The sequence below is a fragment of the Pezoporus occidentalis genome, unplaced genomic scaffold (assembly GCF_034315485.1).
Source record: "Pezoporus occidentalis ecotype Australia unplaced genomic scaffold, CSIRO_AGI_Poc_V1 ctg243, whole genome shotgun sequence".
Classification (NCBI taxonomy): Eukaryota; Metazoa; Chordata; class Aves; order Psittaciformes; family Psittacidae; genus Pezoporus; species Pezoporus occidentalis.
In genome coordinates this window covers 547,152-667,356 of record NW_026914319.1, presented here as the reverse complement: position 1 = coordinate 667,356, position 120,205 = coordinate 547,152, and the positions used below count along the sequence as shown (strand labels likewise).

Sequence of the window (120,205 nt, the reverse complement as noted above, 5' to 3'; positions counted from 1 at the left end):
GGGAGGGGAAGGAATGCCAACTGGCATTTTCAAAGGGGGAAGAGTACATTTCAGCAGTTATTTCCATCTGTAGGTGTGCACAGAACCTAAACCACAGCAGTCAGCCCAAACAATCCATTTTTTTGCAGGCAGCAATGCAACTGTGCACCTCTGCACCCCCGCCCACCCCAGCACTGCATGAAGCATTTTGCTCTATGCTCAGTATCATATAAGAGGTCAAATAATGGAGAAGTAATTTGGGTTTCTGGAAGTAATTTTACTGTATTCCAAGTAAATGTTGGCTACTTATGGAGTAAAAATTGGATAAGTATGAGGTCAAAGCTGGACAAGCTCATGATACTACAAGGACAAGGCTAAATGGGAGGATGTGTTGCCAAGACACCGTTAGCCTGGCATGTCTGTCAGTAACCATAGCCAACCACTGCCCTAGGAGCAGTGGGATCTCCATACCAAGTAGCATGATAAAAGGGTTCAGAGACCAAAATTCACCTATGCTTTAAGTGTAATTTATTCTGTAAAATAAGAACATTGCTGCAAACGTGCTGGGAAAAAAAAAAAACACATGTGGATGTGAAACTGCTGAACAGCCTTCACTGAGCTGGAGTTTGTTTCTAAGCCCCTACAGGTAAATTCCAGCTGTGGCACCAACTGCAAATGAGTTGAGAGGTCAGCAGCTTAGAATGTGATAGTCTGAGGAGAAGCACCCCACCATGGAGGATTAAGGTTAATTTGCAGATGCTCCCTGAAGTACTGGTGGTACTTACCCCTACATTTTATGTACGTATGTTTTTGTGCACGTGCATATAAACACAGCTGCAACGTTAGGAAACCAAAGCTGCCTCTGAAAATTGGTTTAGCTGTGCTTTCACTCTACTTAAGAATTAACAGTAAGTTAAGTAATAACTTACTTAATAGAGTAAGTTACTTAGCAATAAGTTATACCAGTCTTACATATCAGTGTTCGTTTTGACTATTTCCTCTACAAGACACACATTGAGAATCCCAGACTGTTCCCAGCAGTGAGCTGTTAAATACACAGAAAAGCAAGAAGACTAGGCCTGTAAGAGAAACCTAGGAAGAAAATCGGTGACTGTCAGCTGGAGGGGTATTTAAGGCAAGAGGCTGAGCAAGCTACCAGCCCCTCGCTCTAACAACCACTACCTCAGCATCAACGACTGCCTCAGCACAGGCGGTATCGTAAGTTTGGCAATAACAGTAACTGCACTACCTCTTGGGAATCTGGGTGAGGCAAGAAACCCTGCATGAAACAAAGGGCCTGTACATCTCTACATGGTAGGTGCAGACAACCTCCGCCTGTAGTTGGGCTGAGAGCTGCACCTAAAGGCGCAGCGAGCGGCAGGGAGTCTGCTGTGGTAGGCATGATGGATGTACCAAGAAACAGCAGCTGCCTCAAAGCTTGTCTGAGTGAAGCCGCAAGCTCCTGCATAAGAACAGACAATAACCCACATCTCCCCCTCTCTGGAGTGGTGCCTTCTATGTGATCACTCTCCACTGGTCCTTAAGCACAGTGGAGAGGCAAGCTTGGCTCTAAGGGGAACCTAGGCAGGAGTGGTCTGCATTTCAAAGAGAAAAAAAAACCTATTCTGAATCACCTGCCTCAAAATAAAACCAAACCAAACCCAGATGACTTCCTGAATACTGAGGCAATCTATACAGCAAGTATTTAGGTAAGATTTCAAAAGATGCAATGAATTAGAATTGTAACAGAAGCTCAAGAACAAAGGGTCATATTTTGAGCCTATCCAAGATGTGACAGTTTAATATAAATACAGGTTCAGAAGTGATGAGCTGATCTGCCATCCTGCCTCACAAAGCTTTTGTACGTCCAGGTACACAGAGCTGCCCCGATGGGAGAACATGGCACAAATTAAGGATACTGCATGGGTTACAAATCTGATTTCCCTTGCCTCTGTTGGGGTCTGTGGTTCTGCTCCGATTTTACCTTCGTTTGCTGTTTGCAGAACTTCTCCAAAGACAAGACCCTTAGAAATCTGTGCAAGATGCCACATGCCATTATAGCTATCCCACTAAACTTTGACTGCATCTTGCCACATGATGTAGAACCTAAAGCAGACCTGTAAGTGTAACTTTTAGAGACGGCAAGGAAATCACTTGGGTACACATGCACCGAAGTATTTACATCGAAGCTGGGACTGGTGCACACTTGAGGGAATTTCTGATGCATTTAAGGAAATAACTTACGGGTCTTGGCATACCAACTGTACTTTTATGTGAAACTCTTCGTTTACAGGGCAACTACAGCATTTCTTCTATCAGTCTATATGTACAGAATTTTACAGCACCTCATGCACTGTCCAAAACAGATAGAAATTACAGGTAAATATAGAATTTTTAGATTGAAATATCTGTATATTTAGAAAAATATACATTAGTAAACACAATAAACCAGGTAGAGAAGTGTACCTGTTCTAAAGTCTCACATGCAGGTAACATTTCTGGGTTAAGTCATGGTAGCTTTGTAATGTGGTAACAGACATGAGCATTTTTTGTTTTACCATCCACATACATACATATACACAGACAACTATTTGATAATTTACTTCTCTAAACTACTGAAATATTTATCTTGTGATACATACCACATATCTTAAATGTTTCGCAGCATCTTCACCTCGCTCAGACACACCTATTGTTATCATTAACAGTCAACCTAAAAAGGTCTCCTGCTTCGCATCTGGAAAATGAATGTTTAGTGCGGAATGATATACATGAAATTATTTTAACTCCTCCAAAACACTTCAGACAGCTCTTACATGAAATAATTGTCCTTTGCTCAAAGTCAGCCTTTCAGTATCTTTCTCTCCTAATTGCACAATGCACAGATCTCTTAACACCTGCTCTAGCGTACCCTGACTGTTGTGTAGATGCCTGAAACGGCACCAGCATTCTAAGAACCTCCAAGAATGCTCTGTTTTAAATTAATTCTCATTCTAGTCATCCCACCAGGTAGTGACAAAGGAAGCAGAATACCTGATGAAAATCTGATCTTGCTGAAAACCAAACCAAACCACAACCCACCACCACAAAAAAACCAACCCTTTCCCCCCCCAACATTACAAACTGCCAATGTGAACTCCCACTTTTCAAGGTTTAATGGATACATGCAAGGAATGTGATGTTTAGGTGAGGATTTTCCCCTTACAACCTGCATGTGGACATCCAGTTAAAACCTGCAGACACTTTGATATGATCTTTGCCTGCAACCTAAGCAAGCCATCTTCTCCTATTGCTTCAGAATGGTACTTCCCAATAGCATCTACACTACCACCACCAAATGGTCAGCCACTAGGCTCCACTCTGCTAAGTGCTGGATTTTGAAACACTGGGAACCTGCATCAAAAGCTAAAGCTTTAGTTTTTAACAAATACATGGCTGGTTGGAGATGGCTGACTAGGGAGGCTCTTGTAACAATATTCTCCCTGGGATGGAAACAGAAGGAGCAGAGGGGTTTTCCTAACTAAACCTTGGTGCCCATGTTTCATGTGTTTCATCTGGTTAAGTAAATTTATGGAAAAAAGGGATGAAAATAAGTGATAGTTGCAATACAAAGTACTACGGTGTGGAAACAGAGGAATCTTCTCATTCTGTTCATTAGGGAAGAGTGAGCTCAGCCCACTTTTGGCATCACATATAGAGTATTTTCTAACTCGTAATGTAAAAGGCATCGTATCTGTCCAGACAGCACATCCTATTTACAGCATACGTAGCTCTCCTATTCCACAGTAAATAAACACAGTTTAGTCACGTCTAGCATATAGTGCCAAGAGCAAATCATTAGTCATGCAATGGCTTTGCTATCGTTGCTGCTACATACAACACTCAATCCATTTCTCAAAGCAGCCTCTGAGTGATAGGATCACAGAACATGTCTCCTGGGAAAGGAAAAGTCTCATGCTGGTGCCACATTTAAAAGCTTTGCCAAACTTAAACAAAACCAGAGGAAAACACATCCTGAAAAATGTAACAATAAAACAAAGTTTTCCTCAGAGAATTTCAGATCCCCTCTGAGAGACCAAGATCTCAGTACCAGGAGCCACAAGGATTACCTGTGCTATAAACAGCTTCAACTAATGTTTTCCACACACACAGATCTCAAGCCCTCCTTGCCCTTTTTACCCCGCAGCAACCAACTTCATAGGCTTTGCAAAAATCACCTGTAGTATACGGGTGTTTGTCTGGAGGGGTGTTTGAGATTGACACTTTTCCAATACTGCATCAACTCCATTTTTCTTTTCCTTGTGCACATAAGTCTTTAAAAGCCCCAGGAAGCAACACTGGTTTACAATGTCTAAGCCTCTTTTCCTTCAGAAATAGTTCTGATGAAGTTGCCTTTCAATAGCATTCCATGTCACACTTTGGTGTTGAGAAAGAAGTCAGAAGCCAGGTGCCTGTCACCAGATGGAAGAGAAATTAAAACAGATAGATGACTTCAGTTCAGACACCTAATCTGGTAAGTGATGGTGAATGTTACTATATACAACAGCTGACATTACAATATAAAATAGGGTCACAAAAAGAGCTAGTCTTAGCAATGAGCTACATTTTCATTTTGTTCTTATTAAGCAGAAATTTACATCAGCATAAGTTTTGATCAATGAACTTGAGCCTAATGTGAATTGTATCAATGAGCCTACTAAGGGAAGACCTGTCATTAACAAAAGGAAGTATGTTGTAAAACAAAAAGGTACAAACAACATCATTGCTTTTTAGCAGTAAGCTTCCAATTCACAAACTAGCTCGTTAAAAATGCAATTAAAACCAATGCAACAAAAAGCACAGAAACTCTACTACATCACGCTCCTAAAAATACAGCAGTTGACCACATACAAATATTCCAAAAATATAGAACCCAGCTGGCTAGCACAGAAAATTAAGCCAAAGATCACCATACAAATATCAAACAATGTCCTAAGAAAAGAAAATGCCCCCCTTTTTCTTAAGCAATGTGTTTTCACAATGTGAATAAATACTCCTAAATGTTAAGCTTCACTCTACAAGGCTCCACGTTACCAGGTTCTCTCCCAGGCTACTTCCCCATTATTCCAATTGCATGGAGTTACCCTGTGTACCAGCTTTCTAATATCAGTCCTTCAGCCACAACAGGCTAACAGGCTGGCTCTCCAAAACGGCCTCATAAGCAGCATGCAAGGTATTGCTTTACGTTATTTGAAGAGACGCATGTAAGGGAACCTACACAACAGTTGTCAAAATCAAGAGACAGAAAGAATTTGTGAAACATCAAGAATGCACCAACATTAAGCGGAAAGAAGCTGGAGCAATGGAGCTGTGTGTTTGTTGCTGCTTTTTAATACTTAAAATTCTGCTCCCATGAAGTTATTATTTTATAAGGAAAAAAAAAACCCAAAGAAATTATAGAGTTCTTTCCTAATAAGAGCTATAGACTTTTGACTGGTTGAACACTGACGTTAACAAGGTTTACAAAATATTATTTCAAGTATCCTTTTTTTAATCACAGTGAAAATGTAAGACCAAGATGTAAGTGTTGAAGTGAATGACTGAAAGTTTCTTAGATGAAAAAGGCAAAGGTACTAAATCAAAACATAGAAAAAATGCTTAAACGCATTTCCTTCATGTGATATGAATAGAAAGGTTACCTGTAAAAAGTTAGAAAAATTAAAATAAATTACATATTTAAGTACACTTTCCCTTCAGCATTTCTATAAAAATTCAGAACAGTGTACTTTGGAATATACACAGAGTAAAAATGCACAGGTGCCGTAGTCATCGCCGGTATCTACACATCGCATCAGCGTCTTGCTGCAGCTGAATTTGTTACTTGAGCTCCTCCTGGGAAACCTCAATATACCCAACTAATTGGGACCCACTGCGGTTCCAGCCTCAGCCTCTCGATAGCAGTCTGCAGCTTCTCGAAGGCTTTGTCTAGGTTGTCATTTACAATGGTCAGATCAAAATAGTGGTTGTATGCTCTCTGGATCCGTGCACTTTCATCCACTGTTTTCTTCAAATCAGTGTCCTGGTGAAGAGATCAGAGAATTCAACCAGGTTGGAAAAGACCTCCATGATCATCAAGCAGGTTTTACAGGTTACTGAGAACATAAACCTTGGTGAATCGTTATAAACATGCAAGAAGTATCCTTTCATTACCTACAACTGACTACTTAAAGAATATATTTAAAAAATAGTTAAGGAAGTCTTCATTTACAGTAAATCCACACAGAAATTAGCTAAAACATATTGAAAGGGTTGAAAAAGTTACGAGCTGTGCCAATAATGTTAAATATGACAACCAAATGTTTGCAAATCTGGCAATTCTTAAGCACGTCAATAGACACACATGAATGATGCACATCAGTTTGTATCTGCAACTGACATTCAATCAGAATGAAAGTGATGCTTTAGGAATGACTGAGTCCATCAGTTATGTAGATATATTTGTGCATTTTATTTCCAAGGAAAGCACAAAAAAAGTCAAAAATTTAAACTAGTGGGAAGTTAAAAGACATTGAAAGATACATTTCTAGTAGAAAAAAACTCTAGAATACCTACAGCTTTTAGAGGCTACATTTCAGCCTTGCTCACCTGATGTCAGATCCTGATGTGTGAACTACTGCTGCATTGTTTAAGTTCTGACATGAGCTACACACGGACTTTATATCCCTACATTACAAAGCCTTCATGAAGTACTGTCACTGAGCACTTTTTTATGTTCCATTAGTCCTACATTCTTAGAAAATTCCTCTGCACTTCTGCACAAAAGCCATTTTTTTCCTAAGCTGTTCTGAGATTTGTCCCCTTGACAGTATTTCTTTTAAAATGTTCATGTCCTGATACAGTTGTAAACAGAAAAGGCAAAATGAAAAAGTAAGCTTCTGAACAGCCTCTCCTTCCCAGTAAATGAAGGAGATGAGCAAACGTATCACTGCAACAGCCACAATTTTTGCAATAGAATGGTTTAGGATGCTAGAAATAATGTAGACAGACCCACTAGCAAGCAGAACATAATACTTAATATAATAACATAAACTTAATAATACAAATGACATTTGTTTTTCACTTGTTCAGGAAGTACACAAAGATGAAATGGGAAATCCTACTCTTTATCTACATGAGTACAGATACAATCTAGAATGCATAAAGATACATAAATGTACATTTAAAATGTAACTATACTCTTTATTCATAAGGACAAGAGAGGCAAGTATGTGCCTTAGGGAATCAAATATTAGAAAGTGTAGGGAATTATTTTTGTACTTGTCTGGACAGTTTTAACCTTGCCTTCTTAACACAGAATCACAGGATGGTTTGGATTGGAAGGGACCTTAAAGCTCATCCAGTTCTAACCCCCTGCCACAGGCAGGGACACCTTCCACTACAGCAGGTTGCTCCAAGCCCCATCCAACCTGGCCTCGAACACTGTCAGGGACGGGGCAGCCACAGCTTCTCTGGGCACCCTGTGCCAGTGTCTCATCACCTTCACAGTAAAGAGCTTCTTCCTAATGTCTAATTTAAACCTATCCTCTGTCAGTTTAAAACCATTCCCCTTTGTCCTGTCGCTACACGCCCTCTCCAGATCTCTTGTAGGCCCCTTTTAGGTACTAGAAGCTGCTCTAAGGTCTCCCCAGAGCCTTCTCTTCTCCAGACTGAACCATGCCAACTCTCTCAGCCTGTCTCCATAGCAGAGGTGCTCCAGCCCTCTACCATCATCCTTGTAGATGCATTGCAAAATTCAGGGTTCACATGGAGCAGGGAGGAAAGGCAGAGCATCCACACAGATACTAGAATCTGTAATAGCCAGAATCCACAACTAGGAGTGACAATCTCTGATGTGGTTACGAGAATGGGATCTCACAGGTTTGAAAAGAAGGAAAGAAGAAATTAAGGGGAAAAAAAAAAAAAAAAGAAGGAAGTAAGACTAAAAATCCCATATTCATTTAGTGGAAATTAAACCACCAGCCTGTTTTTATTGCTCTGAATGCCTTGTCAGCATTATACAAGATATTGTTACTAAGCTGCAGCAGTATTGTGAGCTGCCAGCTAACCATGGCTTTTCTCAGTTCAGGAAGCGGTACTACTCCTTAACTGCTCAGTCTGGCTTTTTTGCTTTGGTCCTGCAGCTGGTAAATTCATGTCCATATAGAGTATTTATAATTTGCTGCACCAAGGAAGCATGTCTCATTTCTCTCCACTACACACAGTGTCTCAGAAAAGGAGAGAAGATCTAAGGAATAAAATGTGCCAGTTCACTTTACATAACAAATCCAAGGAACCCAAAGGGAAGAGAAGCTGTTCAACAGTTCCTGTTCCAGCAGCTCCCAGGCATTCTCAGTGCAGCATGTGCTGCTGCAGCAGTGGAAACAAGGCCTAGTTGCATTCTGTTGTTTGTTGGGTTTTGTTTGTGGGTGTTTGTTTTCTTTACGTAGGCTGCAGTATCTTTCCTAAGGATTACAGACTGCATTTTTAAAGCACACCTACATTACAAGACAAACCCAAAGAAAACTTTTTTTGGGAGAAAGATGTGGAAAGTAAAGGAAAGACATTTACATAAAAGAACAACTCCCACCATCAAATATCTCCCATTTGCTGCAAATAATCAAAGGTGACACTTCACAAAGAACACATGATGAGTAATTTTTGTAATCAACGCTTTTCTGTAAGGGGTCTATTTTTAAGAAAGAAGCAATCTGCCTTACACATAGTACTTGATTAACTTCTACTAAGTAATCAGCAAAAGCCTTGCCTTACTTTTCTTAAAGACATTCATTGCAGAACAAATTCTACCTAAAATGAAAGGTAAAATCCAAAAATAATAATATCAGAACATCTTGTTCAGAGCAAACTAAATGTGAAGTGATCTGCTTACAGTGAGAAGTTTGGTTGTAATTCCAGCATCTACCACAGCCTTGTGCATAGCACGCAGAGTCTCCAACTCCGGAGCAGCAATAAACACCACATAGGGCATGAATTCAGAAGTCCTCAGTATTTTCAGGGCCTAGAAGCAAAGAAGAATTAAAAAAAAACCCCGAAGTTTGAGAATGACTCACCACACATCACCGTTACTTAAGGGGCACTGCAGAACCAGTCTGTTACAATAGGCAGAAACACATAAGTGACGATTCCTATTTCTATTTCAGAAACTCCTACACTGCTTTTTGAAACGCTCAACATCATTCTTTCCTTGGCTAAAAAGATTATTTATGACTCTGTAAGCCTCCCATTCTAAGCAGAATCCTTGTTGGCTTTTTTCCACCTAACTCATTCCAACTAAGTGCCATAAACGCAAGAATCCAGTTGATATTGTAATCTTCAAACCACATAAGAAGACTTCAAATTTAAAGGCACACCACTTCAACACTACAATCCTACACTTGCAGTATAGCGTTATGAATGATATACCTGTGGATTCACGTCCAAGATGCAGGTCCTTCCTGTCTGAACAACTTCAAGGATGGAATCAATTTTGGTGCCATAAAGATTTCCTTCATATTCTCCATGCTCTAAATATCTGCCAGCTTTAATATCCATCTCCATTTCAGCTCGTGACACGAATCTGTACGCTTGCCCATCTTTTTCATCATCCCTGGGCTTTCGTGAGGTAACTAAACAACAAATTTAAAATACAAATTGAATGTTTTCTTTTTGCATTTGGAATACAAATATGAGGCTGGATTGCCTGTTAGGGAAAGTAAAATACATATTAACATACAATTATAATTGTTTCATATACAATTAATTATTCTGATGTAAGTTTCAAAACTGAGCACAGCCCCTCTTGCTCCCTTTATTTCTATTCTTTTCCTATATGTTGCTTACCATTTGCCTATTTCCTTTGTATTACTCCTTCACACCATATACAATACTCATTAATGTCATCTTCTGAATTATTCACTTAATGTAATATTAAAGTGACTCAGAATCAGATGAAAGCTTAACTCTCAAATGCCAAATATACTTCTGAAAATAACTGAGCACACATCAAACTCTGCACTGTCCTGCCCCCCCAAGCCTCAGCACATAACTTCGCTCACTGTATTTGCCCTGTTACTCAGGGCAGAATTACCTGAGCTAGCTATAAAGAAATTAACTTAAATATCAGAAGAAACACAGCCACTGCAGCAGAAAATGAATGGAGGCGAGCTAATGTTGCTTTCTGGGACAACTTACCCTTTGAAGGAAGGTGAATTCACTGCAGAGATTAAAGCCAATTTTTAAGTAAAACATTAGCAGCTCTCTTGGGTATTGGCCATACTGTGCAGTGCACGTGTTATTTAAGCAAGAAAGTGAAAAGAAAGTAAATAAAATAGAAGTATCAGGTTATTACCAACTTCACTGTCCTAACACCATGTTATTTATCCGTTCTTTGCATTTAATCAGACTTGAACTCTTAAAATATATTAAGTGCTCCAGTGAGTGGTTCCCTTTGTAATACTTGTATCACCACTGGGTGACAACCATCACTTGGTGCAACTTGGTGATACAAGTGGAAAGCATTCGCCCCCTTCCAGTAATTCCTATCAGCTTTGTTATTATTGAAAACTTGGTTGAAATGATCTTCTGAAGCTGCTAGTAGTAAAGCAGTAAACAAATTACTAGAACATCTAGGCTTTAGCCAATATTCTACACAAAGATTAATACTGGAATGGTTAATACAATTAACAAATCATAGCAGTATGAGACAAATTTTGAAGAATGAGCTTTACCAGTTTATAGCATACAACAGTATATGTATGTTTAGATGTAACACATATATATGGGGGGAGGAAGACAGAGAGAGGAGATATATATAGTGAAAGACTCCATATACAATAAACTGTGTACTGCATGTGCATGATTAAATTGTCAGATTACTAAATTGGAATTTAATGCCCTTAAAGGGTGCTCAAGAGCTCCAAGTAAAAGCATTTTAACACTGTGTTGCATTACTTACATATATTTAAATATCTATATAGTATTTTAGGGAAAACAATAATTCTGAAGGCTTTTAAAAAGGGAATAAGGAATTTTATAGGTAGTAAAAAGTTTCTTCCTATTTTGCCAGTATGAAGTAGTAAGATTCCCAGAGGAGGATTTCTTTTACAAAATTAACAGAAGTCAAACTTGTTGTCAGTTACACATAGCAATTCTAAGTGCCAGTTTTGGCACTAGAGAGATTCAGTAAACGAGACAGACCAGTTCTCTCATGTTGCACAATATATCTTTCAGACCTCTCCCTCCTCCCCGTTATCAGATCTACTTGTTGCCCACTGAGAACTGAAGGGAAAAGAGTGGGTTTGAAATGCTGAAAAGCAGCTGGAAGGAGGAGAATAATAATGAGGCTTGGGTGGATGTCTCTGGACAGCAAACAGGAGGGGGCATTAAAGAAATAAAGATCTTGCGAATCAGCAAAGTAACCTTCTGGAAAGAAGGCAAGAAAACAATGCTTCAGGAAGAGAGGAGGGGTTTTTCTGAAGTTGATAAGGAGAGAAAGAAAATAAGAAAGACCATGTGCTTGAGGCTAGATGTATTAAGACATAACAGTACCATACAAATCTTGGAGACCACACACACTTCAGTTTTATTGGAAGTGTTGCTTTTTCCTACATTTCTGATACTAAAGAAACAATTTATAATGCCAAGGATGCTTCTACAGATGGAAAACTCCATGGCACACCTGAGAAACTCCACTGGCTGTTCATTACAGAAGAGTGTTAGGAACTTCTAGAATCCTCTCAGTAACTGATGGTGACCAGCACTGAAGAAACCTAGCAGACTGAAACACTGCACATACAAAGTTGTTTTATTGCACCATCAGTAACATTTAACTGGTAGTGACAAATATTTTCACTGTCATCATATGTTAGCTCTGTTGCCTGAGAAGATGAAGAACCTTTTGTTTTCCCATGCTACATAACTTTCATATTCTGACAAAATTCCTCCTACCCTGAATCACTGGGATAAACATCAGGTATTTTCCAGATAATCAGACTCATAGTACAATACTACAATAGGAGTGCTGGCAACTTACATGGCACTGTGGTTCCAAACCTAGTAGGATTCAGTACTATAAACCTGTTCTTCAAACTTCTTCGTCCCACTCCTTGGGCCCCAATTAAGACCAACGTTTTCCTCTGAAAAGGAGGCATTTTGGCTACTTCTTCATAGATCTGGATTTCATGACGATCAAATTCTACATTGAGAAATGTACAAAACCAATTAACACCCAGACAGTACTGTAAGAAAAAAAATTAAGCAGTCATGCTATATATAAACAAACCATATGTGAATATAAATAGTACTCCAAGGGCATTAATTCTGACGCAAGCTTTCTTACTTTAAATTGGCATGGGAATAAAACAGTTACCCCTTCATGGACAGCATAAGTCACATTATTACCTTTACTTCCAGTGAGAAAGTCTGAGATTGACCACAGTGGGAAAACTGATCAAGAATTGGTGAGCCTTCACAGCATCACAGAATTCTTAAGGTTGGAAGGTATCTCTGGATGGCATCTGGTCCAACCCTCTCCTCAAGCAGGGCTACCTGGAAATCATGCTCAGGACCATGTCCAGGCAAGCTGTCAGTTATCATCAAAGAGGGAGACACAACAACCTCTCTGGGCAAACGCAGTCATAATCCCAGTGGAAAAAGTGTTTCTTGATGTTCACAGGGAACATCCTGTGTTGCTGGTTGTTGCCTCTGGTCTTGTCACTGGACTTCTCTGAAAAGAGCCTAGCTATGTCCTCTTTGCACCCTCACTTCAGGTATTTATACCCACTGATGAGATCCCTCTGAGCCTTCTCCAGGCTGAACAGACTCAGCTCTTCCAGCGTCTCATAGGAAAGATGCTCCAGTCCCTTCATCATCTTCGTACATCCATATTTCTCTTGCACTGAGGAGGAGCCCAGTTCACGTGAGGTGTGGCCTCATCAATGTTGAGTAGAGGGGAAGGATCACATCCCTCAACCTACTGGCAGCAAAGCTTTCACTTCTTTTCCTCTTTGTAAAAAACATTTCTTCTCTGACCCTCACCTACCAAAAGGTATACTCAGCACCATCATATCCTCACTGATCATTACTGCTTTTAAAACATAAAAACTATCTATCAAACAAATTTATAATCAAATCCTTTACTGCAATTCTTTCAGCTTTGGATCTTCTAGACTCCGCAAGTTCAGAAGGCTAAAGTACTCTGATGTATATGTAATATTAAGAGATACCTGCATTTCTTGTAGTGAGATACATCATCTTTTTCTTTTTTTTGCTGCTTATTGTTCCACAGAAAGGCCCTAGAAATAAAAAAAATGAGACAAACTCAGAATTCTAGCTGAATGTCTTCTTCCAACACTTATTTACATGAACATATGCAGGATTAGATTAATTAAATGTACAAGGACTAGTTTATAGATTTTTATATATTCTAGGGCAGAAGATCACATATATTTTCATTCACATCAAATGGTATCGTAAGAACTGAAGACAGAAGACATTTTCTTAGAAAGCTTTGTAAAAAATAGCAGAAAAAATAAATTAAACATGTTTAATTTATTAACTTTCAGTTTATGCTACAAAAACAGAATAAAGAGCTTTTTAAAAAAATAATAATAATAAAATGGCCTTTCCCACCTAACTTAGCTTTTCATCAGCAGGTGGCAAAATCGGTTCGTGTACCTATGAAGACTAAGCATAGGCTTCAGCCTTTGTCTTTCAGTCAAAGCCAAAATACAATAATTTTGCAACATTCTGTGTATTCTCACACAGCAGTTTTCTAGTCTGTATGAAAGCAGGAGAAGCATAACAGATGGAGCAAAATCTACCCCTGAAATTCATTAAATCTTACCTGAATTATCCCAGTCCCTCCTCACAAAGGCCTTTCTCTTCTCTTCCAGGAACTGGCTGGGAATAAGCCCTGCACTTCCTCCTTCTTTGACATGACTAGCCTGGGGGAAAACAAGAAAAAACACAGGTAAGCTGGGAGAAGCATTTTTCTCATTGACATAATGATGTCTGACTTTCACACTGCCAATGTTTCCCAAAGATGGTATCGATACATTTACTACTGACACTTCGAAATTCAAACTCAGATTTGGGTATTCCGTCTTACAGTAACAGTGTCCTCCCATTGAGTATTAAAATTCAGTAAACAAATAAAACAGATACATTTCATTACTGGTTCCCATTAAGTTAGTAAGCTCCTATAGCCGTAAACCTTTGGCATCAAAATGGAATTCTCCAGACATTGAACTCTCAAGTGACAAACCCCAAGACTTTCTAGTACATTGCAGACTTATTTTGTACTCGAGCTGCTCCAAACAGGATCAGTGAAGCTTATTAACAGTCATTTCACAAACAGTCAATGTCATTAATACATGCCTAATCATGCCTTAAGCTTTTTGCACTTAACTAGAGATTTAAAATCTTAGTAACTGAAGTATTCCTAGTAATGAATGTTTGGCTAAGATTCTGTACAAAGTAATTTCATGGCTAGCTCAATTCTCAGCAAGCTTAACACATACAAACACACAATTATGAAATGTACACTTTTCTTCTCCATAACTGGTTAGCCTGTCTCTTGCTATCAGGAACCATTTCCTTTTACCTATGACTGACTGGTATTTTACAGTTAGCAATTTTTCAGTAACAGTCTGGCATTTCTAGAAAACACAAGGAAAAACTATTTTTTTCTCTCCAATGGCACGATCTGCATAGCAGGACTTGCAACACACTATACTGGTTTAACGCATTTCATGTTTGCTACCCATAGAGTATTTATTTCTCATCGGCACCCACCAGTTACAACTGGAGGACTTGAAAAGCAATACAGAACACAGCATGTAAGCTAAATGTCAAACTACTACAGAGTTAATTGAAACTAATGAACTTGGCAGTAAGAAATTTTGTGCCTTCCCTCACACTTCTCACTGACAAGCAACAGAATTCAGCAACAGTTGTTGATGTATATTCAGATATTTTTGTAGCTCTTAAAGAAGTCATGCATCTCTTGCTCTCAAGTAATGTTTGGCTTGTTATCTAGCAAAGGGTGAGCAATTAAGGGGTAGAAAGGGAAATGAGTAACGCTAAACTTTTTGCCTAGATTGCCACTGCCACTTGCAATTTTGAGTATCTTGGTTGAGAAGAGTGTCCTAAAGGTTCACTAATCCCACTTTCAATGGCACTGATGATGTTCAATTGTATGTATAGTGTTTTGGAAAAATGAAAACCAGCATAAATACTGGATTACATGTCTACTGAAGGACTGAATGAGGAAATACAACCTTAAAGCAGGATGAACTGTTAATATTTGAAATAGTGCCAAACATTTTGATTATGAACATGCATGTTACAGCTCACATACAATGACCACCACCGCAGAAATAAAAGACAGAGCTTCTTCAAACAGCTATTCTCACTCCTCTTCAAATCTGCAGGGTTAATTTCCCTCTCTCTCCTCAACTCTGAGCACTCAGGAAGGGGTTCACTTCTTCCATAGTCGCTGTCAGGGAAGGCTTACTACAATTAACATAGTCAACCTAAGACTTTCAGCTAGAAATTATCCACTTAAAACCGACTGTGGAATGTCTAGGCTTATGATACAAGAACAAAGACAAATAAAAAGCAGTAATAGCAAAATGAGTGTTACAATTTATACCATTCAATTTTCTCTAGTGTTTCAACTGTTAATATCTTGATATTAGCTTGAAATTAGATTGCAATGTAAATATTTTTTCTTATATCTAGTTTTAAAGGGAAGAAAATCACCATTTAAAGAGTTTACTATTACAGCAACTACTGAAGCTTTTAGGGGGTTCTTATTTTACTTTTTAATCTTTTTACCAACCTGCCACCAATTTGGATCTTCCCGGTTTACAATCTGAAGAATTTCTCCTTTAGAAAATTTCAAACCTGCTTCTTTGCATGGGATGAGGTTGTCATTATATGGATTATAATCAAAATGACACTTCACAAAAACCTGAAATGGGGAAAAATTTACAAAGCTTAAACATTATAAAATGCATTCTTATTTGTTAAACTGAAATAATGTCTTTACCTACAGTTAGACATGATCAAAGTTGCATTTGGCAAGTAAAATACAATCTGTGGAAAAAAATGGCATATACCAGCTGAGAGAGTAGAATAATCAGCAGTGCAAGCCTTGGATGAAAGAGCTTCATGATAAAAATAAACCCCCCAACTGCTCTATTTGGACAGTGTATTACGAAACACTCATTTCTGCGTCTCAGTATATGCAATTCAATTAGTATTCTGACTTTAAATTACTTAAAAATATTTAAAAAACTCTCAGAATGTGAGCACTGCATTCAAGGCTTGTGGAATCTTAAGAATTAATTTGGCCATTAAATCAGTGTTTTAAATCAAGCAAGATATGTGACTGCTTAAGACTCAAATTTAATGCAGATGAAGAAATAATCAAGATGCACCAACAGACTGGAAACATCTTTTGACTTTTTTCTACCAGGTTGGGGAACAAAGGAAGCAGCGCACCTGCCTCAAATACAGCACATTCCCTCAGCATCTACTCAGTGCTGGCATAGTCTGTTACAGTCACAAGCATTAGACCCACTACTTGAAGGAGTGTCTTATATGGTATTTCAGAGGCTTAGAGGACTTGTTTTAGAGGTACAAGTTACCTCTGCAGTGGAGAAATCAACACCCTACAGCAACAACAGAAGGATAAGGAATTGCCACCATCCAAACTCCTACTTAAGTTGGGGAGTTCAAACTCAGCTGTTGAATTCCATATGTTCCTGAATACTACGAAAGAGATTACTTGGACACTGATCATGTTATAAACACATGCAGTTCACTGCATGTTTAGTGTGAGTGTGGCTAGATCAGCAGAGGTCACTGGATGTCAAAGAAACACGACTTATATGTCGTATATAAATGCTCATCAGTTTTAGATACTAATAAAGTTTTTTTATGCAGGGATATTAGGTGTGGTATCAGTCTACAGAGTAAACCCGCTTCCACAATGTAATTAAAGGTGAATACAGGTATATATAGTTTAGACTTCTTGCCAGCATTAAATACATAAAATAATTAAAAGATCTTAAAATAATCTTTTGACAGGAACTTAGAAATGTGCTACTGACCTGTTGAGGAATAACAGTGTCTCTGTAGCTGGGGAGAATCTTCAGAGTGACACTGCCACTAATATTTTTCAGCAGTTCCTGCAACTCTTTTGGATTGTTTCCAACCTCATGGCCATTCACCTCTTTAATAATGTCACCTACATGCAGAAGACCTTGTCGATCTATCATTCCACCATGTAGAATTCGTGCTATTACCAGATCATTGTTCTCAACTCTAAATGTAACACCCTGAAAGAGGTATGTGACAGCTAGTTTACCACCATTTGAATTTCATTTCATTTTACCATTATCTCAAGCAAAACCATGTGATTTTTCTATCTACCTCAATACAACCAGACAGTAATAGTTACTACAGTGTAAGAGTTCCTAATACACAGATAAGCATCAGGTGACACAAAAGGGCTTTCAGACAAGCTTTTCATATGACTGAACTTTTATTTATTACGTGCAATCCTGTCATTTTGTACCACGACCAAAAGGGACATTGTGTTAGTCAGTCATCCTAGCAAGTCATTCAGCCTTGTGACTGCTTGCTCGCCATCCCATAATTTCTTTAAAAGAACGAATATAGTCTTGTATCAACTTCTCAATAATGATCTTATCACCCATTAAATTACATAACATAATAATGGAAACAATTAAAACATAATGCAAGAAATCAGGCACATGAAAACATTTTCACTTAGACTTTCAAGACACACATATCTTCAGTGACTTACCAATGGTTCTCCTGCTCTTTTGTGAATTCCAAGGATACGAATAGCATCTACTGGAACAATCTGGTTGTTCACTGAAGAATTATTGACTTCTGGGCTAGAAGGAGGGGAATCGTAACATTTTGAAGCCACAATATCATGTGCTTCTAAGAGTGACTGCAAAGGAACAGAAAAAAAAAACTTTTTTTCAAACCATGATATAACCATTTCCAAAAGGGTTTAGTGCTGAATAACCACTGAATCTGCGCTTTTGGGATCAGACCATAAAACTCTCAGTTCACATGGAATGGAGCAAAAATTGACGTACAAGTACTCACACAGACTGATAAGCCTATTATCTTGGTAAATATGCTCTCTTTTGGAAATACAAATGCTTCTTAAGGAAGCATAGAAGAAATGCCGTGAATCTGTGAGGAATATGTGATCTTGCAGAGAAGATTGAAAAAGGAGTACCTAAAATAGCTTTCCACCTAATGAGACAGTATCTGAGCAAATGGTTAAAGTAAACAAACAACCCTCTGCAAAAAAAATGAAGATAACTCATCATTAGATACTTGTACTTAATGTAATAAAATTTTCCTCCACAGTAATTTGGATAATTACAGGTATGCAAGGATTTCTAGCAATCTGCAGAATGAGTGATTTCTGCTTGCATAAAGCCAAGGCAGAATTCTAGCACCAAATGAATCCACGTTGACAGAATTCACTTTCTGGAAGACAAGAACTCAGACCTTGTAGTTAATGGTGTTTTCCCCAGTCCCTGTACATAAATACAAAGCAAAAGGAGGAGATACAAATAAAAATAATCATCTTTGGAAGACAACGCAATTTAGACTTAATTTTTTCATAAGAGATACTTTAAAATTTAAAGAAAAGATTTATAAGACAATACATACAAGTAAAGCAATATCAGACAGTTCCTGTCTAGAAGAGGAAAAGAGATTCCTATAGCCACCATCTATGATAGTTGTAGATAGATTCCTATAGCGCAGAACTCTCACTGACAGATGCAGGAAGAGGAGAAGAAGCAAGTGGAAGAGATGTCTACTAGGCTTCAAACAACATAGTTTTGTCTCAGACAGTGACCTGATAAGATACAGTCTTAAGTCGTATCACTGACTGGTATGAAATAAGTAGCTAAAATGAGAAGACATGATTAGGGACTATCACAGATAGTGACATGCACATGCCAGGGGAAGACAGCAAACTACTAGAAAGCAGAGCACGTGAGCAGGCAAAATTTAGGAAAATTAATAATTTTGCTATGCAGTCTGCTCTATCCTTCTGTAAGCCACTTCCAACTTAAAAGTTGTGCAACCATATTAGTTTAGTGCTAACCTCAACATGCAAGTCCTCAAAACATCACAAACCTGAACAGTCATTGTCATCTGCCCATCACACAATGACCCTGCTGATACTTGAACTTGAGGTTAGAAGGAGAATTCACTGATTCTGCCCCTGCCATTAAGACTGTAAAGACAGCTGCTTATTGTGGCAGCTCTGATACTGTGGACAAACCAAATCAAATTAAACATGAAAAACAATCATTTATTTAAATCAAGCAGCTGTCAGATGGTAGCAATTTCTAATTCTTCATTATCCAAGACACATCCAATCCAGAAACCGTTAAGAACAGATCTCTATTTGCCAATGTTTGCAATAAGCATTTTTTATCTTTCTACATTCCCAACATGAAACCAACTAACATCAAGCACACATTTTAACACAGTGCCACTGACAAAAACAGGTAGATACACCAGTATGATACTACCAGTATTCTCTTTTAATCACATGCTAGAACAAGTTGTTCCCAAACTTTCTGGCCACAAACCAATAGATTTCTTGTGGAACCTTACACCTAACCATGCCTGTACAGCTCCCTGACGTAGTGGTCATATAATTTATGGATTATCATCTGATCCGCAGTCAAAACAGGCTACTAAACTAACAGTCTCTGTCATCCTGTTAAAATTAACATGCTCTGTAAGATTCTTCAGTTCTTAAATCTAATCCTATTCCATATGCTGATCCGACTGATTCACTCGGTTTTATGGACAAGCATGAATTCCTTCAATTACTACTTAACAATCTCTCAACCACAAAATCTTTACCCTGCTCTTTACACGATGGCTGAGTCACAGAAAGACTATCAAGGACCCTACACTGCTGCCCACGATTATAAAATGGTTTCTTTAAGTAAAATAGTTCATTGCTTTCCTTAAAGCAAGACATAGGTAAATTTTTACCATCCCATACCTAACTCTCAGTTCTGAAACTCAAGGATACCATACCAGTTTTACGAGACTATTTCTAGCCTACCAGGTCACAGCATAGAGTCCTGAAGGACACTGAAACAAAGCCACCTGGCAACAAGGGCTATGTGTTTCTAGCTGCTGCTGGACTGCCCTCCAATGTTTTACGTCACTCAGTACTTATTTCAGGAATACGGCTGAGTGATCTGAGAAATGCAGTTGCATAAGCTTCACTTGTTTCTTTCTTATGGTATTGGTAAAAGTGATATCCTGTGCTCCTGCAGCTCCAGAGCTCCTCTGGAATCTGACCTTTCTCATACTGGTGCTGGAACGCTTATAAAACCACTGCTGAAGTCTGCAAAACAACATGGACTGAATAATGAACAACCATAAAACAGTTCAAAGTTTCTTCCATGCTGCACATGTAAACAGGATCAGCTGACTATCCAAAACTGAGTAACTGCAGAAAGATTGTCATGGAAAAAATAGCAATATTGCCAGGACAGGACATTTAGAAGAACTCTCTGCATATCACAAGGCATACTGCACAACAGACATACAGTCCTGTGGCAGACAGCATGGCTCCTTTGTGCAAGATACTGTCAGAAAGTCATTTATAAACTTAAAACCTGTCAACTTCTTTACAATAGTTTTCTGTTGCTGTACTTATTTGACAGGTAAAAAAATAATTAAGAAGTAACCATTCTATGATTCTGTGAATTCAAATTCAGTAAAGAAAGAACCATTAAACATCCAAAGCTCTCTACAGCGCTGAAGCCAAGCTCAAATTCAGAATCTGTTTTTCCTAAAAAGATTCTCAGCTCCATCTCTACATGATCTGAAGCACTGTCTGCCCTATATCATAATTATTTCCCCAACAGAAATTGTTCTGTGATCCATCAGAACAAATAAATTACAAACTGGGGGCTGGGGTGGGGGGAATACACAAGAGCAGAACAACTCTATGGTCTTGAACTCAGGACTCCTTTCCTAACACTTCCGGCCTCAGAGGTACTTTTTTTATTTCTATTCCTCCTTTATGCACTAAACATGGGCTTGTCTTATTTGATAACACTGTTTAAATATCAGAATTTAATAAATAAACTGCAGGCCCCTAATGTACATGTAAAAAGATGACATTTTTAAAGGTTTTTCTGAAAAAGTGAGGAAATCATTTAAGATCATAAGAGAAATCTGGGGGACTGGTAAGGAGGCATGAATATGTGCAGAAAATAACCCTGTAAATTAAGATCTGTCCAGGAGGCAACTTAAAATCACTTTGCTAAATGGAACTTTTTAAAAGGTATGATTAGCCATTATAAAGCTTACTATTAGCAGAAAATATTGGCTTCTTTTTCAGATGAAGTAGATTCAGCAGCCTCTACTGTTCAGGATGAATGGCATGTATAATTCTTGGGAAGGTGAAAGTAACTGAACAAGTTCTTTCATAAGCAGCAGAAATTACTCCTCTGCAGGTTTAACCGCTCAAACAGTGCTCCTCCCTCTTCTCTCAAGGCAATGGCTTTTGCCACTCCTCTCTCCTGCTCTCCAGCTACTGGCTGGTAAGACCTGCTATACCCCTTCTATGCACTGCATGTGTCAGTGCGCTCTTAATACATACTGGCATGAAGACCAGACATAAATACTGTGAAACTCATAAGAACTTATCATCTTCCAACATTTTGACCTCTGAGAAGTTCAGTTAAAACTAAAAAGGATAAGAAGTGGAAGGGAAGAAAAAGGAATGAAACAAGAAATGAGTCATGGGAGGAGCAGTCAGTCAAACACAACAGTATAACCATACATGCCCTGCACTCCAGAAGCCAGTCCCTCTCCAATGTTCCATGATTCAGTATTTTCAGCACTAAATTATATCTTCAGATAAGCTGTTGCACTCATTACTTGTATACCACATTTCATACATTTATGCTGAGGTGCGTTACAACTGTTAAGGTGACACTGTGATAAAGTGGTACCATTCATTTGGAAAATACAGAATTAGCCTCTAAACCAGTTACACAATAGTGTCTGTGAAATTTTAAAAGACGTCAAGGTGGCTTCTTTATACAGTTACTGAACTGGAGAAAGGATGCAAGCTACACTTTCTATAATTACAAGTGACACTGTATTTTTTCTTTCTTCCTTACAGCTCCCTCTTGCAGAATTTGGAACATGCCTCCTTGCACCAAATGAGGCAGAAAGGATTAATTCTTGACTATTTAGTTCATTTTCTATTTCCTTTTCCGAGACAGACATATAGCCTCCTCAAGCCTTAGAAAGAATATTGTATCCACACTTTGGTCTGCAAATTGTCCTAGAAGCTCTTCCAGAGTGGTCATAACTATGGTATCAGTTAAATAAAAACACTTCATCACAACACTGCTACTTCGACCTGAGTTATCTTTGCTGCCTGCCTCCAGGTGGAGAACAAAAGCACAAAAGTACATCCTAACTTTAGGCTTCAGAACCGAATCACCTAAGATCTAGTTTCAAAAAGCAAGCAGATAGCTGCTTTTTGCCTGTACACAGTGGCCAAAACTGCTCACTGTTTCTGCAAGTGAGACTAAAGGCCTCACAACAGGCACTTAGAAAATAATAATTAAAAAGAACCCCAAAACCAAAGTTAAAGCTGCTTCAGACCTTTTTTTTAATGAATTCTAATTCTGACAGAGTGAAGGTTACATCAGTTCTCCAGGGCAGCATATAACCATCAAATAGGCTTTTTCTTTTGTAACCAATTCTTTATGGTCCATCCAGATTTTGCAGCAAATTAAGTAGGAAGCTCTAGAAATAGCTTATTTTTCTTACATATCCATGACTTACCCAACAGGATACTGAAAGAAGCAGCATGCAATCTTGTTAATAGCATGCAATAATCATGACATGAATTTTTAAACTGGTTTCCAAGGAAGAGTCAACAAACTGTGAACCAGGAAGTCTGATGTTGATACTAAACAAATGAGAAGTTGTTTCATAAAAACAGAATGATTGTACAAAAGGTATCATGGGGAAGCACCAACATGCTTTAAAAAGGAAAGTCATGCTTCTCACATCTAGTTAAGTTCCTTGAAAGAGTCACCAAGCATAGCAACAAGGCAGTTATGGTTGATAATACAGATCAATTTCCAAAAGGCCTTTGATAGACTCCTTTATCAAAGTCTTAAGGAAGCACAGCTACTACTGGATATGCAGTAAGGCTCTCAAGTGGGTAAAAGACAGAAAAATTAGGGCCAGGAACAGAGTATTATCAGTTTTCAAAATTCATGTCACCAGGGGATTTCCCACAGGCATTTGGGCTCAGTTCTACACCTGCCAATTCACTGACATGTCAGGTAAGTGATCTGGGAAATGAGGATGAGAAGTGAAATGACAGGGTTTGCTAAGGCTGCTAAACTATTCAAGGAGTGAAACAACTGACTGTAACCTGCAGGAGCACCTCATGAACAACAGAGTGAGAACAAGGCAAATGAAATTCAACACAGGCTGCAAGGGAAAACACCATCCTAATTTAACCTATTAAATGACAGACTCAGAAGTGGTATCTCAGAGGCGTAAACAGTACAAAACAAAATCAAAAAAGCAATACATCTCTATGCTTACTGAGCCTAAAGGTACCTCTGCTTTCCTTCCCAGAGAGGGTGGCCCCATCCTGTCAAACATGCATCTAGACAGTGCCCTTAATAATATCCTTTAATTTCTGGTCAGAAATGGTCAGGTGGTTGATGCCTGGGTTCAGCATACCTTTTTCCCCTTCTTGGTAGCTGGTGTAGTGCAGTGTTTACTTTCACATGATAACAAGCGATGTTTTGGTTTGGCCAAGGACTTTGTGAGCCCCATGCTCTGCCAGTGCCCTTAATAATATCCTTTAATTTTTGGTCAGCCCTGAAATGGTCAGGCAGTCGGATAATCATTGTAGGTCACTTCCAACTTGAACTACGCTATTCTATTTACTAGCTGTTAAAGGGCAAACAAACTACTAGGAATTTTTAGGCAATGAGTAGGATATGCAATGGAAATTACTATACCACTTCATAAATCCATGCTGCTGTAAATTACTTTGGAAAACTTTATACAGCTTTGCTTCCCTTCTTTTTATTTACTTGAGAAAGACATACGTATACAACAAGGCCTCTGAAATCACAAGTTAACACAAAAAAGCTGATTAGGAAAAACTGATCATTTACTTTCTACACAGGAACAAGGGGCTATGAAGTAAAACTGAGAGTAAACAGTCTCAAAAACAAAACAGCCGCTCGGATGGGTGATGTTGTGAATACCACAGAGGTTAAAAAAACAACTGAACAAGCTGATGGAATAGACTGCCACAGGTAGATAATGCTATTCCTCACTCAGAAGTCTGAGCAACAAATCACTAAACTCTCACAAAACATTTTGGAAGGTATCATTGCTGGCTTATCCTAGCCTTACAGTGCTAGATGTCTACTGCTGGGGACAAAGATGGAAAACAGAAGAGAGATTTGTTAAATGGGCCTTTAAGATGCAATTAGGAAGCACTATCAAAAGATCAGAACAGAATTGTAAAGCTAATGCAGCATGTATGCAATTCCAAGCATGCTCTTTATAAATCAAGCAACAAAAAACGTGCAAGAAACAGCAGAAATACTGGGACTTCTGCTCACCAGCTACTTTGTAACTTTCAAATTAAATGTATAAGTAGCTTAAGCCTGAACTAATGGAGCAACCGACACCAGCAGCATGTTGTGCATTTCATATTGTGCCTCCTTGTTAATACAACCACTGAACAGGAATGAATGCTGGGTTTGCCTCAGTATTGACCACTCAGCCTAATTAAAATTCTTATTTGATCTCAGTCTCCAGTCTCCACCACAAAGATTCTTTGCACAGTTGGTTTCTGGTCTTTGCCATCTCTCTCCAGAGATCATTGTTACAGTGTCCTTCAAAGTCAGTCTACTCCAGCAAGCTCTTTTTCAATTTACCCTCTGACTTGTCAGCTTTAGTTCATTTAGTGCTATGATTCTATCTAACACAATGAATCTTTGTCAGATCTGTCAGTGCACCAGTTGGCCCTCAATTGCAATCTTTTTGCATTGTAACTATGAATTTCTTCAAACTCATCCTCCCCCTTTCCAGTGCCAATTTCTGCTAAGGATCAAAGACTTGATTAGCAGGTTTATTCACCAGTTAGTCTCCAAAGGGTCTTTGAACCACTAGCTATGATGCCCTTCTGGGCAAATATGAGCACAAGGGAGACCAAGGCACTGCTCTTCAAAAGAGGTAAAGGAACTATCAGCACTCAGAAGAGCTATCACCTCAGAAGCTGAGCTCTTAAAAATGTTCTCTCTTCCAACAGGCCACAACACAGCTTGACAGTATTTTCAGTGTCTATGTTAAACAGTAGTGCATCTCACTGTTATGTTTGTATAATGCATAACTAAAAATTTAGGAAAAAATTGTGTATTTAAACCCATATACAAATAAATGAATAAATCTATGATTCTATACCTGTTTACCAGAAGCACATTTATACCCTGGCAAAAGGTCTGCTTACGTTCTTCTGTAGTATACCTACAGCTAAATACTAAAGTCAGCTGAAGCCTGCCTAGAAAGTCCAGAATCTACCAAGGATTTACAAACCCTGATCTTCAAGGGACAGTATGGAAGCTGGTAGCTATGGCAGCTATGGAGAAACATCTGCTTCTGACAAGCATAAGTCAAAACTTCACTGAATCAGAGCAACATTGAGAGGGATGAAGAGTCTCAAGCTGCAGTGCAGATCACATCATAGAAGAATCACGCTCATTCACTCTGCAAACTGTACATCTCACACATTGAGTATAAATGCCAGCAGCTGAACTGAAATGCAGAATGGTCATTACCAGGAACTGAGCACACCTGGAAATGCTAAGGATGAAGCCTTGAGGGAATTGTTATGGGAACAACAGTCATACAGGAAGTAAATGTTTCTCCAAGATTTGTAACAGAAACTCCAGTGGAATTTAATACAATGGGTGAAGATATTCTAGAAGTAACATCAAAGAATAAAATCATGCTCATTCTTAACCCCACATGGCTTCTGCTTTGCCTTTCATTTGGAGTAAAATCACATATATTAAAGCTTGCTACAGTTCAGGTTTTGTCTCATTATTATTCTTAGATTTATATGTGGACACAGAGACAGTATGTTGGAAATAAACAGTAAAAAGGTGTCACCTGAAAATGAGGTTCCTTGAGTATTCCAACCAATTCCGCAATATTTTCATCTTTATTTACTAAGGGACTGATGTCTTCAAGAATTTCATTCACCAGCTCCAGGTTGTTGTCACTGACAGCCTCAAGTTTAGAATCTTCCAGTCGCTCATGAGCCTGTAAGATTAAATATACGAGACTACGTTGTAAATAAGTTCAAAGTAGTTCAAATTTTTACACCTTTACAATAACTTCTCAGTGCAACTTTTAGCAGAGAAGCCAGAAAATTCACATATATATCTGTGTATTTTATTTTTATAACTGCCAAAGGATTTTGCATGTTTAATTATGTGACCCAACAAACTTTTAAGCAGCAACTGTTAGGGATGCTTGTATGTCCTGATTTCCTATCACTTCTATGCTATATACACCAAACTGAACAGTACAGCACCTCAGATCTCTTCTGCTTCAGAACCCAGTACAAGTACACCTTCTAGAATGAGGACAAAAAAGGAACTATGGGATCTGCTCAGGAAAAAAACAGAGTCCATGAGAGCAGCATTTTCCCCAGTGTCTTCTCATTCAAACATCTGCAAAACAGCCAATTCTAAAGGGAAGTGTGCATAGACAGAGGAAATGCTGAAGTCTATAGCAAAAGTGGCTAACAATATCCTGGGCTGTGATAAGAATGCTGTTATCAGAAGGTTGAGCTCTGCTTGCCACTCTTGAGGCCACACTAAAGTACTGTGTACAGTTCTAGACATACTGCAAAGAGTCCAGTGAAGGGGCACAAAATGGTAAAAGGACTGGAGCACCTCACATTTGAGAAAGGCTGAGAGAGCTCGGCCTGTGTAGCCTGGAGAAGAGAAGGCTCAGGTGGGATCTAATCAATGTGTAAATACCTGTGGGGAGGGTGCAGTGAGGACAGAGCCAGCCTCTTTTCAGTGGTACCCAGTGACAGGACAAGATTCTATTGAGCCACTGCAACTATACCCTACGTCACTGTAGGCAAACCTCCAGTGCTGCCAGTGAATCAACAGCAGCTTCCATGCTGATATTCACTGTCACGGCACTGGAAAATAGAACCAGCTGACAACCTTTTCCATGAAGATGCAGCGGGCGCAAACTGAAACACAGGAAACTCTGGATGAACATCAGGAAATGCTTTCTCCACAGTGAGGGTCACTGAGCATTGACACAGGTTGTCCAGAGAGGTTAGAGTCTCCCTCCTTGGAGATACCCAAAAGCTATCTGGCCATGGTCCCAAACAACCATCTCCAGGGGACCCTGCTTGAGCAAGAGAGTGGGAGCAGATGCTATCCAGAGGGCCCTTCCAACCTCAACCATTCTGGGATTCTGTGATAGCTTTTAATCTCTTTCTAGAGCTACTGCTGCAGACATAATCCTTTCCTAAAACACTGCAGATACTTCAATTCATTGAAAGGTAGGAGCTTTGAGAAACAAGAGAAATATCTCATAAAGCTTATTTATTGTGTTGTATCGTAAAATTTACAGTGCTGTGATCATAAAATTCGGGAACAAGAGGAGGCCAAAAATAACTAAGATTCTCAATGCACTCAATTAAGAGTGCAACACCGTAACAAGAAGTTCAAAAAAGAACAATTCCTTTGGCATGTGAAAACACAAAAAATAACAATATATGTGGGATTCATGTACCTATACTTCCCATATCTATAATCTGAAGGTATGTGCACACATGTATTTCTTCTTAGTGCATTAAAACACGTTAAAATAAAATTTTGCTAAAACCAGAAACCTTTTTTTCCTGAAATCATCTGAGTATTAAATTCTACTTCATGTCTACAAAATGGTATTTCTGCAGGACTGATGATCAAAACACTTGGAGGCTAACTTAACATAGAGACATTTCCAACATTCCCCAACACCGACACGCACAAACCAAATGACCATGATTACAAAGTCATGGGAAGCTTGGCACCTACACACATTCTCCTTAATAAGGGAATGCTATTTTGCACATAATACATACAGTAAACAATACCCTTCTATTAAAGTTAACTCCTTTTATAGCAAGCCAAAACACAAACCTATTGAATTTTAAACATACTCCAACTGCAAAACCTTTGTAAGATTAGAGAATATGGGTCATCTTTTTTCTCACTCGCTTTCTTTAAAATACTACCACTAACAGAGTATAATCTAAATTCAAATATCCTCACCCTCCATTCCAAAATCAAGGCCATGTATATGCTGGGGAACTGAAAGCTTTAAAAATGAACAAACTCTGATTCTGGGATATGCTGGAGTAGCAGGTTATGGAATGGCATGAATAATTAAGAAAAAAGGAAAAAAAAAAAAAGAATACTTAACAGTGCCATTATTTTTCATTTCAGAAATAGTGATACGGAATTGAGTCTTTTGATGCATTCAATATTTATTATACTTGCCAAATGTTCAAATAGTAAGGCTTTTGCCTCCAACAATCCGACATCCTAAAAACTGGACTAAATGTTTATAGATTACTCCTAAGATGTTTCCTTGGTCCGGGATAGGCACCCACCTGGCATGCTGCAGGCTATGCTACACTACTAAAAGCAAGTGTGACTGCGGAAAAGAAGATAAAAGTTTTGAGGTCAAAAGAATAATTAACATTCCAGAAGAGAATTTTGAGAAGACAGTTCAGTACCAAAACTGAGTAAAAGTCATGCATGTTCCAAATTCAACAACTGTTTTCAAAAGAGCATAACAATTCTAAAGGCTAGTTTAAGATCAGACATAAACCTCAGCATAGAAAAGACATGGACCTGTTGGAGCAGGTTCAGAGAAGGGCCACGAAGATGACCAGGGGGCTGGAGCACCTTCTCCCATGGAGACAGGCTGAGAGAGTTGGGCTTGTTCAGCCTGGAGAAGAAAAGGCTCCAGGGAGACCTTAGAGCAGCTTGCAGGCTGAAGGGGGCTTAGAAGAAAGATGGGGACAAACTTTTCAGTACGGCCTGTAGTGAATAGGGCATGGGGTAACTGTTTTATACTGAAAGAGGGTACATTTAGACTAGATACAAGGAAGATATTTCTTTACAATGAGGGTGGTGAAACATGGGAACAGGTTGCCCAGAGAGGTGGTAGATCCATGGAAACATTCAAGGCCAGGTTGGATGGGGCTCTGAGCAACCTACCTAGTAGTGGAAGGTGCTTCTGCTTACTGCAGGGGACTTGGACTAGATGATTTCTAGAGGTCCATTTCCAACCCAAACTATTCTATGAGTCTATAAATGCCAGTAAGTGACAGGCAAATCATACATTTTACAGTGATCACGATTTCCCCTACCACCTCACGAAAAGTAGAATGGTACAGTGAAAGAATCCTATCCAAAAAAAATCTGTAATTTCTACCATGATGCCTTTACTCCAGACAGAAAAAGGTGTGAAATGAACTCAAGACAGTTTTAAAAGATTAGCCAAACTTTGCATTGCAAAGTATTATAAACTTACTACTATGCTTATTGCTTGGCTCTATATCTTTAAGGACTAAAAAGAAAAAAATAAGCTTGTATGGCTCATGGCACATTTCCCCAAGTTTCTTTTTGTCCTTTTTGGAATACTTTACATAATGATTAGTCTTAATAACTCACTAGTAAAGGAAAATAAAAAACATTTGCATTTCTGGCCTGGTCCAAAATGAATCTGTTTAAATGAGCTGACCATCTCAGTGTCCTGAGAATTGTCTATTCTGTTAAAACTAGCTCTTCTAATAGGAAAACAACATTTACAAATTTTTAGTGACAAATGGATGTATATGAAAGATAAACATTTCATGAAATGTGCTGTCACTTTGATCTTGTCCTTATTTATCTCCACTGGTTGAGACTGAGATTTTGGGTATGATTCCAAAATAATTACAAAAGAAAATATGAGTGTGGTCATGCCACATGAACACAATTAAAACCTTTCAGCATTCTAGATCAAGCAAGTTTATAGTTAAGAACCTATTTCCATTACAAGCCCTTTTTTACATCTGCTAGTCATTAAATTCCATATAATTGTATTTGGCCATTGCAGCAAAAATTATTGATATAAAAAAACAAATGCTTTGCAATTAACTTTTTCTTCATGATAAATATTAAATTAAAGATGCCCTATGCAGCAGATACCGAAGATGGAAACAACTCTAAGAAAGAAAATACTTTAACTTACTCTGGCCAATTTAGTATACAAATCTTTCCCTCTGCAGTCATCACACTAGCAGATGAGACACTTCCATTATTTCTAAGTTTATTACTATGCAATGTCTTCCACTTACAACCAATTTTTTTTAAGCTAAATAGAACTAAATTGTTATATGAATTCTTGTGAGATTTTTCCTTTCCAGAGCTTTATACTGAGTAAAATCGCTGCACAACAATCCTTTAGCTTTACAGAGTATTTCATGCCTGCCTAGAGGGCATTGCTTTCAGATGTCTACTCATATTAACGAGACAGCTATATTTAAATGAACTGGTTTTTCCTCATGAAAGGATCTTATTTAATGAAGATTAAGAATGTAAGTTCTGAGCAATAGTGACTGCATCTCCTACTGGTAAGATCAGCTTCTGTAATTTGAATTATAGAATCCAAAGATTTTCTGTAAATGTCTGTCATGGTGACAATATCACCTTACATACTCATAATTATGACTGCCATCTATAAATACAAGATTTTCATAATGCAATACAAAATCTAAGGATAGCTGATGTCTCAGGGAGCTGACAAGGTACCAGTGTTACTTTCTCAGATCCAGGATAGGGCATGGAAAGATTATTTCACTGGGCTGATCAGAAAAGTCATTTTGAGCCAAAAACAAAAAGGAAACTTGCTTATGCCATGGAAGAAAGTTATTGGTCTCAATTTTCATCTTTGGAAAAAATGCTAAGTCAGTAAGTGTATGGGTTTTGCACACATCAGTGGTCACAAGACTATATTAAAACCAACTGCTTCTAATTTCAAGTATTTTGACATTTTCTTCATAAATAACATTACCACGTTATTTCTGGAGTCTGAATTTTTCTTTTCTCGAGAATCTTCCATCTAAAAATACATTAGCATGCACAGAAATTGCATTATACCGTATCTTCACCTTCAAGTTTTTTAATAAGATGCACCATACATAAAGGCCATTGTTAATATGTATGAGTATGGCAATCCATACTCAGTGTTCAACACAGTAATTTAAGAGTTAAAATATTTCCAGATTCTACTCAAAGCAGCAAGTTTAAATACCTTAGCAAGTGATCTTACAATAGGGTTTTCCATAATGCCTTTAAGAAAAATCAGGTCTATTTCTTCAGCACCTGTGGATGTTGGCAGATCAGTAAGGTTATCCAGGACCTGCTGCATGGCTGTTGACAAAACAAAAACAAAAAGTAAGTACCGACCAAAGTAGACTTGCATACATAACAAAAACTCTGGGAACCACCACAACATTAACTTTAGATATGTTAAGCAACCAACTATGTCTACTGAGAACAAGTGGACAGACTGGAAAAAGAACCTTTTTTTGGTTTGAAAGATGGAAATAAAGGATCTATCCAAATTTTTATCACCACAATCAACTTTAATCCAGGCCCAGCACATTCCTTTCAAGTCTTGCTACTACTTCAAGATTTAAAAAACCCAAACAAGCATAAAAGGTAAGGTATGCATAATCTTTCCAATATAATACAAACAACTCATTCATGATTCTTTATTTCATCTCTCTTCCAGAGGAAGTTTTCAGCCCTCATACATACACCAACCAACTGCAAATTTTACAATGCTTGTATAAGAAGATGTCACTTTTTAAAATGAACACGTAGTTCCATTTTTTTTTAACCAAAAATTTGCTTTCAAGACAGCTCTTACCTTGGGGACACTTCTGTCCATCCCCAGCAGTCCTTTACAATCAGTTCTGACATACTACACTCCAGCACTAAGTGCAGACGGTGCATATGCTAACACCAACCTGGCACCACAACGTACTGCAATGGGAAGTTTATCCTACAATGCAAAATATATCATGCCTGTCCAGTACCCTCAGTGGAGGTTTTCCTGGCTATCTACAGCTTCACAGAGAGAGATGCAGCAGCTTGGGTGAGAGCAAACAATGCTGACGAGTAGTCAGATAATCCCACCATCCTAGATGTCTTGTCCTGTGAAGTCACTGAGTGATGAGAATTTGTTATAACTCTGTGCTTCAATCCTCTCACTTAAAATAGAGTTGAACAAAGCAAATCTTTCATTAGACATCAGGATCAGTATATTCACTTATTACAGAGTTCTTATGCATTTGGGCTCGTGTGCAGCAGCCCTTACCTGAGATTACATCAGCTAGGCGCAAGCTTGCAGAGGTGGATGTGTGCCAGTTTAGGCTGCACAAAAGGAGGCACCATTGACGAGTTATGATATCCTTTCACAAGGTAAATGGTCATTCTTTCCATTTTCCAGTGTTTGACTATACATTCTTACCTTGTAGTGTTACCTTAGTAGTGAAAAATCAATACTGTTCTTGTTTTTAAGTGTATTCCTTTAAACTCATGCCGAGTTACAAATCCATGCTCAGACACATACACAGGCATACTAAAAAATCCCTTCTGTTGAAATCCCCTAACAAGCTAAAAGCATTAGAACAAGCCTTGTGTACTGCCATGCTCCTCATGCTGCATAGCAACATATACCAAGTGAATTAGAAAGCCTATGTGCCCCTTCTCCCACACAGGAATTTACCCTTAACTTTCCTCATTCCTTTATAATGAAAGCTATTATGAAACACTACAGAGTAACAGAACAAACAGCATTTCTCAACACCTACTTTCTCATTTCAATTCTTCCTAGAAATTCCATCCCAAGAAAAAAATTTCTGGCCATTCTTTCCATCTTTTCAAAAGCTGACTTTTGAACAATCAAATCCTCTTGTGTGCCGCATTTTAACCACAGCAGTGTATGTCAAATGACTGCATTTTTTAAAAAAACTGGTTTAAACATACGTCTCACTTTCAAGAAGTGAATCTTCTGTGGAACCATGAGTAGGAGGGAAAATGACACTTTACGCTTTCAGATTTTGAAGCAATATTTTTTCTATTTTATAGCAGATAAAGTGTTTTTAGCAATCACACCTTACATAAAGTCACCAAATCAACCTGTAAATAGACCACATCTTCCTCTGACTAGGTATGTCCTGTACCTTGACTAGATCAGCTGCAGAGGCAACTGCCTTCTTTTATGTTTTCTCAATTCCCAGTTACAGATTCATGACCCTTAATGCAGGCATGAAAGCAATAGTATTTGCAGAAGTAGACATATTTCTACCCAATGGTGCTGCATAAATACTGCAAGTGTTATAATAATAAGCTTTTTTTACATTTTAACAGTTATGTAAATTGTTTTTAAGGGACATCAGGTTAGCACTTCAGTTCTCATAAATAATCTGACTAAAAATATAAAGCTTCCTTCAGGTCAAAGCATGCATCTCAACTACCGGTTGCAATTCCAGCACTTGATGCCAACAGAGGCGTGAATAAAAGACATTCCTTATATATCTCCATGTTAATAAGCTGTTTCTTATGCAACCCTTTCAGGAGTCTGCCTATCTTAGAATGATCTAATGAAAAAAATAAAACGCTTACTTAAACTTCAGCATCAAGGAGAAACTGCAAGGAGCAACATTACAACATCAAGCTTCACAAGAACTACTTTCAAGCTTCCTGCAACTAGACAGGGTATTTTCAAATTCACAAATTCTAGCATAAAAACTGCTTGAGTACATTTTAGCATTCTTGGAAAGCAGCGAACATCTTTATCAACATGCAGAGTTAAAAAAATTCACAAAGGCAGACTTGCATCCTAGGTGATCAGCTGCCTTCAGAAACAGCTTCCTACTGCTGTGCATCTGATGGTTGCCTTCTCCCATGGCACAGCCATCATGGCAAGAGTCTTCTTAGCTACAAATAGCATAGGCCCAATATTAGAAAGAAAACCAAAAAGGCACATGTAAGTTAGGATAAGGTACCTATACTAGCCCTGGATTCTTTATGTTTGAACACAGCGTGGATCTCTGTACTGCCGCAGTGTAGTCAGTTCCCCATCTTAAAGGGAAGAGGTTTCTAAGTAGCTGAATAAATAAAAAATAATACATATTGTTAAGTACCCCTTTATTTTAACCAACTACAAGAGAAAACTTTAAGAAGCTTCAACAAAGCAGTATATGGTAACTAGAAACTAGAGCAACATTTATATGCTTCATGGTGTTTCACTGCTTTACATTCACCTAGCAGAAAAATTCAGAACATGCCCAACTGTTATTTTTCAAAAAGTGATCAAGAGCATCTCCCAACAGGTGTTATGTCAGCTGCTTTATTTCAGAACAGACAGTAATACTTGAGTACTTCCTGTAGTACTTTAATGTCAATATTTTACATTTATTACGCAAGCCATGGGCCAGCTTCAAGCATAATTCCTGTTTAATGTGAAATGCTACTACTTGCTCACATGTGAAAACAGCTTTGAAACTGTAAGCAACATATTGACCTACATACACCTTAGATATTCATATGTGCACTTTCAAACAATACAATTTATTCAAAGACCGTTTAAAGCCGGGGGGCAAACACTTTGGTAAATGTATTACAGACCCTATTTTTGTTTATCCAATCAGCTTTTGGTTACTCATTTGTATTAAAAAAAAAAAAAGAAAAAAGAAAAAGAAAGGAAAAGAAGGCTCAGGGGAGACCCTAGCACCATGTTCCAGTATTTGAAGTGTGACTGCAAAGATGGAAACTCTCTTTTTCCAAAGAGTCACATGGAAAAGACAAGGAGAGCAGAGGGTAAAAGCTGCTCCAAGAAGATTCCAACTGGACAGAAGAGGAAAATTTTTCACAAGCAAAATCAGCCGTTGGAAAGATCTCCCCAGGGAAGTGGTGGATTCCTCAGTGTTGGACACTTTCAAGATTCAGCTGAGAGGGTGCTGGGCCATCTTGTCTTAGACTGTGCTTTTGCCAAGAAAAGTTGGACCAGCTGATCCTTGAGGTCCCTTCCAACCTGGTATTCTGTGGTTTGATGAAAAAAAGCAGGATACATTGTTTCCAGGCTTAATTCTAATTACCTTTCAGAATAACATAGATACACATGGATCTTCAAGTAGCAATTTTTAAAACAATTTCACTTTTTTCTTTCCTGGGGCAAACCCACCTAGCTCTTTTAGAAAGCTATCTTATATTCGAACAGCAGGAATAAAAGCTGAAGATGTTAAATGCTCACTTAGGAAAGTTTTACTTAAAAGATAAGGCTCTATCAAACAAGAAAAAGATGGAACTAAGGAGTCTGGAGACTGCCCAATCTAAATATTTCATCAAATATTGCCTTTTGAGCCTCCCATCTCCTCTCTGGCAAATCTGCTCTGGAAATGTTGATAGAGGTTATGGGGGTAGGGAGGAAGGGAGTGGGGGAAGACCTGTATAACTTAGATTTAATTGAGGCAATACAAGAACTAAGGACTACAGTGAATAAACTGCATAAACCACGTTGTCAGGAGTGCTCCTTATTGTTGAATACCTTAGTGCCCAATAAAAAGCAAATATGTGCTTCTCCTTCAGTAGAAAATTAATTGGGTCTCTTTTGCCTCTCTCATCCCATCTTTCAGAGAAAACTGGTAAGAACATACTAATTTCAAAGAGCTCTACTGCGCACCTCCTTCTCTTTCAGAAGTCACACTTTTTTCAATATTCAAAGACCCATCTGGGCAAAATTTTAAATTATCGTCACAACACAAAAGGATCTGCTTTTGTGAGGACAGTAAGAGATGGGCATGGTTGACTATGGCAGTTAACAAAACCATCTAAGAACACACACATGACAAGAAACATACACTGACTACAGCCTCCAGACAGAACAGGAGGAACTGAGCAGCAGGCTCTCAGTTGAGGCAAGGCGTTGAAATAAAGGGATTCTTAGGAAAAAGTGACAACAGAAACGAGTCTGAGCTGGGACTCGTAACAGAAAATGAGATTACAACAAGCCACCCTCCACTCCAGCCCCTGGCTTTGGTGACAGGGATTGTACATGCAGGTAGAATTAATTTCCACAGTCAATTTTCAAAGAACATCTCCATAACCATAGGAAGCTTAAAGCCTCAAGCAAGAGTCAGTACGAGCAGCCTGGTCTGCTGTGTACATGCATTGAACAATTTAATCCAACTATGCTTATGACCCCATACTCAGAGGAACTAGCTTGTCATTTGAATCCCATATCAAAGAGCAAAAGTGGGGGAAAACACGCCAATTGATCTCTGCGGCAAACAGCATGCGTTCTGAGGCATAAGAATGCAGAAATTCCACTTCCTAATGCAAACTGACTAACCAGAATTAGTATCTCCCAATTCACATACAGTTCTTCAGACAGTCAAAGGATGCTTCAAAGGTTTAATCTACATACTGTATCTTACAATAGTAAATTCATATCAACTAGAAGTAAAAGATACTATGATAACTCTTCTTGTATTTGTAAGAAAAAGACAGGTTTTCATAAAGCTCTCAACTATGACTCTTCTATCAAATTTGAATTTATTCTTTCAGTGCCTAATTCTTGTCTACATTAATTCTATGTAAAGGAAGGAGGAAGCATACATTTAAATAAATTTTCCAGATTTGCAGACAGAAGACAAATGTGTCACTCATTGGGGAGAAGCAGAGCTTTCTAGAGTGAATGCCTGGCACAGGTTTTTTTTAGCTCAATTTCATTTTATTAGTCTCCAAGCTTACAAACTAACAGGAATGAAAAGAAAATCATGTATATTTAAATAAACATATGCATATTTATTTCCACATGGCCTACTCATCTGGATAGGAAGGTATAGAATCATAGAATGGTTAGGGTTAGAAAGGACCTTTAGCTCATCTAGTTCCAACACCCCTACTGTGGGCAGGGACACCTCACACTAAACCATATCACCCAAGGCTTTGTCCAACCTGGTCTTGAACACTGCCAGGGACAAAGAATTCACAACCTCCCTTGGCAACCCATTCCAGTGCCTCACCACCCTAACAGGAAAGAATTTCCTTCTTATATCCAATCTAAACTTCCCCTCTTTAAGTTTTAACCCGTTACCCCTTGTCCTGCCACTACAGTCCCTAATGAAGAGTCCCCCCCCGGTATCCCTATAGGCCCCCTTCAGATACTGGAAGGCTGCTATGAGGTCTCCATGCAGCCTTCTCTTCTCCAGGCTGAACAGCTCCAACTTTCTCAGCCTTTCTTCATACGGGAAGTGCTCCAGTCCCCTGGCCCTCCTCTGGACTTGTTCCAACAGTTCCATGTCCTTTTTATGTTGAGGACACCAGAACTGCACACAATACTCCAAGTGAGGTCTCACAAGAGCAGAGTAGAGGGGCAGGATCACCTCCTTTCACCTGCTGGTCACGCTCCTTTTGATGCAGCCCAGGATACGGTTGGCTTTCTGGGATGCATGTGCACACTACCAGCTCATGTTCATTTTCTTACCAACCAACACCCCCAAGTCCTTCTCTGCAGGGCTGCTCTGAATCTCTTCTCTGCCCACCCTGTAGCTGTGCCTGGGATTGCTCCGACCCAGGTGTAGGACCTTGCACTTGGCATGGTTAAACTTCATGAGGTTGGCATCAGCCCACCTCACAAGCATGTCAAGGTCCCTCTGGATGGCATTCCTTCCCTCCAGCGTATCAACCGAACCACACAGCTTGGTGTCATCGGCAAACTTGCTGAGGATGCACTCAATCCCACTGTCCATGTCACTGACAAAGATGTTGAACAAGACCGGTCCCAACACTGATCCCTGAGGGACACCACTCGTTACTGGTCTCCAGCTGGACATTGAGTCATTGTCCACAACTCTGTGTGCGGCCATCCAGCCAGTTCTTTATCCACTGAATGGTCCATCCATCAAACTGATGTCTCTCCAATTCAGAGACAAGGATGTCGTGTGAGACAGTGTTGAACGCTTTACACAAGTCCAGGTAGATGATATCAACTGCTCTACCCCTGTCCATCAGTTCTGTAGCCCCATCATAGAAGGCCACCAAACTGGTCAGGCAGGATTTCCCCTTAGTGAAGCCATGCTGGCTGTCACCAAGCACCTTGTTGTTTTCATGTGCCTTAGCATGCCTTCCAGGAGAATCTGCTCCAAGATTTTGCCAGGCACAGAGGTGAGACTGACTGGTCTGTAGTTCCCGGGTCATCCATTTTCCCCTTCTTGAAAATGGGGGTTATATTTCCCCTTTTCCAGTCGTCAGGAACTTCACCTGACTGTCATGATTTCTCAAATATGATGGCCGGTGGCTTAGCAACTTCATTCACCAGCTCCTTCAGGACCCACGGATGGATTTCATGAGGTCCCATGGACTTGTGCACGTTCAGGTTTTTAATATGGTCTCAAACCAGATCCTCTCCTACAGTGGACCCAAGGTCTTCATTCTCACAGTCCCTGCATCTGCCTTCCAAGACTTGGGTGGTTTGGTCAGAGCCTTTGCCAGTGAAGACCGAGGCAAAAAAGTCATTCAGAACCTCAGCCTTCTCCAAATTCTGTGTAGTCAGTTGTCCCGAGAGCTTCCTGAGGGGGCCTACGCTGTCCCTAGTCTGTTTTTTATTTGCTACGTACCTGTAGAATCCCTTCCTGTTATCCTTAACATCCCTAGCCAAGTTTAATTCTAACTGGGCCTTAGCTTTCCTAACCTGGTCCCTAGCTTCCCGGACAACATCCCTGTATTCTTCCCAGGCCTCTTGTCCTTGCTTCCACATTTTGTAAGTCTCTTTTTTTCATTTGTATTTTCCTCAGTAGCTCTTTATCCATCCAAGGAGCTATCCCGGCCCTCCTGCTGCACTTCCTTCTAGCTGGGATGCAACACTCCTGAGCTTGTAGCAGGTGATCCTTGAACATCAACCAACAGTCTTGGCCCCCCCTGCTCTCTAGGGCTATATCCCATGGAACCTTACTAAGCAGGTTCCTGAAGAGGCCAGACTCTGCTCTCTTGAAGTCCAGGGCAGTGAGCTTGCTGCACGCTCTTCTCACTGTCCTGAGGATCTCAAATTTGAGCATCTCATGATCGCTGCATCCAAGGCTGCCCTGGAGAGTCACATTTCCAACCAGCCCTTCCCTGTTGGTGAGCACGAGGTCAAGCATGGCACCTCTCCTTGTCGGCTCCTCTATTACTTGCAGAAGGAAGTTGTCTTCTACACAATCAAGGAACCTCCTGGATTGCTTGTGCCGGGCCGTACCATCCTTCCAACAGATGTCAGGGTGGTTGAAGTCCCCCATGAGAACAAGGGCCTGCGAGCGTGAGGCTTTTCCTATCTGTCTATGGAGTGCTTCATCCGCAGGTTCTACTTGACCAGGCGGTCTGTAACAGATCCCCACAGTAATGTCTCACATAGCTATTTTTCCTTTAACCCTGACCCACCAACTCTCTGTTAACTGATCACCTGTCCCCAGACAGAGTTCCATACTCTCCAGCTTATCCCTAACATAAAGGGCAACTCCCCCTCCCCGCCTGCCAGGCCTGTCTTTTTTAAAAAGCCTGTAACCTTCCATTCCAACACTCCAGTCATAGGAGCCATCCCACCATGTTTCTGCAATGCCTGTTATATCATACCCCCATAGACGTGCACACATCTCTAATTCCTCTTGTTTGTTCCCCATGCTACGGGCATTTGTACAGAGGCATCTGAGCCAAGCTCCAAATGAAGCCAGCTCATTGCCTGGAGCGGCTGGGATATCTCTACATTGCTCCAAGCATTTATTATAGATGCTGGCAACAGACTGGGTGTGTTGGGATGGAATGATGTTCCCCTCCCCCAACACATCTAGTTTAAAGCCTCCTTGACCAGTCTGGCAAGGCTCCTACCAAAACTGCACACAGACCAGGTCTACCAGCCCCCACTAGACCTGGCCTACAAACCTGGGTCCTGTGCTCAAGACACCCAAACCCCTGACTATGGCACCACCCTTTTGACCATTTATTAACCTGGCTAATCCTCCTAGCTTTTTTTAGGTCCTCCCCTGTATCCTGGAGAATTGATGAAAAGACAATCTGAGCTCCAGAGCCCTTAACCACCTCCCCCAGGGCTCTGTAGTCCTTTGTTCCCCAGGCTACTACTACCTATATCCCTAGCACCCACATGTATCACTAGAAATGGGTAATAGTCCATGGAACTAACTAGAGCAGGCAGCCTCTCTGCCACATTGCTGATCCGTGCTCCTGGTAGGCAACACACCTCCCTTGAGACCGGGTCAGGCCGACAGACAAGTGCTTCTGTCCCTTTCAAAGTAGAGTCCCCTACTACTACAACCCACTGCTTTTTCCTGGCAGCACCAGTACAGATCTTCTTTACCAGTGCATCAGCCAGCTGTTTCCAGTTGCAAGTGAGTTTCCTCATTAGCCTCCTGCAGGACAGCAAAGCGGTTCTGCGTGGGGACAACAGATTTAGGAGGAAGCCCCTTGCTTTTAATTGTCCTTTTCCTCATTTTTTTGTTGGTTTTATCTGTCACTAATTCCCAGCTTCCTGGGTTAACGGCCCCCTTCTTTCCTCCATGAGCTAGAGGGGAAGCTTGAGGCCCCTGCACAGTTTGGGCCAGGAGCAAGCATTCCTGCTTCCTCTCAGCTTCCCTGACATCTCGCAGTCTATTAACAGCATCCCGCAGCTCAGCCACCTGCTGCAGGAGGACCTCCACCAGGGAGCACCGAGTGCAGCCCTGCCCATTGTGCACCTTTCCCTCACAAGACCAGTGCAGGCATGCTCTACACTTTGAGCTCTGCACTGCAGCCTCCCTTCTAGTCAGCTCTGCCACCGCCGGGGCAGCCAGAGCAGAGCTCCCAGACCGGGCGCCAGTCATACGATGACTGTTCACCATTCGCCTGCCCGCGTGAACTGCCGCGCAAACTGCCTCGACCCGCTCTGTTCACCGCACTCCTAAATTTAATAAATACCTCAAGGACTACTGGTGACGCTTGTGCTTCACTCGAAGTTTAGAAACTTAGATTAAAATCTCATCACATATGCAAACTTTGGAAACAATTTCTTCTGTGATCTAGAACCTTTTCAAGAAGGATATACTCAAAAGGAAAGTTTCACAAGACACCCAGTATGCATAGACAAAAGATTCATTTGTAACTCATACAGCCCTAAGCCAATGACAACTGCATCAATTTCTTCTACTTGTACTCATGTGATTTGTGGGGTTTAAGGTTTTTTTTGGTTGGTGGGGTTTTTGTTGTTGGTGGTTTTTGTTGTTTTTTTTAATTGATTTCTGATTTAATATAAGGTGAAAAAGATGAAATTATTTTGTACTGGCCACTTCTCTCCCCAGTTACAAATTACATTTTTGGCAGTCCAGGCCTGAGAAAAGGAGTACCTATGAACAAGTTAACATTTTGAGCTAGAACAAAGAAGTTCATTCAAAAACAGACTATTTACCAAGAATATATGAAACACTGACAAAGCCCTCTGTTACTACTCTTAGAGTAAGTTTCAAAAACCAGGTTTTAAGATAAAAGTCTCTGGGAAAGCATTATGCAGTGAGCACATATAACATTATGTTTGCGTTTTCACAGCCAACAACTGTATTTACTGAGCAGAGATCACATTTAGAAATACCTCCAGAGAAACACTGTACAAGTGATGTACAATTGTAGTTTAGCTCCTCTGCTCCTCTACATCAGGCTACAAATCAGTTACATAACCCCATACAAGGTATGCCTATGTTGCTTATCGTAGAATGACACAATGCTACTTGGGCTCTTAAGCACCCCAAGAGTTTGCATCTACATCAGACAGAGGTTTTATCCAGGTTACTTGACAACTGCCAAGCAGGAAGTGTTAAGCCAAGGCAGCTACAGCCCTATTGATAGCCACCTTAACTCAAGTATTTCTGGGTGGCAGCCCACTGTAACATCATGGAGACACAATTCCTAACCAGAACCCCTTCCTTGTGAAGTAAAAAAATGGATTTCCTGTCAAAAGACTAAGACTGGTTAATGAAGGAAGCTGTTGTCTACAGTATGCATATTTTATTGACTGCAGAAGCAGAGAAATTAATAGCATATACGGCAGTGAATTAGTGAAGGAAGGAGGAAAAGATAAGAATGAATGCTCCTCTGGATATTCAAATTCTACTCACTGAATTTTTGCATGTTGAAAAGAAGTAATGTAAATGATTAGAAATGTTAACTAATTTTTTTACTTCATTTTCTCAAAGTCTCCCAGCAAGCCAAGACTGAGCTATTTTAGCATAACTATAAATAGAAGCTCAAGCAGTCCCTACCCTTATCAAGCCTAGCTCAACTACATCTCACATGCCCATTTTTCATGATTCTTAAGGTCACAAAACCTATGGGGAAGAGCGAACAACCCCTCCCCATCCCAAGCACTGTAGCCATACTTCTTTCAGGCTGTGAAGTTTGTCTAAAAAAAGATGAAGCACAAATTTTCTGATGAACAGATGGACCTCACAGCTGCATCTTTTGGAAAGGAAAGCATTATTTTAAAATTAATTCAGCAAAGATAAAAAGGGAACAAAGCATCACAGCTCCAAAACCAGCGTTATTAAAAGGTTAAGTCTTATTTGAATATACATATCATGACCAACACTAAGATACTGATAAGAGATACACTAAAATTATTACTGAGGAAATTGTGATAGGCTTCTCTTTATTAAAGGATTGTAAAGAAAAAGACTGTAAAGTACACAGGCAATTGACTGAATTTGATGTTCACTAACCAAGCTTCAAAAATAAACCTATATATGTGTTAAATATTACCAAGTTTTCTGACTTTAATTAAAGACAGATGCAAGCTTCAGGCACAGATGATGATTAACTGATGAAGCGTACACATGCACACAGACAAGTATGCTCAATATGCCTTTTCTGACAGTTTAAAATTCTCTGCAGCAAACAAATGGTAGGACCTACATGGCGATTTCTCTACTGTAGTCTGAGCTACCTACTGAATTTGCTTCTTCATTATGGTATTTATGCCACACTGGAAGAGGGAGAGCTTAAGATGCTTTATGAAATAAAGGGTCATGTGTGCAATTATTTAAAAAGAGAATTCACTTTCCCATTTTTCTGTTTAAACAGTTTTCATGCCCCACTAAAAAAAGTAGCATTTCTTACTGAATCACAGCATATGCAACTGTTTGAGGGTAATCGGTTAAAACAAATGATTACTAAAAAGTAAACATTTTCCTCCCATAAATACATTCAGGAAAATAACTGGATCAGGTTATGAAAGCTTAACTTAAGTGGGCAGGGTCCCCACAATGTCTCTAATCCTACTTCATGCTCTAAGAAGGGATAGCTATGACAGAATACCACACTGCTCAGGGCTTTACCCAGTAGTCTTGAAAACCTCTCAGCAAGGAGACGCACACAACTTCTCTTGGCAAATGCTTCCACTGCTTTCTAATGATTAAAAAGGTTTTCCTTATCTACAGCCTGCATTTCTTTTGATTCCATTCATGTCATCTGTCTCTCATCCTCAATGGAACAGGTCACTCACAGAAATTATTGAGTCACCATCCCTGGAGATACTCAAAACCCAAGGGACACAGGCCTTGACAACCTGCTCCAGCTGATCCTGTTTGAGCAGGGAGGTCGGGCAAGATGATCTTAAGAAGCCCCCTCCAACCTCAGCGATTCTGTGATTCTGTAATTATTTCCCAGCATTTTTCATTCAGATATAAAGCTTTGCTCACTATTACCGTTTGTGAACTTTGCTCTTTCACACCATGCAAATACTACCTTTAATAAATACTGGAAACTCACAATGACACTATACTGAAAGACAGAAATCTCCACTCTTTTGGTAATACAAAAGGCCCTAGTTTAAACCCATAAACACCATCGGTTCTGTTATGGATGCCTGCACTTCTGCAGGGCAACTAAGGCAACACTGAAAAACACTATGCTACCGTGGCCGTTTTGAGCAAAACAACAGATTTATGCCTCCAAATAATTACTTTCTGAATTGATTTTAAGTTGCTAATATGCTGGTTTACAGCTTCTAAATACTATTCATCAGAAACTTAATAACTACAGTAAATCTTTGCTGAACATTTGAACATCACCACTGCTGGCTGCCAACACATAAATTTATTTCTAAAGTTTTTGGAAACTTTATACATTGCCCTGAATATATGAAACCCTTGCTATAGCTATTTGGATTAATCTTCCAAAAAGGTAGTACTAAGGAGACAAATTTTGAAACCAGTTCCATTTGCCCTCTAAATTGTATATTGCAGTTATTATAAGGCACAGCTTAAAGGAAAACACTACTTTTCCTCCTGCTGTTACAAATGTTCGCATATTGCCACTTGGAAGGAAAGAAGTATTTGAGCAGATCTTTGAGAAAACTTCAAAGCATCAGCATTTCTGTTTACCTGCCAAGCTGCACATATATGAAGACCAAATATTACAGAAAATGAAGAAATTATTAAAAAGCATTTAAGTAATCTCTTGGAGGCAGTGGAGGTCAGTGAAAATAGGAGACATTCTAGACTTCTGAAAGCCTCTACCTATAGCCCAGACAAGTAGGGCTGCACGTGTAAATGCATCCATTGTAGGAAAAAAACGAAGTGTTCCAAGAGGAGATAAATTAAAAACAGTATTGTGCCTCAGATTACAAGCAGCAGATGTGTCTGAAATAAAATACAGAAGGAATTTAATGCAAAATCTTCAACCACCACACAACACAAACCAAAGTGCGTAAAAGCAAGTTAATTAAAAACTTTTTTAAAAGGCCAGATTATTTCTTTTTCTAGTGTTCTTACTTTTCAGCTACAGATGTTAGGGAAGTATGTATTGATGTCACACACAGACTACTGTACTTTAGATGAATACTAGCATATGCCCCAGATGAAATTTCAATTTTGATGAACAAAGACTGTACTCCCTCAGTTCTTCAACTACTTTAGTACTTCAGCTACTAGAGGATATTTTAAAAATGATTTTTAAATGAAGGCAACATGCCTTCAGTGGATATGCAGTCTAATATACTACTTTGTACCTGAAGCTTCAGTACAAATTCAACAAATTTCAGGATGTATCCTCCACTGCACTCAACTGTCCTGGGTTCAGCAGTAGCAGTCATTTTTCTCCTTCTTAGTAGCTGGTGCAGTGCTGTGTTTTTGACTCTCAGCCTGAAAACAGCGCTGATAACACTGATGGTTTTAGTTGTTGCTCTGTAATGTTTAGTCTGACCAAGGACTTTCTAAGTCTCACGCTCCATCAGGGAGGAGGGGAAGCCAGGAGGAAGCAGAGACAGGACACCTGACCCAAACTAGCCAAAGAGGTATTCCATACCACGGCACATCATGCCCAGTATATAAACTGGGGGCAGCTACCCAGAAGGGCTAGATCACCGCTCGGGTCAGGATGGGTATCAGTTGGTGGGTAGTGAGCAGTTGTATTCTCTTCCCTTGTTATTTCCCTTATCATTATTATTACTGGTGGGAGCAGTAGAGGTTTGTGTTATACCTTAGTTACTGGACTGTTCTTATCTCAACCCGTGGAGTTACATTCTTTAGATTCTCCTCCCCATCCCTCTGGGAGTGGGGGGAGGAAGGGAGAGAGTGAGCGAGCAGCTACATGGTTCTTGTTGCCGGCTGGGCTTAAACCACGTCACCAACTTATAGCACAGGCTGAACTTAATGGATCAAATCTATCATCTTCCCTGGTATTTTGCAAGAAACAGCTGCACGAAGAAACGTGTATTCTCTGCAGTCACACAGGCAATTAATGCTAGTATTTATGAAGTCCAAAATGCCAGCAGAACAGATGCAACAAAGTATGTGCAGCTTTTGAAGTATGCCTTTTTCTGTATCTTAATTTTTCAGCTCTAACATGCATCCTTCCAATGAAACAAAGCTTTGTACTTCTGTATTTTTGTCACAGGACTCAATATTATTTATCTGTTTCAGGGTGACAGCCTGAAGACAACATAACTGACTGACAAAATACTAACAACATCAAGTAAAGATCACAGTCGTATACATACAGAAGCAATTTACGTGTAACAAAAAAATAATTCAGTTTATTGCACCACATTTCTTGGTGGAAAAGCTGAGGTGAAGTCCTGCAGAACCATCAATGCAGTTTTATCCCACTGATAACTTCATCCTAAGGCCAACTGGAAATCGTTGAAGAGATCTCCATAAATCGGATCCCTTCTTGACACAAGCACTAAATTTAGACCTGAATGAGAAATAGCAAACACCTTCCCAAAGGGACAGGAGAATTCCACTTTCAGTGTTACATGCTTCCATCTTGTTACTGGTCTTCAATCAACACTGACATAGAGATGAAAGTGACATAGCAGACAAACACAAAACTTCTGAGTTGTATGAGGTCCCCCACTTCTAAGAACAGGCACCCCAGCAGCAACAAAGAATCGAGAAGTTCAAGTTCTGCTATGAACATGTTTCTTCAGCCATTTGCACTTCCATCCAGGCACACTGTTCAGGCATATTTTCAAAAAAGAAAGCTAAAATGTACAAGGATTGTAAGGTATTCTACTGTCAGTGCAATGGCTCAGAACAATACTTAGCTATTTTGTAATGTGGCTTGGGTCCATCTGCAAACAAGACAAAGTGCTTCTAACACAAAATTGGATACTTTGCTGCACAGCAAATTAACAACACTGTGCATCTCCAGAAACCCGTGATGAATCTGATCACTAGCAAGAGATATTGCTGGTTCCACTGGAGTTTCCATCTCAGGGGTGCTTGCATCCTTCCATCTGAAAGCACCTGATCACTCAAAAGAACAGCAGTAGGAAATCATTAAAAAGAAAAATTCCACACTTCAGATAACTGTGTGTTTCCTTAATCTTGATTAATAAGAAATTTCATTTTAAACAATTCTTTCTGCTCCCTGTTCTTAACCCAGGTTTTTTTACATCTAGCAAACAATGCTCAGTTTTCATTGTTCTAACCTAAAGAGGGCAATCTGCTGCCCTACAGAGAGCAATCTCTCCTCCTCTATATTGACTGGGAAAGCAGCAAGACTAGCATAATTCCCCCGTACCTCTCCCAGTCTTGCACCTTTTTCAATATGTATGGTCAGATTTGTGCAAAGTGCATCAGACAAGACTCTCACGAGGGCCTTGCACAACACCATTAATACTTCCCTTTCCACTGATAGACAGATCAGAAGACCTATTCTGACTTTTCTCACAGTTACATTATACTGTCAGCTCAATCTACTGGTCTGTCATGAAAGAATACAAAAGGTCATTTTGAACCTCCATCTCCTCCAAACCTTAAATTTGTAGCTGAACAAACTGTCCTCTTCCTTAAGTGCAGAATATTACATGTATATTTCACCCCACTGCTATTACTCCAGGCTTCAAATCAGGTTTTGGCACTTTGGTTTTTATCCTCTTCTGCTTCAGTGAAGATGCTCAGACAATGAATTTCACGAGAAACCACCTTTCATTCAGCTATTACTTCTGCTTTTAATACTACCTCCTTCTATAGGTTTACGTGTAGGAGACACTAAGGAATTCTAACAGTTAAGAATTTTATGATGAAGATTTCTGATATTGAATGAAGGCTGTATTAAAACTTTCTCAGACCTTTTTCGTAACACAGCACTTTCAAAATCTGATTGCCCTGTTATGATGCAGTCACTTCAAAAATACACCTATGCCCTTTATATATCACACCCATATATTAACGTTTCATACATGCCCTGTTTCATATTTCCATTATTGTTAAGTATTTGTTGAATTATCTCTTCCAACCTAAAACACTGGAGTATGTAAATTAGATCTGCATCAATGTAGACATTAAAATATTTTTATTTGGGTTCTATTATAGATGTCAACAAGCATTGGAAAATGGCTCAATAAATTCATATGCAGAAAACAAATGCAAGACAGCTTTTTGGAGTGCAAAATAAAGCACTTTAGGAAATATTTATACTATCTTAACATATTCTTTAATAAAAAATGAAAGTTAATATAATTTAAAATAGCAAATATATTTGATTATTATATGATTATTATATATAGCCTTTTTTTCTAGGAGGAAAAAGACCCACCATGTAAAACTTCCCTAGGGATGTTTTCAGTTCAGAGACTACTTAATCTACTGAAACTTCTCCTCTGTATCGCACTTTGCAGATAAAAAGTTTAAGATGGGAGTGAAACTGGAAAAATTATAGAATTTAAATTAAATCTATCTCTGGTCCAGGACCTCAGTTTTCACTTCTACAGCATCACCTAGCACCTTTTCCAGAAGTTTCATCTGTAGTTCATTGCTTAACTCTAATGCTGCCACTTTCACTAAAATAAAGCCTCTCATGGAAGCACCAGTATCTACCCAAACACAGGTACTAGGAAGCTGTAAAACCAAGTTGCTAAATTAACAAGGTTACAGTTCAGGGTGACTTGCAACAGGGAAAGAAGTTTTCTTTACTACCTTTGTCATATGATGCAGTTCTTGTTTATCTACGCACACAAGGTGAAGCCTTAACTACAAAGAAAATTTACCAAAACACACTTAGAATTTAGTAGTGATGCAGTGAACAGAAAATGGCTTTTCCAAAGCTGTTTGCAGAACAACACTGCTCATGTTTTTAAATGGTGAAAAATACCACATAAAACCTTTGTACTTTAAGACAGAGATGGCAAAACATGATGGCATGTTAAATGCTTATTTGACCTGCAAGAATGCCCAAAATGCATCTCAGTCACTCCCCTAGTTAAAGAGACTCTATCCGAAACTTTTCATTTAATGCAGTCAAGATTTACATCTTTATCCTCAACAGTTACCTTCCTTTAGTCCTTTGAAGGGTATTTTTAAGAACCCTGGAAAAAGATCACCTTGACACTCCTATTTTGAAGGGAAATGCAAAACTCCATGGACTAAGTCACACTGCACTTAGCCATATGTTTCCCCTCCCAGACTACTTCCCAGCAATATGCTGTCAGGACTTATTTAGGAATACAAATGTTTAGTTAAAAGTGGGAAACTTAATTTCAATTTAAGAATATGTGAGTACAAGAAGAGGGGAAAGTTACTTTTAATGGTCTTGGAACAGCTTGCATTAAGACCTATATGCTTTTAAGGAAATTACCATTTCAAATACTCACTTTGAAGGTTCACCACCTTCACTTCCAGTTCTGTTTCCAACTCACTGCTGTGAACACTGAATGACAGTGTTCTATGTTTTATATGGTGGACACAGGCACAGAAACTGCATCTTCAAAACAGTATTTTACACTTCTACCTGTGCTGCATATTGACAAGTTTGAAATTTTCTACTCTATTTCCTTAGGATACCAAGTTGGATTCATTAAGTTTTGCTTAAGAAGTTCTGAATTCTCAATCATGTACTCTGTCACCCTAGCTGAAGCAAAACCACAGAACTTTTAAGTAAAGGCTGACAGTGCATAGTTACAAGTTTTCTGATTACACAGTAAGTTTTAAATACCTTTCCACTCAACTCTTCCTTTGGAATGGGGGATACTAGATCAAGGACCTAACTGAAACTTCAGAGTAGTGGAAGGGGTGAGTAAAAGACAAAGGAATAGAGGTCATGCTCAGAAATATAATGATCAACTTCATACATATATAAAAATTTTGCTTCGATCCCACTTACGGTGAAACAATAAAAGCCACAGACTCTCTCGGTTTTGACCCAAGTTGTTTGTTCTTTCCCCCACTGCTTAGGGGTCTCAGAGAAAAGGGTGGGAGGAGAAAAGAAACTGTTAGTATAAGCAGTACCTGACTGAGCCAAGAACCTCGTTGGATTTTGAGAACAGAACCACTAAGATCTATGCCATTTTCAAGGCCCAGTTACTTGGGGATCAGTAGAATTGGTTACTAATGCCATCAACAAAAAAAAAGTGGAGAGGACTCCGAAAGGAGACTGTTAAAGTATTCCCATGTACAATGAGATATGGCAAGTTAAGGACCATGACTCATTTCCATCCCCAGCTTTGGAATTCCACTGCAATAGATAAAATAAATCCATGTTTCAGCTTTTCCACAAGGTTTTATGAAGTCTGGGTCCTGAGCTGAAAAAGTAATTGCTTTGCCAACCATTTCAGCATGGCAGTTGAGAGGACTGTTTCATCACACTGAATGAGCTCTCAGAGCAGTGAGTCCCGTCCATAGTAGTTTCTGCTTATTATACTCCGCATTAAATTTCTCTTTACCAGAAAAAGTATTGGCCTGAGAGATATATAAAAAGAGAGCAATGTACCCTCCTATGGGTAAATTTGTTCTTTGGACACAATTAGCTTTAAGGTTGTGGAATAATTCAACATGAACTCAGGTTCCCAAGTGAACTTAAAAGGGCAATGATGTCTTTTTTCATAATGCTAAGATACCAAACCTTTTGTGGGTGTTACAAGGTCAAAAAACCCACCCCAAAAACAGTCATTCATGACACCCAGAAGTACTGGCAACAAAGAAAACAAGTACTATCTCAGCACATGGGACACACAGCACGCATAAAGTAGTAAGAATCAAATAGATGGAGTAGTCATTGTCTCAAGCAACCTCGGAACTGAAGTTAAATGGCCATATTCTTCTGCATAATTTTGAAAGGTCTGAAACAAAACATAGTCTAAGAACGCATTTTCAGAAAATGTATATTCCTCTTCATATAAAGGAAATCAATTTGTTGTTATTTTTCTGTATTTCTTTCATTTTCTACTACACAGTTCCCAGAGACAAGGCCAAAAACCTAAATGAAATCTTGATTCTGCTTCAACTTTTCAGATACCCTATCTGTTACTGTGGCCCTCAGCATACTTGCACACGTTTCACTTGTCATATGGTGCAAGAGCAAGTCCTATACTCGGGATAGAATTTGGTTGGCTGTCTCTACTCAAAAAGCAAACTGTATTTTTAAATAGCCCAGGCTTGCACTTCTCTCTCTAAACAAACAGATCCTGATAGATCAGCTACAAGCATCCTACATGACAGCTACATGCATGTGCAAAGCTGCAAGGTAGAATGCTGGGCTTCAGCTTGCTTTTTAGTCCAGCTGGCAGGGGGATATATTTGAGGAAACAGATAGAAGGTAAAGCACATGCAAGTAGACTGCCATAGCACCAATCTCTGGAGAGATCCAACAGCATGCTAAGAGAAGTACAAACCCAGCAGCCTGTATGTAGCCAGGCAAGTGCTCAGTGGATTGCCAGTCCATCTACTAGCATTAGTCTCCACGTAGAGAAGCATCAGAACTTCATCTTGAAACTTCCTTCACAATATTCAACTTGGAAGAGTCATTAGCAATAGTAATACCATACTGCTTGGAAAGGTGTCTTTATTATCATTAATATAATATCCTTTCCATAAATCAAGTTTCCTGATGGCACTATTTCTCTACTGAAACTTGCCATGGTAGCAAATAAGCAGTGACAATTGATCCTACAAGAAGGAATTTGTGTTCAATGACTGAAGCAGCTGAAATATGAAAGCAGCTTTCTCAGTTTCAGAAACACTGGCAGAGTTTCTGTTTTTCTAAACACAGTGTCGGGATTTAAATACTGCACCACTTCTCAGCATAAGTTTACAGACCCAGACAAGCCAACTTTCACACAAAAGAAATCAACACTTGCTTTTTAATACCAGAGAGACTGATTTGAATAGGCTGCTGCCAGTAGTTCAAAAAGAAGCCAAGTCTCTGTATTTAAAAATTCTGTCTTTCAAATTAATTATCATCCCCCTGTCCTGAACAATGGACATCAAGGGCTATGAAGGAAAAAGATACAATCAAGCATGCATCATGTTGGCTCAACATAGGATTAAGTTATGACTGAAAGGGTAGAGAATTAAATAATCAAATTATTTTCGTGTTTTTTTTTTAATACCGATTCCAAGTACTTGAAATTCACAATGCAATTATGTAAATTTCACATGTGCTCAAATCAGTGATTTTCCTGTGCTTAATAAATGAATTGTTAGCATACTGAGCAAGTTTAAGCACAGTACACCAAGCAGCATTGTAATTTCCTGGTCTCCGTTGCCTGTTACACTTTCCTTGCTCTGACAATACCTGTAAACTCATACTCTGGCTCCATATAACATCTCTTGACCTGTATTATGCATTCATACTTGACTACAAGATGGGGAAGAAGCGCAGGAAGTAAGTGAACATGCAGATAGCCAAACTTAAGATTGCGTGTGTTAACTATGATTTAGAAGCAGCAATTCAGATTTTCACCATTAGTCATAAACTGACCTTTGTACCAATGGATTTTACACCTTGTTAGACTTGTAAGGTGTCAGTCATCTTTGTTCCTACAGGTAGTGAGTACAAATAAAATTAAGCACTACCAAAACCACCTACTGCCTCTAGACAAAAGCAGGGTTCAATTACCCATATACTATTGCTGTGCATGACAAATGTCAAATGAGAGTCCCAAGACAGTTATTTGATCTTAGAAGCAAAAGTAGTCACTGGCCCATATTCAGTAGCATAACACACAGAAAGAGTCTAAACTTAAGTACAAATGGATAAATATTTTCATCCATTCTGAAGACAATACTGACAAACAGCAGGGAATTGTCAAGCCCTTCCCTTAAAGGATTTTAGTGTGGCACAAACAACTTACAGATAAAGGACTGTCTGTCAGCTTTCCTAACCCTTCGTCAACCAAGTCCATCACTCCGCAAACAGTTCTGATCTTTTCAAATACCTGAAACCTAAACAAGTATCTTTCGTGAGAAAGGAACTTCCATAAAAAGTCTTATGAGCACGTGTCAGATCTCTCTTGATTTAAAGTATCAGGAAAACTATATGAAGTTCAAGTCTTAAAAAAATACATAAATAAATCAGTAAAGTAGTTAGTTTTACCAGTCTTGCTCTTCAGTTATGAGGCTAAGAACGGGGGATACAGGTTTTTCTGTATGATAGATACAGAAAAACAATGCAAAGACTGACAAGAAGAGAAACGCATAGTACAGCACAGATTTTCTAGTTCAGCAGAGCTGCAAGACTCTACCATAAATCTGAAGTGCGGAAATAACACTGCAACTGCATCTAGGACATTCTTGTTTTCCCTAAAAATTTCTGCTTGAGTCTACAGCGCTAACAGCAAAGCCAATCCAGCACACAGTGTCTGAGGAAGATAAATAGATTACATCGAAGACACACACTCCAGTAAGAGCATCCCAAACAAACTTACAGACACAGCATTTCTGAGACCTTCTTCAAAGATGCCTCTGTAAAAGAACTATCTGATTTTAATCCCTTGAAGGTTTTTGTTGGATTACATTTTTGGGAGGGGAGGAAATGCATATTTTGCTGAGCTGAATCACCCCCTGAGATGCAGAAATTCAAGATCATCTCACTGTCAGATTATCTCTCATGAGTTTTTTGCAGTCATCTGTTTTGCACTTTTCCAGATTATAACAGCCAGCATAACACATGCATGTGCATACATACCCCAACATCAGCGTTTACAACATTTAGTCAAAACTTAAACCTTACCATACACAGAAAAGCTGGTCATCTCTCCAACACAGAAACAAGAGTGAAATTTTCTCTGAGGCCCAAAAGTCCTGAACACCCATTTAATAGCAAATTATTTAGAAATTTATTTAATAAAAGGCAAGTAGGCAACATATTATGGTAAAGTTAGAAAAAATAGGTCCAGGAAAAGGAGTGGCTCAAAAATGAGAAAAGGTATAATGGTTTACAGCATGTTCGAGCTGATGGCCCAGGAATCACATCTGGTCTATCATTTCTGCTCACTGCTCCACTTGTCTTAATGTACGTACCATGGCACTTCTACCTGGAAGATGACAATATGCTTATAACTCCTTCCTTGAAGGGAAAGTGTGTGGGGGTGGGGTGTCCCCAAAGGTAAGTTCAACTTCCCACTCACTGTGCTCCTTTTTCAGCCTACTGCCTTAAAAAATAGTTCATTAGACAGCAATATGGAGAAATGGGATTTGCTAAAACATTACTGAAATATTTAAGTACATGTTCAGCTGCAAACAGGTAAGTAATCCCAGTGACTTCAAAGTTAATACAACTGTTAAAGTTCTTTTGGGGAATTAGGCCAGAGAAAAAGAGCAAAAAGGAAGGAAATGACCTACTTGAATGAAAGACTCATTCTGAGGTTTGTATGTTCAGATCCCCTCTGAAGAGGCTGACAAAAGGTGTTTGCATATATTTACTTAAGTACAAACTGTGAAATGTCACATAGTATAACTCTCAATTAACCTATTCAGTTCACAAAGGATATTCATACTCACATACACTCAAGATTTTTTCCACCATCCTTCCATTCACTGCCTATTTCTGCTCATGCAAAAAAAAAGTACTCCTCCTGTTTCCTAAGTACATCTAAATGCTTAAAAGATTAATGACCAAAATCAGAATGGTGGCTTAGCTGCATTAACAGGATGCATAGTTTGATTAAAAACAATCTGTGCTATAGACATTTAGAAATCTTTCCAATATGTTTAAATTATATTTTAAAATATAGCCAGGATCTAGAGTCCTGATGACTCCACTTCTTTTGCCTTTCTTTGTCATATTAACTCAGTCAGAAGCTGCCAATGAACTCTAAAATTAAACTGTGTCAGAAAAGCTTTAGCAGGATTCTAATTTTGGTCACAGATAACCAAATGCAGTAATTCTAGGTAATATTAGCTGAGATTTATGATGCATTCAACATCTTCAGATGCACAAGAGTATTTTTGGGCATCACTTGAACAGACAATATTCAGTGTGCAGCTGGTAAATTTTACTCCTCTTTTTTCTCCTATTTCTATACAAGAAATAGGAGTGCTGCAGCAATAGAAAGAATAAGTTTAGTTAAGCCTCACTATCAAGACACCAGAATATAAAACCATGACTGTTTTTGAGAAAGGAACTTAGATATACTATCATCACTTCTCTGAGCAAGACATACCAATAGTTAGAGAAGACCTGCCCTCCTGGTGCAGCTTGGGATAAGAAAAGCTGGTAATTTTTTTCTGGACTCTGCTGTTGCATTATTTCTAAACTGCAAATCAAGTTCTTGGTAATGAAACTGCTCTTACTTCTATATACTTCTCAACTTAACGTTGAGCCTGAGAACTTCTACATTCCACTTATTTGAAACTAGGGGTTTGCCACTGACCATACTTCTTGTTCACTGCTTCTTTAACGCCTCTTCAACTGACTGACGAAATGATCAGACACAAGAACCTTGACTTTTACTAGCAAGTGTGAAAAGATGACATATTGAAAAGCAAAGAAGAAAGAGCTCTTTACATCTTTTGGGGTCCTTTTCATCACATTTCCAGCAGGTAGCAGAATCCATTTCTGTAGCACTGTATCTGTATTCTGTATGGCAATCACTGCTTGGATTAGGCAGAGTGGAGAAATGACCAACCAAAGAACAATCTGTGGGTATCCCTGACAGTCTGACATGCTTTCAAAACTACATACATGGTTAATTATTAATGTGCTGCAAACTTGCCATCAGTTCTATTACCAAAACAAGAATTAGTACTGGCTCAATATTCACAGTAGGCTATCATGATACAAATATGACATCTCAGTTATCAAGCACTTCAGAGAAAATCCATATGAATTATTTAAAGAAACTAAAGAGTAATACAATCCAAGGATAAGAGAGTTTCCCACGTTTAATCAAACAGATCCCCAGTGCACAGTAGCAATTTATATATGAATACCAGTCCATGAAGAAATTTAGACTAGTTTTGAAACGACAGCATCCTGAATATCAAAAGCATACAATACAAATTACATAAACAACCCACAAACCTCATTTGGTTCAAAAAGTCCTCAAGTTAAACATTAGTTGGATTCTGGGAGATTGCCTGGGGAAAATACCATGTACATTTGCTTTGGTTTTATACTTCCCTAGACAGCTTACGGATGCTGGGTTGTTTTGCTTACAGACAAGCGTGCTGGTTTTTTTTAAGGTATATGTGTGTATATATATATATACACACACATACAGTACTATGCTTTCTTAAGAAAGTCCTCTTTTGATGTATGTATACATAGATGTATACAGTCACATGCACACATACAAGCGTTTTTTAAAGAGCATTTAATGAACTGACAGCTCCACCCCATTGCTGAGAACAACTCCATTCAGTTTCAGGTAATATCTCAACAAAGAGCAAGACCACAGTGAACAGGAGAAAGGTCCTGATGCAGAGTCTTTCTTCAGGGAAGCGAAGAGTAAAATCTTCCTTTTACATGCAGCCATACCCAGAACTACCTGTGTCTGGTATTTTAGATCATCCTCTTGCATTCATACTGGTTCCCTAATGACTTGCAGAAACAGAAAAAGAAAAGGGTGGCAAATGTGTTCTGTTTCTTCTCTACCAGGAGATGGACTTTCTGCAGACCTTCAGACGGATGTCTTTAGCATTATCAGTCATTTTGCTGTCTTAGTTTTCAATCCTGTCTACAAAGAGACTGAATCTCTTTGGAAGCTGTTAATGTGCAGGTTGAGGGCAATTACATAAGATGTTATTTTAGTCATGAGCAATACATTAAATTTTGGGTTTTGCTACTTCTGCAGATTAGCACAATGAAAACCTTCACTAGTTTTTGGTTAATGATATCTAGGTGTTTGGGAACCATGATATGCTGATTTATCCCTTTCTACCTGAATTTAAGGCTACCTAGACACTAAATTTCCTGGTCCCAGCTCCTTCCCCAGAGACATGCATGTCTTCAACTACAGTCCTGCATTCAACACTAACAGGAAGTCATGTCCTGAAACCTCAAAACGCCAAGGATTTCCTTCTGCCTATTTCAAAACAGCACTACATTCCCAAACAATGAGGTTCACTTACAAATACATCTTTGTATATTTCTCTGATCTAATGCTTAAATGCATAGCTAGTTCTTACAGAATGTAAAATCCAAATAGGAACAGGCCCTTTATATAAAAGCATTTGCATTTTGGAATTAGTGTCCCACTGTGGTTCACAATCATCTATCCGGAGAATTGCCCTTCCTGCTAAGTCCATGAATTAAAATGGGAAAAACATTTTCTTGACTATAGTCTCTCCCAAGACTAACTCTGCTCCTGTGCTTATTTCATCCTGACTAGCAGTCCCAAGAATTTTGTAAGAGGCAAAATGTAGGAACTTGTTTTATTTATGCAACTTAGTGACAAACTACTTGAAAGGTTTGTAAACCCAGAACTTTGGAAATACAGATTTAACAAAAACATTGCTCTAGCTAGACTTACTTAAATGTCACAACTGAAAGATTTAGTGTGCTTAGTTTCTGCTTATTAAATAAATATTTCCAGTATTTCTCTACAACTGAAACTAAGTGTATACAAAATAAGCTCCAGGAGGAGAGCAGATATGTACCTGGAGAAAATAAAGTTACAGGTAAAAAAGAAAGCAAAGTTAACCTTTAAATTGCAAATATTCTTAGATATCCCAGTCTAGTAATAAGGAAGAATAAAAAGCATTAAAAGTTACCTGAATTTTTAAGTAATCACAGAAAAATAAAACTCAATGTATTAATTCACCCTGAAGGAAATAAACGGAGTAATCTAATTCAAATTAGTCTATGGCTGTCCAGAGAGATTACCTTCTGGAATTACAGTAATTATATTTGTAAAGTAAAATCACTTATGCCTGGGGTGGGGAGGCCCAAGAGATGGTCTTCTTTTTTTTTTCTTTTTTTTTTTTTTTTAATGTGTAAAAGCTTCATAGTGGCATTCGTACTGAGAAAATTATTTTGTGTACAAAAGCACACAGTCTGTGTAACGGTCTTTTTCAGTGGTGGTAAACAGTTATGTGTAACTGGTAAGACTGTGGAACACCAGCCATCAAGTATGAACGCACATATAGTTCCACTTTTCCATATAATGCCTATATATTCTTAGCTAAGTAGAACAGTGTTTTGGAACTTCTTGCAAAAGCATTTATTGCCTAATTTGTAGCTAGGCTAGTTCTTAAAACTCCAAAGAAAATATTTCTGAATTTTCTGAAAGTTTCTCTGTAGTTTTTTGCCAATAGCTTACAAATGGGATTACTTTCAAAAAATAAATCAGTATATTCTTGTGAGCCCTAACTTATTTAACAGTCCACATAAAGTGTTTTAATTGAATCTCCAGTTAATAAGCAAGACCTAAAGCATCATTCTGACAGACAGTCTCACCGCAATATCAAACTGTCTTAAAACAGTTTTGGTGGCTTTATGGAGAAATAAGGTATGTAGTCAAATAAGACCTAACCTTACATCTTGTCTTCAAAAATAATTTTACCAGGAGCCAGAAGCTCAAGTTTCAAACAGTTAAATAGAAACAAAGTGACTCAATACCAGAAGCTTGGAATCAGGTGTGAAGCATTCAATTCTCTCGGAAATTTCAAATTACTTATGACAACACATGTTGAGACCTTCCATTTTATTAGGAGTTCAGCTGCTGAACAGTCTACCTTTCTCTTCCATTTCCTATTCATCAGCACCAATGAAGCATTTCCTTCTGAAGAACCCTGTTCAACAGTTTTACTGTTGCTGCTTACAGCCTTCCTGCACTGTAATAGCATGGAATCTGACCTAAGACTGAGAACTGTATAGAACTATGCATTTCATTCTGCTGCTGTGTAGTTGGTCTGTGCTGTTTCCAGAGCTATTTGCCAAGATTTGGCAGTTTAATGTGCACCCTTCAGTTCATAGCTAATAAATTCTGTTCAGCAGTAAACCTGCATGCTTCCAGGTGACAGCACAAAAAATCCCAGCAAATAGCCTGCAGTGGCTTCTCCAAGCAGTAGGCTACTGGATGGGAGACTGTCCAAGATTTCTACATGTATCAATTTTTGGCTATAGTGGATTTTTTTTTAATATATTTATCTACTTGTTAAGTAGCACCGGCTTATTTATCACAGTACTCAGCTAAGCAAGCGGGCTCCCATTCAAAAATAGCTGGCTCCTGTCACTCAACCAGAGCAGTAACTGCGGCTCCCCGAGCGCTTCTCCGACGTAGATGTCTTAGTGATACCACGAGAGGGAGCGTTCGAGCTACGTTTCGATCGAGAAACAGGAGGGGCTCTGCTGCACGCTTTCGTACTTGACACTCAGAACTTCGAAATGATAAAAAAACAGCTTTCTACACCTTTTAACAGCACCCAAGGCGTCTTAACCTTCTCGCCAATGCATACATCCGTTTACTCTCCCATCCCAATATCAAGAATTCTAACAATGTTTTGATCCCTAGGACCTACATCTTGCCAGCCAGAAGTGGGGACGGGACAACACATGCACGGATGGATGGATTTTTTTCCTACCTAATTATGTGTCAAGAGACAATTAACTGCCAGCTCTTCAGTGCTCTCCTACCCCTTTCCTAGCGTTTCTTTTAGTGTTCTTATTACCTGTCCTCAGAACTGCCCAAACAGCAATGGTAACATGAAATCACATGATCCCTGTGGGCAGCAGGGCAAGAATGAGGATGCTCAACCACCAGTCAAGCAACTCAAACACAGTCATTACATGACCAGCAAATGTTACAGAAGTGTTAACATCCAGTAACACTGATATACCAGCTTATCTTGCTTCCCAAAGAACAGTGACTCAAAGGTAGTTTGTCCATTTCATCACTCTTGAGCCAAGATACCTATGAGATTATCACAGAGCTAATGAGGGACAACTCCTCTCACACAGGTTCATGCCTAGGTTAAATTTTATCTCTGCAGCAAGTGGGCCACCCCAGAAAAAGCTATGAAAGAATGAAACAAAAATCAAAGAGCTAGCCCAAATATTATTAGCGTTTTGCTTCACTTGAACAGTACTTTAAATATCACACACAGCAATGTACAAAAGGAGTTAGTCGTCCGATAGAAAATCACATATGATAAATGCAAATGACACCAGGCAACATGCTTCTGGAAGTTGCTCAAATATTACATACATTAAATCTGTATAAAAGAGCTTCAGTGATAAGAATTGACCAAATCAAGCACTGCTCATCCCATTCTGCTACTGCTTACCAAACCTAGTGTAAGCAGCAAAACTGTACTACTTCTGGGAAGGATGACTGAGTATCTGTATGTTTTGCATCCACATGACTGCCTTACAGTCATATACTCTATGAACATTAAGTTTTACTTAACAATTTCTCCCTACCCACATGTTCTTTACCTATGAATGCACAAACTGAACTTTCAATTTTTAATTACACTCCTGTACTTCTACTGACCCCAAAAATGCAAGTGAAGCTGTAAGTAGAATGACTATTGTAAATTTAGTATCATTCAAGCAATTTCTGTCCAGCAACACTGTGTTTTGCTACAGCACAATTGTTCACAATATAGAAAGCCAGAATTGCTTGGAAAGGCAGAATAAACTTTTCACTAATTTTATTCACTAGACTGCAGTTTGCCTTCCCAGTTTCAGAACTTCTGCTGTATAAGCAGTTTCATTTTGCCAAAAAGACTTCTGTAAACTCAAGCAGTGGGTCAGGAAAGGCATGGGGTGGAATTTTAATAAGAAGATATGTAAAGGCTGACTTATCAAGTGGCCCCCAAAACTTCTCACATGACAGTTGGATGCATGTCTCCAAACACAGCATTGGTAACTAATGAATGAAGGAATCAAGTAATTTTTTTAAATGTATCAAGGAAACGTAGTAACACAAGTCAGAATGGCTCATATATTTTCCTTTCATTCCCCTACAGATTTACTTGAGTGCTCCCCTACATTGTTATTAGTCTTAAGAAAAAGCTTTACTCTACCTTTTTACTGTCAGCCTATTTACCTTATCTATTTACCCTTACCTACTTTCCTCCGTCCTGTATTTAGATATTTAAAATTTTATCACTTTAACTTTTCATTAATGCACATTTGACCAGTGGGTGGAGATAAGGCTTTAAACAAAAAACTAAAACCAAACTATTTGAATAGCCACTGTTACTACAGAAATACTATTTGAATGCAACCATTACCTCAGCAAAGAGGCTTAAATGAGCTATCCTAAAATAAAAATATAAAACCATTTTTCTTACCTCCTAATTTTCATTTACTTGAATAGTGTCTTGACAAAACATTTGGAATCAAAAAGTAAAGGCTTAAGCTTATTTAAACTCAACAGTTGTGTCTCCACCTACTGGAAAACTGTATTTAACTGAAACAGTAATCTGATCCTTTGAGATTTGGGTAAGCAAGAGCTGCAAGAGCCATGTTTCTGTGCAAGATGCAAAGAATTTGACTTCCCCTTCCCTCAAACTCCATTAAGAAAATTTTTGCAGAAACCACTGATGTTCCCCATAATCAGCATGGATTTCACAAGGTTTATACTCTCAAACAGAGTAGAACAGAAAATTGGGCAATACTCTTAACATATCCAAGTAATTTCTTAAGTAACAGTTGTTGTCAGTAAATCTGAAATGTCATCTAATTTCAATGCTGCTAGTTTTCCTCCATGCTTTCAGGAGATATGGATATCAACATCAGAATAAATTGTTTAAATAACTGAAGTGTAAACCCCACAGAATGATTGCGTATTAAGAATACCTCATATTAGCAACACTTTTTTTTAAGCCAGAAACCTTGAAAATAATTAAACTTGAGGTTAGAGTAGAGAACCTTTCATTTACAATTTTTTTTTTAATTATTTAATACAGGTTATGAAATTGCTTAGCACCATTATAATTTTACAGACCAATTACACAAAGTAGGATTGTAGATGTTTTGATACGGAAAACCAGTTCTCCTAACCTCTCTTTTTCTCTTTTGTCTTCATTAATCTAGTAAGAATGGCATCAGCCATAACTAAGTAATTCAGGCTTGCTTTATTCTGAAAAAAAGCAATTTTTAAGCCACAGGATAGCTCATTGACATCACAATGCTTTGTATGTCCTGCTGCAAAAGACAACGTGTAGTATGACCTGAGATCCAACTGCAGATGGTTATTATGACCAAGTAATCAGACAGAATATCTTAGATCAGTTTTAAGCTCTGAAACGAGATCATCTACTAGATAATCTATCCTGTGAATAAAAAAATTGCTTTGGCACCTTCTTATGAATGAAGCCAAACCAGTATCTGTGACGAGCACATCTGTATTATTTCAGCCTGCCTCTCACATATCAGCCTGAACTAAACTCACTTTTCTCTAAGACCCTTTATGAGCTTCTTCTACTGTGGAGGACAGAAAAAGCACTATCCTTCTCACACGTGTTCTTACCCCTGCCATCACATTCTACTTCATATTTCCACACAAATAACTCCAATAGTGTCTGCACCACTCCAGTTGCAGTATGTTCCTAAAAAGTCAAGCTTTTTACCAAATGCAAGGCCAAACCGATTCCAGTTTGCCTCAGCACTGAATACACAGAAGAGTTACTGTGCACGTTCTACTGGTACACGAACTTACTTGGCTTGTTAAGAAGAGTTTCTTCCTACACCTCAACTCCTCTATTGGCTCTATTTTTTTCAAAAGAACAAATATGAACATCTCATTCAAGGCCAGCCCCCCCCCAAAAGACAGCGAGAAACAAAAAACAGCAAAAAAATCAAGCTCAGGTGTATGCAGTGTTGAGAACCCAATCTGTCCATCCTACAGTACTCCTTCTGCAGCAAATATTCTTTCCTCGTCTAGTAGTGTGGTCACTCAGTCAATTCCCTCAAACCAGGATGAGTCAATTTTCATCCATTTTTACCTTAACCACAGAACACAACAGGACATTTTATTTAAACTTGTGTGAGTTTTTTACGTTTCCAAATCTTAGGATAGTATCATTCATTCTACATCTGGATGGAGACTGCAACACCTAAAGTACTACCACAGCCATTATCGCAATCCCAAATGCATACCTGTTTCTTAAGTAAAAAGAGATTCTTCCCCCTTTACTACAGCATATGAAAAGATTTGCTCACCTGCAGATCCTGCATGGAGGATCAAAGGGCACTCACCAGAGCCCGGGACAGTCACATCACATCAGAACTTTAAATCACTTCTGACTATAGCAGAAAGTATGGTTTCAAAGCAGGATGCTAAAGTTTTATAGAACTGCATTCAAAATATAAGTAATTTCTACAAATAAATGCATGTAGAAAACCAGAATGATTCAGGGACTGAGTCACTGTACGAAGAGACTTGTGCTAAAGAATTTTCTGCTTGTCATTATGGTACTATAAAGTTTTCCCAGATAACTGACCTTTGTTTCTGCATGTACAAATACCCATCCCAAGGACCTAATATCAGGCTGGAGCTTGATTCTGACTGAAGCAGCAGAGTGTTTGGGGGCAATACCCAGAGCACATCCTTAGCAGCTCAGAATAAAGCCTGCCAAATTATTTGGTAATTATTTGGTTTTCCTGCTTTTACAGATTAAACTAAAAATGCCAAAAGTAGTAAACTACATTGCCTAGATTTATGTTCCTTCCTAACTTCCTGAGGTTTGCAGGCACAGCAATTCAGAAAAAAAAAAGATCAGATTAAAATTTTATGCCTCAAATGAAAAACATCCTAAGTCAGGGGTCTTCCAGACACTCATCCTCTCTATTAGCCTTCATTAAGACTCCTTCAGATTAGCCAGACGCGTTTTCATTACTTCCTTTCTTATTTAAAAAAAAACACTAAACATATGTGATTAAGCCATGATTTAAGTTAATAGCTTCCATTATTTGTTTAAAGAGAAGAAAAAAAAAAGCAATGAGAGGTAGTTCAAGAAAGGTCCAATTGCACATATGTTGCAACAGCTTTTCAATCATTTTAGAGACTTTTAGTATGCACAGTTAGCCTACTAATATAGCAGCAGAACAGACACCACTCCACATAGCTGGTACAGTATATTTGTCAATAATTTCCATATTAAGTAGTTCTTGACAGCAGTGATCCATAGCATCCAAAACACATGCAGGCACCCAGAATTCAAAGCAGCTGAATATACATACTTTTTGTGAGATGATGAAGGCTCCATAAAAAAACACCACAACAAAAAAAAAAAAACAAAACCCAAACTACGAAGAGAGTACTGAAGATGAGGAAATAAAAAAACCTAACAATGGTACCAGCATTATGACACCATGCCTCAGAACTGCAGATTTTTCACAGCAATATGGAACTCAGGTAATCTGCATACTGCAATACTTCAAGAACAAAATATGGAGAGCAAGATCTTCAATTCCAAACATTTCAAGGGAGGGAAAAGGAAATGAAAGATTGCTCTGAAGAGTCCTTTAAAAAATCACATCAAAACGAGCTCAAACAAGACTCCCATTATCAGTGTTTTATTTAAATGAGAATTTTCTCTATGGCATTTTCGAGAAGAATTTTGTGACAGATGTTGCATGGTCCAATCACATGTTGAAGTGTTAAAAGCCAACCACCTCAGCAGAAATAAAAGGAAACATCATGATGCTAGTGTCAACCAGTTTAACAGACACTATGTGTTCAGAAGCAGCATGCTAAGATTTCAAAGCCTCCTCTAGTCCGACATCTATTTATAGCTGCCCAGCCTCTCCACAATTTCTCACAGCCTCTCCTCTCAAAGCCAAGTCAGGGAAGTTTAATAGATATAATCCTGGGCCTTGTGCCGCAAGATGGTTAGAGGATCTGCAACTCTCCTCGTGCAATCCCATGTGCAGTAAGACCAGGAGAAATGGCAAAAAGCATGGTTTAACATACACAGGACCATAATACATGGGATAAACCCTATTTCTCCGCTTTAGGAACAAACTCATTTTTCCTCTACCAGTATGCTGGTGGTAATGAACCACATCAGCATCACCGACTAAGCAAATGACACCTGCCTCCTCCCTTCTCACCACAGAGGAACAGCCTAAGACAACTGCCTTGAAAACCAAGACAGAAGCTATCCAAGTCAGCTTTGACCCCTCAACAGCAGCAATGTCATCCATGCACCTTCCCACTTACATTATAATGCTACAACTGTACATTAAACCTTTTCAAAGAAACTAGGAGGCTGCTGGCTTCTTTTCAGTGCAATTTTTGGTTAACGTGTGGTATCTACCACCCAGCCATGCATATGCACGTCTTTCTATAAGCACTGATCCAGACAGGCTCTATTTCACGAGCATCTCCAGCAGCAGCTCCAACATTGCAGAAAGGGTGCAGGTATTTCCGTGCATAGGGAGCACCATGCCACAGGCTGAACTCTGCCAACAAGCTTTGTACATCCTTGGTGCCTCTTTTACCACATACACCCGCTTGCCTGTAGTACTAGGACAGAGACCACGGAGATGACAGGACTACTGGAAACTCCTGCCCACGGGATTTCAACCACATTTTCTCCCCTTTCCCCAGTCAGTGGGAGTCGGAAGGGGAGGGATGACTTCCTCGGGAGGAAAATAAGCAAGGAGAGGCCGGGGCAGAGATCAAGAGAGGAGGAATTACCCCAAAGGGAGAGCAGATAATCCCTGAGAGGCGAGGCTGCAGAGGGGCATAACAGGAGATGGAGGGACAGGAACAGCGAACTGGGGGGGGGGATAATCCATGAGAGAAGGGGGGGAGATAATCCCCTTGGAAGAGGGGGGGGGGGAGGCGGAGAATCCCGGAGAGGGAGGGGCGGGAAACCTGATAATCTCCAGGAGAGAAAATACCGGGAAGGGGGTGGGGGAAGGAGGGTGGGCGGGTAGATAATCCGGAGCGGCAGATGAGGAGCTAGTCTCACGGGGACGCATCCGGAGGCGGGAGGAGGAGGGTTAATCCTCACTCTGGGGGCAAAAAAACCCTCTTCCCCGACTCCGGCGCTGCCATGTTCGCTCCCCTGCAGGCCCGCCCGGCACCGGTACCTGCATGCAGCCGGGCAGGAGGGCGGCTCTTCCCCCTCACGCCACACGCACGCGGGGAGCCTCAGCTCCTGCCCCGGGGCAAGGGACCGCTGCGGGACCCCGCCTCCCACCTCCATTTCCCCCCCCGGCTGGAGGAGAAGAAGAAGAGGGAGAGAGAAGCGGGCGGATGAACCCTCCCCCCCGGCACACGCGACCAACTCACCGGCTGGCACCGGCTCCCGCTGCCCGCCCGCCCGTCCGCCCGTGCCCTCCTCAGCGGCCGCCGCTCAGCCCCATCTGCGAGCCGCCGGTTGGCGGAAGGGAGAAGCGCGAGCCAGAAGCGCCCCCGGCTCCGCTCCCGCCGGTCTGCGCCCGCCTCGGCGCGCGCCGCCGGCGTGGCTGTAGCACGCGCTCCTGCTCCTCCTCCCTCTCCTCCTCCTCCTCCTCCTACCGGCGCGCGCGCCCGCGCGGGAGGGGGAATGCGCGCGAGCACCGCCTCCCGCCGCAAACGGCGGGGCGCCTGAGGGGGCGCGCGCGGCCCCCGCACGTCCAGTCCGGTCCCTCCCGCGGCGTGTGTGTGTGTGTGTGTGTGTGCGGAGCGGGGCTGTGAGGGAGCGCGGGAGGGAGCACCTACGTGTGTGGATGTGAGTGCGTGTGAGGGAGCGCCGAAGGTGCTGGCGTGCCCGGCAGCGAGCCGCGATGTGGGAGCAGGGCGCCCGGTCGTTTGCGTGGAACGAGTGTATGCGAGGGCAGCCACGCTGGGGATGGATGGATGGAGAGCGCTGTGGTGTGAGAGGGAGAGCGTGTGGTAGCGGGAGAGTGTCCCCAGGCTGCGGGCCGCACGCGATCCCTGACTGGGTTGAGTGTCCGGGCGGGTGTGGGCGCTCCTCAGTCGGAGCCGTTTCACTTGGCGCTGCGTGATCAGGCACCAAAGCGTGAGGAACGCTGGCAAAGGATAAGTCAAATATTTCAAAGGGGAAGAGGGATGGAAAATTTCCCTTGGTACTAATAACACACAAGACCACTCAGGTGGAAACAACATCAAAAAAACTGATATTCCTGCGCTTCTGGTTGCTGTTTAAACATTCCATTTGTTTTGAGCAGTGACAATAAACTAGCTTTCTGTGTTTGCTTCTGGTTCATTTTGTGGAGACGCTCACCTTTGGATACTCTTGGACTTAACTGAAATTTAAGTTGCAAACAGCAAGTCAGCCATGCCTGCACAATTCTCGCTAAAGCTGGATTAAAATCTGCCCTGGAAAACGGAATGTTCATATCCAAAGCAATACTTCATTCCTCAGCTTGTTTTCATTGACTTTTTCCTTCTCTTACAGACTTCTCAAATGTTTAAATCCAAGTGTACACTTCAGTAGTAATCCATTTAATTATGCTGTTTTAAGAATACATGATAGCCTGCTGTGACATGTGGTATCCCCTAATAATAATCTGCCTCCAATTCTCCCTCGTTGTTTTTGGGAGCCACTGGGGAGGGAGAGAACGCCAAAATTATGTGGGGGTGGAGTCTGAACAGAAAAATCCACTAGGTATTGATTTTTATTCTAACAGGTTCAGATTGTGCTTTCTACCAAGTAACAAATAAGCTGATTTTCATGCGACCCAAGATACCAAAAAGAAGCGGCGCATATATGATGGGCATAATTAAAGAAATGGTGGAACAGCAGCCAGCAGGTGAGAAATCCTTCCTCAGATTGACCAATAGAGATGCATTGAGTAATAAGATCTTGCTCCCCTCATCTTAGGAAACCAGCATGCAAAATTCCTTTAGGAATTATTTTTACTCACTCTTGAAATTACAGTGGCTACCCTGTGCTGAAAGCTTCATGAGCACTTGGAGTTATGCACCCCTGCGTCCAAATAGCTTACAGCCCTCCTGGGATTTCTCAGTAAAAAAGTCCAAATTGAGCCTAATTTGCTTCACAAGAAGTTACCTTTTCCTTATTAAACTGAAAATAAACTGCATGCATCATAAGGGGTTCAAAGCTAAGTAATGACTTACCACCCTTTCAGTGTTCAAACCCCTGCAGCTACAATGGAAAAACTGACAGGCACAGAAAATCCTCATTCCCTGAAAAATCCCTCCAGATCTTTCTCTCTCCTTTGCCCCCTGTTTATTTTTTGTGATGTCCTAATGGAAAACCTTTTGAACCAGAGCCACAAAACACATAACTGTCAGCTTGTCCTGTATTTCACAACTCAACAGCTTGTTGACTTCTTCCCTAACAGTCCTGTGTTTGAGGAGGCTGAACATTATTCTATTAAGGATAAAGTGCTGCAGCAATTTATGCTGGCATCTTTCATGCTGTCCTGACTTTACCTTCGTGGTCAATGAAAGAAAATTGCTCCATGGCAAAACTTAGAGGTTCCTTATTATAGTTCACCTCAAAGCTTGAATCCAAACCTGTGAAACACAAGAACCTGTTTGCAGCTGTAACAGAAATACCTAAACACAAAATACTTCAACTGCTCCACAGCCTTTTGAGCGTCTTCCATTCTGGCCTCTGCAGCTGCTATTTGGCTATTAAAGCCCTTTAGGGAATGTATCCCAAATGTTCACAAACCATTTTTGCCCACTACTTAATCCATTTGACCCATTAGGGTCAAGGAAGAAACAGAGATGTATCGTTTTAGAAAAGAATTTAGAAATTGATGTTTACCCTCTGGCAGGAATTATCATACCCTTTTGGCTTTTTACTACTTGCATTCACATTTATCCAAGGATGGTCATTAGGACCTTGATGGCGCAGTTCAATCTGATAGCTTTGCATCATTCCTGCAGTGCAAACCACTGTAAATCACTCTTATCCATTTAATGGCAATTACTGCACTTCAGCCAAGCCTCACCCTGTTCCCAGTTTAAGTCAGAGAAGCCCTGGCCAGGGCTAACTTACGCCCCAGCAGTTTCTGGCTGGTGACCATGGTCAGCCAGGCGTGAATTAGAACAGTGCCAAAGCCAAGTTGCTTTATGCCAGGGATTATCAAAAGCCGCAGGATACAGGGAGCATAGAGACTGTATGGTAGGTCAGCCACAGCCCTCATACTTTTGGGCTGATGATTAGCATTCAGTTGAACTGGAGTTTATGACTCCACAGAGCTTTGAACTCTGCCTTTGATGATACAGCTCTCACTTAAGCAAAGGGTTTCTTTTGCTGTGCTCGTCTCTGTAAAACTTCAGAGGCTAGGGTTGCTAATATTGAGATAAGTTCTCTGCTGGTGCTACAAGTAACATGGTAGAGGTCTTTCTCCAGGGTCTTTTGGTTTTGCTACAGCTCTTACCCTGATGTAGAGGGGTTAGAGGAGCAGACCCCAGTATACAAAACATGGGAAGGAGTATGATGTGGTTTTCAGCCCCGTTACAGTTCTGAGCATGCAAATGGAAAACAAAACCTGTAATAATCACCAGCATTGTTGCATTCACTTATTTCTGGAGAAATTATCTACTGGCTGGTGTCAGCTATGCCAAATTTTTGTTTTATGCTCTACAGAATTCTGGGTCTGAATTCTGAATTTTCTGTCACTGTTCTGATGACTATTTGAATGATAAAATGAACAGATGTCCCCATAGAAAAGTTTCTATTTAATTGTTGTGGGGAACTGAGATTGAGCACTTAAAGTGAAAGACTTTAAAACTACATTTTTTTAAATGAAGTTTTAAGCTGATTACTGGCATGCTCTGCAAGACCAGCATTCTGTGTTCTTAAGTTTATTGATGTCTAACTTGGATAATCAGTTGTTATGATCAGTCTTCAGGCAGCCGGAACTCTGCACTACTACTCTATTTGATAACCCCTAAAATATGCTGCCTTCATCACCTCATAAATTACATTCAATAGATTATCAGCTTCTTTACTGTGCTTATCACCATTTGGGAATCTTGTGATGGTAACTTGTTTATGTATCCACTAGCATACCATCCAAGATCATCATCTTCAAAACAGTGAGGGTTTCTGTGGAGTTATTTGTGACAAAGAAATGAGATAGGGCTTTGGGTTGGGGTTTCTTTGGTATAAAGTATGCTTTCATATTTGTACACAAAATGTCATTTAAGATTTTCAAAAAGATCTAGCAAAGATAGCAAAATCTGTAAGAAATTTCATGATTTTCCAAATTATCCCAGAAGAGTTCATTAAAAGATCACATGGATGATAACAAATATCGAAGGTCAATTAAAAACAGTTTTTTGGGGCAGGACATCTGTGCATGATCAAAACCACAGTAATTGGGAGAATGTTGATTTACAAGTAGAGGCAATATGAAAGAGTGAAAGGATACAGTACCTACAGAGTTAAAAGGTTCTGTATGTCTAATTCCTATGCTATTTTCATCACTGAGGTCTGTTTGCATGTGGAATTCAACTCCACAGGAGGAGATAATCAAGACAAATAGTATGGCTTTATTTTTAAAAGGGGTGGATAATTTCATGGCAGCTTACAACATTGGTAACTGGGCAAGCTAAGATAATAAGGCTAATCAAATCTCATGCTTCACAGCACTAGTTCCCTGCGGGGTCAGGAAAAATCCACCGTATACAACACTATACAATTAGCAAGGTTATTATTATTGGGGAGCAGTAGTACAGCCTTCTAAAGCAATGAGCTTTTACCATTATCAGAGAACAGAAACCGTACTTGACCAGATAGACGAAAGAGTATTATTTTCTTATGCCGCTTCTGATCCTCTTCTCTGCCAGAGTTTTAGAATTACAATACTTGGGGTTGTTTAAAAAAAACCCAACAACCTCCTGAACATGATTAGCCAAGTGCATTACTGTCTGAAATCTATCAAAAACTCTTACACCTGTGAATGGCAACCTAGCTCAAAATAGCTGCCAGTGACTGGATGCAGGAATGGTATTGATTAAGCTGCTGCAGATTGCAAGTGCACATTGCGCTTTGGTTAGGTCAGTAATGCTACAGAATGTGCTTCTCAGTAGTGTTTAGGCAGAAAGACATAGTCCCAGCTGATGATCAGCTCTTAGCTAGGAGCTGAAATGGTATGTGTTTGGAATATTTAGTTTGGGAAGTACTATTCATTTTCTTTAATTGCCTGAACATATTGTTGTAGGTGTTCTGTGTGTATACTTGCATTTTATTTTCCATCAATGTATGCATCAGAGAAATGATATTAGCTCAAATTGAAAATATTTAGCTACATTTTTCTGCAAAATTCATGTTTGTATGTGAATGTGATACTCTTTATGAGTTGGTGGGTTTTTTCCTTACGAGGCAGAGTAAGCACAAAAGCAGAACGATATCCTTTGAAAACCTATATTGTGAAAAGAACTCTCTGTGAGCTATACATCAAACACAAAGAGCAGGCATTGCCTTGACCCCTATCTCAAAGGTATTTATTTTAAACATACTAATTATTTTCAGGTGACCTATGCTTTTCCACAGTGCCCAGCCTATGTGCATTCTCAACTCTTAGCTCATGTATTGTTCAGAGCAGAAAAAAAAAACAAAAGACAACCTTAACTCCGTCTTGAAATTGTGTTAGATGACAAGAAAATCTAAAAACATGAGAGGAGTGCACAAAAAGATAATTTCAAGATTTCTTCACAGGTGCGGAAGTGCTAATCTTTCTTGTATAAAGAATATTCAACCCCTTTCTCAAGCTAGACTGCATGGCCATGAGCTACAGAAGGTTCAGCTAAACACAGCTGAATGAAAATAAAAACTTTTGTCAACTCCTCAGGATTCAGTAACAAGCTCAGTAAAGGATCTGCTGCCTTCAGTATCCTCCTGAATGCAGAGTTAGGCACAAAAAATCCATACAGCTGAACAATGAAAATGGGGTCTGCTACTGAATAGGGTAGGTGATTTAGTCACAACAGACACAGCAATGTTTTAGGTATTCAGTGCCTTCTTTCCACTGTTCTTCACCAACAAGGTCTCTCAGGCCTTTGTGCAGGGAAGAGGAGACATAGCAGCAGTGGATGAAAATCATGACAGGGATTACTTGTGAGAACTCAGCTCATACAAATCCATGGGACCAGTGGGCTGCATCTGAGAGGGCTGGGGAATATCCTTACAAGGTTGCTCTCAAACTTTGAAAACTCATAGAGATCAAAGGAGGTCCCTGACAACTGAAGAAAGGCAAATAATGCCCCCATCTTTGGAAAAGGCCCACAGGATGATTTGGGAAACTACAGGAGGGACAACCTCACTTAGGTTCCTAGGAAAACCCTGCAGCAAGTGCTCTTGGAGCACATTTCTAGGCTTATGAAGAAGGTGGCTGGAAAAAGGCAGCATGGATTTACAAAGAATGAGTCATGCCTTACCAACCTGAATGTGTTTCTATGGCAAAATGACAGGATTTGTGGATTCCAGGTTAGAGATAAGGATAGAAGTTCTTTACTGTGAGGGTGGTGAGGCACTGGAACAGGTTGCCCAAAGAAGTGGTAAATGCTCCATCCCTGTCAGTGTTCAAGGCCAGGTTGGACAGAGCCTTGAGCTACATGGTCTAGTGTGAAGCATCCCTACCCATAGCCAGGGGCTTGGAACTAGGTGATCTTGAGGTCCTTTCCAACCTAAACCATTCTGTGATTCTATGATTAAACTGAAGTAAGTTCAGCAAAGGGCCACGAAGATGGTTGGGAGCTGGAGCGCTTGGCTGGGGAGAAGAGGCTGAGGGAACTGTGCTTCTTCAGTCTGGAGCAGAGATGTCTTTGAGGGGAGGTAACAGCAGCATGGCAGTGCCTACGAGGAGGTTATTGGGAAGATGGAGCCAACCTCCTCAGTAGCACATGACTGAAGGAAGAGGAACAAAAGACATAGATGGAATTGAGAGAAATTCAGGCTGCAGATGTAGAAAACCTTTTTCATCATTAGGAAGCAGTGGAAGAATTTGCCAAGAGAAGCTGTACAGTTTCTATCCTGAAAGGTTCTCAAGATTCAGCTGAGTTAAGCCCTGAGCAATATGGTGTGCTGTCATAGCTGTCTTTTCTTGGACCAGGAGGCTAGACTTAGAGACCTCCTGTGGTCCCTTCCTATCTGACTTAAGTGATTCAATAACTCAAAAGAGTTCACATTTTCTATACAGTACAGGAGAAAAAGGAACTATATCTACAGGGAGAGAAGACAGTTCTGGCAAATATGGTTTATCCAATGAAATGATGAGTCTTCAATTATACTGGGAGCATGGACCAGAATCCAAACTACAACTGCCCAACTGTGCTGTAATAAGTTGGCAGTAGGTCCATACTCCCCCTTGTTTGCTCTCCTTTTGGCCTCAGCAACTGTGCACTCTTGGCTGCACAGTTTTAGGAGGAAGGTTTAAATGTTTGAAGTCGTTTTGGCCCCCAGAAAATTTCTTTTTTTTTCTCCCTTCCATAGGCTCCTTCCCAAAGAAGAAGGTCCCCAGAGTGAAGGAGAAGCCATGGCAAAATTCCAAAAATAACGCTTGCCAGATCTCTTGACAAGGAACTCATATCTGAAAATAATTTCTTGAAAGTAAATACAGAAATTCCCATATTTCACTATCTTGTCTTTAGTGCAGACACACAAGAATAAAATTCCAGAAAAACAGAATACTGACATTCCCATTTTCCCTAAGGTTTCCTTTGCATTGTTAAAATGATGTCATTTACGCCCACTTCAGGATTTTTTTACATTACATGATGGCTGTAAAGGGACCCTAGTTTAAACAAAAATCAAGCCGCAAGAGGTCTTCGTCACATTCAATGAGATCACAGTACCAATGCAGAGAATTTTAATTAAAAACTTCAAATAAACTCAAGGGAATCAAATTATTTGTGAAACTAAGCGTATCAGAAAATGGCTCAGCGGCCTACTTGGGTAGACTCAGTTCATTTCCTAACAGTGTTCTCCACCTTACAAGAAGCATTGCCAGAGAGACTCTCATCCTCATGCTTTGAGGCAAAATAAATACACAGCTAAAGTCAGGAAGAACCATCCCTTACAAGAGAGAAATGAGCAGTATTAGCAGCCTTGGACTGTTAGGGCCTCTGTCCTAAGCTGCTATTGTAGCCCTGGCTACAGTTGACAGCTCCTTCCCCAACTCTTTGCTGCAAATCTTTTTGAGACAAAGTACATTGCTGTTCATGTCTCCAGCTCAATGGGATGCCAGCAAAAAAAATCGTGTCTCCAGTGAAAATCTAGTAGAAGATAATCATTGTCAGTAGCAAAAATTGCTGCCTGTTCCTTGCTATCTGCCATGGCAAATTCATTTAAAGAAAGCCACAAGTCAGTCTGGCAAAGATGACAGCAGCATCAGAACTCACTTTCCTGCCTGAATGAGGAAATAAAGAAGAAATAGTGAAGACAAAATATGAAGTGGTTTAAAAAAGGTACATGGATTGGAAAGGAGAACAAAGGGAAGAATAAATGCTGAGTAGGTATTTTGCTTCTTTAGAAAGGACTCATTTTACTTACAACCCCATTTAGAAATCAAATATTTTAGACAAATATGGCATCATGGGAAGAGTAGTTAAGGAATTATTCTACCAGTATCGATCTTACATAACTTCTAATTCCTTTTCTTCTCTAATTTTCAAATGCTTTTAAGACTGTAATATGTAATTTTAAGATTTGAGCCCATTTATCCTAAAAGTATTTGAAAGAAATCCAATTATGGCCACTACAGCAAACCAGACTTTAAAAAAATAGTTAACTATGGGCACATATAACCCAATGTCTCCATTTAAAGTCTGATTACTTATACTACACAGTCTAAACAGACCCTAAACCTGTACTCTTTATTCCTGCAGTTAATTTCTGTTGCAAAATTGCTTATCATTTGAGAAATGTTGGCTTGTGGGACTAATGATATCCTTTTGTTCTGAGTTTTAGGTCCAGTCAAAACACTGCTTTTACTGTGGAGTGCATTTTGGAAAGCCAGGGAAAATTGGGCCTCCTGAACCTCTTTATACAATTGCTTCTGGGGCAAGGGGATGTTTACAATACAGATGTATGGAGCTGTACAATACAAATCTGTCTGCGGGAGCCACAGACAAAGCTCACATTTCCATTGCCTCAGACAAATTCCTGGCAGAGGAGGCAACTGAGAACAAAGCTGACTAAACATGGGACAGCACCTGCCAAAGGGGAGGTACAGTCTAGTTACTTTATTTTTCACAACACAAAGGCTGTTGGCAGAGCTGAATTACTGCTTATTGGTTAAACTCTATTCTGCAGGATACTGGTTTTGCACATTACCTAGGAGATGTGGCAGAATGTCCATCATCATCAGCCTGAGAACCTTCAGGGTATCACAGGTATGGTACATCCTGCCTTGAGACAGGGACAGGAACTGTTTGACTGTTGAGGTCCTTTGCCTTCCTAGTTTTCTGTCATTTACAGAGAATCATTTATAAACCACATGGAAAGTATACTTATCCAGGGGTTTCATTGCACTGGATTAATAAAATATCATCTATGGTCTTTTACACAAAGTAATTGTATATTTTAAAGAAGCTCCAATATGTGAGGGAACTATCCTATTTTTACAGCACTTAGCAACTGTATACCCTTTTCCTCAGGTTGATTTTTAGACTTATTTATTTATATTTAAGCTCCATAAGGCAAGGATTATCTTCATTCTGTGTGTGAACAGTGCCTAACATGTTAAAACTCTAATTATTTTTGGTCCCCAGGCACTTCTATGAATAAAACTACTAAAAATAGTAAATTATGTTTCTTAGTTTTCAGCACCACAAAAAATGTAGAGGCCGACATGGTTTAGTGGTAGACTTGACAGACCTGGTGTAAAGGTTGGACTTGATCTTAAAGGTCTTTTCCAACCTAGTTGATTCTATAATTCTGTGATTCTATGATACAGGGTCCTCTTTTTTGTTTTGACTTTAGATTTAAGCATACCCTCTCCTAGGAGTTCTGTTGGGGTTTTATACCTTTCAACAGCTGTGTGCATACCACAAGACTTCCTTGCAAGTGCTTAAAGGTTTTCTTAAAAATCAAAAGTGAATTTTAGGACTTTTTGAGAAGAAAAATTTAGAAGCAGCATTGTCTGAAATCCACAGCTGAGTTAGCTCTATCAGACATGTCAGACTGTCAGTGACTTTTAATAGTACCTCCTTCCGACCTGGCTTTTCATTTCTCATTAAGGGGAAAAAAAATCAAATACATCTTCAATGAGAATTAGAGGTTGGCAGCAGTATTTTCTCAGGCTGTTCCCAAGACTACTCAAAGCAAAGCTAGATAATAGTGGTAGCTACCTACAACCTGGTAGTGTACTGGATTTCAGCCTAAGAGAGACCAAGTTACTTTATAAACTCATATGCATGTTATGCAGACAAACTGTTTGCAAACTGTTACCAGTCAAACACTGGAATCTGGAGGGAGGAAGGGAGAAGGCAAGAGGACATGCCATTGCCACTTAACAGTGCACAACTGTTCCAGAAAAAATAATAAGTAAAAAAATAAGTAAAAGACAGGAAGAAAGTATTCAGCTGTAGGTTGGATTTATGAAAGCGGCGCACAATAGTTGGCCAGTTTATAAGGCCATGTGATTTCTTCTAATCACAGCCAGGGATCAGGTTTCTGAATTTGTATCTTATCTAAATTTCTATCTGTGTCTGAAGAATGCAAGACACAGCTCAAAGGCAGGGCAAAAGTGACCTACAGCAAGGTGAGGTGTAATTTCTCTGTAGATGCAAAGGTATACATAGCCACATGCTGCTTTCATATTGTGTGATTTCAAAAGCATTTCATACCCACTGGCTCTGTTGGAGAGGCTACAGTTGTTTCTGGTTGTCTACATTGGCTGGTTGTCTCTCAGGCTGTTAGAGCTGGGCACAACTGGTCTTCTCCCAACAAAAGATACAATACAGCCCATGAAGCACCAGGTGCAGGCTCTAGGGCTAGACTTTCAGTTCATTGCTTCTTCTGGGGGACATGCCTCCACTCTCAAATCACCAGTACCACTGCTCATGAGAGCTCGTATTTCCAGGTGTACCCCACGCCACTACTGTCAAGGCCAGTGGTTGAGGTTGTATGACAGCTAATAGGCTTGTTCCTTAAGCTAGAAATTGATCAGGATCCTTCATATGCAAAGCTGCTGATGTCAAAATCAGTCTTAAAATGCCAAACACCAAATGTTGTTTAAAACCTTAAATAAGTTCTTAGAAGTACAGATCCAAGTTTCCCTTTCTTTCCCCAGCAGTGAAGGCTGACCTCCACCTCCTATGGCAAACAGCCCTTTGGAGGGGAGCTGTGTGTTTCACAGCAACAGCCTCTAGAGTATGACCTATCTTAGAAAGAAAGGGATGTTAAATCGTTATAGGGGATATGGCATAAATTATTCCTTCCAGGGTTAGAGAAGTGTTGAGCCAAAAGCCAGTGTAGAATTGGCAATTCCTATGGGGGTTCCATCCTGTTGCTGGGATGTGCAGCTGTCTGCTCTCTTCCCCTCACAGAAATAGAAGGGAGCATATGGTTTCATATATCTGTCTTCTGTGGCATGACCCTTTTTCATCTGCATAAGGGAAAAGGAGTGTTAAAAAAATCCTACCTTTTTAGTGGTGTGTTAATCACCAAGTGCAAATTTGCAATCATCTAAACCAAACACTTGAGTCTGATTTTTATTTAACAGAAATCTTGGCCCAACAGATACGATTTGTGATTATCACATTTCCAGTGTACTAGATTAAAATGACAGCTTTAAAAAATCATCATAGAGTGCACTAGAAGCCCTATCCTTTTATGACAATCTGGTTTTCCGTAAATAGGAATATGAATTCGTTGGAACATATTTCATTAAAATGGATGTTTATTGATAAATATTAGAGAACCACTGTAATATAGGAGTAGCATGCAATAAGGTTATTAATTGACCATTAGTATAGTTCTTGGATAGCTGAAATTACGTAATCTTGACCTTCTTAAAGCACATGAGGTCCATTTTAATAGACCATTAAAACATGACATGTCTTACTGCGATATCTTACAGAGTGAAACGAGTTGCATTTTACTGATAACATACTGGCTGCTTTTATTCTGGAAGAATGGATGAAAACACTGTGTTCCATACATGTTGGGAGAACCAGAAAATTGTGGCATTTCTCCCCAGTGGCACAGGACTTTATGGGAAGATGTGAGTCATACTGAATAGGAATCTGTTGCCTAAACTGAGCCATTTTTTGACACTGCAGACAGCCTGTGTGGTGTACAGCTCTCTCTCCAGAAGGTGCCAGCCTCTTCTAGATCTCTCTTCCTCTTCACTGTCATCTCTGTGTAGGTATCTTACATAGTTTATATCATCTGAAGGACTTCAAATGCCTACTTGTTGGCACCTGAATGACTACCAGTGCAACCTCTACCTCCCATAATAAACCTGATAGACCAGTGCATAAGTATTTCAGCCATGAACTATGGATAGACATATGGATAGACAGGTGGATAGGTAAACTCTCTGCAGCACAGTTTCCAAGACTTTCCATTAACAAAGTGTGTTGAGGTGTTTTGGTTCTTCCAAGGTGATAGGAAATAGGCTGCAGAGCTCTCTCAGTGCAGTTGTCTCATCTGAGACAGCTGATGCACTTCTCACTGAGAGCTTTTATCATCTCAAATATTAGTTCCTGCAAGGCCTTCTCCATGACATCTTTGGCTCTTCCTCAGAAGAGGATGAGCTAAGGAAAACTGCCAGCTCTTCATGAAGCTTCTCAAGTATCTGTGTCCCCTCTGTGGATATCTAACAAGGACAGGAGTTTCAACACAATATGTTGAGATTTCCTCCTCTTGTCACAATTCAGGCAGTGTTATCAGAGCTCAGAATGAATGGCCACTACTGCTGCAGTTACTGTAAACAAAGGGGAAAAAAAGCTCTTAAACCAGAACAGATTAGTTTAGAAATATTCTAAATTTACCTGCTACTCTAGTGGTCTCAGTACACTTTTTCTTCTTTTAGTATATAAACTTTTACAGCAGAGAGTTATCTATATTTGTGCCTAGTACTTTATCAGATCTTAATAAACACATAATAATAAAAGATCCCAAACTTTTATGCTGCAGTAACTTACAAATATGTCAATGCTCTTGAGTTTCCTAGTGCATTAAAAAAAATATAGATTACACTAGTTCCTGAAAAATATTGTGAAATAAATAAGCTATGACAGTATAAAGAAATGTTGGAGAGAATAGAATCAAGTTAGTAAAAGAGCTTCTCTGTTTATTCAGAACACAGTTTGATGCGCTAGCTGTTAAACATTAACGTATTATCTTGATGGATTTTGTACCCACACACTGTAACATCACAGATGAAAAAGCTTTAAAAATGGTGCATTGTAATATGTGCTCTATTTATTAAAAATGTATGGGCAAAATAGATTGTAGTTTTCATCCTCTTCACATTCTTGTTATTGTTCTCATGCTGAAAATCACAAATTCTGTTTTGAAGCTGAAAATGAATTGCAGTTCTCATCAAATGTGGGTGTTTACAGATGTTATTAATTGAGAAAATAGTACACTGTTCTCAGAGAATGCTTCATTTATATTCTGGAGAGCTGAAAGATAACCTAGAAGGAAAGAAGAGCACTTAGCAGCTTTTGAGACATTAAGAACATGGTACATGAAGAACATTATGTCTCTTCTACCTTTTCTTATTATTAACCTGAAATAGTTTTCACTGTCCTTCAAATTTCACTAATAACTTTGGCAGCCAAAACAAGAACTAGTCCTTCTGAGATTTTAATAACTCTTATGAAGTCTTGAAAACAGGCAATGTCCAAGGTAGATTATGGAATGGGCAGCATCCAAAAGCATCTACATCTCGTGTCCCCCTTTTAGTGTTGCTAGTGGCCTAAGCAGCTTTCCTGAGTTTCAGTAGGAGATTCAAACTCCATTCTTTTTATGGGATCAGGAAATTCATTTCCAGTGGAAATGTTTCATGCAAAATACAACTGTTCCTGTTAAAAAATAAAATCTTCCCTATTTAAAAAGTATTTTACTCCAGATTTCTTTTTGTTTGAACTGCTTTGTATCAATGAAATCAGAATCAGCACTTTTAAGTTATGATAGAAAACTGAAGACATGATTGGCCTATAATTATCTTGCTCATTCCGAAATAATTTGAATCTTAATAGCATGCAATTGACTCTTCTCTTTCAGGAATCAAAATACAGGCTATTAAGACAGATGTTCCATTAAAGCAAGTATGCATGTAGATTTTGGCAGTTAATAGAGAAATGGGGAAAATACAGGATGAACAATGTCTATATTTAATTTTCAAATTAACTTGTTAAAGTTTTTCAAAACATTTTTGTTGGTTTAATAGGAAAATACAGAACGCCTCTTGTGGTCAAAACGTTATCTTTTTATTCCCTAGTGTGGTATCCTAAACTAGCACATTTGAGTAGTAACAGTATTTATCCTCTATACATTTCACTAGCACCAAATAGTGTTGCTATGATGAACATATATACCAGGATGTCCCTTACATTTTTTCTGTGTTTTTTATTATATCTTACTGCTTTCTGAAAGACAAATATAAAGGCAAAAAGTACCCTATATAAAAGTAGCCAAATAAGGAAAAAAAAACAATTCTGTACACTAAGATGCATAGCTCCTATCTGCACTGCTTGACAGTGAAAACCACTTTCCAACATTGTGGTGTCTAATAAATATGTTTCACAGCTCAGTAGCAAAGTATATTCCCACTTTGGATGGAACATTGTGATTCCGCAGGATGTTGGTTCATTGTGAGTTTGTCCAGTTGGCAAGTTAATTAATGTCAATCAACAAGAAGAGTTACATATATCCTTATATACCACACTTTTCCTTTTGCTACTTCAGCCATAATAGTATGATGGTTTTGACCTTGGCATGATCATTAGGTTAGCTTGAATTGTGTCTTGCTGAAATTGATCATTTAAACAGTTAACCCTTGCTTAACATGGAGGCTTGTTACTGAAGGGCATCTCAAAGTACAGTCTTTTGTGGCTCAGCAGGGGCTTGCAGGTAGATAGTAGCTGCTTTTGTGCTGGAAAATGCTTGAAAAATCACAAAACAAAATGCTTAAACAAAGAATCCACTGTAGTCACATCATATTTCCTACGGAATTCTTTAACAGTGTTTCCAAAATGGGAGGGTCTGATGATGGCTTGGCTTCGCGAGCGAAGATTTGAGAAGGGCTTTACCCACTCTTACCACAAGCACGATGACCAAGGGCATGTGGGATAGGCAAATCTGGTTGGAAAAAATGGCTGCTTAGGCAATCAGGAAGTTTCCGACCAGGACTGTCATCTCCTGCGGCAATCTCGAGCAACCCATGCCCTGATCAGCCTGCATGCGAGGTTGGATCTGCATCCTGACTTTTTGGGTTTTAAGCAGGAGGTGTCAGAAAAGTTACCACAGGGATAACTGGCTTGTGGTGGGGTCTGATGAACTTTGTCAGGAAATGGCCCTACTGGGTTTGCAAAATCCTGGAATAAATGTAATCGCACCAAATTAAAGTGTTCTTAGATGAGATGGGAGCAGCTCAGTGCTTGCAGGACTGGACAGGATGAAGCACTGCAGTTGTGTTTGTGTAGCAGCACTGGAAATGTCTTTTACTTGTATTCCATAGTTTGCAAAGACCCTGATTCATAAAAATATCTGCAGACGTGTAATAGCAGCTCTTATTCTGTGCCAGCTGGCAGCTCTAGGACTGCACCTTTGAGCTCAGCCAAACTAGGCTTAAATTCAGCTTGGGTGAAAGTGACCATATGAGTCTTCTCATGACCTGTTGGAGAAACTAGATCAACAGCAGTTTTAAGTGAGCTTTTCTATCTGGGCTCTTTCAGCTGAGACTTTCCTCCCAACAAGCTGATTTCATCTTGGTGCCTCTCTCTTATTTTAATGGAAAATACTGAGTGCTGCTCATGTACCTGTATAGCAGCTAGAGGCACTTGGGCACGGGAAAGACTTGTGCATGACCAGAGCTTTTCCTGTCAGCCAGTCCCAGGTGCCTGCGTGCTCTCTGTTCACTGCTGCAAATCCTTTCTGAGCAAGCCCCCTGCCTCCACACTGAGTTTAGGAGCTCAGGTATTTGCCACAGAGTACAGCCTCCCACTCTCTGGTCCGAATTCAGGAAAGACAAGCATTTCAATGCTTCAATCTAATTGTCCACATTATTTATTGGCTCCCACGTCTTTCCATTGATTCTGTGTCAGAATCTAATTTAACAGTAGTGGAGTGACAGGGAACAGAGGACACCCAGGGGCTTATGGCACTTACGTTGTTTTTCCTAAAATATCCTGAATCATGCTGGTATTTTTCTCTCTGAGGAATGGGAGAATATCAGGAATCAGAACTAAACACTTTGACATATGATGTCAGAGAGAGTTTTGCCAACAGCTTCTGTGCAGTACAAGTAAACGGTAGCTGGCCAGCTGCTAACAAGATAAAAACAGGTCCATGTGTTAATACATTTTCATGATGTCCAGATGTGTACATTTACAAGCCCAGGAAAGGGCAGCCTTGTTAATCTGAATTACAGTTGTCTTCTCTAAATTGACAGAAGTGCTACTCTTGCTGCTACTCTTCAATATGAGGTGGGTCCTGTCACCTGGCAGGAGGACATCTCTTCCCTATATCCCACTGTTTGAAATATTTATGTAGCATAGTAAGTAGGGAAGAGCTTTGTCAGTAGAAAAACCTAATAAACACACAAGTCTAAAGATGCAAATTCTAGGGGAAAGCCTGGCTTTCCCATGAGGAGAGCTTCACATATCAGCTAAGTCAAATTATTAGAAATCTGAATGAAGAGTTTTTCTCACTAAACTAGAGAGTACGCTGGTCCTGCAAGCCAGCCAGCATCTGATGGGGCATCAGATGCATAACCCTCCCACTGAAAAAAACATCAGATTCTTTCATATCCTGAAGTTAAAAGTCCTTCATTTGTATATAGAATCATATAATGGCTAGGGTTGGAAAGGACCTGAAGATCATAGACTGTTGTATCACTTTTTTAGTGCCTTATAGGAAGATGGGTCATTATGAGAAACTTGAACCTGAAGAAGGCTTGGTACTGGCATGGGGAGGACAGTAATCATGAATATGGGTGACAAGATGGGAGGAGAAGGCAGAAGAGATGACTAGAGTATTGGTTTTGCCTGCAACTGACAGCCTCAGGAAAACAAATTAGAGTAGAGGAAGCTGATGAATTCCATATAAGAAAATTGAGTTTGAATATTAATAGACTCTGCTCTGTTATTGCCCAGGTTTAATTCCATTAAATTTGAAGGGGCTTAAAGTTTGAGAAAACACATTTTCTCATTCTTGTGACATGATGAATAATGCAAGGATTAGGAGATACTACTTTTTGTAAGGGTGTAGACCCATGTGTAGCTGAGGGTTAGCACATAGCTAGTGCACAACTGAAGTCCTACTAAAATAATTTCTTTTTTGAGGGTTTCCATGGAACTTTAATGGTGAGCTGGGCTCTGTTTCTGCATAAGCTTGGCAGCGTCACTCAGTATTTGCCATCAGACAAGGAAAAAGCGTTGCACAGTGTATTTTTCATTTGTTTTGCTGTTATTCTGTTTTAAGAATAATGATTTGCCGTTGCTTGGCTCTGTGATTCATTTGATTGTTTTCCCTTATTTCAAGATGAATTGTAGTTTTTAACCTGTTTGCTGTCATGTCTCATTTCACTGAAGCACACATACTGCTCTTACTGCCATGCAAATAGGTGCTATATAAATGAAATGTATTATTATGATCATCAAAGTGAAAGAACCCAGAGTCATCTCTTACGCAGTGTGCTCTTTGCCAGAGTCACAGTCCATCTCTTCACTTCTGCTAGCAGTGCTCTGGGGAGGTGGCATTCTGAGCCATATCAGCTGAGAAGCACCATGAGTACCAGAGTCAACAGAAGTAATGAGTCAGATTTATCCCCAATACAGAGAGTTACACCTTACATTCCTCAGGCAAAAAACAGTCATAAGAATACAGCTGTGAGTTCTGAGCTCGTCATACCTCAGAGGAATGGGGATAGTAGATTAGCACTTGGGTGGAAAGCCTCCTAGGAGCACCTATAGCCGCAGTCTGACAACCATATTCCCATGTCTCTCTCCTGCCCTTACCTTCTGGATGCTCTCCTGCTTCAGCTGCCTCCCAGAGGGGTAAAAGCTTCAAGTGCAGAGGCGCAGAAGCATCCTCCCCATCTGCCTTTGCCCAGCTTTCCTTCAGTCAGGCAGTGTGTAGAGAAGCTTGTGTAGGGAAATAGGATGCAATTCTGGGGAGGCTGTAGCTTGAGGGGCTATAGGTCCTCCTAGTCCTACCAACAATATGTGCCGTAATGTGGATAGTATATGCACATCAGTATATACACATAGTATACACATATCATATATTACATAGTATGTAGTATGTATTGTGAGGGTTCTTGTTTGGGTGATTGAATTGTAAACTGAACTCCTGGAGATACGAATGTGACAGCCAGCCATGTCTTGCTTTGCTCAGAAGGATGAGGATATCTGACATGATCACTCCACAATGACATCTGCTTGAAGATAAGAAACCTCAAGAAATGTATTTTGGAGTGCTGTTGGCATGGTGTGTTGCGGGGTAGGAGGAAGATATCTGACTCACATTCTATTAAGTTGTTCTGCTTTAAAACAGATATATGTTGTGTTAAATTAGACCAAAAAATTAAATATGTTTCCTAGATGCCTGGGTAAAAGGGGCTGATCTACATCGGTTCCTAACACATGGTATTTCACTGTATTCTCTGGACTCCTGAGAGAGGCTAGTTAGCCTGCATTCGTCACATCTTGCTGCTGCCACTTTCTGTGGTGGCATGTAATGTACCTATGGGCTCTAGATTTCCTAATCACTTGTGTTCCTAAGGCAAGCCAAGACTAGTCATATTTTACAATGTTCCTGAGGGAATAAATATATTTAGCCTGTTGAAACTCAATGCTCTCTGGCTTCTTGAAGGTTTTCTTATCATTTACCCCAGCCACCAGCTGGGGTATATTATGATCTACTTCAATTGGACTTCTGCTGAGCCTCCTAAGGATGCCTAGATGCAGGCTCTACACGAGGGAGTTAGCCCATGCATACCAGGAGTATCTCAGAGTGGGAAGAAAAGCCTGGCTGGGTGTAGGGCACAAGGAGAAGGAAACTGCCAGACTGCAGCAGCCCTTTATGATAGGGATGTGTTATTTTAATGTTTAGGACAGGCTACATGGAAGATTTTAAAGCCCAGTATATATTACATGGGACAGGGGAGCGTGAAAAGAAGGACAATTACAACATATGGCTCTTTAACACTGACCCATAGACACACATCGTATCACAGTTTTTCATTTCCTTCTAGGACTCCAAGAGCTGCTGGTGCCACCAACAGGCAGGGAGAAAACTGAGTCCTGTCTGTGTTGTTATGTCAGCAGCAATGGCAACCAATAGCATGTTTGCAGAGTGAATGCGATGTGGAGGACTTCTCACCTGAGTGTACTGGAGGCTGACAAGAAGTGTGTGGTGGAGATAAATCAGGTGACAAATGCCTTCATATACCTTTACGGTAGTGCAGAGGGGCTGCATGGACATGTTTGATGCGGGCCTGAAGCAAGCTCTGCATGCCAGGCACTGCAGTGTGGACACAACCGTGGGAAGCCAATTCATATGGTGAATTTGAGCCCTAATGCTTACTGCACCAAGGAGCATGGCTGAGTGACTCCCCACCGAGCTGCTCTCCCCACTGAGGCTGAGGGACACTGATGCTGGGAGCTGGGTAAGAAACAACCCAGCTTTTCTGGGCTTACTAACCATATCAGTACTGATTCAGTTCTCTTTCCTAACACCTCTGCAGCTCGAAGATACCAGATTACCAACACTGAGATCCACCTCAGCTATAAACCTCTGCTCTTCTGATGCATTTCTGTTCTGACATCTGCTGAATCCCTGAAGACACATTGTGTGATGAGCTGCAGCAGAAATAATAGTATATTTTTAGTAGTGAGAGCCTTTTTTACCTGGCTGTCAAGCCATCAAAAACACCTTTGGGGGTCAGAAGTGAAAGCTGCCGACTGACTTCTTTGACAACCTTATTCTTAGTTAATGTGTCCTACTATCCCCCAGTGTCAGCCTTGTCCCAGTTATTACAAAGTGATCCTCTTTAATCCAGTTTTTCATAACCACCCTCAGGGGGTGTTTTAACTCCAGTGGTTAACAGGTATCAGCTCCACAGCACCTGCTGCACCTTCCGCCTTCCCTGTCTCCATGCTCTGCCTCCTGGCAATCAGAGGGCTGTGGCTTTTTGCTGGCAATCTCTGCTCAGCAAGGAAAAGGCATCCCAGGAATGCCAAGATGCCTGTCTTGCTAGTGTGCGGCTTGATTCATGCCAGGAGCATTCTGCAAATTGACTGAATTTCATTGATCTGCTGAAGGAAACAGCAGGCTTCCCTCATCCTAAGAAACTTTTCCCTTAGAAGGAAAATATCAGGTATTTTCTATGAGCAATACCACTACCCTTTTTGATGGGACCTTTAAACACATCCAGACAACATTAGATGCAAGGTAAAAAACTATCAGAGAACAAAACCAATGGCTTTGGCTGCATTGCTGATCTAGGCGAACTGCTGCTGACTCATTGCCAGCTCATGTGGAACACAATCATAAAAATATACAATTTTAGCTGTTTCCTGGTTGGGTACAAAAAGTGGAGTTTCACACATCCACCGAGGCGTGGTGTACGATGTCAAGGGACGGATCAGTGCAGCTCCCAGCTGCTGAGCACATGCAAGGCATTTGTGCTGGCCTAAAGTAACATTTCATGTCTCAGAAAAGCCATTTTACATGCCGCAGGAATTGCCTGGGGACTCGCTTTCGAGGTTGTACTGTTGGGTGTTTTATAAAAGCTGGTATTTTTCATTTTGGTTATCGAGGCATTGAAACAAACACCAACAAGAGATATTGAGATAGTCTCAGAAACAGCCCACGGGAAGGAAAGCTGAGCAAGGAGGATTTGTGGTAGAAGTTATCTGATACCAGCAATGCAAATGCCCATGCAAATGGCTGTGCTGCTTCAGAGCTGTCTCCGAAGCCAAGTGGCTTGAATTGGATAGATCCGTATGGACTGTGAAGGCAAAGCTTGGGCTTGCCTCTGCTCTTGGGTTTTCCTGCCAGGAAACCAGGATGCCTCCTACAGACTGGATGCAAAGGATGAGATAAAATTGCAGGCTACTATAGACAAGCAGGGAATGTGTGAGGTGAAGTGCAGCCATAGCCCCAGATGAACATGCCAGTGTGGGTGCACCTTCTGACTACATCAACCACTGTGAAACATGGGACTTGCTGAAAAGAAAACAAGGTTTAGGCAGGGGAAACAGATAATTAGCTTAGCTCTGGACTGAACAACAGGGAAGGAAGGCCCTTCTCTGTCATTTCATGGATAATCCTGCCTCTTGATGAAAGTGGTTATTTGACAGTGTGAAATCCCTTCCAAAATTTCTATTCATAACAAGTTATCAACAGCGTGGCTGAAGATCCTTTCTTACCAGCAGATTTGGAGGAAAAAGAGAAAGATTTATCTGAAGTTGTTAAACTTTTACTTACCACTGAATTTTAAATACAGCTTCAAACCCGCCATATTCTGACTTCTATGACAACTTGCTCAAGAACAAGGATATCCATCATTAAACAGATGCTCTAAAAAAATCCCTCTGCAGAACTTCAGCTACTTCAGCTGAGCAGTTCAGACTATCTATATCTCAGTAACATCTGGCATATGTGCTAGTTGCTCAGCTTTGGTTTGTAAATATGTTTGCTCTTACCACCATTTGTTAATATAATTTTTCTTGTATGAGTGGATTATTTTCCACTGTGTGGCACAGTTAAGAATTTCCCATTTGTAACAACTTAATTTGGCAGTTTTATCAAAATATATGCAATTAATAAAACCTAATAGGTAACTGGTATTAAATTGCATTGAGTGTTGGTATGTTCTAGATTTAAGTAACCCTGAGTAGAAGGTATTGATTTTACTGAGCTGTGAATGCTCAGCACTTCTGAGACTTGGGTCCATAAAGTGGTGTTGTTTTTGTAACTGTCCAAACTGATAGCCTCAATGCCTAAGAATTGTTCTTTCCTCTCCTGAAAATAACGATCACATTCCTATTGTGACCCTTACACTCCCTGAAGATTTGTTTGCCAAAGACCAGGGCAAATGGCTACGATCTCTAGTGTATCAACCTTTAAAAATAGCACAACACCACCAGCCTGTGCATACTCTGTCTTCATCTCATCAGAGTCTGAGCCTTCCTGGCAACTGGAGAAAAAGCCATTAATACTCATAGCCTTTTATTAGCCAGGCCAGATTTGTTTTAATTTTCCTTTGGCAATAGCAGTAGCTCCTTAAGACTGCACAAGCAGCTACACCTGAGCAGAATCCAAAGAGGACACCTTGCTTCCCCCGTTAACTCTTGCACAGTGGCTGGGAATGAGCTCCTGGTATTTCAGGGCAGGTGAATCCTCCTGACAGTCACACAGCTAAAACCGACTGAAATTCACAATGCAACCATTATTTTAGCCAACATAACTGTAAGTGTGAAGATTTACCTAACCTGCGCTGCACATTATTGCTGAAAATCTTCCAGTGCTTTTCCAAGGCAGGCACTCCTGTTTGATTCTGCTCACGAGAGAAGACAAAATGCAACCTTAAACCTCACAAAACAAATGTAAAAGTTATTGGTTGTACGAAATCAAGCATTTGTAGGGAAACCAATAATATCATGAGGTAATAATTTGCTGTGATTAAGCCCATTTCTACACAATTGATTTTTGCAGTCTGAAATGTCTCCCCCATGGAACATGATTTTTGTGATGGTTGTCAAAGCTGTGAGTTTGCAGAATCATTCGGGCCCTCCATCTTGGAGTCAGTTTACCTGACTTGTTGGGTAATGATGACTCCTTGGCAATTCCCTTCCCTGGCAGAGCAACCTTTAACCAGTCATTCCCCCCACCAACAACACCTATTTCTGTATTCTGTTCTCATCTCAATTCTAGTGAGAATCGTGCTTTGCAAACTAAATAGAGGGGAAAATGCAGTACTATCTGCTTTTGCTTCTATTTTGATCATAGTCCAACCATGCATCTTAAAAACTTTAAGCTTTTCATTTTGTTTGAAGCCAGCACAGTAAGGTTCATTTATATTTATAAAAATATATACGTAGAAGTTGTCTTTGAGAGCAACTAATTGTTATTCTTTGACAGAGCTGTCACTAGAGGGTCCATTTTGAGCTCATTCATTGAAAGCTGTGGCAGCAACAGCAGCCAGCCTTAGCTCAGCTCTGCCTCCAGAGATTTGCAGAGAAGCTATTTGGAGTTTATCACACACTTTTGCAAAACACTACAGCCTCGGCAAGCTGTCATAAAGAGCCTCTCATTCCAACTGGGCTCGTTTACAAGTGGTATTTTATTACACTCTGCTCTGTTTTACCCTGCACCTTGCAAAATCTTTCTTCACCTCTTTTACTCTGCTGATAGATTAAAAAATTCAGAAATACGACTCTGAAAAATGCTTGGTATTTTTAATGCATTTATAATTCAAGAGCTATCCAGCTTCACTCAGACCAGAGCTCTTTGATGCTAAGCTGTTCCACGTCCTGAGCCCCGCTGGCCACAGCCTGCAGCCAAAAGCCTTACCCTGAGCAGAGCTGCTTCCTAAAGCCACTCTGCAGGCCCACACTAATTCCCACCCATGACTCTGCCATTTCCTGGTGATCAGCCACTTCTAGATGCTCTTTTTAAGAGAATTTTTAACTTGAGCACCAAAAGCCACTGGTGTGTGAAAAGCAGTGCACCTTTCATCTCATGAGGAGGGCACCAGAGAAAATAAAGTTCCACGAGGCCAGTTTCACTCCTGTACCTTGCCCTTGTGCACGCTGGCTCAGACAAAAGTTCCCAGGGAGCTCTGCTGGGAGCCGGCGCAGTGGCTCCATGCCACCCTTTCCTCAGCATGGTGTGGCAAGGGATTGAGGGTAAGAAGCTTGAATTTGGGATTGTATCAGACTTGTCATTTTAAGTACACTAATCTGCATCAGAAGAAACCGAGGTGAGCCCTCCCCACCAGCTCCTGGCACTCCAAGCAGCAGTGCTGCCAAATCTCACAATTTTATTTCAGGGCACATAAACATTTGGTGATTTTCCCAAAGTCTCAGCTCCTCGAGTCAAATGATTATGTGCAGACATCAGCTTGTAAAGGTGAAGAGCCAAGTTCTTGCCACCACTCTTCCCTTTCCAGCAGAGCTAGAATGTCACCGGAAGGGAAGTAAAATGCCCCATTTGGCAGGTAAATGGTAGTGGATGATACGGTCTTGCAAGCCAGGTGCACACCGCCAGCACATCAACCAGGCTTGGAGTCACATTCACCAGGAGCAAGAATAGAAATGAAGGAGCCAGGTTTGTGCAGCTGCCCGGCCCCCTGGGGATGCTCCGATTTTAGTTCCATGTTTGATGCAAACCCATCACACAACGCTGTGTTTTCCTACTGGGAGGGAAAAGCAGCTGCCACCTTGAAGTTGCTATGTTGCGTGACTGCCTGCTAGCTAAGCTTCCCTCCCTTCCAGCCCTTATGGTTAACTCCTGCTCTGTTTTCCTGTGTCCCTTAATCCTCAGAGGCAGTGTATCCTCACATACTTTTCCAGTCAAGAAGGAACTGACTTCTTCCTATGCATCCATTTCATTGTCATTCATTCATTAATTCTGTACAAGACTTAAAAATCATTGGCTTGCATGGGATTCTTGTCCCTCTTTAGTGGCAGTAATTCAGATGATTTCCCTCTTCTACTTCTTGTTCATCCACATTAGTGGGTGACAGCCTGTAACAAATGCAGTCGTACCTAGCAGAGAGTATTTATTAGCCTAAATTCCAGTTGTTTCATAAGGCAATTAATAACAAATGTTTCTGTCATTTCTTAAGATCATAATTCTGAGAAACATTTTTTTTTAACCATGTAAGCAATGATGATTTGCAGCTTTGCACATAGGTGACTGAAACCAACTCCTCTTTGTTATGCAGACGGTTCTGCTTATTGTAAAATGAAGTTTTCTCCAAATCTCGTCTATAAAGCAGAGTCAACCCACATTCATTTATTTTTCCTTGAAGACTTTCTCATACTTAAAATAGTAACTCCTTTTAAACCCATGTGTTTGAATCTCTGATGTCTGTTGATATTGCAGCAATTTCATGGTTGCCAGCAGTAAGTTTTCTGGGTAGCCACACCAAGAGTTTCACCTCATCAGAGGACCTCAGTTTCCTTCTCCAGCCCATCCTGGTCCTTCAAACTTTCGTGTTCTCTCACCAAGATACACTTTGTTTCCACACAGCTTGAAGAGCCTAACAGGTACGTCTGCTCTCTCAAATTGCTTTCCTGATGCAAGAAAAATAAAGTTAGTATCATATCTGATTTAGAACACATTGAATACCCTCTGAAATGTACCATCTCATCCAGGAGCCCTGCTGCTGAGCACTGCCAGAAGCTCAGCCATAATTACAGTTAGTGCTAGCATTAACTGGAAGTTTTGTGTTTCCTCTCCTTCCCTCCCCTGTTAGCAATTTCTGCCTAATGAGAAGTGTAATTGATGGGATTGTTTGCACTTGTGAGAGGAAGGGCAGCGTTCCGCATTGCTGCATGAAGCCCCGTCCACCCAGATGTGTGTTTCTGGATCTCTTTCCTCATGCCTGTACCAGACTCTGGGGTGCAGTGCAGTGGAGTGGTACACATCCTCTTCTGCTACCCATGTTGCCATAAAACCTATGGGTGCAACTTTCTTCTGAGGGGTTGCACAAACCCTTAGTGGGGAGGTGGTGATGTTAGGCAGCCCAGGACCGCTCTGGGGATTCTGTGTCACAAGCGAAGGCTGACAGGGGTCTGGGCTGAGGTAGGCAGGCACAGGACCCTCCATCTGTTTCATGTGGAGTATTGAAGGGCTCATCATACAACAGCTTTTGATCCCTACCCACTTTGGATGAGAGCCAGAAGCCATGACGTAGAGATGAAAGCTTCTGTATCCCAAAAGCAATCTGTATCCTCTAAGCCATTCAAGTCCCTCTAAAGCTCTGACTGTTTGCTAGCTGAAGAGTTTTAGGTTGGTTATGTAGCAAGGATAAGAGTGGAAACACTCCTGCAGAGAACACTTGTACTCTTTTTATTTTGGATGCTCAGTATTTTCTTTTCAAAGTATTTAGTTATTTGTTTGGTTATTTGTGCTGTACCACTGCCCTTTGATCCATGCCCACTCTATAGTAAGGGGATGTGCCTGGCTTAACTTCTAAAAATGTGCTACCTTGCGTGCCTGTTTTGTTAGTTCAAACAAAAGAGTCTTATTAATATGGACTGTTCTATTTAAATTACGTGTTTATGCTGCTTGAGTTTATTGACTGCCATTAGCTTTAATTCTTACACTGAAATAAGCAGTAAAATAAAGCTGAAAAACATCCAGTTCTGCCAGGGTCACATTTTTCAGCTGAGCTGCTGAGGGGATATTAAAGATGCTCTGGCTTTTTTTGATAAATTGTGATTTCTCTTTCTCCCAAAGTCAACAGAGGAGGATTATTGTGTGTTTGTTTCTTCAGCCTCCTTCTAAAACTTGGTGTGTTTTTACAGTCTTTGGTACAGGGGGTCTAAGTCTGCAAAGCACTTATGCATGTACAAAAAAAAAAAGCCAACCCTCAGCAACTCCTGAAAGCAGTTGATTAAAATCAGAGTGATTTAAGAGGCACAGAATATTCTGATCTGCCTGATTTTAATCAGCCTGTTTCAGGAGGTGGCCCTGATGCTCTGGTTTTTTTTTTTCAAATCCTTGATCCCCATACTACGTGAATTTGCTATTACAGCAGGGTCAGTAAAGCACTATCTCTGCTGAGATCGATGAGAGTTTTGCTACTGACTTCAGTGGAGTCATGATTCACCAGTGATATAGCTGGCGTTTATCTACTTTTGATTTGACTGCTGTAGCATTCCCCATTTCTCATACACATGGGGCACAGATATTTACATGTATTTGCCATCTGTGGGTACCATTGGCTTTCACCAGATAACCCTGGTGCAAGCATGAAGTTTAACACATATGTGTCTGCCATTTGATTCTGGAGCAGATGAGTCTTTGTGAAGAGATTTGGTGATCTCTGTGAAGGCCCTTAAAATCACTGTGCAGGATTTGAGCAAAACAAAACAGCTCACAGATCTGGACTTACACAGTGATTTGAGTTTGTGGAGCAAAAGGTACCCAGGAGCTGTTATCAAAATTTCATTTTTCCTTATCCCAGAAATATTTACATAAAATCACACTCCTTAGCACTCTCAGCACCAGATTACAGTGTTGAAAAGATGCCTCTTTCAGTGCATGCCTAGGAACGTGCCAATTCACTGCTTGCTGGAGAAAGGAGCCACACTTGCTGTTAGAGATCATTCTCTGATCTGGGCTACTTCTCAGATGAACCAGGCTGGGGCTGCATGCTATGTAGCTGGTGGAACTGCTCTAATTCCCTGAGATGATAGTTCAGAGAGTTTAAAGCAATAATCCTGCAGTAGAAAGTGAGGAAAGTCTACAAAGATAAATAATTTAATTTACACTTTATCTGTACAAGAATCGTAAGTAGAATTAAATTCATTAATAGAGACATTTGGCTACATTCACAGCAATATGCAAACCCATTAAAAGCTCCAAGTTAAAGTCTAAATAGAAACTTGAAGGTGGCTCTTCATTTAATTTAAAAGCATATATTTTTTAACTAAGACACTAACTGTACTGTGGGCGTTATGCTTCTACTGCTGAATAATTTCTGAGTCTCAGAGCCCTCAGCACTTCAAAAAAGGTGATCAGCACCTCAAAGAGCATGGACCTAACTCTAGCAAGCAAGAGGATTTTCATCATTTGAAGTTAAAGAAAAATGAATTTCCAGTAAACATTAAGCATGCCAATGAAATTCATTCAAGTGGCAGTGGATTTATGCTCTATTTATTATTTTTTACTCAAGAAATTGCAATTACGTAAAGATAAAGGGAGATTCATACACACGAGTTTGAGTTGTGAAAATGAAAAAAAAAGATGAACCTTAAGAACTCTATAAATCTATTTGAAATTTCCTTTAGCTTTCGATTCCTATTGAGGAAAGTATTTTAATGAGGATATAAAAGTGTAAGTATGTCATATCTGAAGTATTAATTGAGTTTATTGACATACTCTAGCAGCAGCAGCAGAGTGCAAGCAAGGACTTTGAAACAAAGGCAATGAGCCAGCCGTTACTGAATGGCAGCTTACATGCAATTGAATATATAATCAATCATATAGAATATTTTGTCCTTATTGTCCTTAATAGGGAAGTGTGTGTGTGTGTGTTAGCTCATGTTTGTGTGTGTGCATGTGTATATTTTCAGCTTGAGACTGAGACTCTGGAACCTGCATCCACAGTTAGACAAGTCTGGATGTGGCTGTGGTCCTGATTCAGCTCTTGCTATTATTTATTTGTCAAGAATCACAGTACACAGAGAGGTCGTTCAGTTCAAGCTGCACCTATGGAAATGGTCAGAAATGGTTGGTGGGGAGATCGCAGCTGCCTGTGCTCCAGTGGCCAAAGGGCAGTTTCTCCAGACAGACACCCACATTACCGATTTTGCACTCATCTGCACTGTGTACCAAGGTCAGAGGCTGCTTTAGACAACGTTTGCTTTAACTGTTTGTTCAGGATTTGTTACGTTTGTCCAATCAAATAAGCACATTAGCTAGTGCCCCAGTCACTAGTAGGGGCATGAAGTCAATGGAATAAGGTACACCACTAAAAGTGCTGTTCAAAAGGGCACATTCAGCACCCAGAAGAAAGAACTCTGAAAAACATGGCATGATATCTCTGAACATTGCCAGTGGTGCTTCTCATGTACTAGACACAGGCAGGATCAAAACAAATGACTGGAAATATCAAACTATTTATAAACATAAACACTACTAACCAGTAGACTTACAGCTCAGTCAAAGAGGAATCACAGTTTTCACACAATTCCAAGTCTCACGTAAAATACCAGCTGCTTCTGGCTTCAGAGTAAATATGTGCTTTTATTATCAGGCACCGGACATTCACAGGATGAATCCTGGGTGAATTTTAGAATCGAGAATGAAAGTGAAAATCTTTCTGATTTGATGAAAGGTAAACTGAGCAATTCCTGGGAAGATTGCAATTTTCTGCTCCTGAAAAGAAGCGCCTGGGTATTGTCTTAATTGTCTGTTTCCAGCAGATAACCAGAAATGAACGCTACAAAGCTCTGTTTGTGTCACCAATGCAGATCACCAATCTTTTCCATAGAACTGGGTGTTGCTGAGATTACTCAGAAAACTACTTTTGTTTCAGGTCTCCTTGAAACATCGTGCTAAAAACTTCCAGGCCTATATCACAAGATAGCCGAGAAGGAATGAATGGTAGCAATTTCCAAGTTCATTTGATTTTTAACTCAGAACGGTAATGATTACTTCAATCCTTTCATATTCCTGTCCTGAGAGATGATTGATAGAAAATATTTCTGTGTAAACAGGTAGGATGAGAAATAGATAGCATTTAAATCTTGTTTTAAAGATCTCATGAATTTTACCTCATGGCCACCATGGGTTTGAAACCATTGTCTTGTCCTGGCACAACGGAAGGAACAAGTGAATGAAATTGCATTTCTATAGAATAGGGAGATAGAGACCTGCAAAGGAAAAATGTTAGCAGCTCCCTGCTGATGTGACTCCATCAGAGCTAACGAAGCAGCAAATGTGGCCATTTTTCCTGACAAAAATGGTTAATTCCTGTAGAAAAATTCCTATCACAAAAAAAGATGATGCCATATTTTTAAGAAACAGGGGCATCCCACTTCACATCAGTAAAATTAGTGTTAGAAATTGTATTTTTGATACTGTGAAAGTTCCATATCCAACCAGAAGACAACTACAATTAAACAGGATAGAATTACGTTTTGCTCCTAATTACCAGTAGAATCAGCAATGTATTAATGCAAGACCTGCGTGTGGCAAAAACTGAAGCCCTGATGACCTGAGATTAATAGTCATGTATTTAGATTGCTGTCAGTTCCCAGGATTTAAGAAAGCCCTGAGATTTAATAAGGTGGTTGGAGCAATTGTAAACAGCTGCTGTTAGAAACACCGGACTGAACTTGAACTGTCAACCATTTCTAAAAGTAATGTACATATATAAACAGGGTTATCAGGCGACCATGAAATGTCTTTTGTCATCAGCTAGGGAGACCTTCAGGAACTATAGGCTCTTGAAGTAACAAAACTCTTGGAGGCTGGGTCAGAGGAAGGGCTTGGAAAGCCCTGCAGCTTCCGCAGTGCGGGCTGAAGAGAGAAGTCTATATTCCTGGCTGCTTCTGCTGCAAACATTGTTTGGGTTCTTTCTCAGCTGGAATGGTTCTTTGGAGGTGCCTGTGTTAACAAGAGAGTTGTAGGAAATCCAAGCTGCTTCCTTCATAGGAAAAACTTCAGCCATGCATCTTCGTGTGGAAGGAGTGACATTACTGCTTGTACAGTATCAGATATAAAGCTTCATACAGAGAACATTTCTGCTCCAACTGGCTCACGTGTCAATATAGTCATAATGGAAAAAAAAAAACTGAAAGAAATACTAGTGTCCTGGTTTCAGCTGGGATAGAGTTAATTTTCTTCCTCGTAGTTGGTACAGTGCTGTTTTGGATTTAGTATGACAATAATGTTGATAACACACCGATGTTTTAGTTGTTGCTAAGTAGTGTTTATACTAAGTCAAGGATTCATGCCCCACTAGTGAGTTTGCTGGAGAGGCACAAGAACTTGGGAGGGGACAAAGCCAGGACAGCTGACCTTAAGTGACCCAAGGGATATTCCATACCATAGGATGTCAGGCTCAGTATATAAACTAGGGGGGGAAAGCTGGCTGAGGGCCACTGCTTGGGAACCGCTGGCTGGGCATCGGTGAGCATTGTGCATCACTTGTTTTGTATTTTAATTCTAATGTTGTTGTTACTATTATTATTACTATTATTATAATTAGTATCTTCTTCTTCTATATCATTAATCTCGCCTTATCTCAGTCCACAAGTTTTCTCAGTTTTACTTTTCAAATTCTATTCCTTATCCCACTGGGGAGAGAGTGGGTAGCTTTGTAGTGCTTACTTGCCATCTGGGGATAAACCATGGGAATTAGGAGAAGTATGTGGAGGAAAAATACACTTGGATTTCCTTTACTGAAGTACTGTACTACAAGCTTCAGTATCGAACTGTTCCCTCTGACTTTGAGTGGGAAGGGATGAAAGCCTGACATAAGCTTGGGCAGCGGCAGGGACCATAATTCCTCCATAGCACTGTCCATCAGCTGGATACAAAATAAGATCCCCTGAGATATTTCAGTGTGCCTGGAGTAATCAGTGAGGCAGGAGAGACAGATCAGGAGACCAACTCCTGTCTGTAGCACTGTCCTCAGCTGACCCCAGGGATTTCTGACTGGAAATCAGAGCTACAGCTAATGCTGCTTGACACAGAATTAACTCTCTCAGGGCCTCCTCCTTGCTTCTGCACAGCTGCCATGGATAAAACAAAATATCAGAGCTGGATGGTGTGCTCCCCACAGGATCATGCTGTGAGGAGTACTAGAAAGATGGAGGAGAAGCGTGAAAGTGGAGTCCCTTAAAAGATCCATCTTGCAGCCCCATAGGATACAGCCTGAGAGAGAGGCTATAGTTTAAACTTGTGTAAATATCATATATCTCCTGTATCTTGCCCACAGGAATAACAGGGGTCTGCAGCAAAAAGCAGCAAGAGTTCTGTATTGTCTTTCATGCTGGTGTATTTGGATAGGAACTAGAAAATAAACTTTGAATTTCATCACCTTTTCAGACTTCAAACATATATATAGTACTGCTTTCCCTCTTTCGGAATTGCTGGCTGAAGAAAGTGTTTCATCTGTTATAACCAACTTAGCACCACTCAAGAGCATAACAATTGTTTCCTCCTCAATCATTTTAACATCGTACATTTTAGGTGCAAGTCACTGGTTTGTAGATTTGCTAATTTAACGTGCACATATGTCTCCAGTGGAAAATGGTAACACGAACTTTTACATCTAGAATAATGTGAAATTGCTCTGAACTCTGAACCAAGATGTGAGAGAGACTCATGGTGTGGAGTCCCTGGGATTTCCTCACATCACCTCTGCAGCATCACCTAACCCAGGTACCTCCCAGGGAGGCAGCAACCACATCACAGGAGGAAACCCAACCTCACAGCCTTCCTAGGTATGATAGCCTCCTTCCAGGCGAGAACAGCTGGTCCTACAGTGTCTGTCATCAAGAAGAGTGCAGGCAGGCAGCCAGGCATTTCTTGAGGTCGATGGGGAGTATAGCTTTTCAGACTGGGAAAAGGAGCCCTTCCCAGAACCGGGGCAGGCAGAGAGATGTCGAGGAACTTCAGGCAGCAGAACCCCTAGCTGGATGTTTTCTCCCCTTTGCAGAGAGATGGATGTTTTCTGCCCTGTGAACAAGCCAAGAGCTATTTACCAGGAGCTCAGTACAGTGCTGGACCTCCAGTTAACAAGAGCGTTGTCAAGCCTAGATGAACCCAGAGCTGCCTCAGCAGTTGCAAGAGGTTAACCTTTGCCCATGGATCTCCAGCTCAAACCTGTTAAAATCTGCAATCAATAGCATGACAGCACAAATTCTTCCAATGATGCAGAATGAAGAACTTCCAAGGGATGTTGAGCATGGGTTAGACATTGCCCTGGAAGCAGCCCTGGAGCTCCCTTCACATGCGGCTTTATCTTATCTTCCTGAAAAAGAGGTTTTACGAGTCATACGAAGGAGTGAATTCAGCATGTGATTCCAGAGCAGTATTCAGCTCTTCTCTTGCCATATACCCCAACAGTGTTTTTAGTGCACATCATCACATAGTGATTAATGGCGACGTGGCATTTACTCCAGGGATCACAGCCAACTTAAACATGAAAACCCACGTTGACTCAGATGGACAGAGAAGCACATAAACTTTATTTATTTTGTCAGCCAAATAAGCAAACTGTAAAACTAAGAATGCAAAAATCTGCTCTGATGTTTGCTTTATGCAGGGATAAAGTGATTTAACAAAGTTACCAGCCATGATTTTTTCTGAATAGGGTTGCACATGCTGGCCTGTTACCACTGCTGTAGCTAAGCTGCACTCGGCACAGTACCAGATGTAAGAAAGAGCAAAGAGAGAGGGACTTCCAACTGTCTCTTTATTCCTTTCTTGTAGTGTCCTCAAGGGATACCATAAAGATACCGGCCTCAAGAATGACCTCAGTTATGGTCAAACCTAAGGGGCTGTTGCAACAGCAAGGGGTCACTGCCCTGTAGTAGCATTTACATTGTGTTGCCTCCTCCTCGCCTGGCTGGTTCATGGCAAGAGCTGTCACCCGGGGGCCTGCTGGGATGGAAAGGCTCCTCAGAAGACCAGTTAAGTTGCTTTATGGCCCTTTCTGTTACGCTGGAGTTTCAGAAGTGCTATATATATTATGAGACTAACATTCTGGTCCGATATTTGTATTCCATATATATTTCACCTTTCAGAGCCATTGGAGACTCTCTCAGATGACAGACTGGCTCTCCAGATATTAAAGGTTTAGTGCCACTGATGCAAATAAATGAAAAGGACAAAGGTTTGTGCTATAAATGGGAAATACACAGTGCAATTGAATTAGGTTATTTTTACATCTTAGATTAAAATTGCCCTTTCCCCTTAAATCTTTCAAGTCAGTGGTTCTCTGGGGGTAGTTCTGTGTTATCTGATACACCCTTTCGTGGCTTTCTCAATGGTGTTCCTCAAAAGGATTTTCTCCTAACCTTTTTTCTTCTTTAATACAGTTTTTTTTTTTTCTCTCAAAATTGTTTCAAGAGAAGCAGATAAATCTCTTTTAAGAAGTGGTGCTTTTTTTAGAGAAAGATTGCTTTCTGTCAGAATCGTTCTACGTAGCATGACATTATAATTCAGTTTTGCTAGCCAGCTACAAAAAGAAGTATTTGTGAACAGGGTTGAAAGGACAAGAAAACAGAAACCAGAAGTCTAATGCCATTCAAATGTACTACTCTGTAATATTTTTGTGATCATTTTCCCCTACTATGTTGGACTAGATGGGAGTTTCAGAAGCAATAAAATATATATAAATATTGAAATATTTATATATTTAATATTTAAATCTTAGTTAAAATCCTTTTGATGGAACATAAGATCCTCCATTTATTTAGTTTACATGAGTTAACATAAGCATATCAAAGGAGCAACATTTATTCATGCTGGGAGGGAAGGGGGAGGCTTTGTTTTCATCATCAGAGATACTTTTAAATAGCTGTCCATTTATGGCTGAATTTTAGGATATCAGACATCCAAGGGAGTTAAAGGCAAATATAAAACCCTTTACATGATTCAGGCACACCCTTGCCTTGATCTGTGCAAATATTTGTCTATCTTGGGAAATTTTTCTCTTTTAAATCAAGTGCGTGTGGAAAAATAAGGCTAACCGGATTATCACACTGTGCTACATTTCTTGACACAAACACCGCCATCATTTTTAGTAATGAACCCCAGATAATAGGAAATTATAATGAACTCTTTTATAATATAAACCCCACATTCTGTGCAAATGGCAGTACTAACAGGAAGCTACATTTCTTACTCATACATCATTGAATTCTCAGCTATTTGCATGTAGCAAGGGTATTCGAATGATAGTATTTTAAAAATAGACTCACATAACATTTTTTAGTGTAATCAACCATGGATGAGGCCCATCTGTCATATCTAGTCTGTATGACTAATTGTTAGTGGTCTCTAATTGAAATTGAGATTTATTAAATAAACAGAGATGCCAGTATAAATGCAGTAATTCAATATGTGGAGGGGGGAGGGCAGGATATGAAACTGGACAGTAGCTTCTGAGCATTGTTTATGTTTATACATATTCAGATTAATATTTTCCTGTCTGCTACTGGGCCAATCCTTCTGCGAGGCACATCAGAGCAGGCTGGCAGATGCCTAAATCACTGCAAACATTCTCCTCCTCATTTTTCCACACTTCAAAGAGGGTTGTGAATGGAAGATGGGCTTAGGCTTTTTTCTAGGAGCCCCTAGGGAAAAAAAAAAAGGTTCCTTGTTATAATTATAAAATATGGTAAGCTTCAAAACATGACCTGTGGTTTTATATACACCATAACAGTGGCCAAGGCTAGCAGAGTATCAAAGAATATGTATGCAGACAGCTGACAGATCTGTGTTACAGACCTAGGATGAAATCTTAGCCATACTGATGGCAAAACTCCCATTAAGTTCAAGAGTCAGGGTTTCACTCCTTGGAAGTGAAATGTATTTCCGTGATGCATCCTCAGCTGGCATCAGGCAAGTTCATCGAGGAAGGAGGTTGCTCAACCCCTGCAAAGTTGAGTTCCTCATCCCTAGAAAGCAAAGCAGCATTTTTATGCTCTATGGGAAAGTGTTTTCAGAATGACTATATAGCTAATTTTTCTTCAGTGGAATAAATAAGCACTGAACATACACAGATGTCATCAACCAGATGCATGTAGAAGCTAGAAGCAGAAAACTCACCAGTGAGCTCCACATTGCTTTATTTTTGCTCTATGTCATCACTTATTTTAGAAACATCATACTTTCTCCATACTTTCAATATGGAGGTGTTTTGTCTTTCTGTTTGGAAAATAAGGCTAAGCATCAGATTTAATCCGAAAGATGCAAGATCATGCCCTCTGTGAAGCCTATAATTCTTTAATGACTACAGCATCGGCATGCAGGGTATGTGCATGGGCAAGAAGTGGGGCATATTTTTTAGCAGCTAGTAGCTTGATCCTGCAGCCTCCTGAGAAGCTTTAAATTGCAAGCACTATCCTGAGAACTGAGGGCACTCAGTGCCCTGCAGGGACTGCCAAGGATTTCACAGAACTGGCACTTTCATAAGAGTGCAGCTCTGTGTGTTTTCAGAGATGAATTTTGGGACTTCTGCCACACAGAGGGTTTGAGGTTTTTTTCCTGAGTTTTTCTTGTTATTTTGAAAGAGCTGCTTTTTTTTTTTTTTTTTCAAAAAAAATCCAAGTCCAATCCACTCCAAGTAAAAAATGCTCATTTAAACAGATAACCACTTACAGCAGATGTACCAGAGACTAGTGTCAGAAAAAGGCTGGAAATGCTAAGGCTATTAACGTAAGAGGTCAAATCAGACACTGCTCTTGAATTCAGCAGAGCCTCCAAAAGCAGTTTACGACTAGAAACGTTTCCCTTTTGCTTAGGTATGTCACTTTTGCTTCTCAGCTCTGTCTTGACTCTGTTTATATTGGCTGTGGCAGAGCTTCTTTCCAGAGCACACTTGCAATTAGGAAATTTTGTGGGGCTGTTCAGAGACTGCAAGCAGTTTTTACATGGAAACAACCAAGACCAAGGGCGAAGTTTTGGAATAAAAAATAGCATATGAATATGGATGTGGTGGTTGCTTAGTTGAGAGGAATGAGAAGCCAGATCCTATCTTTAAAGCATTAATGCCCCGATCCTGACTGCTAAACATAGAGCGGGATCCACAGTCATTGCCCATAATTATAATGATCGTGTCTGTACAGTTGCACCTTAAAATGGTACTTTTATATTCTACTAAACATGCCCACTGCTGATGACAGACATTCTTCTTTAAGAATGAGCAACACTGTCCTTGAAGCTGAGTTATTGTATCAGCTGAAACTGTGGATAAATCCTGCTCTTCTTCCCACCTAAGCACGTAACTAGGGAAGAAAGAGCAGCACAGGCTCTTGCTGAAGAGGAAGCACATCAAACAACTTCACTTTTCTGTTCATACCATCCAAGACTGCAATAACTGTTTGCTTTATGGTCTAGCAAGCATTTCCCTCACTTTGCAGCATGCAGCCTTCCTTTCGGTGCAGAGCTGATACAAGGCATCGCTCTCATCCAGGACTGCTGAACTGTCGCATTTGTTATTCTGTCTGGAAGACAGAAACTCTGACATTCCAAGTAATCATCTGTACATCCTTCTCTGCATACTTCTTTTTGGCTTCCTGTTTTATACAGCTGATGATGCTTTTTCTTTGTAAAGAAGTGGCACATAGCAGCCTAGGTCTGGTCTTCATTATTCTTTTGTCCTTTTTCCAAAAACTGATTTCCTCTCCTTGGCTCTTTATCACTTTTATGGTGACTTGTTCATATTTTGAATACTAGGATTTTGCTTGCTGTATGCTGGCAATCCCTCCTTGTGGCTTGCTGTAAATTACAAATTATCAAAACAACCTAATATTTCAGAAAAGTATGTGGGATGAACAGAGCGAAGGAAGGGATTTTTGTTTCTCTGTTTTAAAACCTCTGTCTCCTGCCTGCTTTGCTGTCTCACTCTTCTATCAGGCTCTGCCTCCCTGAACCCGAGGCATATTGTTTTAAAAGCCGTCCAAGCAACTCGGGAGCAAAACCTAAGGAACTAGAGAAACCTGAGCTGCTAATTCACAACAGCATTTGAAAATGTTACTGTCAGCCTCAAAGAAACCCCTAATTTAGCAGCTGTCCTGGTGTCAGCTCATGCGATCTCCCACAGCGGGTCTGTGCTAATGCCTTTCGTTTCGCCAAGCTGCGTGCCACAGAATCCAGCCTTCTCAGCCTTCTGTCTCTGTAGGATCCATTGCCTCTCACCAACACCCAAGCAGAGGCCAAATTCACCTTCCAAATTTTGCAGGCTAGATGCTCAGCTACATAAACAGGCATCACAGCACTGACTCAAAACCACGAAAGACAGCAAAAAGGGTAATACTTTAGACAGAAAAGTCATGCAGTATTGATGCAGTGTTTAGGGCTGGGAAGGATCTTTTGCCTTATGCCTCAGTCCCTGAAATGCAACTGAGATCTGTTCCATCAATAAGCCATGAATGAACTCTCCGATACTTTTTTTGTAGCTATTTTAAGTCGGTTTTCCCAAAAGCACAAGCCTGGTTTGCTCTGCCCGAGCCACCTGCTGGGAAGTTGTGTGCCCTGCAGCTCGGCTTTGCAGCCTGTCAATCAGTGTTCGCTGTCACAGGACATCAACATCTCGAGATCTGGTAAATAAAAATGAGGTCAAGCCTATAAAGTTTTCCACTGAGTGCAGATACATAAACGTTGCCACTGTGATTAAACTCTCTCCTGTCTCCGCTTGTCCTAGGGATTTATTGCTTGCACGCAAGCTTATCAGAACCATAACTTGTTCAGTTTTGCACCTATGCCTCCTAGTTTTTATCCAATTATTTCAGCTTTCTGGTTTTGTAAACTTCTATTTCTCAGATTGTGCCCCTTCCCGTCAGGAAATGTCTTCTGGGGTCAGTTTTGAAAGCAATGCACTATGATTTAGCCTCATGCCTGCCATTAATGTCAGTGGGAATCAGGCTGCTGAACCTCTGAACACCGTCTTTCAAATGTACCCCGTAGTACTTGAGCTCTCACTGCATTTATAAGCATTCCTGTATAAGATGTGTCACATCAGACACATATACGCTGGTGTACCAGCCGATGAAAATGTGCTTTTTTCTTCTTTCTTAATTGAACTGGCAGAGGGGATGAGGAAAGCCCAGGGGGAGTGCAAATAAAAGGGTCAGGGTCAGACAAAGAAGGTTAATGCTTTCTGCAGAATCTCATCACAGGACTTAGGAGCACTACGGCATAACCATGGAGGAGATTACACGGCTTGGTCAGCAGCGTAAACAGGACAACAACATCAACACTGAGCTGATTAAATGAACACAAATTACGACAGCTTTCAGGATCAACAGCTCGTCTGGTAGCTTGTGTTTAAAACTGATCTCAGATGTTCCCAGAATGAGCAGCTTCACGTAAGACCAAGCACATTATATTTACAAAACTGCCTACTACTTCCTTGTGTTTCCCCCCATACCCTATTCTACATAGGGTTTGCATACGAAAATTTACATAAAGCTGTCAATAGTCCTTAGTAATGTTTCTGTCATGATCAGCCTGCCTAGATATCCCATTCTTCTGCCAGGGAAAACTGAATGTGGGAAGGATACTGAGTCACAGAAATGTTTTAAAAGATTTGCATGGTATTTGCTAGCATCCCAATATTCAGCTCTGTAACTGCGCATTTTATTAAGATCCCACATGTTTATCTAAGATGATGGAGTTCTGCTTAGTTAGCAGAAGAGAGGAAGGCAAGGTCCTGCTTTCAACTTACAAGTCCAGACCAGAACCCTGTAAATTCCTGTGCATCCACTTCATTTTGTATACCTGAATCGCCCCTCAGGGGCCAGAGCTACCCAGCTGTGTTGTTACGTAGGGGTACTCCACTGACAGAGATTCACACTGAAGAACCTGCAGGCTCTTGAAAGTGCCCCAGGCACATCTAAGTTTCTGACTTGGGATTCATTTGGCTCCACTTGTATTTCTGCAAGTTTTGTGATGCTGGAGGGGGCAGGTGCCCTCCTGCAGCACCTGCGGCCATGGGAGGTACACACAATGCTTGGACAAAGGCAGGGAGGGATATTAAGATCAGTGGGATCATTCAGACAAGAAACCCTGTTTAAGGAGCCACGGCCTCTGTGTGTAGACAGCATCTAGCAGAAAAGGGGAGGATTTCATGAGGAGCCCTGATCAGCTCCTAGGAAGCTCTGGAGAGGACTAGATGGCTGTGGTCCATGTGAATAGCAATGCTGTAGGAGAGGAAAGGCAAGGAGACGGGAGAGTGGGAGAGAGGTAATGTAAGATGCTATAGGTGAAGCTGAAGCTCTGTGGTGCTGACAACCAGGATTTCTATAGTAGCTGTTTCTGAAATGCCCCTAGTACCCACACACTATCAGGAAAAGAGAGGCAAAAAGGCAGAACATTTAATACCTGGCTAAGAAATAAGGTAAGGGCATGTGTAGTCTAAGTGAACGCCATCAATGTAGCAGGTATCAGAAATAACACTGGAAAGAGAACGGTAAGTGTGACACAGTAACAATCAAATATTCATCAAGTTTAGAGTAGGCCATACTAGAATCAGTAAAATTAATGAACATCAGTATGAAACATAAAATCCATGTGTATCGAAATTCCAGACCTAAATACGAAGAACATAGCATTATCACTATATCACAGGAAGAACAGGATGTCAACATCAGCTGCAGTATATAGGGGAGTTCTGAGATACCAGAGCAGCAGGAAAGGCAATACCAAACATCAGAATTCAGCTATTTCCATGCAAATTGGGTAGATAACACAGGATGTAACTTGGAACAGTTGATAACCGTTGCATGGAGGAACTGGTTAGGGATATTGGTGAGAAAACAGGCGATTCTGGAATTGGCTTGGAGCAAAAATGTATATAAATGAAGCATTTTGTTTAAAAGAAGCAAAATGTGACAACAAAGAAAATGAATTCTTTCCTGCAGGCAAGGAGTCTGCTAAAGGACACTGCGCTGGAAGTGCAAGGCCAGTGCACATGGGAGTACTTGATGGCTTTGCAAGACAGCAAGACAGCAAGACAAGGGAGGATATTAGAAGAATAACTGCAAATCCTTCAAACAGCTAAAGTTGGATCCAAATGAATAAGTTAGAAAATAACAGACACTCTGGAAGATTACATGGAGAAAAATAATTAGGCAGCCAAAAAGGAGTTTGATAAGTTTCTAGCAAAAGGAATCAAAACTAGCAATAAATATTTTTTTTTCCACACATCAGGATCAGGAAGCATGCCAGAAAATATGTGGCATCCATTGATTGCCAGAGTTCAAAGGAGGCACTCAGGGAAAATAAAGCTATTAGAAAAACTAAATAGATCCTTTGCATCACTTTTTCACTGTAGAAGAGTAGATTCCTGTACCAGAAATCTTTTTGGGACAGGGTGACCCTCACTGGCAATTCTGTCTGAAATAGCTGTGCCCAGCAACACTGCAACACTGAGAACGCCGCAACAAAACAATCAGCAACTCTTTGTCAAAAACCAGATGATATCACCAGGAGTTTCAGTACCCTCAAGGATGAAATCACCAAATGACTAATAGCAGATTATAACCCTGTTCTTAAAACTCCTTTGATAGCAAGAAAGTGGTTATCAAATATCAAAAGCCAGGCCAACTTTTGTGGAAAGGTTCCAGGGGAGATGTGAGAAACAGCAGACTTGAAAGTCTGAAATCTGCAGTAGGTAAATTAGTAGAAAATGTAATGAAGAACAAAATTCATTGACACTTTAATAAATTAGATTTACTTCACTCTAATAAATTAGATTTACTTGGAAAAAGTCAGCATGACCTCTGCCATTTTAGGTATTGGAGCTGCTTGATGAGATCAACGACATAAAGATAAGAGCAATTCAGCTGCTAGAGCCTACTTAGATGTCCAAAGGCTTTCAGCAAATATGTCTCTTGATTCCCCACTACACATTTTTAAGGGAATCAAGCAGCTATGTCAGGAGAAGGAAAGTCATTGCATGATAAAAAGACAATTAAAAGGTAGGAAACAGAGGAGGGGACCAGAGGAATTCTGCAGGGTTGCACAGTCAAGTTATTTGGAAGCAACCTGGAAAAGGGAGTGAGCAGACAGGAGAGAAAGTTTGCAAGAGCCAAATATTTCACAGAATCCCAGAATGGTTGGGGTTGGAAGGGACCTCTGGAGATCATCTCACCCAGCCCACTGCTAAAGCAGGTTCACCTAAAGCAGGTTCCACAGGATTGCATTCAGGTGGATTTTGAATATTGCCAAAGGAGGAGATGTGCTGTTAAGGACTAGGACTGACTTCATGAGTAGTACTTTGGTAGTACTTTATGAAACGTAGTGATAGACAATAAAAAGGTAAATGAGATGCAGTGCAAGTAAATATAGACTAATATATAGGGGAGGAAAACAACCATAGTTTCACAGCTAAAATGAAATGTTCTGAGCTGACCATTAGCCTTCAGGAGCAAGATCTTGGGACCTGTTTGGCAGCTCCATGAATATGGCAGCTCAGCACTCAGTAGTGGTCAAAAGAAACTAAACAACCCAAATAAAGTATTAGGGCTTAGTAGGATAGGAATAAAGAACAAAAGAGGGAAGAACATTATGCTAGTGTGTAAACTCATGACTGACCCATGTTTGAATAGGGTTAGACTACAGAGAATAGAGAGACAACTTGATGAAAGCAGACTACAGCCCTAAGAGTGGCATGGAGAGGATGCTCAAAATCAGTCACTCACTCTCTTCTCCAACACAAGGGCTGTGAAAGGGGCAGGGGGGAGGGAACAAGGGGGCATTAATACAGAGTTACAAGGAGCCACAATAAGTTCAAGGGACATTGGAGACACTCATGGATGGAAAAGCCTTTGGAAGCTAGTGAATACAGAGAAACCACAGCTATCTCAGGACATTTGCAACAGAAAATAGCTTGAGAGTACCATTTTGGGTATCTGGGGAAAATGCTATATATGTTCATCCTGTTCTTATTCTTCATTAGGCATCCACCCATGGCCTCTGTTAGAGAGAGGGTACTGGCCAGCTCTGTTTTTCATTTGAATAGGTGCAGCCATCTGTGTGCTTTTAAGCAAAATCAGCTACACACACCTAGTCCATCCTAGGTTGGGCTTTCCTGTGTGAGAGCCTACACCAGGAGGAGCATAACCTGTACCCCACACAACTACACCTCCATCCTGTCCACCTCTCCCACTGTCATGCAGGAACTATGGCTCTTGGTGTAGAGCCAGGAGGAGGGTGAGATAAGCGAACAGCACAAAAAGAGGGGGCAAATGCTCCATAGAGCTGCTGAAATGCTGACACCTGCCTGGAGAATGCTGTTTATGCCCTTCCCCAGTCCTCTGCCCCATCTGTTGGCAACCTCCTCAGATAGGTGGTGGCTTGGGGGTCCAACTCTTCTGCCAGCAGCTAACAGCCTGACTGGGAGTGCAGGGCTGTCCTCCTTATCCAGGACATGATGGGTCTGCCCAAACGTTGCTGAGCCATCAGGATAAACATGTAATAAAACCCAGAAATAACATACTGTTGTCAGTGTAAAAACCTTTCCTTACCACGCGGCAAGCTGAACTGGCCTCACCCAAGGGCTGCGGGCAAGCATTAAGCCTTGAAAGCCAGCCCACCAGTCACAGCCCAATCCACAGGGTGCTCATCCCATCATCAGATTTCAAACAACAACAGAAAATGTTTGCATACAGGCTTAAGCCCCTTTATGGAGCCCAGACCAACCACTCAAAGCCTACAGTTAGGAATTATCTTTAGACTGATGCATCTTTGCTTTTTTAAGGCCAGCTCAGACAAGCCCCAGGGTTAGCCTTTTGAATCCACTCCACCTTTCTCCTTTATTTCTCTTTGGGCTTATAGAGAATACTTGAAGTTCTTTATTGGCACCATCTTATATCTTATTGTAACAAGTCCGGAGGACATCAGAGCTCCACACCCTACAGAGCTTTGTTTAAAACTTCAGCTTAAATTGAGCCAAACTGTCTCTCTTTTTCTTTTTTTAAGTCATTATCCATTTTTCAATAGAAGCAGATAATGACATGTGCAAGACTTGTTCCTCCAGGATTTCCATTCTTCCTGGCAGCAAAAAGTATGGGAACTCACATGGGAGCGCCTGTCTGTATGAAATCCTGAGCTTCATTTTCAGTCTCAAGTGATTAAACCTAGTCATGACGTGGTTCAGATTAGTAGGTGTGCTTGGGGTACTTATCTAATTGACCTAAGCTTGGCAAGCTTCTGATGTTCCCTCATCAGTGACACTGCTACTAAGGATGTAGCCCAGTAATCATAGATTTAATTAAACTGAAAAGTACTTTGGCTTTTATGGTTTTTTTCTCCAAAAGAATGAAATCTTCCTTCTCATGAAACAAAATTGATGACATCAAGGATTAGTCCTGATCTTACATCAGGTACTGAGGTCTTGTGACTACATCCTCCTAAAGTACCTGAAAGAGCCTATTGGCAGCTTCATCTTCAAGGCTGAAGGATTTTTCCTCCTCGCTAAAACAATACTTCTGATACAGAGCCCTGCAGCTGATTGAACTACAGCCTCTGAAAAGAGTGGATGCGAGGATATAAATATGGTCCAGCAGTTGCAACATGGCTCTGAGCCCTGGAGAGGGAGTTTATTTCCACTAACTGGTTGCCAAAAGTCTCCCTCCTGTCAAAACACAACAGATGAATTCACAAATTCCAGATTTACTTTCCCTCACATTTGCGGGCAGGTGATCAACTGCAATCATCCTGCAAAAGGCTAAATAATAACCACTATGGCAGCCAACTCCTGAGCTAAGTATCCTTGAGCTCTCTTCTGTTGCAGCCTTCGCACACTAGCAATCAAGTGGGCTGAGTAAGAGGTTTTGTGACAACAGCATTAACTTCTGTGAGCCCATAGGAGCTTCCTATCCCTCCATTCCAATGCATCAGAGGTGGCTTTTTACCTTCCTTCTTCTTCCTAGAAACCTGGCAGAGGGAGGAGAAGAATTCTTCTCAGGGTTGAAGACAGTCTTCTGGATGTGGATGTTTGCTCTCTCCTTTGCCAAGGCTATGGATGCTGCTGGCAGTAATGGTGATGTTAAAGGGACTGTATTTTAATAGCAAGGAATTTTAATTTTTTATTGAAATAAATATATTCTTTTGTGAAAGAAGATACACTTGCAATGGAAATGTTAAATATTTCATTAAATTCTGAGCATCCCAAACCCATAAAATATTCATTTCTTTTTATTTTTTACTTTGTTGAAAAGTTAAGATTTCTAACAGAGAATAAAATTAAGTCATATACCAGATGCATTCTCTGATCAGTCTTTCAGTAACAAATTGCTCCTTTCCTTCAAATGGTGGGAAAAAGCTATGATTTTTAGCTCATGCAAGATTAACAGGTTGTATATTGCTCTGGCTACAAGTATAACTTCCTGAGGATTTGGTTTGGGCTTTTTTTCCATAATATGCCTCATTTACTTCTCTTCATAAAGTAAGAAGAAAGAACTTCTTATTAACAATTCTTACATTTAAAAGCACGTTATAAACCTTGCAATGCCAAAATTATCCTTCTGAAAGTTATGTCTTTCTTTAATCAGTCTTTAGGTATAATGTTCCGGTATAATGTTCCTCTTATTTGCCTTCCTTAAGAGTGCATTCATAGTTCTAAAAGCCTGGGAAGAAAATTGCTCTTTCAGAGGGCAAAGCATGAGAATTCTTCTCTTTCCCTGACAACCAGATACACAGCAAGTGTTGCTCTTGCTTTTTTCCTGGTGAAGCTCCAGGCTTTTATATCTCTTCTGCCAAACCAAGAGAGGCACCAGGAGTGACCCTGTCATTCACTGCTCTATTTGCTGCAATGTCTACCAGGTTTTGCTCTTCCTTTTCTTCCTTGGTGAAGCTCCTGATTACTTCAGGCTTCTATCTTCCTTCAACCAGAAGGGCAATCGGAAATGTTAGCTTTCAGGCAAAAGTCTCTGGCTGAAAACTTGGGAAGTTGATTTTTGCCTGGAAAAATCCACCTGTCAGAGGGTTAATTCTGATGTGAAATATCTTTTCATCACATTTTTTCTGTAAAAACAGGAGGTGTTTTACAGCCACACATATCAAATCACATTTCGAAAGACTTAATTATAGAATGTTTACTATATTGTCTATGGAATCTATATTACTTCAGAATGTTTACTATATAAGTTGAAATTCTTCCATAGAATATCAGACATAAGCAAACTAGGTGCCTGATCATTACCTATTAGTAATGCAAAAGATTAGATAATGGGGTATTTGCAGAAGAAGAAAATAGATAAATGCAATTATTTTAATTCTTTCAATTTTTTTCACCCCCACTTCTTACCGAGTAGTTCCTGACTTCAGGAAAATAAATTCTTATCTGTAAATTGGGTTTCTACGAAACAGTTTTCCATACATCAGTGGATGTGTTGGTTTATTTTGCATTTATATCAGGAAACGATCTGCATTAAGTTTTGCATCTGGAGCAAAATGTCTTTCTGGGTGCTGGATGAAAAGCAGCCCATGAACAGGAAGAGGATCTTTTTTCAGCTGAGGTGGTCTTACCTGAAAGCCAGGGAGAGAAGATAGCAAGCTTGATTTGCAAGCCTGATTCCTGGAAATCACTTACAGGTAAAGGTGTTCCCTTTGCCTTCACTCAGGTGTTTCATTTTAACCATGATGGTGATTATCCTGTGTTCATCATGCCGCCAAAGTCTGCCTGAATTCAGAGAGCTCCAGGCAAACAAAAGATGCAGTCAAGGTCAGTGTAGTTTTGCCATGTGATAGTAGTAGACAAAGGTAAGTTGCTTTCTCCCATTTCAATCTAAACGCTAAGTGCTCCAAGCACTAAAAATTTGTGTGCTCTCTTCTATAGAAGAGGTGCCAACAAGGACAGCAAGTGCATTGCAACTTAGCCAAGAAACAGTGCTTTAGCAGGGACCCAAGAAAGGAGTTAGTATTGTATGTTCTCCACAGTGGGTCTGGCTCAATACTGCTCTGCCTGATCAACCCTTCTGTGAGCGCTAAACTCGGTGACAAATCCGAAAAGCATTCATTTTGGATGATGAGAAGAAGTACCACAACTGGCTGGAATCGGTCCCTGCTGAATATCTTTGGATATTTGATATCCTCTCCTTCTCAAATATCTTGGGAAAAATGTAAAAGCTAAATATCTCAAGTACCCAAGTTCTAACACTGCAGGCTGTTGGCAGGGCTTGCAGCTTTGCTTGGGTTAGGTGGAATGGACTAGAGCATTCTTACATCTCCCTGTATGAATTAAGTGATTTTTTCAAAAGTCAGCACACATCATACAGCCAATCAAGAAGACCAATTTCATCAGCAGAATAAAACACAGAACATAAAAAAATGTAGAAAAAATGAATGTAACGAAGAACCATGAGAGATACAGATGCATTAATACATCAATATCTGTAGATAGGTGAATTTGAATATAGCTAAGTACAACTAAGGGGAAAACGTCAGTGCAAGCTAGGTAAGGGGGAGGTAGGTTGTGTCATTCCCTTTGTTGGGGGGAGCTGCTGCAACAAGGGGAAGGTGGAAGGTGCAGTGTTCTTATATGGGATTCCCAGCCAGGGGTTATGAATGTGCTATCATAGGCACAGCAAGGTGGACCACAGTCACAGAGCACCAAACCTGTACATGTTCCTCATCGCATACTTAAATGCACCAAGCTATGCAAAAATCTGTTTCTGTGCCACTAGCCGCACATAAAAACTAAGCATCTCTGCCTTTAACTCATGAACACTGGACACTGGGGTTATTTCTTCACTGCCAGGCTGCTCAGTGTCTGCTTCCCAAGCAGTCAGGTCCCATGACAGTGCTGCTGTATTTTTCATTATGATATTCTGCACATGTAGTTTTACATAAAAACATATCACTTTGTCCCTGAGGCTTTTTCTCTTCCCAGGCTTTCATCTGCTCCGGTTTTGGTTTTTTTTCTCTTTCTAAAACTAGACATGGCCTTTCACTCCCCTTCCTCTGCTCATTTTTTTGTCCCCCTTTCCACTCCCCCTCTTTTTAATAAGGTCTGGGTTTCGTTTCTGTGACCCATCCTACACTGTTTGACCCAGGTGTCTCACAATCTTTTAATAAGTCTTTTCTCACAACGTGTAGAGATATTTCCCTTATTTGAGAGATGAGAGGCCCGGCTGTTTCAAGGCTTAGGTGTTCAGATGCCAGTAAAGCTGAATTCAGTGAGGAGGTAACTGCCTCAATTCTTTTCATGCTCCTGGGTTGCAGTTGTTTCCTTGGAACCATAACAAAGCATCCTGGGACTGGGCAGGTCCCTGAAGTCTTTGCTGGTGGTGCCACTCTCCTTTTTCACTTTTCCTTAGCCCCCAATCTTTTTTACTGGTTTTTGTGCTTCCTTTTGTGAAAAAGACAGACAAAGAAGGAAAAAGGATGCTGCCCCCACCCTGCCTTCTCATTTCCATTCTCCTTTATGCACTTACAGTAAGATGACATATTAGTGGGCTGTTTAACTTTTCCCCTCTATGGTATTCCATACCATTCATGTCATGCTCCAATCCCACATTTTTCATTATACCATCACTCTTGTCATATGTATATATATATATGTACATACACACACACAAGAAGAGAGAGATATCATTCCTTAGTCAACCACGCACCAAGTGTGAAGTTGCTGGAGAAGGACTGGCAGCTCCAAAGGGATATATATCATGTGTCCCTCAAAATGGCCAAATATTTGCCTGACAAAATTTTAACAAAGTAGTCCATTACCCTGCACACACTTCTCTCCTGAGGAGGGAAGCAGCAATTCTCTTAGGGCACAAGGTATTCATGTCTTTAAAGGTGTTACTTTAAAGGGTACTCATTAACCAGCTGAAATAAGAACGTCAAGGAATTAGATGCCAAGCCTACCTCCTCATTTATGTCAAACCTCTTGTCGTGTTGCAGAAGGGGATGGAGGCACAAGGGAAGCAAAGAGATGTCAAGTCTTGGAGTATGATCTTTCAAGAGTAGTCTGTTCAGTTTCTACCCCACATGAAATTTTGACAGAAGCGAGGAGATAGATGATGTGCTCTGGTGTTCATGTAGACACCGAATACTGTGTTTGATCACCCTTTTATGATTCTTTTGTTCTTTCTGAATCTATACACAGGAGAAAGAAAAAACATTTTCAATGGGTAGCAGTTGAAAGGAAGAGAAATATTTCACGTCTGAGCAAAAGAGACAGGAAGGTTCTGATGTCTAACAGTAGATGCTCCCTGCATAGCTCAGATCTTGCTTTTCTTATACATAACCAAACCTCACTGCCAGTTTTGTGCATGCAAAGAGAAGAAACCTCCAAATGCAGCTGCACTGCACTATATGGATTCTTCAGGCTCCCAAGGGGCAGCCTTGATTTCTCCGTAACAAATCATTGCCCAAGTGCTAGAAAACATTTGTGGGAATGAGACCCAGCTCCTGAAATCTCAAGCACAAGTAGGGTCCTTCCCAGGAGTGAAGAGCTGCTGGGGCTTGTTTCTCGAGGAGCCCTGGAGGCTGAGGGGCCACCCGTTAGCAAGGAGGGAATTGCTGACTGGAGCAATGCAGGGAGGGGAAGAAGATTTTGCCTCTCTTAGTAGTTGAGCTCTCTCAGCCTAGACCTGTGTGTTTGTGGGTGGACTAAAGCGTAAAGACAGCCCTTCATTGGTATGGCTTTAGTATTTGGTGGCTGTGGTTGGCAGGAGACAAGGTCCACCCACAAACATTACAGTATTTTCACACTTGGCTTGAATATCTGTCCCAAAACCACTGTGAGACAAAACAAATCCTTCCTTAAGATATTAGAACTTATTTTCAAAGCAGTGTAATTTAACTGCATAGTATTCTCTAATGGGATGAATTGCTTAAGTTATTCAATTGCTTTAATAACTGCTGTCACAGATGGGCTGAAGGAGGCCTTGGTGGAAGAATTCAGAAGCTGTTGGCATGTATAGTGGTAACGAGGTGATAGCATTTTCAGAACTGACCTTGTTTCCATCATTTAAAAGAAATCCTCCCCATGATAAAGAGAGTTCTAGGACATGTCTGTATCAGATAATTGCACTCTAATGGAGATAAGCATGCAATAAACGCTGTCGCGTGCTGCGAGTTAGACTAATCTCACATGAAAATCAAGATGCTTGGGCTGCAAAACCATTCTGGTTGTCCTGGACGACAGCATTTGTATTTTCCTTGCAACTTTATTAATATTTTACTAGGAGGACAAGATGATCTGCTTCAGCATGTGTGAGAGCCTCTGCCAGAGGCAGCAGGGACTGTTCTGCATGGCCTCTCACCCTACAGGGGCAAGGGAGCTCTTTCTGCCCACACCACCTTGCAAAGGGTGTAGTCTTCACGTCAGTCTGAGCCTGCCTCACCTCCTGCATATGGGGACTGGAGAAAGAGTCACAAAGTCACAGCAACACGTCTATCCAATTACACAAAAAACACAGCGCTGAAGTCACCGGCAACCTTTGTGGTTTGGAAAAAGAGCCGCGCAAGGGCGTCATGTAGCTTAACAACCTGTTGTAGCCAGACACAGTCTGTGAGCCTAGGTGAGGGTACACAGAGGGCATGGTCTTACTCTTCTGCCACAGGCTCCCACTGCTCTGTGGGGGCATCTCTCCTCCTCTCTGCACCTTTTTTCCAGCCATAAAACAGGATAGTGCTTCTTCCCTAGCTCCCAGGCTCACTGAGAGGGTAAACACATGGGAGAGATCACAGCTATTCAAGCACCACAGTGGCTGTGGGGAACAGTGGGAGTATAGCAGCATCAGAGATAGAAACCTGTGGGCACAGATGTCTGTGTATGTTATCCCGTGGGCTGGTTACTTATCCCATGTGTTCAGACTCGATAGACACAGACACTCAAATTGAGCACAGGCTGTTTGGTTATCTGCCCCACAATAGCTTTTACAGACACCAGTTGCATAACCTACCTAGATAAGGGTAACACATAATGCGGCTTCTCACCTTTTTTAAAAAAGTGAAACTTGAAGGGAGAGAATAAGTTCTCCTCGACTATTTCTGCTTTTCCCTTTTTGATACATTTTCTATTTCAAAAGCAAGGCTTTTTTTATTATTTTCATAAAATAAATTATGTACTCCCTCTAGTGTCAGAAATTGTATATGAGCTTAAACCACATTTGATCAAATGCTGCTATAAATGCTAAAGCAAGGTTCCATTTCATTTCTCCACATTTCAAGGTTAATAGGTTACAGTGATATGTAGAATTAACAACAGTCCTACACACTGCTGTTCTGCCTCCTCAGCACTGCGGCTATAGAAAAGAAATATACTATTAAACAGTGAAATAAAATAAGTACTTGCCTTACGTATAAAGCCAGGTCTCTGATTAAGGCTTTTTCCCACCTTCTTTAATTCTAGTTCCAAACTGCTGCTTTGAAAGGGAACATCTGAAAAGCCAAATTGTGCAACAGAAATGCTCCAAAGTGAGGAGCTGGAATAAGATGAAAATACTGGGAAGGACTATTGAAATTCATCAGAGGAGAAAAAGGGAGCCTCCTTAGTGCCTTGAGATCTATCATGCTCTCATGGGCTTTCCCAGGTCTTATTTTACCATACGTTGTGAGCATTTGGAGCGCTCTCCAAGCACCCAGGGCAGTTCCGCAGGGTTGAACCCCTCAGCTGCACAAGGTGCTCAGTGCATTGCTGCTTCTGCTCGAGGGGAGTCAAAGCCAGTCACATTTCAAGGCCCGTGCTCCCCTACCCAGCTTTTCTGAAGTATCATTGCTAGGGTTTTGCCAAAAAGTCTGGGGGGAGGAGAGTTCTCTGTTGCACACAGGAAATCACTGCTGGCTTCTAACTGCGACATATTGACCAGGATATTGGATGCCCTCTATGGGTTTCTTCTCTGCTGCTGTTTTTAAATCATGGGTAGAGGTAACAGCCTCTGTTTCCACTAATTGGAAAAATTAATGTCCCTGGCAGCTGGCTGCCTGCAGAGGCTCTGGCCTTCCTGCCAAGCAAGGTCGCAGAAAGGTACAGCTTGGTCCAGTGAGCAGTGGCAGGTGGAAATGGAAAACAGAGGAGACATCCCAGCTCCAAGGGAGCCTCAGCCCCTGCGACTGGCCCTGGTGAGTTATCATGCTGAGGTGCCTAAAGGCAAGCGCACAAATACCGAGGCCATGAGTCTGTATGTCAGTAGCTGCTGACCACTCACATACAAAGCTCCTTTTCTGACCGCTGATTATATGCATCTAATTTTATCCAGCTGGTTTGCAAGAACTATCATTACTCCTTCCCTAATCCTCCCTCTAAACATTCTGTGCCAGACTGGCAGGCTGTGGCTGTGGGCAGTGCAAGAACAAACTGCAGAAGGGCAAGGATGGATGCTGCATCCTCAGGGATGGACTGTGGCCCCAGGGAGGTCTGCAGGAGACCCAGGAGGTGCATCAGTGCTCACCTGGGATCCGCATCTATCCAGGTATCAGCAGCTTCAAAGCCTCACCTTAAGGAAGTAAAAGAATACAGTAGACCTTAATGCTGTTGATTTCCTGAAAATATACAAAACTGTGCCCTGAAAATTGTGTCATGGTGTGGCTGGCCCACCTCCTTACCAAAAATACCCCCAGCACTATGCTGTGCATCCCCCACCACGCACCATGATGGGTGCCATCAGCTGGAAAGGGAAAAGGCAAAAACAATCATTTGTTCTTTCCCTTTTCATGGTGAGAGACCAGCCAGAGCTGAACTGACAGGAAATCTTTTGAAGGCCTGGAAAACATTACTACAATTTTGCCTTTATGGATAAGCATCTCTAGGGCCAGATCATGCTATCTCCTCTTCATCTGTTTGCTGCAGCCAGGTAATGAATAGGCAGCAAGTAGGGATCACCACCAGCTGGGAGTTCACCATTCTCTTGGGTGACCTTCTGGTTCTCCGGACCTTGCTCACATCTCAGCTGTTTCCTACTTTGGACCACAACCGTCTCCTTCCCATCTAAACAATGTCATTTATTTATTTGCTTGTTTGTTTAGTATTTGTTAATTATTATACGCTGATGAAGCTGGTGCTCTGTACTGGGTGCTCGCCTCAAAGCTGTAGGAGTACTCTAGAGCACCCACTCCTACCTGCCTTCAGCTCAGTGGTTAGCCTCAGTCAGGACCTCACAGCTGTTTCCTTTAAAAAGAGAAATAAAATGAGTAAGCTGCTTTGAAGCTGTTGTGTTTCTTTACAAATCACCTACAAAATGTCCTTTCCCTGCACAGGGGAACAAAGAGGGCTTTCTTTACTACAACCGTATTTCACTGTCAGCCAACACTTGGACCAAAAGCTTTCTCTCTCTTCCAGTGCTTTTTTATTTCCCTCAAGGATATGCTCCCACTGGTTATTCAAGCAGCATCCAGGAGCACCTTGGTTTGTGCCTTTTCAACTCTTCCTGTTGCTGTTTGTTGCAGACATGTGGTTGCACGCGTTTTCAGCAAAATGCTCTTCTACCTCCATTGCCTGATGCTATCCACATAGAGGTCCTCTCCAGCTGTATGTGAGTGCTTATAAATGCATGTTTTACCATGTGCCTATGTTCTGGATGGTGATATCTGTTGTTTCAACTACATGATCTGGAGAAGGCACTCACTGGCTTCTTCATATGCAATCTCTGTGGAAAAGCGGTTGATACATTCCCTAGCTTCAACAAAGCTACCGATTCTTGGTAATACTTGGGTTGTTTTAAAATCCAGTTCAAGATTATGTTCTCCTTTGCTTAATAAGTGGCAAGACTAGTCAGGGAGTTGTAAAGTATCACATAAAAGTGTTGCAGTTATGGTATCTGGTCCAGGTCCCACAAGCAGCTGTGCAAGCCTATGTCTTTTAGAATTTTTAAAGCAGACCCTTAAATTGGAAATAACTTGGCAAGATGAACTTCTTGCAGAATGAGGGTCCCAGCATGAGAACAAAAAGTAATCTGCCTCATTGTGCCAGGAGTGCTGCATCTAACAGTATCATGCTTTATCTCCAACGATTCACTGTTGTTTAGGAAGGCGTTAATGAACAAAAAATATCCAGAGGTGACTGAATATTTTTTTGCAGTATTTCAAGATGATGACATTGTAAAGACCCTGAGAAACTACGTAGGCTGAGAGGCAACAGAGAGAAGTTGCAACAAGGGGAATTCTGTTTAGCAATGAGGAATTTTTTCCACCATGATGATGGTCAAATACCGGAATATTGTGCAGAGCTGTTGTGCAACACCCATAGTGGAGATACTCCAGACTCAGCTGGAAATAGCCACAAGCCACCTGATATACTTGAACCTTCTCTGAGCGGGTTAGATGAGATGACCTTTTAAGGTCCCCGACCAAAATAATGCTATTGTCTGCGACTAAATGCAATGAAATCACACAGCCACCTTTCAGATCTTACAGTGAGTACTGCATGTTCCATGGCCAGAGAAAACATTGGCTAAACTAAAGACACAGTGTGTTTGCTTATTCCCACCATTATCCAGCCTTTTACTTGGCTATTCTCTAACATGCAGAGTGATTACCACGTCCAATGAAAAAACAACTCTTCTGTTATTGCCCCACTAGAGGGTGCTTTAGCAATATAAATCTTGAATACCTGATTTAACGCTTTGTAACAGCCATTATGCTGGAGAACTACTTTGCATCTTGGAGACTGACAATTCTTTGAGACAGTCTGAAAAACTCTGCAATAATGGATCCAGGATGCTGCATTTGTGTGTGTGTGTGTGTGTGTGTGATAGGCATGCAAACAATGCAAATAAACACAACAAATTTGTAAGGGATTGTTTCCCGAAAGCCAAGAAACTGGAAAAGGCTTTGCACTAA

The 120,205-nt window shown here is 40.4% G+C and overlaps 1 protein-coding gene across 2 annotated transcripts; it reads right to left on the bottom strand.

Annotated features, from left to right (window-relative positions):
- Positions 1–1,762: 1,762 nt before the first annotated feature.
- Positions 1,763–66,257, bottom strand: PALS2 (protein associated with LIN7 2, MAGUK p55 family member). Of its 2 annotated transcripts, none has more exons than XM_062622550.1 (12): positions 66,175–66,257; positions 31,483–31,604; positions 26,272–26,424; positions 17,831–17,983; positions 17,112–17,339; positions 15,836–15,967; positions 13,838–13,937; positions 13,218–13,286; positions 12,026–12,187; positions 9,418–9,620; positions 8,885–9,013; positions 1,763–6,037 (listed from the first exon to the last, which is right to left on the bottom strand). In XM_062622550.1, the coding sequence occupies exons 2-12, from the start codon at positions 31,597–31,599 to the stop codon at positions 5,861–5,863; spliced, it is 1,623 nt and encodes a 540-aa protein (XP_062478534.1). In that variant the 5' UTR covers positions 31,600–31,604; positions 66,175–66,257; the 3' UTR covers positions 1,763–5,860. The 2 variants fall into 2 exon arrangements, with proteins under 2 accessions (XP_062478534.1, XP_062478533.1); XM_062622549.1 differs by having other exon boundaries at positions 31,483–31,601.
- Between the last annotated feature and the right edge of the window lie 53,948 nt (positions 66,258–120,205).

Bases quoted from the DNA above. Each gene is read 5' to 3' on its own strand.
- PALS2 (XM_062622550.1), bottom strand. From the start codon at position 31,599: ATGCAGCAGGTCCTGGATAACCTTACTGATCTGCCAACATCCACAGGT. The intron at 26,425-31,482 runs GTATTTAAACTT...TTAATCTTACAG, and splicing joins TTGTAAGATCACTTGCTAAG to GCTCATGAGCGACTGGAAGA. The intron at 13,287-13,837 runs GTAAGATTTAAT...TTTTATTTCTAG, and splicing joins GAGGGACTGGGATAATTCAG to GGCCTTTCTGTGGAACAATA.